The sequence below is a fragment of the Salvelinus namaycush genome, chromosome 33 (genome assembly GCF_016432855.1).
Source record: "Salvelinus namaycush isolate Seneca chromosome 33, SaNama_1.0, whole genome shotgun sequence".
In the NCBI taxonomy this organism is placed as follows: Eukaryota; Metazoa; Chordata; class Actinopteri; order Salmoniformes; family Salmonidae; genus Salvelinus; species Salvelinus namaycush.
The window spans coordinates 1,585,047-1,729,225 of record NC_052339.1 but is presented as its reverse complement, the minus strand read 5'-3'; the positions used below and the strand labels follow the sequence as shown (position 1 = coordinate 1,729,225).

The 144,179-nt window shown below is 41.9% G+C and overlaps 2 protein-coding genes across 5 annotated transcripts; both read left to right on the top strand.

Moving 5' to 3' along the window:
• The first annotated feature begins 63,190 nt into the window (after positions 1-63,190).
• On the top strand, positions 63,191-111,019 carry LOC120028132 (anion exchange protein 2-like). Of its 4 annotated transcripts, none has more exons than XM_038973326.1 (22): positions 63,191-63,333; positions 78,826-78,994; positions 80,401-80,639; positions 87,565-87,689; positions 88,650-88,849; positions 93,966-94,102; positions 96,895-97,075; positions 99,544-99,679; positions 100,038-100,239; positions 101,210-101,318; positions 101,636-101,820; positions 102,164-102,377; positions 102,565-102,771; positions 103,073-103,221; positions 103,701-103,895; positions 104,391-104,627; positions 105,008-105,097; positions 105,288-105,454; positions 105,703-105,956; positions 106,240-106,409; positions 107,851-108,024; positions 109,481-111,019. In XM_038973326.1, the coding sequence occupies exons 1-22, from the start codon at positions 63,307-63,309 to the stop codon at positions 109,559-109,561; spliced, it is 3,648 nt and encodes a 1,215-aa protein (XP_038829254.1). In that variant the 5' UTR covers positions 63,191-63,306; the 3' UTR covers positions 109,562-111,019. The 4 variants fall into 4 exon arrangements, with proteins under 4 accessions (XP_038829254.1, XP_038829256.1, XP_038829257.1 ...); XM_038973328.1 differs by having other exon boundaries at positions 107,851-108,040; XM_038973329.1 differs by lacking the exons at positions 63,191-63,333; positions 78,826-78,994; positions 80,401-80,639; positions 87,565-87,689; positions 88,650-88,849 and adding an exon at positions 89,273-90,412.
• Positions 111,020-113,908: 2,889 nt separating this feature from the next.
• Positions 113,909-115,375, top strand: LOC120027784. The gene is made up of 4 exons (XM_038972812.1): positions 113,909-114,181; positions 114,334-114,438; positions 114,583-114,684; positions 115,008-115,375. The coding sequence occupies exons 1-4, from the start codon at positions 113,996-113,998 to the stop codon at positions 115,089-115,091; spliced, it is 477 nt and encodes a 158-aa protein (XP_038828740.1). The 5' UTR covers positions 113,909-113,995; the 3' UTR covers positions 115,092-115,375.
• The last annotated feature ends 28,804 nt before the right edge of the window (positions 115,376-144,179 follow it).

Sequence of the window (144,179 nt, the reverse complement as noted above, 5' to 3'; positions counted from 1 at the left end):
TATGACAGATGAGGAAAAAAGGCTAACGTGCAATGCGACTCGACAGGTTTGTGCCTTTTTAGATTGATTCTGTCTAGTAGACACGTTGTCTTCCTTCCCTAGCAGTTGAAACTCAAACATAGAAAGACAACCTAGCTTGTTATTATGTACACTACCGTTCAAAAGTTTGGGGTCACTTAGAAATGCCCCAAATCACTTTTTTGTCCATTTGAAATAATAACATCAAATTGATCAGAAATACAGTGTAGACATTGTTAATGTTGTAAATTACTATTGTAGCTGGAAAGCTTTTTATTTTATAGAATGTACACCATGTAAATAAAGGCCCATTATCAGCAACCATCCCTCCTGTGTTCTAATGGCACGTTGTGTTAGCTAACCCAAATTTATAATTTTAATAGGCTACTTGATCATTAGAAAACTCTTTTGCAATTGTTAGCACAGCTGAAAACTGTTGTCCTGTTTAAAGAAGCAATAACACTGGCCTTCTTTAGACTAGTTGAGTATCTGGAGCATCAGCATTTGTGGGTTCAATTACAGGCTCAAAATGGCCAGAAACAAAGTACTTTCTTCTGAAACTCGTCAGTCTATTCTTGTTCTGAGAAATGAAGGCTATTCCATGCGAGAAATTGCCAAGAAACTGAAGATCTCGTACAACGCTGTGTACTACTCCCTTCACAGAACAGCGCAAACTGGCTCTAACCAGAATAGAAAGAGGAGTGGGAGGCCCCAGTGCACAACTGAGCAAGAGGACAAGTACATTAGTGTCTAGTTTGAGAAACAGACGCCTCACAAGTCCTCAACTGGCAGCTTCATTAAATAGTACCCGCAAAACACCAGTCTCAACGTCAACAGTGAAGAGGTGACACCAGGATGCTGGCCTTCTGGCAGAGTTGCAAAGAAAAATCCATATCTCAGACTGGCCAATAAGAAGAAAAGATTAAGATGGGCAAAAGAACACACACTAGACAGAGGAACTCTGCCTAGAAGGGCAGCATCCCGGAGTCGCCTCTTCACTGTTGATGTTGAGACTGGTGTTTTGCGGGTACTATTTAATGAAGCTGACAGTTGAGGACTTGAGGCATATTTGACAGCCTCAAGTCTTCATGGGTATAACGCTACAAGCTTGGCACACCTGTATTTGGGGAGTTTCTCCCATTCTTCTCTGCAGATCCTCTCAAGCTCTGTCAGGTTGGATGGGGAGTGTCGCGGCACAGCTATTTTCAGGTCTCTACAGAGATGTTCGATCGGGTTTAAGTTCTGTCTGGGCCACTCAAGGACATTGAGACTTGTCCCGAAGCCACTCCTGCATTGTCTTGGCTGTGTGCTTAGGGTCGTTGTCCTGTTGGAAGGTGAACCTGTACTTGAACCCGATCGAACATCTCTGGAGAGACCAGAAAATAGCTGTGCAGGAACACTCCCCATCCAACCTGACAGAGCTTGCGAGGATCTGCAGAGAAGGATAGGAGAATACAGGTGTGCCAAGCTTGTAGCCTCATACCCAAGAAGACTCAAGGCTGTACTTGCTGCCAGAGGTGCTTAAAAAGTACTAAGTAAGGGTCTGAATACTTATGTAAATATGATTACTTTTTTATTTTTCATACATTTGCAAACATTTCTAAACCGGTTTTTACTTTGTCTTTATGGGGTATTGTGTGTAGATTGATAAACAATTTAATCAATTTTAGAACAAGGCTGTAACGTAACAACAAAGTAGAAAAAGTCAAGGGGTCTGAATACTTTCCGAATGCACTGTATATAGTGCAAACCTAATGGGGCGAACTCGGTGAAGTTGAATCTCTTGTCTCTGCGCGGCATGGTTTTTCTTCTGAACGGCAGTCCTGGAGGATTGCATTTGACTAAGTCCTACATGTTTCTAGCTTTTGAGCTTTTCGCCTCGTTTGCTTGAGGTGTCCTGTGTCCGGTGCAAGCGTTATGCATGTACATTGAGCGGACCAGGGGTGTCTGTTTGTTTGTGTGACCAACTTTGTCTGTTTTGCTTATCCATCTCATGGATTGTGGAGGCTATTGCTCTGGCCTATGACAGCAAAAGGCAGGAATGACCTAATGGTGTACGCACCCACACACTAGGGGTCTGGTGGCATCTTGGGTGTTGTTTTAAAGGGTTGTTTGTAGTAGAGGTCTTCACAGAGCCACCTGTACCCGAGAGCCAGGTCCGGATCCAAAATTCTCAATAATGGTCTGGGTCTGTTATGACTCACTGGTCTCAAGTATGTGTAATTTTAACTGACATATCTGGACAGAGACAGAGAGAATCATTTATTATTTTATGCTGCTCTTTTCACGAGAGTGGTCCTTGGCACGTGTAGCTTGTTGTTGACCAGTCATGAGTCAAAGCGCCAATAGGCTACAGCCATAGAGCCTCGCTTTGTGTGTGGCAAATGTTAGGGAATATCTAATCATTGGAAGATGGAATTCAAATTACGGAATTAAAAGTTAAATGAGAAGGATAGGCTACAACGACCAAGAGGTAAAAGGTAGGCTGCTACTTAATATTCCGAATGGAGTTGTTTTTAGTTGTAACTGTAGGATTAGAAAGTGCATGCACTGCAGTCTCAATTAACCTAGCTAGCAAACGTTAGCTAGGTATCTAGCTTCTCCCGGTTTGATGCAGTCAAGACAGGTACTATGTAATCATATTTGGTGATAAATAACCTAGCTATGGCATCTATTAGTCTAAAATAGTGCGAGTCGGCTTGGTTGGTTGCTGTCTCTCGCTCCTTCCTCCCCTTGTCACTCACTCACAGTATGGCTGCTCCTTGCCTGCTAGATAGGCACCTCTTTCCCTCCTGTCATGCTTAATCAGCTCCGGTTAACTTCTCTAAGGTAGGGGGCAGCATTCGGAATTTTGGATGAAAAGCATGCCCAAATTAAACTGCCAGTTACTCATCCCCAGAAGATAAGATATGCATATTATTAGTAGATTTGGATAGAAAACACTCTGAAGTTTCTAAAACTGTTTGAATCATGTCTGTGAGTATAACAGAACTTATTTAGCAGGCGAAACCCCGAGGACAAACCATTCAGATTTTTTTGTTGTTGAGGTAACTCATTGAAAAGTGTTCATTGGGAAACCAGATTTCTAAGGGACCTGCTTGCAGTTCCTACCGCTTCCACTGGATGTCAACAGTCTTGAGAAATTGGTTGAGGTTATTCCTTTGTGTAATGAAGAAGTACGGCCATCTTGAACGAGAGTCACTTGAAGTGTCCTGTTAGATAGAAGCGCGTGACCAGAAAGCTAGCTATAGTTGGTTTTAATCCTGTATTGAACACAGATCATCCCGTCTTAAATTTTATCGATTATTAACGTTAAATACCTAAAGTTGTATTACAAAAGTAGTTTCACATTTTTTGGCAAAGTTTACAGGTAACCTTTGAGATATTTTTAGTCACGTTTGAGCAAGTTGGAACCGGTGTTTTTCTGGATCAAACGCGCCAAATAAATTGACATTTTGGATATATATCGACGGAATTAATCGAACAAAATGACATTTGTGATGTTTATGGGACATATTGGAGTGCCAACAACAGAAGCTCGTCAAAGGCAAGGCATGAATTATATTTTTATTTCTGCGTTTTGTGTCGCGCATGCAGGGTTGAAATATGCTTATCTCTCTTTGTTTACTCTGTTGCTATCCTGAGAGAATAGCATCGTTTGCTTTCGCCGAAAAGCCTATTTGAATTCTGACATTTTGGCTGGATTCACAACCAGTGTAGCTTTTATTTAGTATCTTTCAAGTGTGATTTAAGGAAAGTTTGATTTTTATAGTAATTTTCATAGTAATTAATTTGAATTTGGCGCTCTGCATTTTCTCTGGCTTTTTGCCAAGTGAGACAGTAGCGTCTCGCCTAAACTCAGATTTTTGGATATAAATATGAACTTTACTGAACAAAACATACATGTATTGTGTAACATGAAGTCCTATGAGTGTCTTCTGATGAAGATCATCAAAGGTTAGTGATTCATTTTATCTCTATTTCTGCTTTTTGTTACTCCTCTCTTTGGCTGGAAAAATGGCTGTCTTTTTCTGTGACTTGGCTCATACCTAACATAATCGTTTGGTGTGCTTTCGTCGTTAAACCTTTTTGAAATCGGACACTTTGGCTGGATTTACAACAAGTGTATCTTTAAAATGGTGTAAAATACTTGTATGTTTGAGGAATTTAAATTATGGGATTTCTGTTTTTGAATTTGGCGCCCTGCAGCTTCACTGGCTGTTGACGAGGTGGGACGCTACCATCCCACATACCCTACAGAGGTTAATAAAGTAACTTAAATGACTGCTGCTGCTTTCCTCATTCAAATCGGACTGGGTCTGGATCCGATGAGGTCTATATGGAACAGGTCTATTTCTCAGTTCGGAACGGGTCTCTTTAATTTATTTTATTCATTCAGTCATCTCTCGTCCGGGTGGGAAAGCCCCATGTCCATTTTCTGGAACTGGTCCAACCTTTTTGACTCATGAAGACTGTAGGAGATATTTGTGCTGCGGTGAGTATCACCACACACTTTGAGGTGTTATTGCTTGGATTTCTCTGGCCCCAGTGTAGCTGGGACAGGAGAGGGTCATTAGGAAGTACGCAGATTGCGCAATACCCGGGTACCGCAGGTTGTCCTGTGGGGTTGGAACTCTGGGTGGTCTGAATCTGTGCCTTTAATTATCACCTGTGGAAGGTGGGGCATGGTCTTAATGGGAACTAAGGAGACATCCTTCCTGCCATTAGCCTTTAGAATCTGGGGTCTGTAGTTTTGCTGCAAAAGTAATTTCTGAGTCATTATGGCAGTATGAGGCAATAACTGGTTTACAACCGAATGGAAATGTTTCCACATACATGAAAGAGCACACCTCGTACCCCTGACCACACACACCCCCACACACAGCCTCTGATTGTTCGATGGGTTTAGCTAGGGAACAGCAGTTAGTCATAACTGTACATTATCCCATGCAGGTTTACGTCTGTCATCCTTAGCTGCTGACACACTCACTACATTGCAGCTTCATGACAGTCTCCTGATCAAATGGGATTGGCATAGAGTAAGAGCCATTTCTGATAGCGTTCCTATTAGCCCACAATATCTTCTTATGGCTGCAGGGGCAGTATTGAGTAGCTTGGATGAAAGGTGCACAGAGGTGCCAATAGTAAACTGCCTGCTCCTCAGTCCCAGTTGCTAATATATGCATATTATTATTCGTATTGGATAGAAAACACTCTGAAGTTTCTAAAACTGTTTGAATGATGTCTGTGAGTATAACAGAACTCGTATGGCAGGCAAAAACCTGAGAAAAAATCCAAACGAAGTGGGAATTCTGAGGTTGGTCGATTTTCAACACAGCCCCTACAGAACACACAGTAAGATATGGATGAGTTTGCACTTGCTATGGCTTCCACTAGATGTCAACAGTCTGTAGACCCTTGTCTGATGCCTCTACTGTGAAGGGGGGGGCCAAAGGAGACAGGAAATAGTCAGGTCTACCATGACCTGGCCATGCTCTGACCATGCGCGTTCACATGAGAGGGAGCTCTGTTCCATCGCAAATCTGAAGTCAATGTAATTCTCTGGTTGGAACGTTACTGAAGATTTATGTTAAAGCTTTTTGAAATCTGACACAGCGGTTGCATTAAGAACAAGTGTATCTTTAATTCTATGTAAAACATGTATCTTTCATCAAAGTTTATGATGAGTATTTCTGTTATTTGACGTGGCTCTCTGCAATTTCTCCGGATATTTTGGAGACATTTCTGAACATGCCAATGTAAACTGAGGTTTTTGGATATAAATATGAGCTTTATCGAACAAAACATATATGTATTGTGTAACATGAAGTCCTATGAGTGTCATCTGATGAAGATCATCAAAGGTTAGTGATTAATTTTATCTCTATTTCTGCTTTTTGTGACTCCTCTCTTTGGCTGGAAAAATGACTGTTCTGTGATTTTGCGGTGACCTAACATAATCGTTTGTGGTGCTTTCGCTGTAAAGCCTATTTGAAACCGGACACTCTGGTGGGATTAACAACAAGTTTACCTTTTAAAATGGTATAAAATACATGTATGTTTGAGGAATTTTAATTATGAGATTTCTGTTTGAATTTGGCGCCCTGCACTTTCACTGGCTGTTGTCATATCATCCCGTTAACGCGATTGCAGCCATAAGAAGATATGTTGTCTTATATCAAATAACATTTCCTTTGAAAGACCCTGCCCTGCTAGTACACCAAGACAGTCAATCTACCGGCCCACACACATCCATCCATAAACATGTCATAGTAGGGCCCAATGTTGAATTCATTTAATCATGAGATATGGTTCTAGGTCAAATTATTGGCACCCTTGAAGATGAGCAAAAAATACTGTATAAAATAAATACAAATAGCTATATTTTATGCTCCTAATTAAAAAAATATATATTTTATTCTAATCCAATTGCTCAGAGAAAGATTGTAAATAATTTGTATTTATTTATTATCTCAAAGGGTCAATTATTGCACCCCTGTTTTCAATACTTCAGTGCCCTCCTTTTGCGAGGTTCTTTTCTGCATATGATATCCTTCTTTCGTCACCAAACCCACCACTGGTATATGGCCAAAGAGAGCTATTTTCATGTCTTCTGACCATAGCACCTATTCCAATGCTGTTTAGCAAACTCCAGGTGGTGCTATGGTCAGAAAAGTACCTCATAAAATATGGTGATGGATCTTTGATGTTATGGGGTTATTTTGCTTCCATTGGTCCTGGGGCACTTGTTGTAATAGTATATTTTTTTTTTTTATATATATATTTTTATTGGAGTGTCACAATTTTCTCCCATATTAAGAGATACAGTATGCCAAATATTATCGCCATGTTCATAAAGCTTTTGCCTGACAAATCAAATTTTATTTTCAGCGTCCTGTGTTAGGAGTCAAACGTTGATCTAAGTACTGATTTATTTTGATAGGGCAGGCAGGAGTGGGAATTTTAATGTAGTCCTTCTCTTTAGTTGCCAATTCACCCTCTAACGTTTATTGCTTTTCACGTTTTTTCCCGCCTCTTAGTGGCTAAGTATGACATAATCAGACCCCTAGCATATGCTTTACAGGTTTCCCAAAGGAGCGAGGGGTTATCTGTTGATTGAGAGAAATCCTTTAAACTTAATAAATTTGAGTTTTATGTCCAGGATCACCTCCGCATGAGCAGATAAAACTAACTGCAAAGATGTCCTGGGCATAAAAAAGTAATATTTTCTAGTCTGACATCCATGAGGTGCAGAGAAAAAGGTGAATCTTCTGTTTGAGGGGTGAAAGGTTCTCCAGACATCAGCATACCCCAGATGATCACAAATAGATTTAAGCGACCTAGCTTGAGGAGAGGGTGAAACTATGCTACTGGGAAACTTGTCAAATAAGGGTGTTCAACAAACAATTAAAATCTCCTCCAACCACTGCAGTGTCTGAGTTTTTAATTCTAAGAAGTCTAGAAATACCTTAGTGAGGAAATCAGGGTGGTGGAAATGTCCTGTCCTTGTAAAGTGCCTTTTAATTATAACAAAACAACCACATTTATCTTTCTCACAATTCAACACCTTAAGTGGTAGTTTTTTTTTTCTTCTCAAGAATTGCCACACCTTTACTTCTGGGTTTAAATGACGCAGTCATACCTGCCATTGCACTTTGACCAACCAATATGCAGACTGAATCCTACTGTAAAGACAGGGTGGTACCTTTCCCCATGGGTTGAACTCGCCTCATTCTCACTGAGCCTAAACAAACTATATGAACACAAACTATACTACACCTGAAAAATAGACATGTAAAGTAACGAAAGGGAGTTTCCCCACTAGTTAACATGCAGGGGATTTCAACTCTCCAATGTAGACTCTTAAGTCTGCATAACCATTCTATAGATTAATCATTTATACATATGAAAATGAATTAAGGAGATTGAGGCTCATCCACCTAAGACCAAGTGTGGGCACCAATATAGATTCACATAGATCTCAGTCTGAGCTATGGTGGCAGTTATTGTAGCAAAAAAAAAATATATATATATATATAATACACATATATATATATATATATATATATATATATATATATATATATATATATATATATATATTAGTTGAAGTCGGAAGTTTACATACACTTAGGTTGGAGTCATTAACTCGTTTTTCAACCACTCAACAAATTTCTGGTTTAACAAACTATAGTGTTGGCAAGTCGGTTAGGACATCTACTTTGTGCATGACACAAGTCATTTTTCCAACAATTGTTTACAGACAGATTATTTCACTTGTAATTCACTGCATCACAATTCCAGTGGGTCAGAAGTTTACATTCACTAAGTTGACTGTGCCTTTAAACAGCTTGGAAAATTCCAGAAATCAAAAGAAATCAGCCAAGACATCAGGAAAAAAAAATTGATTCACATATTTGATGAACGTTTGATATAAAGAAAAAGTATGTCTGTTTAGGAGCTAGAAAATCATTAGCTGAATGGTCATCATCCACTGACCCACGAACACGCCAGGATGCTGTAGGAGCGTATCATCTCTCTGCGGTCGTGATCTCAGAGCTGTGGTTTGTTTTTCTCTGGCTTCACTGGAGGTAATCAAGCAGCTCCATTTGTGAAATGATCAGTTAAGACTGGACTTTGTGTAACAATGTAAATGCACCACCAACAGGGCTTAGTGGACCTCTTCACATAGGCTATGTTATTGTGTATTGCTTCAACATCCAGAAGGAAAGGCGGGAGAACACCGCCCTCCTGCGTTCTTATCAAGAGTTCTTGCCACTATTTGTTTATTTTCTTTTCAGCTTTCCTTCACAAATGAATTGGCTCAGTACTTAATCTGTTAAGATAAACACATCTCTTTCCTTCTCCAAAGGGCTTGAGTAACCATTTAAAAAAAAAAAAAAAAAGTGTATCATATCCATAAAAATGTGATATCAATGCTGTTTTTCATTTCCAATCACTCAGAATGGCTGAAACTGCTCTCTAATCAGAAGGCATCAAATAAGCAGTGTTACAATTACTTTGGCTGAACTCTTTGGAAAGCCTACTCTTTGGCCAACAGTCATTGCTTTAAACCCCATTGGAGCTTCTAAGTATATACCGAACCACATACTGTTTGGCACCCTTACTCCCCCCCCCCACACACCTGTATTGTGCAATATTTGCCCATTATTCTTAACTTGTTCAAGCTCTGTCAAGGTGTTGTGGATCATGGCTAGACAGCAATTTTCAAGTCTTGCCATAAGTTTTCAAGCAGATTTCAGTCAAAACTGTAACTTGGCCACTCGGGAACATTCACTGTCTTGGTAAGCATCTCCAGTGTAGATTTGACATTGTCTTGTAGGTTATTGTCCTGCTGAAAGGTGAATTTCTCTCCCAGTGTCTGGTGTAAAGCAGACTGAAACATCCAAGGATTTTGCCTGTGCTTAGCCCATTCCGAAAAACTCCCCAGTCTTTGCCGATGTCAAGCATACCCATACCATGATGCAGCCACCACCAGGCTTGAACATTAGACCGTTACTCTGTGATGTGTTGTTGGATATGCCTTAAACATAAGGCTTTGCATTTAGGCCAAAAAGTCTATTCTTTTGCCGTTTTTTTTGCAGTATTACTTTAGTGCCTTGTTGCATTCAAGATGCATATTTTGGAATATTTTGATTCTGTATATATTTATAGTTCTCTTCATTCTGTCATTTAGGTTATTATGGAGCCACTACAATGTTGTTGATCCAGCATCAGTTTCCTCCCATCACAGCTATTGGACTATTGGGCTATTGGCTATTTTAAAATCACAAATGGCCTCATGGTGACATTCCTAAGCAGGTTCCTTCCTGTCCTGCAGCTCAGTTCAGAAGGACGACTGCATCTTTGATCTGTCTGGGTGGTTAAATAAATCCACAGTATAATTATTAACTTAAAGATCTGTCTGATTTTGTTATTGTTACCCATCTACCAATTCAATATTTGACAGAGGAAGGAGTAGTCATAAAATAATAATAATGTAAACCCCTTTTATTTTACACAGTCCATGTAACTTATGTGATTTGTTTTGCCAAATTTTAGTCCTGAACTAATTTAGGCTTGCCTAAACAAATGGGGGTGAATATTTATGCACGACTATTTTAGTTATTGAATTTCTATTAATTCATTTTTTTTAAATACACTTTGACATGGACTATTTTGTGTAGATCAAAAAGCTTCACATTTACCATTATCTCGTGAGAACATTGACCTTTTTATAGTACTCGTGCAACCTGAGATGCGCTCCAGTGGACTAACAATGACACCTTAGCACGCTGAGCATTTATGCTGGCTGGGTCCACAAAGTTTTGGCACAGCTGTTTTGATAATTTTGTTCGCTAATGATTTTACTTTTGCCTACAGTACCAGGGGTGTCATGCGCCCATTATTTTAGAGGGGGCACAAAGTACGTGACGATGGATGTGGGGTGGTTGGAGAATTGTGCATTTTTCAAACACCTGAAACGGAGCCATAAACACCTGTAATCTAGAGACATAATCATTTCTCCTAATTAGAGGTCGACCGATTAATCGGAATGGGCGATTTCAAGTTTTCATAACAATTGGTAATCTGCATTTTTGGACACCGTTTATGGCCGATTACATTGCACTCCATGAGGAGACTGCGTGGCAGGCTGATTACCTGTTATGCGAGTGCAGCAAGGAGCCAAGGTAAGATGCTAGCTAGCATTAAACTTATCTTATAAAAAACAATCAATGTTAACATAATCACTAGTTAACTACACATGGTTGATGATATTACTAGTTTATCTAGCTTGTCCTGCGTTGCATATAATCGATGCGGTGCCTGTTAATTTATCATTGAATCACAGCCTACTTCGCCAAACGGGTGATTTAACAAGCGCATTCGCGAAAGAAGCACTGTCGTTGCACCAATGTGTACCTAACCATAAACATCAACGCCTTAAAATCAATACACAAGTATATATTTTTAAACCTGCATATTTAGTTAATATTGCCTGCTAACATGAATTTCTTTTAACTAGGGAAATTGTGTCACTTCTCTTGCAACAGAGTCAGGGTATATGCAGCAGTTTGTGAAGACCATTTCTTCCTAACAAAGACAGCCAACTTAGCCAAACGGGGGATGATTTAACAAAAGCGCATTTGTGAAAAATGCACAACAGTTGCACGAATGTACCTAACCATAAACATCAGTGCCTTTCTTAAAATCAATACACAGAAGTATATATTTTTTAACCTGCATATTTAGTTATTTTTTTTTATGTTAGCAGGCAATATTAACTAGGCAAAATGTGTCACTTCTCTTGCGTTCATTGCACACAGAGTCAGGGTATATGCAACCGTTTGAGCCGCCTGGCTCGTTGCGAAGTAATTTGTCAGAATTTTACGTAATTATGACATAACATTGAAGGTTGTGCAATGTAACAGCAATATTTAGACTTATGGATGCCACCCGTTAGATAAAATACGGAATGGTTCCGTATTTCACTGAAAGAATAAACGTTTTGTTTTCGAAATGATAGATTCCGGATTTGACCATATGACCTATGGCTCGTATTTCTGTGTGTTATTATATTATAATTGTCTATGATTTGATAGCGCAGTCTGACTGAGCGGTGGTAGGCAGCAGCAGGCTCGTAAGCATTCATTCGTACAGCACTTCCCTGCGGTTTGCCAGCAGCTCTTCGCAATGCTTCAAGCATTGCTCTGTTTATGACTTCAAGCCTATCAACTCCCGAGATTAGGCTGGCAATACTAAAGTACCTATTAGAACATCCAATAGTCAAAGGTATATGAAATACAAATGGTTTAGAGAGAAATAGTCCTATAATAACTACAACCTAAAACTTCTTACCTGGGAATATTGAAGACTCATGTTAAAAGGAACCACCAGCTTTCATATGTTCTGAGCAAGAAACTTTAACGTTAGCTTTTTTACATGGCACATATTGCACTTTTACTTTCTTCTCCAACACTTTGTTTGTGCATTATTTAAACCAAATTGAACATGTTTCATTATTTATTTGAGACTACATTGATTTTGATTATATTAAGTTAAAATAAGTGTTCATTGTTCATTCAGTATTGTTGTAATTGTCATTATTACAAATATATATAAAAATCGGCCGATTTTAATCGGTGTCTGCTTTTTTTTGGTCCTCCAATAAATCTGTATCGGTGTTGAAAAACCTCTACTCCCAATACTATGTAAAAAAATATATATATATATTCTTCTGCGTAGGTTATCTAAGCATTTACCTGTTAAATTGTCATTTATTTTAAATCAAGTACTTGTTTCTGTATGTTAGGTTGGATAAGGGAATAAAGACAGACACCAATGTCAAGTTCAACAGCCTTGTTAAGCGTTGTACAAATCCCTACGCGTGGAGTCTGGGGAACAGTCCAGCTAGTCGATTACCTATCAACTAGACTCCGTAACATCATCCTTTTCAATAGAAAGTGCAAACATAACGGCATAACATTGAGTTCTTAACAGTCAAGTCATAACAATTGAAAAGCATGACATTTTCTTTTTACTTTAGTTGTCATCTTCCTTTTTTTTTCTTTTTTTTTTCTTTTTTTTAATTAACAGACAACAAGTTAAGTCTCTTGCTTACAGAGTAAGCCTGTCCGGTGGCTTGCACAGCCGACCCACCCGTGAGTAAGTATTGGCTCTGACAGGTGTAGGATTAGGGCCACGAGCTGGAGAGTTTGGTGGGGTAGAAGCCTCACCTTCAGTTGGCTCATGTCTCAATTCTGCACCCCTTACCCTTAGGCCTGGACTGTGATCCAGCTCATCTAGGTGAGTGTATGGCATGTTCTGGTTTGTCTGCTCTGCTACGCGCAGATCCACCCGATTGCGACGATAGAGGGAGCCACCAACATCCACCAGGTAAGAACGTGGTGCAACTCTCTGTAGGCATGTGCCCAGCCTCCAAAGTCCTGTGTGGTCTCCCGGCAGCGGTTTCATCCTTATAGTTTCACCCACCTCCAGCTCTGGTAGGTCTCGAGCAGTCCGGTCGTAGAAGCACTTAGCGAGCTGCTTTCTGTGACGCAGTTTGTCCGTGACGCCAACCATGACGCAGGGCTCAAGTAGCTTGTTAGCTACGGGGATAGTAGTCTTCAGACGTCTGGACAGAAGGCGTTGTGCTGGGCTGCTGTCCATGTTTTCGGTGGGTGTGTTCCTCCACTGTAAGATCGCTTTCCATGGGTCGTTGCTGTCGCGCAAGGCCCTGTTTAACAGGTTTTTTGCCATCTTGACAGCTGATTCTGCCTTGCCATTTGCTTTTGGGTGTCTTGGAGAGGAGGTCACGTGGTCAAACTCCCATTCTGAGGCGAAACGCTTGAACTGTGCAGTGAATTGTGGGCCATTGTCCGTGATTACCTTGTCAGGCTGACCTTGCCTTGCAAACTGCGCCTTGCAGCGCTTTATGACCGTCTCTGCAGACAAGTCAGGGAGCAGTTCAATTTCCCAAGAGTCAGAGTAATGATCAACGATGAGAAGATAGTCCTTTTGTCTGTGGCTGAATAAGTCCATGCTGATGATTTGCCAGGCCCTTGTGGGCAGTTCGTGTGACATCATGGTTTCCTTTTGCTGTTCATGAGCGTACTCGTTGCATGTGGTACAGTTGCTGACAAAGTCTTTAATTTCTGCTTGCATGTTTGGCCAGTATAATGTTTCACGAGCCTGGCGGTAGCATGCGTCACCTCCAACGTGACTGGAATGTATGCGGGTAAGCATCTCTGGACGTAGTGATTTGGGAATAATGACCTTCTGACCTCTGAACAAGACGCCATTTTGCACACTGATCTCATCTCGAAAGGTCCAGTATTCTTTCACTGTGAAAGGTGTCTCCTCTTTCAGATATGGCCAACCTGCGAGAGCCATGGACTTCAGTGACTGTAGGTGTTCGTCCTTGTCAGTATGTTGCCTGATCTGGGCTAGGCGGTGATCTGTGACGTTTAAGTAGTCTGCCTGATTGATCTGTTGAACATCTTGTTGTTCCTGCTGTAGCGAACAGATGGCCTGCCGCTGATAGGCAGTGCCTCGACCTGTACATTGTGCTGTTGCCCTGCTCAGTGTGTCGCTGATGTACATCTCTGGTCCTGGCTTGTAAATGACCTTCAGGCTGTAGTTTTGCAGAGTCAGGAGCATGCTTTGAAGCCTCTTGGGCGCATTGAGGAGAGGTTTACTGAATATGGAAATGAGTGGTTTGTGGTCAGTTTCAGCGGTGACCAGCTCTCGACCATATAAGTAGTGATGGAATCGCTGGCAGGAGAAGACGATGCTGAGGCACTCTTTCTCAATTTGTGCATAGTTTTGTTCGGTGGGGGTGAGCGCTCTCGAGGCAAACGCAACGGGCTGGCCTTCCTGCATAAGGCAGCATCCAAGTCCCCTTTGGCTAGAGTCGCTCTGGATTGTGACAGGCTTCGTGACGTCGTAGTAGCGCAACACTGGCATGGATGAAGCCAGAGATTTCATCTCCTGCACTGCGGCCTCGTGCTTGGGTAGCCAGTGCCACGGTGTGTCTTTGTCCAGCAACCGGCGCAGAGGCTCACAGACTGCTGATAGGTGTGGCATGAACTTTACAAGATAGTTTGCAAAGCCGATGAGACGCTGTACTCCTTTTGCATCAGACGGGTTTGGCATGTCGAGGATCGCTTGGACCTTGTCTGGGTCCGGCTTCAGGCCTTTTGCCGAGAGAATGTGGCCATGGAAGTGGACGTCTTTCACCTTGAACTGCAGCTTCTTCAGGCCAAGACGAAGCTTAACTGATCGGCAGCGCTCCATCAGTGCCAGGAGCTTCACATCGTGGTCGCGTTCTGCTTCTTCGTCTGTTTCACCACAGCCTACGATCAGGATATCATCGGCGATGGGTTCAATGCCCTTGAGCCCAGCCAGTAACTCGTGCTGCTTGCGTTGGTATACCTCAGGCGCCACTGAGACACCAAACGGGAGCTTGAGCCAGCGTTTCCGACCCCAGGGGGTCCAGAAGGTAGTCATGAAGCTGCTTTCTTCGTCCAGCTTGCATTGAAGGAATGCATCTCGGGCATCCACCAAGGTGAAAATCCTGGCCTTGGGAAGCTTATAGAGGACATCCTCTAGTGTCGGCATGATGTAGTGGGATCGTTTCAGTGCTTGGTTCAGATGCTTTGGGTCGATGCAGACCCTCAGCTTCTCTGGTTTTTTCACTATGACCATATTGCTAATCCAGTCAGTTGGTTCAGTCACAGATGTCATGTGGCCATCGGCCTCATACTTGTCCAGCTGGGCCTTCACAGCCACTTTCATTGCAATGGGCACATTGCGAGGAGCACACTGGACTGGAGTGATGCTCTCATCCACTTCAAAGTGTACCTCCCCAGGCACTGATTCAACGGGCATGTTGAATACATCGTCATATCTGCTGAGTAGTTGTTCTTTGGACAGGGGTCCATGCTGGACATGATCCACAATGTGCAGGTCATTTGGTACAGTGAACTGCATCAGTCCCAGGCGTTCGCATGTGGAGCCTGAGAGGAGAGGATTTTGACTGGTTTTCACAATCTCAAACTCCAGCTTGTGTTTGCGTCCCCAAATAACACATTCGGTCTCAAAGGTGCCCATAGAGCTCATTAGTTCTCCTGAGTACAGCTTTAGTCTAGTATCGCTGGGCAATAGATGTGTGTCAGGTGCCAGATTGATTTTGTCTTTGTCTTTTGTCTTCTTTTGTCTTTCTCTCAAACGGGTTACAAAGTTGTGTACTGACTCACCCTCTTCCTGTTTGCAGCTTCCGAAAACGAACCGCTCGTAAATGACGTTTCTGGCGGGTTTGAAGTAATTCTCCAATGCATCCAATATAGCCTTTGCATCACACTGTTGTCGTGCCGTGAGGGTGAGATTGTGCCGGTAGATATGCCTGCATTCGCTGCCCATTAAACTCCTCAGTTGCAGCTTGTACCTCGTTGGGTTTCTCATGTAGACCGGTCGCCAGCGCATAGTCCTCGAATTCATCCCTGAAGTTGTCCCAATTAGTATTCCAGTCCCCTGTGAGAACCATGTGATTTGGTGGCGGAATGTTCGCTGCCATAGCAATGGAATAGGAGATGTCTTTCCCTTCAGTCATGGAGGTAGGTAGTGATGCTAGCTAGCCAGCTAACAACGAGTTGATCAGTGTTGTGAGTAGGAAACGGCGTGTGTTCGCATATGGAACGTAACTGCGCCTATACTGTACTTAGCTACAAAATTAACAAACGTGTGTTTTCCGAGCCACTTCTGATACCATGTTTCTGTATGTTAGGTTGGATAAGGGAATAAAGACAGACACCAATGTCAAGTTCAACAGCCTTGTTAAGCATTGTACAAATCCCTACGCGTGGAGTCTGGGGAACAGTCCAGCTAGTCGATTACCTATCAACTAGACTCCGTAACAGTACTTTTCTGCATATCTAAGCAAACCCTTGAGCTGTCTGTATCCTCCTGACTGGTGGTTCTTTAAAAAAAAAAATTTTAAGAAACTAAATATGCTTCTCTGCATCTCTGCGGGTAAAATATTGAAAGGAATGTTGTCTTATTCAGTACATTTAGTAATTGCTTGCTTTTCTAAAGTTTAGCAATGCTAAGATCGATAGCCTGAAATGGCTTTGTATCTAGTTTTATGAGGTTGTAAGATGGGTTCCCAATCTAGCTGGTTAGCTAAAGCCAACTTCATAAAATTGCTAGGTGGCTAGTATTACAGAGAAACAAAACATTTGTTTGATTTATTCATCAAGAAGGAATCAATAGGCTACATAGCTTGATCAGATTCATTTACAAACATACCTATTGCCTATCACTGGCAGCTAAAATTAAATCAACCGCAGTGTGTCACTCTCTCCTCCCCTGACGATACTGCATCCACTAGAGCATGGGTGTCAAACTCTTTGGCCCGCGAGACAATACCAAATTACTACTAGAGCTGGCCCGCCGGTATTATACAGCGCATTCACCGCTAATACTACGAATCCCATAATGCTCTGCTGTTGTTTTCGCGCGCCAATCAGGACAGGACCCAGAAACGCCCTCTCCTCTGTGACAGTAGTCATAGCAACATAGACGCTACAACTGTCAGCGCGCTATCCCTTCCCAAAAATGGCGAAAAGAAAGGCAGAAAGGCATCACAGACATGTACGCTGCAGTGAGGGCCTTTAAAACTAAACTGTGCCTGTGGGAGAATCAGATGCTGCAAGGAAACCCTTGCCATTTTCCCTGCTGCCAAACCATAAAAGCGCAGATCTCTACCGCCGTGTTCCCATGCGCACAGTTTGCTGAAAAACTCAGTGTTCTCGCCGCTGAGTTTAGCCGGCGATTTGCCGACTTCGATGTCCAGAAATGTAGGTTTGAACTGCTTAGTAATCCCTTCGCAGTTGATGTGGAAAATGCACCAACCAACATCCAAATGGAGCTGATTGAACTCCAGTGCAACGACACGCTGAAGTCAAAGTATGATGCTGTGGGCGCCGCACAGTTTCCACGGTTCATCCCTGACACAATGCCTCAGCTCCGCACCCAAGCTGCTCAGATGCTCTCCATGTTCGGCAGCACTTATCTATGTGAGCAACTTTTCTCCTCGATGAAGATGACCAAAACAACTCACAGGAGACGTCTGACTGATGAACACCTTCGCTCGATACTGAGGATTTCTTCAGCTCAGAGCCTGAGCCCAGACATTGATGAACTAGCATCCAAGAAGAGATGCCAGGTATCTGGCTTGGACACATCAGATTAGATCAGTGTGCAATAATTAACGTTTTCTTTGTGCACTTTTTCTTGCTACAAGGCATGGGCGTGAATGGTTGATTGATTTATTATCATTTTATTTGTAAAATTATTAGCCAGTGGAAAAAGTTTATTTTGGTATTTAAATCAGAAGGCTGCAAATAGAAAAGAGGCATACGATTTTTATTTAAATTTTATTTATTTAATAAATGAATGCCATTGATGTGTTTTTTCATTTGAAATTCGATTTTGCATGTCTCCACTATTAAATTATATATTGTAAGGAATGGTACCAGCTCTGACCTAGTCTAGAGCTGGGTGATATGGCCAAAATGTATCACAATATTTTTCACAAAACATTTGACAGTTTTGAATAATACAAGTTTTAATTATTCAGGACCCTAGTGTGGCAACATAAATTCTAAGTGATTTTCAGTGGGGCATTCGCCATTCTGATTTGTTTTATACTGTTCAATCCAACTTCAACCCCCCCAATAATTAAGCATTTTAATAAATGTCTGCATTTTCTGCACTTCTGTTTTCATTTCAACACTTTCAGGTAGGACTGCCTGATGTGTATATATATGATGTATTGTTGATTGGTGAACTGTTTTAAATCATGGGAATATAATGATTATTGTAATTCAATAGTTGATATAGTCGGCTGCACTTTGAATGCATTGTTTGACATCACAAGAACAGGAAGCCAGGGTGAAATTGGGAAAGGGTAGGAACCGAAGTGTTAGTCAGTGTTTCCTTGGGGACCGTATACGATGTTATATTTTTAATATGTAGCTAGCTAGCTAAAATATTCATGTTTTGCTTTTTCCTCTCTGATTTAGAAGATACCATTGCACAAACATACTGTTCTAGGCTTACACCAGCACTGGTATCAGGCTGTATTTTAGCTAGCTACATTTGTGCTGACTCTGATTTTACAGCTAGCTAGCCAGCTACCTAGCACTTTTAGCATTAGTGGCTAACAATGTATTTTAGCCACAACTTGCTAAGAAAAGACAAACTAACTGTTTGCAGACAAACTAATAGTGTAATTTGTTTTTAAACTACTAATTGACCAATGTTGGTTCAACTATTTGTATTCCATTTTTTCTAGAGATGAATCGGATCAAGCACAAACTGTGCGATGAAGTTTCCAACAGGCCAATATTCTACGTAGTTTAGCTGTTTAGTTGTTATTCAGTCATAAGTATTAAGTCTTTATTTACTTTGAATAACTACAAATTTGTCAGACAGCACTGGCAGCCGCTCTCTGGAGATAAGAGGACTTCAATTGAAATAATGGTAGTTAAATGAAACTAATGTAATCAGTGCATAAAATAAACTTTGTTTCACCAGCCACTGTGGCAGGTAGATTTTTTAAACAGCCCCCAAAAACACTTGCTAAAATTACACCCACAAAACACAAAAAAACATAAGCAAATGTATTACTAATAAGATGTAACTAATGTGGTATATTGAATAAAACATTTTTTTGTAACCGGAGTCTTTTAACCAAAATATCACAGATGACAAATGTTAAACTGCGGTGGGCGGTTACCATGGTAACGTGACGAGTCATGTTTGTGCCTGTGAGATTGTCTGATTTAGTAGAAGCTTCCCTAGCAGTGGAAACTCAAACATAGAAAAACAACCTAGCTTGTGAACAAAACAATGTAAATAGCCAAGAAACACAAGGACTTCTGTTTGTTATGTATGTCTATAGTGTACAGTGGCAAGAAAAAGTATGTGAACCCTTTGGAATTTCCTGGATTTCTGCATAAATTGGTCATAAAATTATCTGCTCTTCATCTAGGTCACAACAATAGACAAACAGTCTGCTTAAACTAATAACAATGTTTTCATGTCTTTATTGAACACAGTGTAAACATTCACAGTGCAGGGCGGAATTTTTTAAATTTAATAACTGGTTGACTCTCCTTTGGCAGCAATAACCTCAACCAAACGTTTTCTGTAGTTGCGGAGCAGACAGACCTGCACAACGGTCAGGAGGAATTTGACCATTGCTCTTTACCAAACTGTTTCAGTTCAGCAATATTCTTGGGATATCTGGTGTGAACTGCTCTCTTGGGGTCATGCCACTGCATCTCAATCGGGTTGCGGGCAGGACTCTGACTGGCCCACTCCAGAAGTGTTATTTTCTTCTGTTGAAGCCATTCTGTTGTTGATTTACTTCTGTGTTTTGGGTCCTGTTGCATCACCCAACTTCTGTTGAGCTTCAATTGGCGGATAGCCTTACATTCTCCTCAAACTTGGGAATTAATTTTTCCGTTCAGGCCCTGAGGCAGCGAAGCAGATTTGGGATGAGGTTTTGATGTTGGTGTGCGGTGCCATTTTTTTCTCCACACATGGTGTTCCTTCCAAACAACTCAACTGTAGTTTCATCTGTCCACAGAATATTTTGCCAGTTGTGCTGTGGAACATCCAGGTGCACTTCTGCAAACTTCAGACATGCAGCAATGTTTTTTTTGGACAGCGGTGGCTTCTTCCGTGGTGTCCTCCGATGATCACCATTCTTGTTTAGTGTTTTACGCATCGTAGACTCGTCAACAGAGATGTTAGCATGTTCCAGAGATTTCTGTAAGTCTTTAGCTGACTCTCTAGGATTCTTCTTAACCTCATTGAGCATTCTGCGCTGTGCTCTTGCAGTCATCTTTGCAGGACGGCCACTCCAAGGGAGAGTAGCAACAGTGCTGAACTTACTCCATTTATAGACAATTTGTCTTACTGATTTTATAAAATATTTCATATTTTGATGTCTTCACTATTATTCTACAATGTAGAAAATAGTAAAAATAAAGATAAACCCTGGAATGAGGTGTCAACTTTTGACTGGTACTGTATACATTGCACTACTTAGGGTAAAATCTCAAAATTGATAGGTTTTGACTGTTTGGAAAATTTTCTCCTCTCGCTTCAGCCATGCAGTGCGCCTCGCAAAAGTGATTGATGTCCTCATTATGACATTTTTGACTTTACCCTGTATATCTAAAATGACGATATACACTGATTGTTTAAAGCAAAACTATTGCTGATGGTGAACCTGAACAATCATAATAAAATCTATTGTAAGCCACGTTCAACAGTTATAACCAGATGAGAGTTGTCTCCGGGTAGCTTACTTTTATGAAGCCATTTTAGCATTTGAATGCAGAAGGTGCCGCGCAAGTGTGCAAGATCAGGAACAGGCCGCCTACCTTGCTTTGGTCAGCGCTTATCAGTTGTCAGAAAATATGAGCAATTTTTGGAAGGCAGATAGTAATATATGTGTGAATCTGAGATTTGTAACGCTTTAATCGATTTTCTGAGTGATGCGTGCTACAATTGTATCGGTTTGGGGTCCTCGGACCAATGCATCTTAAACATTTCAATTGGGACCAATGCGTATCAGTGAAACGTTACATCCCTAGAGAGCAACCAACAAATGTAAATGCCTGGAGTTTGCAAAACTGCATTGGCACTTGGATTGGAACCTGTGCTCTGGTGAGATTATATGAATAAAGAGGTCTTTGGCCATATACAAGTGGTGGGTTTGGCGTCAAAAGGATGCATATGCAGAAAATAACTTCATACCTACTGTAAAATATGATGGTGGATCTTTGTTATGGGGTGGTTTTGCTTCTACTGGTCCTGCGGCCCTTATTAAATAATTCAACGACATCATGAACTTTACCAGGTACAACGACATTTTAGCCAAAAACCTGGTTGCTTCTGCCAGAAGGCTGAAACTTGGCCGCAAGTGGATCTTCCAGCAAAACAATAACCCCAAGCACACATCAAAGAAATGGTTAATTACCACAAAAATCAACATTTTACAATGGGCGTCTCCGTCTCTGGACTTGCAGTAACAGGAATTGAAATGACAGGAAGCAGGAGGGTATCTGCTTCAGTAAGGACTTTTAATCTGTTATTTAGACTAGTTTATTGATATTGTTGGTTTGATGTTCATGTTTTTGCTAGGGCTAAGGTGGTACCAGTATCACGATACTCATTAGTATCGTGTCAAGGAAACAATGTTTCATTTTTGTCATGGGGGAAAAATATTGAGATACTGGTATCGTCACAACGCATGTTTTTCCCCAGTTAAGTTCTGTAAGTCACTTTAGCCAGCGTTGGTTTGTACGATGCTGTAGCTCACCACAACAACTATTTCCGCTAGCAAATACAGTATATATGCTGTTTTTCTTTTGGAACTGAGGAAGAGAGTGTAGTTGGCTGTGTTGGAAGAAAGTTTGAATTGGAAATAATCTGAGCATTATGCTACTGTCTGGTGGGCCAAGGTAAAACCGCTTCCAATGCTCAATTGCTCATCGTCCGCCACAATCCAAAGAAGCTCACACTGCTTTTTATAGGACTGACCACAGTCTCAATGGATTAATGATATTTCCAGAGCACGATCGGAAACAGAGGGAAACCCCAGTCTTTAAAGTGGCCTCTAGTTTTTGCTTTTTGTGGCTTTTGCTTTGCGTTTCTTTCCCCAAGACTGTCATTTGACTGACTCCCTGTGAGCACATAATTATTTACCCACTGACAAACAATCATGCATGGACACCAATACACTCACACACACACACACACGTGTGCATGTTAACATAGGGCTTTGTTACCCATGGTCACAGGCATTTCTTTAGCACTAAATCTCATATAAGCTAATGTGGAATGCTTGTTGTTTGACCGACTGCCAAGTGGATAAGTGTTCAGATTCGAATTACTACACACTTTGTTCAAAACTTGTATAATCCACTCCCTTAGCTGATTTATATGGAATTGTTTGAAGTTTAAGCGGATTGATAGTTCTGTTTCTCTTCATGGAGGTAACGTACTATGCCTCTGGACTACAATGTAGCCTGATATAGAAATGACTGCTATCTCAGAAGCACTAAGTTATACCAAAACCACATCCATGGCATATAGAAAAGCTACTTCTCTAAAACCCCATTTCTAAAATGTAGATGTCGAGATTTCCTCCCCGATATTAGCTGCTATCATCTAATCTAAAATGAAGCAATTTGATCTGCCAGGATATCGTTGCCCAATATCCTTTGAGGATGTGGAAACGACTCATTGCAGTTGTCGTGTGTGGGCAATTCCGGATAGACTGACCTTCATGTCTTAAAGTAATGATGGACTATCGTTTCTCTTTGCTTATTTGAGATGTTCTTGCCATAATATGGATTTGGTCTTTTACCAAATAGGGCTATTTTCTGTATACCACCCCTACCATGTCACAACACAAGTGATTGGCTCAAACGCATTAAGGAAAGAACTTCCACAAATTAACTTAACAAGGCACACCTGTTAATTGAAATGCCTTCCAGGTGACTACCTCATGAAGCTGGTTGAGAGAATGCCAAGCGTGTGCAAAGCTGTCATCAAGGCAAAGGGTGGCTACTTTGAAGAATCTCAAATATAAAATACATTTTGATTTGTTTAACCCTTTTTTGTTACTACATGATTTCATAGTGAAAACATCAAAACTATTATTATACAATGTAGAAAATAGTTTAAAAAAAAGAAACTCTGGAATGAGTAGGTGTGTCCAAACTTTTGACGGGTACTGTATGTATTCACACCCCTGAGTCAATACTTTGTAGAAGCAACTTTGGCAGCGATTACAGCTCTGAGTCTTTGTTTGTCTCTAAGAGCTTTCCACACCTGGATGTGCAACATTTGCACATTTTATTATTTAAAAAATTCTTCAAACTCTGAAATTGGTTGTTGATCATTGCTAGACAACCATTTTCCGGTCTTGCCGTAGACTTTCAAGTAGATTTAAGGCAAAACTGTCACTCGGCCACTCGGGACTATTCACTGTCTTCTTGGTAAACAACTCCAGTGTAGATTTTGCCTTGTGTTATAGGTTATTGTCCTGCTGAAAGGTGAATTCATCTCCCAGTGTCTGGTGGAATGCAGACTGAACCAGGTTTTCCTCTAGGATTTTGCCTGTGCTTAGCTCCATTCCATAAAAAATGATTTTTACTGAAAAACTCCCAAGTCCTTAACGATTGCAAGCATACCCATAACATGGTTCAGCCACCATTATGCTTGAAAATATGGAGAGTGGTACTAAGTAATGTGTTGGTTTTGTCCCAAACATAACACTTTGTATTCAGGACAAATAATGAATTGCTTTGCTGCATTATTACGTTAGTGCCTTGTTGCAAGTTTTGGAATATCTTCTATTATGTACAGTCTTCTTTTCACGCTGTCAATTAGGTTAGTATTGTGGAGTAACTACAATGTTGTTGATCAATCCTCGGGTTTCTCCTATTACAGCCATTAAACCCTGTAACTGTTTTAAAGTCACCGTTGGCCTCGTCAGCGGTTTCCTTTCTCTCCGGCAACTAAGTTAGGAAGGACACCAGTATCTTTAGAAATGACTGGGTTTATTAGTACTAGCGATGCAGCGATTTGACATTTTTGGCCGATACCGATATCCAATATTTTCCTTGCCACAAAACCCGATACCGATATTTCATATTGTAGCGGCCTTAAGCATTCTAGTACAGTTATAGTTGAAACACACACGCTGTATTTTTCGTGGCGTCATTACGTCATCTATCTACGTTATATAGGTAGGCACATCAGCTTTGACATTGGTTTTGCACATCAACGTTGGCATTTTCAGCTAATATCTGCCGATTCCGATATTTTTTAAATATCGTGCATCCCTAATTAATAGACCAACAAAGTGTAATTATTAACTTCACCATGCTCACAGGGATATTCAGTGTCTGCTAATCTACCAATAGGTTCCGCCCTTTGCGAGGCATTGGAAACCTCCCTGGTCTTTGGTTGAATCTGTTTGAAATTCACTGCTCAAGTGAGGGACCTTACAGATCATTTTGTGCAGGGATGAGGTAGTCATTAAATTATGTAGGGCAGTATTTGTGCAGCTTATTATGGGACTTTTTAAGCACTTTTTTACTCCTGAATTTTAGGCTTGCCCTAACAAAGGGGTTGAATACTTATTGACTCAAGACATTTCAGCTTTTCAAATTAATGTGTGTAAACTTTACATAATTCCACTTTGACTTATGAGGTATTGTGTTGTGAATACTTTCTGAAGGCGCTGTATCTACCTCAAATATGCACATTGATCTGGTACTCCCTATATATAGCGACATTCTTGTATTTGATCTTATTCCTCATGTGTTACTATTGTTTTACTCGTAGGCAAGCATTTCACGGTGAAGTCTACACCAGTTGTATTTACCGAATGTGACGAATAAGATTTGATGTATCAGGTATTTCCTGATACAGGGTTCACATTATCCTGTATGTTAGTCTGCTGGGAAGGTGAAGGCTTTCCTCACACAAGATTAGCTAAACGACTCCATCACTCTGGCCTTGTTTTATTACAAGGAAATAAGTGTTATTATCTGTTTATTTTTGAGCAGTTCAAGTTACTGGTATAATGTTTATATGCTACATATTTTTATTTATTTACTTATACCATTGATTCTTGAAGTATATAACTTTGAAATACCTCATGGGCTTAGTTCAACTGTCGTATCCCATTAGAACCAATACTATAAGCTTGTTTTACTTTATTGTTTGTAAACAATGTAATTGTAAACCAAACACTGTACAGCCTCAACATGATTAAAACTATATTTTTGATATCATAGATGGTCAGTCCTTGCATCCTTAGTTCTGTCTGAATTTGAGTGGTTACATTTCTCCAGCCCCATCCCTCACCTGTTTACCAAAACAGCGCCGGGGCAACCACTTTATTATTGTTTGAACTGCAGATTGCCTCTAAGTTTAGAGCCTATAAGGTATTCAATTGTGCCTAAACAATTGTTAATAGGTGTGTGTGTCAAGTGTCTGACTCATTGTCGAGTCACTGACTCCGGTCACATGGCTACTTGTCAGCTCCAGGAGGAAACATTATCTTGATGAGGAAGGCTGCTGTTGTCAGTCTGTGCCTGCTAGTGTGAGGGAGAGCGTCTGGGATAACTACAACACAGCCAGTAACGGTGCTCTAATTGCAGCTTTCTTTCTCTTCCTCTTTTTTCTATCTTTCACTTGGTCTGGTTCCTGGTTACCCCCCCCTCATAGCGGCGCTCAGATGCATCACGATGTCAGCGGTGGCTCCCCTGCAGTAAGCAGACAAAGGTACAGTATACGTTTTATTTAATTTGTCCTTCCCTCTACAGTCTCAGTGGTGACTTGGAAGTTTTTTGATACCTAACTTGTTCCATTTCTCTGTTTTCATTCTATTTTTTTCATTTGACTAACTTGACACAACTGGGTCGACATGGGCCAGCTTTCGTTACCTTGTTGAGTCCATGTCCTGACGAATTGAGGCTGTTCTGAGGGCAAAAGAGTCATGAAGGCAGTCATTCCATGTGACCGTTTAGTCACGGTAATTAGGCTTCTCCAAGCTCTGATTGCTGCTGATTCTCATTAGTAGCCTATCAAACTTGCTAACTGCCACATACTCAGCCCTATATTGTCCCTTTTAATTACTCTGATATCAATGCAAATATATTCAAATCGAATCAAACACTTCATGAGGCCATGAGCTCATGTTGCGCAACATTTCTATAGGCTATGCAATTGCGTGAGAAAACAGAGTGATGGCCTCTAGTAAAAAGAGAATCTGTTTTCTATAGGCTAGGCCTACTATATTTATTTTTAAACTTTCCCAATATTGACAAAGTCATTGTGGACAGTTCTTCTAGTATCTTCAATATGCACCTCGGAATTGGATAAGGATGCGCGCAGTTGCGTCCCCGATGTGTCTGTCTTCACTTGTGATCAGCTCTTTCTCACAGGCTACGTGATGGAGCGCGCGTCCCTCAGGGAGAAGGGCACAACGTCCACTGCCTGCATAAGGCATAGATTTTTTTTGTGCATTATGGCCACACAAAGGGGATGCTGCTGTGAAACTCTAGGCATTATCAAGTGCTTGTGAATGAGAGACTGATGTAGTTTGTACAGCCTGCGCAAAGAACAAAGCCGATCTTATGTCTTTCTAGTGACTTTTTAGTCGCATCATGCAGCCTTACAATGTATTAAAAATCAAAACATATAGCCCAACGTTTGTAGAACGACTAAAGTTATATTACGTCTAAATTAAGCTTTGTTCAATTGTATTCTTCATACTATAAAATAATGCCACGGAATCATAAGCAAATCTTGTCTGTTAAATCAACCAGTGTTGCCTACAGGCTTTTGGCGTTGACAGATCAGGACCTAACATAAGGACAACTCGGAGTATGCTATTCTGTTCTTCTGAAAAAGACTACATTTCCTTTATATCATGCTTCTTTAGACCTGTCTAAAATAAATAATGGATTTATTGTGACGGTGTAGGCTATACTACATGGATTTATTAGACTTCCGAATGTCGGCATCAGTGGCTTGTAGGCTATGTGTGGAAGCCAGGAGATGCTAAATGTGTTTGTTAATTAACGGTCAATTACTGTGAGACCGACAGTTATTTTTTTGGACAATCACCGGCTGATGGAATTTCATGACTGCCACAGCCCTAGGTGCAACTCCAATATTAGGAAGGTGTTCCTAATGTTTGGTATACTCCATGAGTGGAGGCTCCTCAGAGGAGGATCATCCTCCTCATTAAAAGTGATAATTTTTAGGAAAACTATATTAAATATATTCACGTCACCAAATAATTGATTAAAACAGTTTTTAAATGATCTTCAGTAGCCTCAAAAGCCTTCTGTAGGGTAGCACCATGGTGTAGCCAGAGGACAGACAGTTTCCATTGGATACATTGACTTAAATACAAAACCTAGACTTACTCCTAATCAAAAGATCAGAGAATTAATATAGTACTGAAAGCATAAGCTATAGGTAGCTAGTACTGCACTGCATAAAATGTGGTGAGTATTTGACTCGGAATAGTTGAACAGTTTAACCTCTCTTGGGCACGTGAGACGGTAGCGTCCCACCTCTTCAACAGCCAGTGAAACTGGTGGGCGCCAAATTCATATACAGAAATACTCATTGTAAAAATTCAGAAAACAAAACATGTTTTACATAGGTTTAAAGATTAACTGCTTGTGAATCCAACCACGGTGTCAGATTTTTTAAATGCTTTACGGCGAAAGCATACATTACGATTATGAGAACATAGCCCACTAAACAAATCATTACAAACAGTAGCCAGCCAGCTAAAACAGTTACACAATTTAGAAATAGAGATAAAATTAATCCCTTACCTTTGATGATCTACATATGGTTGCAATCAGCAGACATCAATAAATGTTATTTTTGTTCGATAAAGTATCTTTATACCCAAAAACCTCCGTTTTGTTCGTGCGTTTTCTTCAGTAATCCACAGGCTAAAACGCAGTAAAAACAGGAAGACAAAAAAATCCAAATTGTATCCGTAAAGTTCATAGAAACATGTCAAACAATGTTTATATTCAAACCTCAGGTTGTTTTTAGCCTAAATAATCAATAATATTTCAACCGGACAATAACGTCATCAATATAAAATGTAAACAAGAAACGCACTCTCTCGGTCTCACGCAGGAAAAAGCTCTGTGACACGGCAGGGTCCACTCATTCAGACTGCTCTTACTACTTCATTTTTCAGAATACAAGCCTGAAACATTTTCTGAAGACTGTTGACATCTAGTGGAAGGCATAGAAACTGCATGTTGAGTCCTAAGTCAATGGATACTGTATTGGCATTGAATAGAAAACTACAAAACCAAAAAAATATATACTTCCTGAATGGATTTTTTCTCAGGTTTTTGCCTGCCAAATCAGTTCTGTTTTACTCACAGACACTATTTTAACAGTTTTGGAAACTTTAGAGTGTTTTCTATCCAGATCTACCAGTTATATGCATATCATATATTCTGGGCCCGAGATGCAGTTAACAAATGTATTTATTTTGAAATTAAGGAAAAACAAGAGAGCGAGATCTAGCTATTTTTATTTTTTTTACTTTCTCTTAGCTAGCGAATGTAGCTAGCTAGTGTAGCCTACTCAAAAAGCTGGCTGAAACCGAGGGATGCTATGTTTTCTAGCTGGCTATGGCTATCCAACACTGGATTTCTTCCAAGTCAAGGTAAGCTTTTGGTTTTATTAGTTTATTGCCACCGGGGCCCGCCGGTGAGACTTTTTAAACTACTTGCTGACTGTACACTGTACTGCATGATTGTAGCGGGTTTACTAACCACTTAGTTCTAGTAGCTATGTTGACTATGACTTTAGTTAATATGGTGACAATGATATAGGCTGTGTGTAGTGGTTATGATATGAAGGTTTGGCTTGGAAAGTTATTTTTGCCTGGTCACAGACAGCTGAAGTCCACAAACAAAGGAAAAAGGTGAGAGGAGGAGAGCGCGTTGATGCAAGAAGGAATTATACAACGAGCAAAATGATCATGTTTGTGAAAGTGGTCTGTGTTTGAGCGTGATCAGTGGTGTATTCATTCTGCCGATTCTGTTCAAATGTTTCTTAAATGGAAGCAAATGAATTGGGGATAAACATACCTGAATTTGTCCAATAGTCTCTCGTTTGCAACTGTTGGACTAATTATGTTAAGAGAACTATGTTGTCAATGTTCATAAACTGAACTTCAATTAACTACTCAGTCTGCAACCCAGAATTTGTAAGATACTGGTTGAAATGAAAACAGACAGAGGCCCAGCCTACAATAGTCAAATGTTTATTCACGAGAGCGCTCTCAAGTCCACAATACAAAGACATCCATTTTATAGCTGCGCACATACTATCACACAAACAGTAGATATCCTACGCACATACTGTATCACTACCCAGCCGACAAAGATTAGGGAGACCGTGAGAAGTACTCCCTGCCCTCTCCCAAATCTCTGAGGCCTAGCCAGGTCTGCACCGAATTTTGCTCAGACATTCTGTGTTTAAGATACTATAAAGATATATTGTACAGATATATTGTTTTACCCTAATTCTGACTAAAACGACACACATCATTAATAATAATTGTATTATTCTAATCCATTTCATACAATTATAAGGTTTCAGAGTGGAATTATTTCATTATCTTTCAACATTTAAATGATTTTATCAATCCACCCTTAATGACTAAATAATACACACTATGTCACGTTCCTGACCTTATTTCCTTTGTTTAGTCTTGTTTAGTTGGTCAGGACGTGAGCTGGGTGGGCATTCTATGTTATGTGTTTCTATGTTGGGTTCATTCAACTAGCCTGATATGGTTCTCAATCAGGGGCAGGTGTTTTACGTTTCCTCTGATTGAGAACCATATTAAGGTAGACTGTTTCTCACTGTTTGTTTGTGGGTGATTGTTGCTGTGTCTGTGTTTGTTCACCACACGGTACTGTTTCGTTTCGTTCGTTCGTTTGTTCCTGTTTGTGCGTTCATTGTTTTATGTGTTCTCAAGTTCAGGTCTGTTAACGTCGTTTATTATTTTGTAGTTTGTTCAAGTGTATTTTCGTCTTCGTTATTATTATTAAAATTATTATGTATTCAACCCACGCTGCGTTTTGGTCCGATCCTTGCTCCTCTTCAGACGAGGAGGAAGACGAGCGTTATACACTAATACATCAAACACTATAGGGAAACATAAATGTTATACAAGAATAAACCAAACCAATACATCAATGACATCGAATACTCATCAATAACTGTTATAGCCTATATCCAATTATAACTCTTCCTGTTAGGATTTTTATTAATATCTGCATAAAAAACAGTAAACATTAAAAATTGTCTCATCCAACATTGGCTCCTCGTAGTTAAAAGAAACGGAGCCATCTCCTAGGCCTGGAGGCCTGTATTCGTCATATCTTACCATCTGTTGCGTCATTGACTTCTCCAGAGTCCTGGTGATCAAACCTCTCACACATGGGACCAAACAACATCCACACAGAACCAAAACATTCATACAGGTGAAAGTTGCCCACAACACAGTGATTATGACATTTTTCCATTTCCCAAACATACTGTCAAACCAATTGGTTAGAATTATCCACCCCAGAGTTCTCTGCTAACTCATGAGCTAATGTGGTTAAACCAGCCAGGGCCTTGGTCACTGATCCGTCTGGAGCTGTGTTATCAGGGATGAAAGTACAACATCCCGCTCCAAATATCACACACCCACCCCCCCTTCTCAGCCAGTTGCATATCCAATGCTATTCTATTCTGCCATACCATCAAACTAGTAGCAGCTGTTTGTTCTGCTAACCCTTTTATCGCCTCTCTAGTATAGTTGATGAAACGCTGTTGGTTAAAGTAGATTTAATTGATCCAATCTACATTTTTATTGAGAGTTGACCACCAGAAGATGCTTGATTCCAATCCAGCCCATATCTGATTCCTAGCTTTGAACTCATCAGGCACCCCCCTTGGAACCCCAATGCTATCGATGTAAACTCTATTGTCAAAGGACCCTGATGGGGATACAGATAATGCAGATCAATGCAACTGTCATTGTCTGGCTTCCCTGCCTTCATGAACAGCTTTACCATACAGGCCATTCCCCTGGGTGAATCAATTCCATCAAGTGGAAAGGGGATGGTTGTCAACTGAGGTTTGGCTGTGGCGCCGGCATAACATTCTTCTTTAGCTACTGATCTGGCTGTATACTGAATCCATTCCAACCATAGGTTGGAATCCCCATAACCAGTTTCCACCTCAATCACTTCCTTAAGATCTTTCGTCTGAACTTTCCGCACCGGTCCTTGGCTCTGGACGACTCCACGGGTAATGTCCGTTTTGTCAGGGGTACTGCTGGTATTCTGGCTGGGCTGTAGAACTATCACCAGCTCTAACCTCTGCTACCCGGAATGGTACCGTAGTGTCGACCGAAACCTGGTCAAAACCAACATACCATAACCCTAGATCCTCTTCTTTTACGTTTTTAATGGTAATTCGTACCTTTATGCAATACTTCCCTTGCTCCGGATTAGTCAAAACCCCTCACCTTCACTATACTCCATCTTCTTCCATACTGGGTATGTGGATTTAAATAGCCCTCTCTCTGTGTGAGCTATGACCTGTTTCCATGAACTACACGGGGACCTGCACAGGTATCTTCCATAAAGGCTCATAGTTCTAGACTGCCAAGGGGTTTGGTCTACATAGATCTCGACTGAGACATCCTTCCCTAGCTCTACTCTCACTTCCTGTTTACCCAGATTAAGTGACCTTTTGCACTTTGTTAATACAAAATCCTCATCTTCTACACTATGGGTCAAGTTACCACCTTCTGCCTTCTCGGGTGGGTCATGGTATATTAGGAATATGGCTCCCACAATCAAACACCTCAGACCGACTAGCACTCCTGTAAAGCCCCACCCTTTCCCGGAGAACATATCATAAGCTAGAGGCCAGCCCATACTTTTACTTCTTTGAACGCACACAGGGAGGATAGGGCGGGTTAGGGGATCTTCATTAGAGAGGTGACCCCCGAACCTTATTGGTATTCGGTTCTTCTCCTAACGCTGTGATTGTTCGCCAGTGTCGGTGTGTCTTACCCTCTTGCAATGTGTGATATGAACCCAGGTAGCTATTTCAGCTATTCTCATGACGAAGGCTGTCACCAGAAGTACTTGGTCTGGCCCCTCCCCCCTGTGGCTGCTTCAAGTCCTTTTTCTTTAGTGATTGGACCCAGACCCAGTCTCCTGGCCAAATCTTGCGTGTAACCTCCTTCTGTAGTTCTCCTGTTGGGCATATAATCTTTGACATACGGGTTTGGTTAATGAACAGTCTTATGTGTTCTGCTAGTATATCTTCAACTTCTATGTCTACCTGTTCTGGTCCCTAACTCTGGAATCGTGTCCGCCAAGTAAGTTGGGAACGCATTTACTATATCTATACTCATTTACTATATCTATTATATAAAATAAAAAGTATACATTTTTTTAGTTCATTATCCAATAGGCCACAAAGTGTGTACTAACCTGCTCTACCACCTGCTCCACTATCTCCCCCCCCCCCCCCCTGTTGATACATGGCTCTGCCCATGTATCAATTTGGCCGCATCTCTAAATAATGACTTAGGTAAGATTAGTAAATTATCCTTATGTCTGACATTATCTTGTAGGATCGCCCCTTTCATTTTCCCCATGTCCAATTCTCCCTGGGGCGTTCGTTCTTGGCTATCCTGTAACAATTCTCTGTCAAGTGTCTTATCTTCTTTAAGATTTATCTGTGCTGCTTTGTATGGTTTTAAATGCCTATGTGCTTGTCTGTGTAAATAGTAACCTTTCTCTCCTTTCTTATTTCACAGGCACTAGTCAATGCTACTATTTCGGCCTGTTGTGCAGAATAATTTCTGGGCAATGGTTCAGTGTCTAACACCTTAGTTCCTGAAACCAACTAAGCTTTCATTCCCCTTTTGTCTCCACTCAGTAACTGTTATCTACCCATTCTGTGTCACTTCTATCTTCTCTCCTCATGCTACTCCCCAACTATCAAGGTCTCAGTAGTGCAGGGAGGGCTTCTCCGTCTGCCTTTCCTTCTATCTTTCTTATAACAGTCAGTATCAAATATGGGTTGTTTCCAAATATTGACTAAATGTCTCACTGTCTCCGTCTGAACTCATGGATTTTAGAAAAATCAACAGGTCTATGGTAGTAATCTCTAAGTGTGACATTTCTTACACTGCATACAACAACAGCTGTCAACCTAAAGGAAAATAAAACGTTGCTAGATTTCTAAACATTACTTAAGCCACCTTAAAATCAGTATTACAAATTACCTTAAATTCATTATCCAAATGGCCCTCCCATGAGGCTGATCAGACCGCAAAGGAAAGCCATGATAGAGGTCAAAAGTCATACCACCCTTTCACAGTAATGTTTCTTACTATATTCGACAAATTAAAGAAAAAACATCAAACATTTTCTACATGTTGTATCCCATGTTCCCAGAACATTCCTTTATCAAAAGAATTCACGTGTTTAATTAAAACTCAGAAAATACAACTTCTAAAATTCCATATGTGCGTGTACCCCTTTAAGATATCGTCTCTCTAGGAAAAATGGAAATCTCCTCAACCCGAGGTTAAAATAATGTACTTTAAATCTATGAAATTCCTCTACTTAACATACTACTTGACTAGTTTGACCCAAGCTTGCTTTGCAACATTAAAACACATTCAGTCTGTCTGCAAACAGTCTCTCAAAATGCTTGATAAGAATACCCTGCCATTAGACATACACGACTGAGATTAATGTGCACTGTCCCTGCAAAATAAAATTAACTCAGCCTGCAATCCACTTTACTGACCTGACATTGTTCCACGTAATGGAAACAGATTATAATCTTAAAATACATTAACTTCCTGTTCAAATTCACTGGTGTTTCCTAAACAATAATCAAAAACTATCACGAATCGTAAAGGTTTTAACTATTCAGACCTGTATTCCTCTCAGCCAAATATAAACCAACTCCCCTATTCTTTACACTTGCCTTCTTACTTTCTTTTCCGGGCTTCAGACAGCCAGGTATCTAACCCTCGGCCTGCTGTTTCCCTTACATAAGACGTGTGTAGTTAGTCATCTACTTCATCATTAATTCAAATTTTTCTACATCTAGACGTCTCTCAAATTTGTACTTCTTTCTCCATTTTGGGCATTCAATTTACCTCTCATCCCCGGTTAATTTCGGGACCTCCTTTGAGGATTTACTACCCATGTTATTTAATTAACTTTCCTTGTTCTGCTTCTTCTCACGATCTATGTGCTTTTAAAACTCTGTGCGCTGTTTACCGTTAATATCCTTAACCTATGTTGATAAATACCTCCCGTTAATCTTTCCTTGAATTTTAGAATAATTATTTGTATGAATCCTGATATATTATTTAGATCTCACAATTATACATACATATATATTCTACTTATTTTTAGTTGTTCCTTGTGACTTTTGACTGATAGAATAAGGAGATAGATATATCTATGTGTGTGCTTTTAAAATTCTGATAAAATTACTCCTATGTGTCTCACTATTGATGTGTATGTCACTACTCCCTATGTGTGTGCTCACCTGCTATGCTCACAATTTATGTGTATTTTTTTTACCTATGTGTATCTATATTAAGTCTCTATGATCTATGTGTGTGCTTTCTACCGTTATCCAATTACTATATGTTATGTTCTATGGTATATTCTCACACTCTGTGTATGTGCTAACCTATGTGTGTTTCTCCTGTCTGGAAACTTTATCTATAGAGGTGTCTTTCGATTGGACATTAGGTCTCACCCGTATACAACCTATAAGCTATTTTCCAGGGGTCGTAAATCCCTAGTCAGCAGCCTATTTTTCTGTTGTTCCTCGACTTATTGACGTTAATACCTCGTATCTCATACCGCTATATTAGGCTTCCCTCTCCTCCTTTTGGACTTTATTTCAGTATTGTTTTTTTAATCGGATCTCTGGTCAATTCACTCTTGTTAATTGACCCTTCAAGTTATTTGTTCGCATAGAACGGTAATTCTATCTCACAAACCTTAGCCAATGTCCTCACAATTTAGGATTTTATTTAGGTATGTCTTTTGAATTGGATCTATGGCTAATTTACCACATGTTAATTAACCATTTTATTTGCACAAACTCCCCGTCCTCTCACAGCACCTATTTAATATCCCTCAAATAACCTTTCGGCCATTCCTCACAGACCTCAATTATTAAGCTATTTTTATTTATGGTAGTGCACATGTACCTCAGGTCATTGCGGACCTGCTCCCTCAATTGATTTTGGTTAATACACAAAGTAAAAGCCTCCTAGTGAATCTGTTTAGAATAAGCTTCTATTATTGATATATTCTAAGTATTTAGAACATCAAATCAAAGATATCTTAAATCATTCCCCCAAATTCGTGAATAAAGATTACTGACCTTCGTCTTGAAGACTGGGAAAAGCAATGTTGGTTGGATCCCATCACCGTCTCTGCCGACCTTAGATATATATATATATACCGGCCTGTTATGGAACCCCAATGTCAGGGGACAGGTCTTTAATTTACTGGTCAACGACCCGCTCGTGCACAGTTTTTCGACGTGGTACCTTCGGACAGCAGGGACAGGTATTGGGATTCGGCTCGAAGGACCAAATTGTTCTCTCCCAAATCTCTGAGGCCTAGCCAGGTCGGCACCAAATTATGCTCAGACGTCTGTGTTTAAGATACTATAAAGATATATTGTACAGATATATTGTTTTACCCTAATTCTGACTAAAACTACACACATCATTAATAATAATTGTATTATTGTAATCCATTTCATACAATTATAAGGATTCAGAGTGGAATTATTTCATCATCTTTCAACATTTAAATTAATTTATCAAATTATTACACTCTAGATCAGCTAGACGCAGGGAAAAGTGTGCAAGGCTGTATCGAATGCGTCAGTCTGTCACCTTGATTACTCAACATTTTCTCTCTACCTGTGCACCTATGTTGTAAACTTTCATTCATAGGCTAGGTTGTAGCAACCTCATGATGGGTATAGGGAAAATTGAGTGTCATGTAGTAGCCTAAACCTATCAATGTTACATTGAGCTGGGTGATTGGAATATGAATGACAGTCATCCAAAATGCTGTAATAGATAAGGCAATAAAGAAATAAAATCAAACTTGACCAAAACAATGGAATTGCCATGGAAATGTGTGGGGGGAAAGGCCACTGGGGAACGATCTCGAATCTCCTTGCCCCCCAGCAAAATGAGCCTACATTTAGGCTATTGTGTTATATGTATTTTACAATATGTTGAGGTAAAAATTGGAGTATAATGCTTGTATGGATGTCAACCCCAACACATGTTCATGTCATCGTCACCAATCAACTGCATTAGTTAAAAACAACTGACTACGACCACCAATTTCTGTATGCTGCCTATGTTAACCAGCTTATATGAATGGGAGTTAGCATTTAGCAGTTGCTTCTAAACCTGAAAGGGACAACTTCTAAATGTCATGCAGCGAAAACAGCCAAATATATTCAAATTGAACTTAACAGGCCTACAATGTGGTTAATTACAATACATAAATCATGACAGATTTAACAAATATCCACTTTGTTGAATGTGCACCAATCTGGTCAATGGTATGTGTTCGTTCCATCGACCTCTTTACTGCATGCAAAAGGACCTGTAGATCAATGACTGTCAACATAATTACACCCTTAGTTGGACACTGAAGGAGAGGATGCAGTTGTCACAAGATTTAGGTATTTTTGGAGGATAGAAAGTAATTGGAGAAAATAAAATTGGAGATCCGGCAATTCGTAATGTTTGAATACATTTTTTCTGACCGACGCATGCTACGTTGGGATCGGTTCGGGGTCCCGTGGACCGATGCACTCATTTCTTACGCATCGGTCTCCGGTTCAAATGTTTCAGTGAATCCCTCTTCCCTCTATTGTGTATATAAATTCTTCACTGTTAATTGTGGTGACTACTAAAATTAATCTGAGTACCTGAGTCCTTGCCGCTCCTTGTCATTGCCAAAGAGTCTGGCCTTTTTGGCAATCTCAACGTTCAATATGTGCCAGAATTACGGCAGAGTTGCTCATTGGTTGTTGGAATTAACATTAATATTTTCCATGACAACGTGAAGCCTCAAATAGAATTGGAATTTATAACAAACATTTAGTTCATAGCTTGGCAAGTTTTTGTATTTTGAGGCTTAAAATCAAAGCTTTTGGAATTGCAGTATGTATTTACTATGAGAATTTAGATGTGATTTAGCAACTTTTGACAGGCTAGTTTCGTTTGGACCAATGAGGTATAATAACTGGACACTGGGTCCAAGATGTCCGACTGTTGTTTTTAACATCACATGCGCACTAGCACTCAGTGCACACAGGGAGCAGCCTATAGCTCAGTTCGAGCAGCGACGATGTCGTCACATCATCCAAAAACATGGCAGACATTGGATGAATAGAAATGTTATCTTTGGCTGTGAGTGATTTAAAAATAAATAAAAAATCCACAGCAACTATTTCAGTAATTCAATGGATGTTTTGTGCACAAAGGTGATGACTAAATTGTCTTTATTAGGAATTTTCAAATCTGTCTTTTCTATGTGGCCGTCTGTGGAAATTGTCTTTCTGGGCCGGCGTCAGTGCTGAAGCGAAACTGTAGGAGCAGTCAAAACCACGCTTCTAGACCGGAACCCTGACCCATTGGTCTGGACAAACAAAATGTTTTTGCTTAGCAACCGGATACCAACAAAGTGATGGAGTTCCAATATTTACATAGTTGAAGTGATTGGAGGATAGCTGTGAGGGTGATCGAATCAGGATCAAATCTTCTGTTCTCCTCGAGCTCATTAATGAATGTTCATATTTGTAGAATGCGGAAAGGCCAGTCTCTTTAGCGCATGACCGGGGATTAGCTAGAAGCTGGTACCCAGGCTAACTAGGAATAGGCTACAGCACTGGTTAGTATCTGAGGGAACATGGCATTTGTTTGTGAACTCAGCAAAGAAAAGAATGTCACTTTTTTCAGGACCCTGTCTTTTCAAAGATAATTTGTAAAAATCCAAATAACTTCACAGATCGATATTGTAAACACTGTTTCCCAATCTTGTTCAATGAACCATGAACAATTAATGAACATGCACCTGTGGAACGGTCATTAAGACACAAACAGCTTACAGACGGTAGGCAATTAAGGTCACAGTTATGAAAACTTGGGACACGAAAGAGGCCTTTCTACTGACTCTGAAAAACACCAAAAGAAAGATGCCCAGGGTCCCTGCTCATCTGTGTGAACGTGCCTTAAGCATGCTGCAAGGTGGTATGAGGACTGCGGATGTGGCCAGGGCAATAAATTGCATTGTCCGTACTGTGAGACGCCTAAGACAGCGCTACAGGGAGACAGGACGGACAGCTGATCATCCTCGCAGTGGCAGACCACATGTAACAACACCTGCACAGGATTGTTACATCTGAACATCACACCTGCGGGACAGGTACAGGGTGGCAACAACTGCCCGAGTTACACCAGGAACGCACAATCCCTCCATCAGTGCTCAGACTGTCCGCAATAGGCTGAGAGAGGCTGGACTGAGGGCTTGGAGGCCTGTTGTAAGGCAGGTCCTCACCAGACATCACCGGCAACAACGTCGTCGCCTATGGGCACAAACCCACCGTTGCTGGACCAGACAGGACTGGCAAAAAGTGCTCTTCACTGACGAGTCGCGGTTTTGTCTCACCAGGGGTGATGGTCGGATTCGTGTTTATCGTTCAAGGAATGAGCGTTACACCGAGGCCTGTACTCTGGAGCGGGATCGATTTGGAGGTGGAGGGTCCGTCATGGTCTGGGGAGGTGTCACAGCATCATCGGACTGAGCTTGTTGCCATTGCAGGCAATCTCAACGCTGTGCGTTACAGGGAAGACATCCTCCTCCCTCATGTGGTACCGTTCCTGCAGGCTCATCCTGACATGACCCTTCAGCATGACAATGCCATACTGCTCGTTCTGTGTGTGATTTCCTGCAAGACAGGAATGTCAGTGTTCTGCCATGGCCAGCGAAGAGCCCGGATCTCAATCCCATTGAGCACGTCTGGGACCCTTTGGATCGGAGGGTGAGGGCTAGGGCCATTCCCCCCCAAGAAATGTCCGGGAATTTGCAGGTGCCTTGGTGGAAGAGTGGGGTAACATCTCACAGCAAGAACTGGCAAATATGGTGCAGTCCACGAGGAGATGCACTGCAGTACTTAATGCAACTGGTGGCCACACCAGACACTATTCCATTTCTGTTAGTCACATGTCTGTGGAACTTGTTCAGTTTATGTCTCATTTTTTGAATCGTGTTATGTTCATACAAATATTTACACAAAGTTATCTAAGGGACAGCTCACACTTGAGCAGAAGTGATAGCCTGCATCTTATAGGGTTTTACAGGGTTAGCCTATCTTAAAACAAGTTGTTTCGAGAAAGATAAACACTGTCCTTGAAACAGGAGTTAAATCTTAAGTAGCCTATACTTTATTTATTTATTATGGGGTCCAACAAAATCAAGGCAGTTTATACAATTTTAAAACATTACAATAAATTCACAGATTTCACAACACACTGTGTGCTGTTGACTTTGTCATTGTCATTGAGGTTTCCACATTATAATTGTCTATTTCTGGAATGGTATTTTTATTGGGAGGTTTTGTTTCTAATTGAAACTGCAGTCTTTTGATTGAAGTACAGCGTGTTCGGAAAGTATTCAGACCCTTGACTTTTTCCACATTTCGTTTCGGCCGTTATATTCTAAAATTGATGAGGATTTTTTATTTATTTAATCCATCTACACATATCATAAGGTAGTAAAGCAATAATGACAAATAACCAATATTGACATTTCCCCGAATGTATAAAAAAATGATTAAATAACTTATTTACAATAGTATTCAGACCCTTTTCCAGGAGTCCACCTGTGGTACATTCTATTGATTGGTCACAGACCTGTGTTTATAAGGTCCCAGAGTTGACTGCGTGTCAGAGCAAAACCAAGCCATGGTGTTGAGTGAATTGTCCGTAGAGCTCCGAGACAGGATTGTGACAAGGCACAGATCTGGGGAAGGGTGCGAAAAAATGTCTGCAGCATTGAAGGTCACCAAAAACACAGTGGCCTCCATCATTCTTAAATGGAAAAAGTTTGGAATCACCAAGACTCTTCCTAGAGCTGGCTGGCCGCCCAGCCAAACTGAGCAATCAAGGGAGAAGGGCCTTGGTCAGAGAGGTGACCAAGAACCCGATGGTCACTCTCACAGAGCTCCAGAGTTCCTCTGTGGAGATGGGAAACCTTCCAGAAGGACAACCATCTGCAGCACTCCACCAATCAGGCCTTTATGGTGGAGTGGCCAGACGGAAGCCACTCCTCAGTAAAAGGCACATGACAGCCCGCTTGGACTTTGCCAAAAGACACCTAAAGGACTCGGACAATGAGAAACAATATTCTCTGGTCTGATGAAATCAAGATTAAACTCTTTGGCCGTAATGTCAAGCATCACGTCTGGAGGAAACCTGGCACCGTCTACGTTGAAGCATGGTGTTGGCAGCATCGAACTGTGGGGATGTTTTTCAGCGGCAGGGACTGGGAGACTAGTCCGGAGCAAGTCCGGCTTCAGGACAATTCTCTGAATGTCCTTGAGTGGCCCAGCTAGAGCACAGACTTGAACCCAATCGAACATCTCTGAAGAGACCTGAAAGTAGCTGTGCAGCGACGCTCCCCACCCAACCTGACAGAGCTTGAGAGGATTTGTAGAGAACAATGAGGAACTCCACAAAAACATGTGTGCCAAGCTTGTAGCGTCATACCCAAGAAGACTTGAGGCTGTAATCGTTGACAAATGTGCTTCAACAAAGTACTTAGTAAAAGGTCTGAATACTTATGTAAAATGTGATATTTCATTTTTAATACTTTTGTGGACTTTTCTTTTTTTTACCCTCTTTTTCTCAACCCAATTTCGAAGTATCCAATTGGTAGTTACAGTCCTGTCCCATCGCTGCAACTCCCGTATGGACTCGGGAGTCCGTACGGGAGTATGGAATTGATGAGGGAAAAAACTATTGAATACATTTTAGAATAAGGCTGTAACGTAACAATGTGGAAAAAGTCAAGCAGTCTGAATAATTTCCGTGTGCATGTAATCTGTGGTCCATACTTGTATGCCACACAATTGAAAGGCCTAAAATTGTCTCTGCTACTGAAACACATGTTTTATCTACAACACTTGAATTGAGGCTTTCAAGAGTTATGGGCTTGTCTTGTGGATCAAGGCTACAAAAAGCTTTTTATAGACTTGAACGATACTCTTCATGTTATATTATTTGTAGATATCACTACTACTGCAATAACCACTCTTAACCGAGCAGCTGTTAGACTTGGCTTTGCTATAAGCGTAGTCTTATAGCTTACTGTATATTGCGTTACCCAAGTTCTATAATTTCACAGAGGGGTCATGCTGTGCAGGTCATACAGGCCTAGGAGGTACAACTTATGAAATATAATGGGTATTGACTGCAGTTATTTCAAAACTGAGGAACTTGCCCTAGGGGGCCTTTTAATTGACTCTAGTGCAGACTTGTTTTCAGAGCAGGGACAAAGATTTTGACCAGAACAATAGTTTAAGTGGACACAGTGCAGATGTTAGTCCTACTTGATTCCCATGTCTGAAGAATTGGAAATCTTACTGGGAGACCATTGTTCTTTTCATCAAGCAGTATTAAGTTATTTCATGGAACATGAAGGATTTGTACAGTAGTTGAAGCTCTGCCACTGGTGGCCTGAAGTTATAAATGCCTACTCTTGAGTTACCTGTCAACTGGAACTGCTATTTAAATAATTTGATATTTAAAAATTTCAACACAGTGCCATATTTCATTTTGAAAGGTTGACAGCTCTCACTGATAGATTGCATGTGCAAGAAGAGGGAATCTCTGTCATGGAGGATTTCGTGTTTATTATATGTTTATTTGAGTCACCTTGACTTGCGTCTTGTTCCTTAGAAGTGGGGAAAATCCCTCAATCCATTTATTCAATTTCTAACCAATCAGCTGTTATGACGTATCACAGGCTTTCACACTGTAGCAGTCTTCGCCACTTACCTCCTTCCTGTTTTTTTTACCAACTTCCACCAGAACAAAGCTTCTCCCAGTCCTTGTATGCACACATTTTGGTGACTTAACAAAACATAGATTAGAGAAGGTGAAGACTTTACAGAGCTTTTTTCCCCCCTGTGCTGCTCCGCGAGGGAAAGAGTGCAGAAGGCCACATGGAGGCCACCGAGCGAGATGATCAAGCCTCAAGCAGGAAATGGAGACGTCCTCTCACTTGCTCACTTGTGTAAAGGGTTTCCTCCTCATCCACCTCTATTGCCACTTCATGGACTTAACATATATTTCTAAAGGTTATGTTTCTGTGGCAACAACCTCGCCGCCAGGCTCAATTGCTGTCTACTGTATCACTCTTAAGGGTATACTTTTCCCTTATTCAAATCTCTGGCAGGCTGATTGTGTCACGCCTGCTCCCACTCCCCCTCTCTGGTGTTCGAGGGTGCCAGGCTGTCCATCACGCGCATCAGCGTTTCATTGGACTCACCTGGCCTCCTCTATCTGTCTATTCCTCAGTTTGATCCCCATGTCAGCATTAATGTTGTTATGTTTCCCTTGTCCAGACGCTGTCCGTGTTTTGTTTCATGTCTGTTATTTATTAAATATTCACTCCCTGTACTTGCTTCTCGTCGCCCAGCGGCTGTCCTCACAGCCTAGTATAGGCCTTTCCACTGCACAATTTGGCTCTACATTGATTTATTTTCATTGTGATTGCTGTAATTTCTGTGCTTCGCTGTGTAATAATTATAGCATTACTATTATCATAATGGTAATTAGTCTCTTGCCCTGGGGTGCATAAGCCGTTTCCCATGGTTGTGTTGTCGATGTACTTTGATCAACAGTGGGAGAAAAAACTAGACCCCTTACTCAGTAGGGGTCTAGTTTTACTAAGAGTGCATCTCAAATGGCATCCTATTCACTACATAGCACACAACTAAGTGCACTATAGAGGGAATAGGGTGCTCTTTTGGACGTAGTCTAAGAAAGTAATATTTAAGTACATCAAGGCTTTTCTTATGGGGCAGCTTGACATAGTAGTTCGCCTCATATCAAATTTTATTCAAATCAAACTATTTGTCACATGCTCCGAATACAACAAGTGTAGACCTTACTGTGAAATGCTTACTTACAAGCCCTTAACCAACAGTGCAGGTTAAGAAAATATTTACCAAATAATTTAAAACTTTTGTTTAACACAATAAAATAACAATAACGAGGCTACATACAGTACATACAGTACCTCGTCAATGTGCGGGGGTAAAGGTTAGTCGAGGTAATTTGTACATGTAGGTAGGGGTGAAGTGACTATGCATAGATGATAAACTGCGAGTAGCAGAAGTGTACAAAACAAATGGAGAGGGGGGGGGTGTCAATGTAAATACTCCCGTGGCCATTTGATTGATTAATTCAGCAGTCTTATGGCTTGGGGGTTGAAACTGTTAAGGATCCTTTTGGTCCTAGGCTTGGCACTCTGGTACAGGTTGCCGTGCGGTAGCAGAGAGCACAGTCTATGACTTGGGTGACTGGAGTGTGACAATTTTTGGGGGGCCTGTCTCTGACACTGCCTAATATTTAGGTCCTAGATGGCAGGAAGCTTGGCCCCAGTGATGTACTGGGCCGTACGCACTACCCTCTGTACTGCCTTACAGTCAGATGCCGAGCAGTTGCCATACCAGGCGATGGTGCAGCTGTATAACTTTTTGAGGATCTGGGGACCCATGCCAAATCTTTTTGGCATGGGTGTTGTCGTCCCCTCGTCGGTCTAGGGTATCCGGGAGGATGCTGTTGACGTGAGCCATGACCAGCCTTTCAAAGCCCTTCATGGCTACCGAAGTGAGTGCTACGGGGCGGTTATCATTTTGGCAGGTTACCTTCGCTTCCTTGGGCACAGGGACTATGGTGATCTGCTTGAAACATGTAGGTATTACAGACTCGGTCAGGGAGGTTGAAAATGTCAGGAAAGACACTTGCCAGTTGGTCCGCGCATGCTTTAAGTACACGTCCTGGTAATCCGTCTGGCCCGCAGCTTTGTGAATGTTGACCTGTTTAAAGGTCTTGCTCACATCGGCTACCGAAAGCGTTTTCACACAGTCATCCAGAACAGCTAGTGTCGTGGATAATCGTCTCAGAAATATAACACTCGTATAAGAACTTGTAAAATCAATAAAGACTTTTAATACAATGTATCACAAGCCGGGGTGATCCGCGGATCACACACCTTCCCAGAGCACCGGCTCTCTCTTTATATACACACACACACACACATGAGATCATTACATACTTTAATTAAATTACTTCTCCTAGGTCATCTGCCACTATTATCCTTCATTTCAGGCTTCCTGCTTGTTTACGCCCAATAACGCCTGTATCCGCTCTTGATTAGATTATAATGGAGGCAGGACCCTCTTGTCTCCTAAAATTAATATATGTCTATCTTACCCTAAGCACTTATGGCCTTTACCCTAAGCACTTATGGCCTTTCCTCTCTATTTAATCTTCATACTGGTGTCCTGCTCTTTCCATAAATGCACTTTAAAGCACGTGTATGGCTTCGGCCATTTTACTATCTGTTTTATCTTAGTTTCCTGTTTTTACCAGCCTGTATCCATTCCCTCATGTCTGCCTTTTCCTATTTTCTAATGTACACTTTTATGTCTGTCCCTAAATGTATCATTCACTCCCACACTAGTGCTCGCATGCATGCTTCAGTGTTGCTTGCCTCGAAGCGAGCATAAAAGGCATTTAGCTCGTCTGTTAGGTTCGCGTCACTGGGCAGCTCGCGTCTGGGTTTCCTTTTGCAACCCGTAATAGTTTTCAAGCCCTGCCACATCCGACAAGCGTCAGAGCCTGTGTAGTAGGATTCAATCTTAATCCTGTATTGACACTTTGCTTGTTTGATGGTCGTTTGAGGGCATAGCAGGTTTTCGTATAAGTGTCCGGCTTAGTGTCCCGCTCCAGCTCTAGCCTTTAGCTTGATGCGGATGTTGCCTGTAATCCATGGCTTCTGGTTGGGATATGTATGTACGGTTACTGTGGGGACGACGTCGTTGATGCACTTATTGATGAAGCCGGTATCTAAGGTGGGATACTCCTCAATGCCATTGGATGAATCCTGGAACATATTCCAGTCTGTGCTAGCAAAACAGTCCTGTAGCGTAGCATCCTCGTCATCTGACCACTTCCGGATTGAGCGAGTCACTGGTACTTCCTGCTTTAGTTTTTGCTTGTAAGCAAGAATCAGGAGAATAGAATTATGGTCAGATTTGCCAAATGGAGGGCGGGTGAGTTTTTTTCCTTTTCTTTTTTTCTCTCCCCTCTGGTTGCACATGGGACATGCTGGTTGAAATGAGGTGTAATTGATTTGTTTGCTTGCATTAAAGTCCCTGGCCACTAGGAGCGCCGCTTCTGGATGAGCATATTCTTGTTTGCTAATGGCCTTATACAGTTGGTTGAGTGCGGTCTTAGTGCCAGCATCGGTTTCTGGTGATAAACACACAGCTACGAAAAATATAGCTATGAAAAAGCTACGAATAGCTACGAAAAATATAGAACTCTCTTGGTAAGTAATGCAGTCTACAGCTTATCATAAGGTACTCTGCTTCAGGCGAGCAATACCTCGAGACTTCTTTAATAGTAGACATTGCGCACCAGCTGTTATTGACAAATGCACACACCCCCACCCCTTGTCAAACCAGACGTAGCTTCTCTGTCCTGCCGGTGCAAAAAAAAAACACCAGCTCTATATTATCCGTGTTGTCGATCAGCCACAACTCGGTAAAACATAAGATATTACAGTTTTTAATGTCCCGTTGGTAGGATAATCTTGATCATAGGTCATCGATTTTATTTTCCATTGCACGTTGGACAATAGAACAGATGGCAGTGGGGGTTTACTCGCTTGCCTACGAATTCTCAGAAGGCAGCCCGACCTCCGCCCCCTTTTTTCTCTGTCTTTTCTTCACGCAAATGATGGAGATTTGGGCCTGTTCCCGAGAAAGCAGTATATCCTTCACGTTGGACTCGTTAAGGGAAAAAGCTTCTTCCAGTTTGATGTGAGTAATCGCTGTTCTGATGTCCAGAAGTTATTTAAGAGACAGTAGCAGCAACATTATGTACAAAATAAGTTACAAACAACGCAAAGAAACGAACAAAATATCACAGTTGGTTAGGCGCACGTATAATGTCAGCCATCCTCTCCGGCGCCATTCTGTTATACACGTGTTTAGCAGATGTAGGCTTGTTTTAGCAGATGTTATTGCGAGTGTAGCGAAATGCTTGTGCTTCTAGTTCCGACAGTGCAGCAATATCTAACAAGTAATATCTAACAATTTCACAACAAATACATAATACACACAAATCTAAGTAAAGGAATGGAATAAGAATATATAAATATATGGATGAGCAATTTAGGACGGCATAGGCTAAGATGCAATAGTATAGAATACAGTATATACATATGAGATGAGTAATGCGAGGTATATAAACCTATTTTAAGTGACAATAATAAAGTGACTAGTGTTACTTTCTTTTTTTAAGTGGCCAATGATTTCTAGTCTATGGAGGTAGCAGCCTCTCTGTGCTAGTGATGGCTATTTTACAGTCTGATGGCGTTGAGAAACAAACTGTTTTTCAGTCTCTCGATCCCAGCTTTGATGCACCTGTACTAACCTCGCCTTCTGGATGGTAGCGGGGTAAACAGGCGGTGGCTCGGGTGGTTGTTGTCCTTGATTATCTTTTTGGCCTTCCTGTGACATCGGGTGCTGTAGGTTATTTTCCTGACACCACACTCCGAGCCCTCCCTGTAGGCTGTCTCGTCGTTGTTGGTAATCAAGCCTACTACTGTTGTCGTCTGCAAACTTGATGATTGAGTTGGAGTTGTTTGGCCACAGTCATTGGTGGACAGTGAGTACAGGAGGGGACTGAGCACACACCCTTGTGGGGGCCCAGTGTTGAGGATCAGCGAAGTGGAGATGTTGTTCCTACCTTCACAACCTGGGGGTGGCCCGTTCGGAAATCCAAGACCCAATTGCACAGAGCAGGGTTCAGACCCAGGGCTTCGAGCTTAATGACGAGTTTGGAGGGTACTATGGTGTTGACTATAGCTCAGCATTCAATGAACAGCATTCTTACATAGGTATTCTTCTTGTCCAGATGGGATAGGGCAGTGTGATGGTGATTGCATCGTCTGTGGACCTATTGGGGCTGTAAGCAAATTGAAGTGGGTCTAGGGTGATGGGTAAGGTGGAGGTGATATGATCCTTCACTAGTCTCTCAAAGCACTTCATGATGACAGAAGTGAGTGCTACGGGGCGATAGTCATTTAGTTCAGTTACCTTTGCATTCTTGGGTACAGGAACAATGGTGGCCATCTTAAAGCATGTGGGGACAGCAGACTGGGATAGGGAGAGATTAAATATGTCCACAACTGTGTGGTATGTGTGACATGTCATTAAGAGAAGTTGTCTAGTCGCAATGCAATTGGCTTGTTGATCTTTAAGATACCTGGTACATGGAATTAGTCATATTTCTGAGTCCGTATGTATCAAGCTTCTCAGGTCTCCTACTCTGAGGTGCTTGATACATACACAGCCTGATGTCATTGTCTTTCCTTGTCCCTATTGAAGTCCACTTATGATTTGGAGAATAAACATTAGTGGACAAAAACGTTCACTCCAGCCCACAATTTCCAAACACACTTGGCAAGGCCTAATCACTCCTAGTTGATTGTAATAAGTTAAAAGCCAGGCTACCTCTTAAGGGCCTCTCTTGTAAACAAGGTCATTCATAGTATTATGCCCCGGGTTCAGTAAAGCGTGTCGTGAATTTGATTGTCATTGCCACGGAAACCAGGGTGCTTTTGACGAGACAGACATAGTTTCAAACGGTGACATTTCAATGGCCCTAAGTAAACGGGGATGAGTCCTGAAATGGCACCCTATTCCCTTCATAATGCTCTACTTTTGACCAGAGACCAGAGCTCTATGGGTCTTGGTCAAAAGTAGTGCACTATAAATGGAATAGGGTGCCATTAGGGATGCATATACGTTTCCTCAGCTCTAGCTGTTTGAAAAAACTGCATCTCTCCTTCAACAAAGACGCACAGAGGCAATGTTTAACTCACGCCAAGTTCTCTAAACTGAAGCCATTTGAGTATACCATCTGGAACTAAAAAAGGAATTAAGTGTTGAGCGTTCTGTTGGTGTTCTCTTGAACACAGGAGCACATTAGGAAACATTATTCAGAGTAGGTCATACAGCATGCACCTGATTCCCTCGTGCAATCAGTGGTTTAATCTTTGCTACCAAGTATCTTAAAATGGGTACAAAAACTCATCATAAATGCATATTATGCAGCACAATGATTGTACCAGACTTTGATGTTACACCTAACATGCTGACCAGACCGCTCGCACACGCATGTTGTTTTTGCCCACACCAAACGCGATCAGGACACGCAGGTTGAAATATCAAAACAAACTCTGAACCAACGATATTAATTTGGGGACAGGTCGAAAAGCATTAAACATTTTATGAAAATTTAGCTTGCTGTTGCTAGCTAATTTGTCCTGGGATATAAACATTGGGTTGTTATTTTACCTGAAATGCACAACGTCCTCTACTAATTAATCCACAGATTAAAGGGTAAACAGAGTTTGCTAGAAACAATCTCTCCTTCAGGCTTCGTCTTCTTTGGCGGTTGGCAACCAACTTTAAGTTGCATAACCAATAACAACTGCATTGGAGTGTGGACCTCAGTTCATCTTTCAATCACCCACGTGGGTATATGTTCCTAAAAACAATGAGGAGATGGGAGAGGCGGGACTTGCAGCGCGTAAAGCGCCACAAATATAACCAAGTTCTATTTTAGCGCCTGGCTATGTAGACGCTTGTGAGCAGTGTGGGTGCAATGATTGTATGTGCACATGTATTTTGCAACACTCAGGCGGTCAGCATGTAAGGCTGTTACGGTGACTGTATTACCGCCACACCTAACACCTCATGAGTAATGACCGTATTCAAATTCCACGTGACCGTTTTGTCATGGTAATTAGGCTTCTCAACTCTGATGCTGCTGATGGTCATTAGTAGCCTACCAAACGTGCTAACTGCCTGGTACTCAGCACTCTGTTGTCACTTTAATTACTCAATCAGTGCAAATGTATTCGAAAATCACTTTGTGAGCTCATGTTGCGCAACATTTCTATAGGCTATGCTTTTGTGGGGGAAAAATAGATTTGATAGCCTCTATTAAAAAGAGGATCCCATTAGCTTTCTATAGGCTAGGTCTACTATATTTATTTCTCAACTTTCCTAATATTAAGCACATTGCTTTTTCTGGCTGGCATGACATTGAATCACTGGAAATATGTCCTCCATTTGCTATTTTAAGTGCATAGATGACTTTAAAAAATGTTTATACCCCTGTTCCGAGACAGGTGCATGATAATGGTCCATTCTAAATATTATTTTTCTATGTGTAAAGACAAGATTAAATCAAGAATAGTCTGATTGTTGACAATGTGCCGACCTCTTGTGAATGATACCTACAGTTGAAGTTGGAAGTTTACACACACTTAGGTTGGAGTCATTAAAACAAGTTTTTCAACCACTCCACAAATTTCTTGTTAACAAGCTATAGATTTGGCAAGTCGGTTAGGACATCTACTTTGTGCATGACAAGTAATTTTTCCAACAATTGTTTACAGACAGATTATTTCACTTATAAATTCACTGTATCACATTTCCAGTGGGTCAGAAGTTTACATACACTAAGTTGACTGTGCCTTTAAACAGCTTGGAAAATTACAGAAAATTATGTCATGGCTTTAAAAGCTTCTGATAGGCTAATTGACATCATTTGAGTCAATTGGAGGTGTACCTGTGGATGTATTTCAAGGCCTACCTTCGAACTCAGTGCCTCTTTGTTTTACATCATGGGGAAATCAGCCAAGACCTCAGGAAAAAAAATGTAGACCTCCACAAGTCTGGTTCATCCTTGGGAGCAATTTCCAAACACCTGAAGGCACCACGTTCATCTGTACAAACAATAGTGCGCAAGTATAAACACCATGGGACCACACAGCCGGCATACCGCTCAGGAAGGAGACGCGTTCTGTCTCCTGGAGATGAACGTATTTTGGTGCGATAAGTGCAAATCAATCCCAGAACAACAGCAAAGGACGTTGTGAAGATGCTGGAGGAAACCGGTACAAAAGTATCTATATCCACAGTAAAACGAGTCCTATATTGACATAACCTGAAAGGCCGTTCAGCAAGGAAGAAGCCACTGCTTCAAAACCGCCACAAAAAAGACAGATTACGGTTTGCAACTGCACATGGGGACCAAGACAGTACTTTTTGGAGAAATGTCCTATGGTCTGATGAAACAAAAATAGAACTGTTTGGCCATAATGACCATCGTTATGTTTGTAGGAGAAAGGGGGAAGCTTGCAGGCCGAAGAACACCATCCCAACCATGAAGCATGGGGGTGGCAGCATCATGTTGTGGGGGTGCTTTGCTGCAGGAGGGACTGGTGCACTTCACAAAATAGATGGCATCATCCTTATGTGGATATATTGAAGCGACATCTCAAGACATCAGTCAGGAAGGTAAAGCTTGGTTGCAAATAGGTCTTCCAAATGGACAATGACCCCAAGCATACTTCCAAAGTTGTGGCAAAATGGCTTAAGGACAACAAAGTCAAGGTTTTGGAGTGGCCATCACAAAGCCCCGACCTCAGTCCTATAGGAAATTTGTGGGCAGAACTGAAAAAGTGTGTGCGAGCAAGGAGGCCTACAAGCCTGACTGTTACACCAGCTCTGTCAGGAGGAATCGGCCAAAATGCACTCTACTTATTGTGGGAAGGCTACCCAAAACGTTTGACCCAAGTTAAGCAATTTAAAGGCAACGCTACCAAGTACTAGTTGAGTATGTAAACTGCTGGCCCACTGGGAATGTGATGAAAGAAATAAAAGCTGAAATAAATCATTCTCTCTACTATTCTGACATTTCACGTTCTTAAAATAGTGGTGATACGAACTGACCTAAGACAGGGAATTTTTACTTGGATTAAATGTCAGGAAGTGTGAAAAACTGAGTTTAAATGTATTTGGCTAAGGTGTATGTGAACTTCCGACTTCAACTGTATATTGTCACTTGTGAATGATGCCCAGCTTGTGTGTAGTAAGGCAAGAAACCGTGCATGCCTTTTTTGTAAGGGATGCACAATATATCGGTGAACATATCGGAATCGGACGATATTAGCTAAAAATGCCAACATCGGTATCGACCCGATGTCTAGTTTAAAGCCGATGTGCAAAACCGATGTCAAAGCTGACGTGCATACCTGTATAACATGGGTACATGACGTAATGACGCCACATAAAATGTTTCCCTACACATGCAACACAGCATTCCCAACCTAGCCCACAATGTCTGCTGTGTGAATCGAGCAGTCAACAAGTTGAGCAGTCATTTGAAAGAGTAAGAACATTTCAGTGAGACAACTCAACGGCGAAATCCATTAACGCCACGATAATGGAATTCATTGCCCTTGACAGTCAACCGTTCTCTGTCGTGGGTGATGTTAGCTTTCGCGACTGGTCGAGCACCGGTACACACTACCAAGTGCGCTATTTTTCAGATGTTACCCTACCAGAGTTGCACAGTAATAGCGTCACTGCTATTAGCTTCACGACATACTATGGAACGCCGTTCACCGGCCACGAACGATGTGTTTACAATACCGCGTTGGTAATAAAGCATTATTTGTTAGACCGCAACTTCTGGGGTAGCTAGCTTTAGCTTGGTACCTAGCTAGCACCAATACAACCAGCCTGAAAACAATGACCAGTAGAAACTTTAGTCATTTTCATTATTCTTATCACGAGGATTCCTAAAATCATTGCTAAGTATTAGCTAGGTAGCCACTTGTTTGCCTATTGAAAATAAATAGCTTAACCCTGTTGCCCAAAGCTAACGTTATAAGCAGCCAGCTAGCTTCACCTGCCTAGTGAGGCTCAACCGGACCGGTTTATGTGTTGTGAAGCTAGGCACAATAGTGGAATTTGTGGTTTGCCTTCAAAATAAAAGTACCTCTTTGAAAGTGATGCAAAAGGTTACAATTGGTGGAATCATGCCATATTTAGACTAGATAATGTTAAACAAGATTGGCTTGTGACAGAACACAACTGTGAAGAGTTTACGCAAATATTAGCGTTGTAGCTCTTATCGCGGGACTGTGACGGTGTGAAATCACCTCCTCAGTCAGCCTAATGTGTGTATTGACATTCATATTGCACTGTACAGCTTTACCGAAGGATTGGGGATCAATGAAATGGGGTATCAGTCTACTCCATACTCAAGATATTTTTTCCCCAACGTCCTCCTCAGTTATGAGACTCCAACATCCCACACAGTATTGTTTTTCCTCTGGAATAGTGTTCAATACACATAGGTTGACAATAAATGTAGCTCAATTCAGTTGTTTCAGAGTCCTGCAATAAGAGCTATGACATTAACGTTCTCTGGGTGTCACTGAGTAGACTGTCATTGAGCCACAATCCATAGGTCAGGCTGTACAGTGAAATAAGTATGCCCCCAATGCAATTCTAATGTATAATACATCCAGTGTGAATTCAACAGATTTGTCAAATTAACAAATTGTCTTTTGTAGATTTTATATAACATTCCAACCTCGTTTAGCATGAGCTATTCAATTATGACATAATTCTACTATTTGTATTCATTTGCATCACTGTCAATGACATACTTTTATTTTGAAGGCTAAATTATTATGTGATGTGCAGTCATATTCAGGTCCTGATTGGTCAACAAGCTTATTTGACATGTCAAATAGTGTTATTTGACACTTCAAATAGTGTTATTTGACGTGTATCTTTTTTGAAACGCAAAGACCCAAACAGCATTCTATAGAAATCCTGGTTGAGAATGAAACTACTGAACAAATGAACAACGAAACAGCACTGCAAGCAATAGGTTCTGATTTATGTTTTACTGGTAATGGGAACATACGTAAATGCCAACGATGGTACTTGTTGGTCGACGTGTGTGTGTGTGTAACCTTTATTTAACTAGGCGAGACAGTTAAGAACAAATTCTTATTTACAATGACGGCCTACCCCGGCCAAACCCGGACGACGCTGGGTCAATTTTGCGCCGCCCTAAGGGACTCCCAATCACGGCCAGATGTGATACAGCCTGGATTCGAACCAGGGAGTGTAGTGACGCCTCTTGCACTGAGATGCAGTGCCTTCGACAGCTGCGTCCATGTGTGTGTTAATTATTTAACTGTATTAGAATGCTTAAAACGCCGCAAAAATTTGAAATATCGGTTATCGGCATCGTTTTTTTTTTTTTTGCGATTTAATTATTTATTTTTTGCACACATGTAGCCTAGTCCATAGGCCTATTTGTTTTGATAAGGGTTGTATCACAACTAATAACTTAAAATTAACCACATGAATCCGCTTTACAAGGAGTGTAGGCTATGAGTTAGGTTTCAAGTTTGGGGAAGAATTTTCACCATAAATTTGCATCTTTTATAATAAAGCATTACATGCATAATTGCATTTGCTGTCACTTTTGAGAAGGGTGTTTTCCCGCTGATTGGTTGCATTTTGGAACATTGGCACTCATTGCCTACTTCCGTGTGCGCATTGCAGCGCTTATAATGTAAAGAAATAGCCTATGTTTACAACATTTTAAGCTAAACGTTCTGATGTGTTTCATCAGCCTGCTTTAAAAAATTGTTTTTGATGCGAGTGGTTGTATTAATTTGGGATCTATTGCATCCCACAACTGTCCCAGACTATGTTTGGAATATTTCTTTCTCGCACAGAACTACAAGTTGACCAGTAAAATAGATCAACTTTTGTACTATGGGAGATAGTAGATTGACATATTGGCAGCCTGTGCAAGAAACCAAACAGAGCTCATGCCTTTCATGCGACTTCTTTCAAATCATCATTAGATTCGTATCGTACAGCCCTAGAATGTATTAAAAATCTAAACGTTGGTCCACCTGCAGGGGGAGGATGAGTGGCTCCAGCCACGCGCCACCACTTATCACATCCTCCTCCACAGTAGCAAGCCTTTATCTGGCCCTTATCAGACTGTAGTGATAATGACATTGGGAGGTGGTTAGGAAGTATAGATGTACTGGAGTCCTTCCTGACAGGGACACAGTAACTCATAGACAGACCTGACAAATCATAGTTAGAGCCCTGTGCCTAATGTTAGCAGTAGCTCAGACTACCTCAGCCTGAGGGAATCAGAGGAATTACCATCTTCCTATCCTAAACAAAGAAGGAAGGATGCTGCCACGACCTATGGGTTTTGCAAACAAGTTTACGCCTGAGTTTAGGACTGACATTGCTAATAGGTAAAAACATTCCTTACCCCAGGATACTTCAACTGGTGACTAACCGGGAGAATGAAGAAAAGGAAAAGGGCGTACTCTGTTTCTGCATAAATGTGATACGTTTCGGCAAGAATTTGCTGATAAATTTCCTACTTTATATGTGGTTGTCTCACCTAGCTATTTTAAGATGAATGCACAAAATGTTAGTCGCTGTGGAAACAGTCTGATTAAAAAATGTGTTTTAACATAGTGCCTCCAGAAAGTATTCAGACCCTTTTTACTTTTTCTACATGTTACATTATAGCCTTATTCTAATATGGAATAAATTCAGTTGAAGTCGAAGTTTACATACACCTTAGCCAAATACATTTAAACTCAGTTTTTCACAATTCCTGACATTTTAATCCTAGTAAAAGATTACCTGTTTTAGGTCATTTAGGATCACCACTTTATTTTAAGAATGTCAGAATAATAGTAGATTTTATTTCAGCTTTTATTTCTTTCATCACATTCCCAGTGGGTCAGAAGTTTACATGCACTCAATTAGTATTTGGTAGCTTTGCATTTAAATTGTTTAACTTGGGTCAAATGTTTCGGGTAGTCTTCCACAAGCTTCCCACAATAACTTAGGTGAATTTTGGCCCATTCCTCCTGACCGAGCTGGTGTAACTTTTCAGTTCTGCCCACGCGTTTCCTATAGGATTGAGGTCAGGGCTTTGTGATGGCCACTCCAATACCTTGACTTTGTTGTCCTTAAGCCATTTTGCCACAACTTTGGAAGTATGCTTGGGGTCATTGTCCGCTTGGAATGCCCATTTACAACCAAGCTTTACCTTCCTGACTGATGTCTTGAGATGTTGCTTCAATATATCCACATAATTTCCCTGCCTCATGATGCCATCTATTTTGTGAAGTGCACCAGTCTCTCCTGCAGCAAAGCACCCCCACAACATGATGCTGCCACCCCCGTGCTTCACGGTTGGGAACGTGTTCTTCGGATTGCAAGCCTCCGCCTTTTTCCTCCTAAAATAACTATGGTCATTATGGCCAAACAGTTCTATTTTTTTACGATCTTTGTCCCCATGTGCAGTTGCAAACCGTAGTCTGGCTTTTTTTAATGGCGGTTTTGGAGCAGTGGCTTCTTCCTTGCTGAGCGGCCTTTCAGGTTATGTCGATATAGGACTCGTTGTACCCTGGCTATAGATACTTTTTTCCCCGTTTTCCTCCAGCATCTTCACAAGGTTCTTTGCTGTTGTTCTGGGATTGATTCGCACCAAAGTACGTTCATCTCTAGGAGACAACGCGTCTCCTTCCTGAGCGGTATGACGGCTGCGTGGTCCCATGGTGTTTATACTTGGGTGCTTTTGTTTGTACAGATGAACGTGGTACCTTCAGGCGTTTGGAAATTGCTCCCAAGGATGAACCAGACTTGTGGAGGTCTACATTTTTTTTTTTTTCTGAGGTCTTGTCTGATTTCTTTTGATTTTCCCATGATGTCAAGCAAAGAGTCATGGAGTTTGAAGGTAGGCCTTGAAATACATCCACAGGTACACCACCAATTGACTCAAAGGATGTCAATTAACCTATCAGAAGCTTCTAAAGCCATGACATCATTTTCTGGAATTTTCCAAGCTGTTTAAGGCACAGTCAACTTAGTGTATGTAAACTTCTGACCCACTGGAATTGTGATACAGTGAAATAATCTGTCTGTAAACAATTGTTGGGAAAATGACTTGTGTCATGCACAAAGTAGATGTCCTAACCGACTTGCCAAAACTATAGTTTGTTAACAAGAAATTTGTGGAGTGGTTGAAAAACGAGTTAATGACTCCAACCAAAGTGTATGTAAACTTCCGACTTCAACTGTATATATTTTTTCGGCAATCTACACGCTAGCCTATAATAAAGCGAAAACAGATTTTTAGAACGTTTTTGCAAATATAGTTGTAAAAAAATCATAGCACTACCTTATTTACATAGCTGTTCAGATCCTTCGCTATGAGACTTGAAATTGAGCTCCGCAGCATCCTGTTTACATTGATCATCCTTGAGATGTTTCTACAACTTGACTGGAGTCCACCTGTGGTAAATTCAATTCATTGGACATGATTTGGAATGGCACACACCTGTCTATATAAGGTCCCACAGTTGACAGTGTATGTCAGAGCAAATGAGGTCCAAGGAATTGTCAGTAGAGCTCCGAGACAGGATTGTGTCGAGGCACAGATCTGTGGAAGGGTACCAAAACATTTCTGCATCTTTGAAGGTCCCCAATAACACAGTGGCCTCCATCATTCTTCAATGGAAGGTTTGGAACCACCAAGACTCTTCCTCGAGCTGGCCGCTCAGCCAAACTGAGCAATCGGGGGTTAAGGACCTTGGTCAGGCAGGTGACAAAGAACACGATGGTCACTTTGACAGAGCTCTAGAGTTATTCTGTGGAGATGGGAGAACCTTCCAGAAGAACAACCATCTCTGCAGCACTCCACCAATCAGGCCTTTATGGTAGAGTGGGCAGACGGAAGCCACTCCTCAGTAAAAGGTACATGACAGTCCACTTGGAGTTTGCCAAATAGCTCTCAGACCATGAGGAACAAGATTCTCTGGTCTGATGAAACCAAGAATAAACTCTTTGGCCTGAATGCGAAGCATCACGTCTGGAGGAAACCTACTGTGAAGCGTGGTGGTAGCATCGTGCTGTGGTTATGTTTTTCAGCGGCAGGGACTGGGAGACTTGTCAGGATCGAGGGAAAGATGAACAGAGCAAAGTACAGATATCCTTGATGAAAACCTGCTCCATAGTACTCAGGTTCTCGGACTGGGGCGAAGGTTCACCTTCCAACAGGACCACGACCCTAAGCACACTGCCAAGACAATGCAGGAGGGGCTTCGGGACAAGTCTCAATGTCCTTGAGTGGCACCCAGCCAGAGCCCGGACTTGAACACGATCGAACATCTCTGGAGAGACTTGTCCCGCTCCCCATCCACCCTGACAGAGCTTGAGAGGATCTGCAGAGAAGAATGTGGGAAACTCCCCAAATACAGGTGTGCCAATCTTCTAGCATCATACTCAAGAAGACTTGATGCTATAATCGCTGCCAAAGGTGCTTAAACTAAGTTCTGAGTAAAGGTCTGAATACTTATTGAAATGTAATATTTACATTTTTTTTAATAAATTAGCAAAAATGTCAGGAAACCTGTTTTTGCTTTGTCGTTATGGGGTATTAATCAATTTTATAATAAGGCTCTAATGTAACAAAATTTGGGAAAAATATGGTATCTGCGTTAGGGGAAATGGAGCCACTGTTCGCCCCAGAGCCTTTGTCAATGTTTTGGTTTTGTTGGCCAAACTGAGGTGAGAAGCATCCAAACGGACCTGGCAGTTTCACCATTTTTAAGATTCCATCTTTTAACCCGTCTACCTTTCTGTGTTTCCCAGGTTATGCTGCCCAAAAGCTGTCTGAGTCCAAGTGAGAAAGAAAAGGGCTAAAGCCACATCTCTCCCTTACCCCGTTAGCTCTCCAGACAGAGCCACAGCACTTGCATCCATCCCACAGAGAAGAGGAGCCATGAGCAACCCCAACACACCCAGCAATGTCACAGACACCATGGAATCAGTCATCCACAACGTAAGTCCATTCACGCTAAATTCATTTAGTCCGCCCAATTAGGTCATCCTAACTAACGTCTACCGCATAATACAAACGAATTCAAAGCAAGAGACGTGTAATCGACTAATTGACAACAGTAGGAAATGCATGTCTACGTTCAGGGATGTTATTGCTCCTGACTTTTATTAATTTATGCTGAACTAATCTAATATATTCATCAAATTGCAGTGGTTCTCTGCCAGAAAGGCTTTCATCTGTGATTGCCAAACACCCTTGTGTATTTTTACTCGTGACACATGTTCTCTCTCTGCTCAAGTTCTGCTTCGTCAGCCTCTCCAGTTCACTGTGTTTTGGCATGAGAGTGTATATTTGGGATTGTGCCATTCCTCTCAGAGCAGGGTATGTACAAATCCATACCTTCACTAAGGGATTAAATCCTCTGGCTCCCGACAGACATAAGGATTTTAAAAATAAATTGTGACTTCTGAAACGTTGTGTTTCTTAAACTGTTTCCCTTGGGCACCTTTTGAGAACTGCCTGATACCCTTATACTCCCTTTTCAGGCGGGGATTGGGGAACCAAGAATGTTGAAGTCAGCGTGTATTTAGAAATGAGTGGCTGTACTAGGATCAAAATATCTTGTTGTATTTCCAGGCCTTTCTGGTGCCCCGTTTCTGCTGGCCAGAACCAACTCATTGGCATCCGTGCAGTACTGTTAGAAGCCCAGTGGTAAAGCATCTAGGTGGTTCAGGCTGAGAAGCCAGATGGCCTTGGACCTAGGTCAATGGCTAAAACTACATTCCAGTCCCCTGGGGGCCTCTCAAAATAACATCATATTAAGAGGATGAGTAAGTTGCAACATTGAGAGTCTGTGGGGGTCATTCATTAAAAGAATACCTTAAGTTTTTGGACAATCAATGAGAAACAAATATGCGTCCTCTATGGTTTCTTTGTATGACTAATTGAGATCGGATACTGAGGTGTCGTCAGCATTTCTTTAACCTTCTTTCCACATTAGACAAACATTAACTAAACCTTTATCGTCAAGGGTCCATTTTTGACCCTGACAAAAAAAAATCTCCCCGGACCCACTTATGTATGCATGCGCACATACAGTAGACTCAAACGCATGCACCCCCACACAAAGTGCAAGAGAGGTAGATACTAGACCGTCACAAGCTGTTCTGCCACATCAGGAAATGCCTGCTTTCCCTTAGCTTGGCATTTCTTTCAGTGTTCAGACTGCTGTTTCCTATCCCATGTTACACAATCATGTGGCTGTAGCAATCCAGACAACCCCCAGGACTGGCCTACTGCCTCTTGGGAGGTGGACTCTCTAAAACATACAGTGGGGCAAAAAAGTATTTAGTCAGCCACCAATTGTGCAAGTTCTCCCACTTAAAAAGATGAGAGGCCTGTAATTTTCATCATAGGTACACTTCAACTATGACTGACAAAATGAGGGGAAAAAATCCAGAAAAATCACATTGTAGGATTTTTAATGAATTTATTTGCAAATTATGGTGGAAAATAAGTATTTGGTCAATAACAAAAGTTTATCTCAATACTTTGTTATATACCCTTTGTTGGCAATGACAGAGGTCAAACGTAATGAAAATTACAGGCCTCTCTCATCTTTTTAAGTGGGAGAACTTGCACAATTGGTGGCTGACTAAATACTTTTTCCCCCCACTGTAAACCATTACGTTTAGAAGGATTTATGCTCATACTGCAGGAAATGCAGATAAGCCTTGTGATTTACATGAAATTCACTGAAAACCTCCACTAACACACGGTTATATTAACTGTGTTTTCATGTAGCCTACTTTTGTCGAGCTAATAGCCTAACCACCGATCAAGTAACAATATGGACTAAACATTCAACTCCTGTTGCTGCAGGATTATTTTGCTATGACAATACTGGTCAAATTAAGATCCTACATCTGTACCTCCCTGTTTTAGAATGTAGCGGTACTTCTGTAGTTGAAATACAATGGCACTACTACACGTGTCTGAGTCGGAGTGCAGAGGTGCAATGTAAAACATGTACATAGATAAACAAACTATTTGCACAAACAGAAAGACTGTAAGGGTGCTTGTAGCCGCAAGGCAACGAAGCACAACACACGATTTTGGGGTGGAGTCTAATTGAAAGTTGTACGTAGTGCTGGGTGATAAATCACATTTATTTGATTCATTCAAATGAATGTTTTTGCGTGATATTGCAAATGCCTGTATCGCAAGAATCAAGGTTTTGTTGTTTTTTGTTTTTATGAGTTTCTGTCTGCTTGTTCTGGTCTCGTCTCCTCCTCCTCTTCTGTGCTGTGTACACCTTCCCATTTACACGAGAGATCTGTATGTAATGATGAGATGCATGTCTCCGCCCTAAACCATGCAAGTCGTTGTCCCAAAGGCGGGAAGGCAGGCGACAAGCTTAGGTCCAAAGTAAACCCATAGAAACGCATTGGCCTTATTTTGGACAGATTTTTAGCCAGAGTGAAACCTCTCGCTACACCTCTTTCTCTGTGGTTACACACACACCAAGCCCGTCCCCATGCCTCTCACGCCAACAAAGTTGAGAGATCACATCTCTCTTTACATTTGAGGTTTGGTCCAACAGAATCAGTCATATGGACACACATTGAGACATTATTTTACTCTAACAGAGGAGAAGTTAATTTTTCTAACGATACCCATTTTATGTCTCAACTACTCAAATTGCGTGCAGAGCAGACACTACTAAAGCGAGAGTATCAATAAACATTGAATCTGGAAAATGAATGCTCAGTTTGTAGCGCGCTGGCATTGGGTTACCAAGTAATGCTAGCAGCATTTTAGCCAACTGCCAGACTGTTATATGAGCTGTCTAGTCTGTGTTTTTATAATTGTGCAATAAGCATAAAACACATTTATATAAAGAATTCACAACTCCTCATTCTGCGAAATAAGGTAGGGCACTTCATTTCAACATCTGAGCAAAGTGGACAGGCCAACATGCTTTTCAAACAGTTGGAGACAAACAGAAGGGTGTCTTCATAACAATTCAACTGTTCAACCTTGTTAGCTAGCAAATAGATCCAAGTATAAGTAATATAAGGATTAGCTGGCTTAGCACTAGCTCATGGTCTTGAGATTGTTGATGAGACCTGTGTTAATGTTCTATAGCCTAATGCCTGCTACAAGAAGTTAGTCATTATTAGTGAAGTTGCATTATGCATGGTTCTATTTAAATTTGTAACAATAAAGGGCATTTTCGTAGACCGACTTCAATAATCATTTTTATAAAATAATTACATCCTTGTGGAAGGCTAATATTTAGCCTAGGTATATCTTTCACCAGCCCTGAATTTATTATATTATTGGTAACTCTTTGAAATGCAGTGTATTTGACCTTTTTAATTGTACAACAATGCTTATTTAGATTAAACATAAAACATTTACAGTACCAATCAAAAGTTTGGACACACCTACTCAAGGGTTGTTCTTTATTTTTTAAATGTTCTACATTGTAGAATAATAGTGAAGACATCAAAAACTATGAAAAACACATATGGAATGATGTAGTAACCAAAAAAGTGTTAAACAAATCAAAATATATTATATATTTGAGATTCTTCAAATAGCCACTGTTTGCCTTGACAGCTTAGCACTCTTGGCATTCTCTCAACCAGCTTGAGGTAGTCACCTGGAATGCATTTCAATTAACAGGTGTGCCTTCTTAAAAGTTCATTTGTGAAATTTCTTTCCTTCTTAATGCATTTGAGCCAATCAGTGTTGTAATAAGGTAGGTGGGGTATACAGAAGATAGCCCTATTTGGTAAAAGGTTAAGTCCATATTATGGAAAGAACAGCTCAAATAAGCAAAGAGAAACGACAGTCCATCATTACTTTAAGACATGAAGGCCAGGCAATGCGGAAAATGTCAAGAACTTTGAAAGTTTCTTCAAGTGCAGTTGCAAAAACCATCAAGCACTGAGATGAAACTGGCTCTCATGAGGACCATCACAGGAAAGGAAGACCCAGAGTTTACCAAAACTTATTTTTGCATCAACTTCATGTAATTGTCAATAAAAACCTTTGACACTTATGAAATGCTTGTAATTATACTTCAGTATTCCATGGTAACATCTGACAAAAATATCTAAAGACACTGAAGCAGCAAACTTTATGAATTAATGTTTCTGTCATTCTCAAAACGTTTGGCCACGACTGTATGTACTGTAATGTGATATGGATGGGTATCTAACGGTATTATGGTAATAGATAATTATGGCCTACAGTTATCTACCCTATTTCTGTTTAGAGTGAAGCATTTGCTGTTTTTGTGACATTTCACTGACCACTGACATTTCATTTAACCTTGGCAAATCTGAGCTCTCCAAACCTTTTCCATTCCAAAAAACAGATCGCTTGTTGAGGACTGGGATTTGATTAGTCTGTTGGGGAATGAGATTTTGCCCAGTACAGTTAGTTCAATCTATCTCAGGCAGGTTGTTGGCAGCTATGAAGCTTCTTAACAATCTCTTACACAGTGGATTCACAGACGGTTGTCACTACATGCACTAGTTGCTATCCAATGTATGTGTTTACAACTTAATGGCTGCAGATGATTCATTTTCTTGTGCATTGGCACAAAGCTGATAGTAGAACAGACAAAAGATAAGTCTATTTGCTATAGCTGAAGCTTTCATTGGTCATTTTCCTCGCATCCTTGCCCGTCTTAGTTAATAATTCTCCTTTTCAAACGAGTGTACACATACAGTGTGCTGTGTGTGTTTTTAAGGGGAGTTGAGATAATCCTATTTGGAAGGGTCTGTCAATGTGAAACTGGGTGATGTACTTTTCCTGCCGCGATGCACTGCCCATTGTCATGTGACTCGGGCAACCGACCGATACAAGACGAGGTTGAAAAAAGGTGTGCGGTTATTTTTTACTTTACGGTCGCTAAAGATTAAGTGGCGTGAAAACGCGGTTGGACTTTGATGGAGTTTCTGTACACAGCAGCAAAGGTGAGTTATGAGGAATACAGGGTAACATACAAGACTAACCAGTTATATATATTACAACATATTGTAATAGTCACTGATCCCTTTGGGAGTGCCCCCCTCCATTTGTGTGGATATGAAAAGACTACTCATTTCCTGTTCTATGTCTGACATACCAGGTGCATTATATTGGTTTTAAAGGTAATCTTAATGCATCTGTGATACAGTGCCTTTGGAAAGTATTCATACCCCTTGACTTATTCCACATTTTATTGTTACAGCCTGAATTCAAAATTGATAAAATATATTTTTTTCTCAACCATCTACACACACAATACCCGATAATGACAGTGAAAGCATGTATTAAGAAATTTTTTCAAATGTATTGAAAATAAAATATAGAAATATCAAATTTACATAAGTATTCACACCCCTGAGTCAATACTATGTAGGAGCTGCTTTGGCGGCAATTACATCTTTGTGACATCGTGGGTATGTCTGTATTAGCTTTTTGCATCTGGATTTGGGAATTTTCTCTTCCCCCCCCCCTTCTGAGATTTTCTCAAGCGCTTAAGTTAGATTGGGAGCTGCATTCCAGGTGACTACCTCATGAAGCTGGTTGAGAGAATGCCAAGTGTGCACAGATGTCATCAAGGCAAAGGGTGGCTACTTTGAAGAATCTCATATAAAATATATTTTGATTTATCACTTTTTTGGTTACTACAAGAGTCCATATGTGTTATTTCATAGTTTTGATATCTTGACTATTTTTCTACAATGTAGTAAATAGTACAAATAAAGAAAAACCCTTGAATGAGAAGTTGTGTCCAAACTTTGGACTGTATGCCTCATCATAATTCTATCTCGGAGATCTACGGACAGTTCCTTGGATGTTTTGCTATTGTTTCTAATCTGACATGCACTGTCGACTGTGGGACCTTATATAGGCATGTTTTAACTTTTTAAATCATATCAAAACAATTGAATTGGCCACAGGTCGACTCGAATGAAGTTGTAATGACACCTCAAGGATGTTCAAAGGAAATTGGATGCACCTGAGCTCAATTTGGAGTGTCATAGCAAAGGGTTGTGACTACTTATGTAAATTAGATGTATGTATTTAATAAATTTAAAAAAAAATGTTAATCATTTTGAATTCCGGCTGTAACACAACAAAATGTAACCGACCGAAATGGTATATCATACACTGCAGTTGAGGAACAATGGGAAAGTAATTCTGTTTTGAAAGTTGGTAAACTTGTAACCTCACTTTTGAAAAAATGGCCTTTGAATGTTTTGGTACCAACTGGGAGAGCTCTTCTTTGTCTACTCCCATTCAACATTGTGTACACCTTCCTTAAGCTTTAGCCCAACCTATCTCTTTAAGGGTTGATCTGAGCGTTCTGTACTAACAGCAGTCAAGCACCCAAGCTAACTTGCTAGCTACATCCAGACACAAATTACTGAACATTACTCGCCCTAGCAGAGCTGGTTAGGCTGTTTTCATGTTATCCAGAGTGTTGGTGACTAACTGTGCTGTCAGATTGTCTGTTCGTAAATTCAGAGCGTTTCGCTCTTGGTGCGTTCAGAGCTGACACTGGACGCTCTGGCCGATGAGTAGGGTTGATCCAAGCGTTCTGATCTCACAACGGCAGTCAAGCACCCAAGCTAACTGGCTAACATTGGCTAGCTTGCTAGCTACTTCCAGACACAAATGAGAGAACACCCCACTCTGACCATTTTACTCGCCCTAGCAGAGCTGGTTAGGCTGTTTTCATGTTATCCAGAGCATTGGTGATTGTAACTGTGCTGCTGGCGACAATGTAATTGCGCTTTTTTGCAGACGTTTACTGGCACTGACCATATTCAACGGCTGTTGAGCGTTTGTAAATTCATCAGTTATTCTGCGCTCTGGCACACTCAAACGAGAGTGCTCTGAAATTGAAGTAGATGGCGAGACTGAATTTACGAACGTACCCGAAATGGTCACTTGCATAGTGGAATCTTTTCTTAAGACATTTCGCTAGCTAGCTAGGTAAACAATGAACCATAAGCCCAAATCATGACGTTACTACCCTGCATTAATCTGTAGGTAGCTAACCAACCAGGTTCAATGTTAGTTAGCTAACACTAGGCTATAGCTAGCCAAGCAAATGGCTCTGAGATACGAATAATAAGATCATACATGTAACGTTAGCTAGCAAGCCAGCCAACTAACGTTAGCTAGCTAGCTAACAGTACACTTTAACGTGAAATGAAAACAACTTAGTTATAATTAGAAACCTGTAATATCTGAAAATGTAGCTAGCTAGACTATCTTAACCGTATACATCATGGTTGGACGCTTCTCCCTCTCACGGATGCCATGGTTGCCCTTAGTTTGTTGATGTAATCCGAGACTGGTGTTTTTTCCTTCTTAGCTATCATACTCTTAATTCCACTGATTTCAAAACTCAGCCCTCCAGAAAGTGGAGTGCAACACTTATGCAGTTCTACTAAGCTTATATATATATATATATATAAAGCTGCATTTGACAGGATTACCTACACATACTAACCAGCTCAAATAGACAGAAGCGTGCTATGTGGCAGACCAATCCGAACTCATCTCTCTGCATGTCCAGCCCACCTCAGCCAGTCATGGCTAGCGGGAAGGTTGCTGTCTCTTTCTGTGGCTAAACCAACTAGTCTTGTGATTTAACAATTGTATTCCTTATTTACAGATGGCATACAAGTTAGTTATTAAGGCACATGAAAGTTCACATGTTCCAGAAGGCATTTCTGCCAAAAGGTAGTGACCCGTGACATACGCCCAGTTTCCTGAAACGGGTCACAAATGTGGAATAAGTCAAGGGGTATGAATTCTTTCTGAAGGCACTGTAACTGATGGCTACCCCTCGGCTGCCAGCAGATCGGAAACCATTAACTCTGTGTGAACAAGCTAGAAGTGGCATGTGAATCGTCCCCAAATTGCACTCTCTTCCCCATATAGTGCACTACTATGTAGGGAATAGGGTGCTATTTGGGACATGGTGTAAGAGGATTGATGCCACCATCATGTGGTGAGTCACACTTCCCCAGAAGTGACCGGGGAGAGGCTCCAAATTTCAAGAAATGTGTCTGGCATGACATCGTCAGCCTCGTTTTTGTCCCTCATAAAAAGATTAGAATTAAGAGTCCCCGCACCCCAACCCACTTCCTCCTCTTCATGTCAATGTATGACTCATCCAATGTCACTCACAGCCTTATCTCTCTCTTATGGCTATAATCAGCAAGCTCATGCAAGGGATATCACAATATTACGTCATCACTATCACATTATACGTGTGGGAAGGGAAGCTTCAGCATTGGTGGGCTACCCCTCAATAACATCTGATGTATGTAGGGTAAACTCAGTATTGTCCTAGTTGTCTGTAGTTAAGCTTGTTAGACTTTTCCAATAGTGTTCGTAGGACAGTTGGGTTTAATCAGCCACTTCAAAGCCCAACAGGTGAAGGAAAAGCAACTGTGAAATTCATGTTGGCCTGTTTATCTGGTCATACCACTGGGAAGAGTGGTCATATACAGTTGAAGTCAGAAGTTTACATACAATTAAGTTGGAGTCATTAACTCGTTTTTCAACCACTCCACAAATTTCTTGTTAACAAACTATAGTTTGGGCAAGTCGGTTAGGACATCTATCTACTTTGTGCATGACACAAGTAATATTTCCAACAATTGTGTACAGACAGATTATTTCATGAGTCTGGTTCATCCTTGGGAGCAATTTCCAAACGCCTGAAGGTACCACGTGCATCTGTACAAACAATAGTACGCAAGTATAAACACCATGGGACCACGCAGCCGTCATACCGCACAAGAAGGAGACGCGTACTGTCTCCTAGAGATGAACGTACTTTGGTGCGAAAAGTGCAAATCAATCCCAGAACAACAACAAGGGACCTTGTAAAGATGCTGGAGTAAACAGGTACAAAAGCATCTATATCCACAGTAAAACGAGTCCTATATCGACATAACCTGAAAGGCGGCTCAGCAAGGAAGAAGCCACTGCTCCAAAACCGCCATAAAAAAGCCAGACTACGGTTTGCAACTGTACATTGGGACAAAGATTGTACTTTTTGGAGAAATGTCCTCTGGTCTGATGAAACAAAAATAGAACTGTTTGGCCATAATCACCATCGTTATGTTTGGAGGAAAAAGGGGGAGGCTTGCAAGCCGAAGAACACCATCCCAACCGTGAAGCACGGGGGTGGCAGCATCATGTTGTGGGGGTGCTTTACTGCAGGAGGGACTGGTGCACTTCACAAAATAGATGGCATCATGAGGAAGCAAAATTATGTGGATATATTGAAGCAACATCTCAAGACATCAGTCAGGAAGTTAAAGCTTGGTCGCAAATGGGTCTTCCAAATGGACAATGACCCCAACCATACTTCCAAAGTTGTGGCAAAATGGCTTAAGGACAACAAAGTCAAGGTATTTGAGTGGCCATCACAAAGCCCTAACCTCAATCCTATAGACATTTTGTGGGCAGAACTGAAAAGCGTGTACGAGCAAGGAGGCCTACAAACCTGACTCAGTTACAGCAGCTCTGTCTGGAGGAATGGGACAAAATTCACCCAACTTATTGTGGGAAGCTTGTGGAAGGCTACCCACAACTTTAACCCCGAGTTCAACAATTTAAAGGCAATGCTATCAAATACTAATTGAGTGTATGTAAACTTCTGACCCCCTGGGAATGTGATGAAAGAAATAAAAGCTGAAATATATCATTCTCTCTACTATTATTCTGACATGTCACATTCTTAAAATAATGTGGTGATCCTAACTGACCTAAAACAGGGACTTTTTACTAGGATTAAATGTCAGGAATTGTGAAACTGAATTTAAATGTCTTTGGTTAATGTGTATGTAAACTTCCGACTTCAACTGTATATTTACACTCAAGGCATTACTCTTCCATAGCTTCCCCAGATATCCTCGTCAGGCCTGTTGCTACAGGAATGAAATGACTCAACACTCAACAGCCCTGAGTGTTGCTGGCTGTGTGGGATTTGAGCCACCTCTCGGCTCCTATAATCCTCTCTGTAGCCTATGTGTAGGTGGCCAGCTGAGTACTGATTTAGCCTACACACTTTGCATGTAACAAACCTGTGTACATTTAACAGACTGTAGAGGGTATATTGCATTACTGAGATTAATGTTTCAGCTTGCCTAAACTATTTGTATTATTTTGGTTTACTGCAGTGGTTCCCAACCTGTGGCATTATGCTGCACACCAAACATGTTCCTATGAATTTATTTAGTGTAAATTACCTCTATCTTTTCTGATACAATCTGCATAGCATCCATTTTCCGTGACAAATGTTTTCATAGACGAAATTAGTTTTTTTCCCAGTTTCTTACTCATGGTGATTTAATTTGTGTGTACCTCCCCAAGAGTGTCCCGCAAATCTGCGTTAGACATATATATTTTTTCTCTGGTAAAATATATCTTTACTTTTTGAATGATTTTGATTTTCACATTTTTGTGTCATGTGCACAAGCACCTTCAAATGCCTTTCTTGCAAGCTCCCAACAATGCAGTTATCAATATTGATGTATCACTATGAATAAGATAATCTAGAACAAAACCCACGAGAAATAAGTGAGAAATAAGAACACGATAAAGTAAGAAGCTACAGTCTGTATACACAGGGTCAGTTTCAATACCATTTTTCCAATGTGCAGGGATCCTGGAGTGATAGAGGTAGCTATGTATAGGGGTGAGGTCGCTAGGCATCAGGATATATGATAAACAGAGTAGCGGCAGCGTAAATTGTGTGTGTGTGTGTGTGTGGAGTCAGTATAAATGTATGTGTGAGTTTGGACATTCCTGTAAGTGTGCATACAAAGTGCAAAAATAACATACAAGGGTCAACTCAGATAGTCCGTGTAGCCATTGTGTTAGCTATTTAGCAGTCTTATGGCTTAGGGATAGAAGCTGTTCATGAGCCTGTTGGTGTCACTGTGTGTAAGACTTGCAGTGCGGAAGCAGAGCGAACAGTCTATGGCTTGGGTGGCTGGCAGGGTTGAAAAGGGTCGACATTTTCCATGCGAAGTTAACCCCGGGAATTTGGGGAATTTTGCAGAAAATTCATCAAAGTTAGCTTTTTTTAATAACTTTTTTTGTGGGATACACAAGGCAATTCTAGGTATTGTGGTATATTTTGGTTTAAGCACAGTGCATTCTTCCATCACATGTACAGCTGATTCTCAAGCTCTTGCACACTAATGAGATGCTATTGAGCCCACACTACTACACTGTCTGAGCCAAGGACTACATGCTTTCTGGTAAATTTAGATTACAATACAGGGTGGGGTGAATATATTTTATACGACATACATGATTTTTTGTTAACTAGTAAATAGTAGCCTACAGCAAAGTGTGTTTAAATCCTTTCTAACATGTTAAACAATTACTGCTAGTTAGTTTTTGCTACCATGTGAGTTTTAGCTTGCTTGACCATTTACGTTTAAGTCATTTAGCAGACGCTCTTATCCAGAGCGACTTACAAATTGGTGCATTCACCTTATGATATCCAGTGGAACAACCACTTTACAATAGTGCATCTAAATCTTTTAAGGGGGGGGGGGGGGTTAAAAGGATTACTTTATCCTATCCTAGGTATTCCTTAAAGAGGTGGGGTTTCAGGTGTCTCCGGAAGGTGGTGATAGACTCCGCTGACCTGGCGTCGTGAGGGAGTTTGTTCCGCCATTGGGGTGCCAGAGCAGCGAACAGTTTTGACTGGGCTGAGCGGGAACTGTACTTCCTCAGAGGTAGGGAGGCGAGCAGGCCAGAGGTGGATGAACGCAGTGCCCTTGTTTGGGTGTAGGGCCTGATCAGAGCCTGAAGGTACGGAGGTGCCGTTCCCCTCACAGCTCCGTAGGCAAGCACCATGGTCTTGTAGCGGATGCGAGCTTCAACTGGAAGCCAGTGGAGAGAGCGGAGGAGCGGGGTGACGTGAGAGAACTTGGGAAGGTTGAACACCAGACGGGCTGCGGCCTTCTGGATGAGTTGTAGGGGTTTAATGGCACAGGCAGGGAGCCCAGCCAACAGCGAGTTGCAGTAATCCAGACGGGAGATGACAAGTGCCTGGATTAGGACCTGCGCCGCTTCCTGTGTGAGGCAGGGTCGTACTCTGCGAATGTTGTAGAGCATGAACCTACAGGAACGGGTCACCGCCTTGATGTTAGTTGAGAACGACAGGGTGTTGTCCAGGATCACGCCAAGGTTCTTAGCACTCTGGGAGGAGGACACAATGGAGTTGTCGACCGTGATGGCGAGATCATGGAACGGGCAGTCCTTCCCCGGGAGGAAGAGCAGCTCCGTCTTGCCGAGGTTCAGCTTGAGGTGGTGATCCGTCATCCACACTGATATGTCTGCCAGACATGCAGAGATGTGATTCGCCACCTGGTTATCAGAAGGGGGAAAGGAGAAGATTCATTGTGTGTCGTCTGCATAGCAATGATAGGAGAGACCATGTGAGGATATGACAGAGCCAAGTGACTTGGTGTATAGCGAGAATAGGAGAGGGCCTAGAACAGAGCCCTGGGGGACACCAGTGGTGAGAGCACGTGGTGCGGAGACAGATTCTCGCCACGCCACCTGGTAGGAGCGACCTGTCAGGTAGGACGCAATCCAAGCGTGGGCCGCGCCGGAGATGCCCAACTCGGAGAGGGTGGAGAGGAGGATCTGGTTCACAGTATCAAAGGCAGCCGATAGGTCTAGAAGGATGAGAGCAGAGGAGAGAGAGTTAGCTTTAGCAGTGCGGAGCGCCTCCGTGACACAGAGAAGAGCAGTCTCAGTTGAATGTCTAGTCTTGACCCTGCTAACTGAAGTGTTAATTCACCTGTTTCCATACATGTTTCATTTAAAAAAGAATTATCTTACAAAGGAGTTGTTTAATCTAACTGCTTAACTATTTATCTGTACATGGAATTGTATGTATGTATGTGTGTGTGTGTGTGTGTGTGTGTGTGTGTGTGTGTGTGTGTGTGTGTGTGTGTGTGTGTGTGTGTGTGTGTGTGTGTGTGTGTGTGTGTGTGTGTGTGTGTGTGTGTGTGTGTGTGTGTGTGTGTGTGTGTGTGTGTGTATATATATATATATATATATATATATATATATATATATATATATATATATATATATATACACTGCTCAAAAAAATAAAGGGAACACTTAAACAACACAATGTAACTCCAAGTCAATCACACTTCTGTGAAATCAAACTGTCCTCTTAGGAAGCAACACTGATTGACAATACATTTCGCATGCTGTTGTGCAAATGGAATAGACAAAAGGTGGAAATTATAGGCAATTAGCAAGACACCCCCAATAAAGGAGTGATTCTGCAGGTGGTGACCACAGACCACTTCTCAGTTCCTATGCTTCCTGGCTGATGTTTTGGTCACTTTTGAATGCTGGCGGTGCTCTCACTCTAGTGGTAGCATGAGACGGAGTCTACAACCCACACAAGTGGCTCAGGTAGTGCAGCTCATCCAGGATGGCACATCAATGCGAGCTGTGGCAAGAAGGTTTGCTGTGTCTGTCAGCGTAGTGTCCAGAGCATGGAGGCGCTACCAGGAGACAGGCCAGTACATCAGGAGACGTGGAGGAGGCCGTAGGAGGGCAACAACCCAGCAGCAGGACCGCTACCTCTGCCTTTGAGCAGGAGGAGCACTGCCAGAGCCCTGCAAAATGACCTCCAGCAGGCCACAAATGTGCACTCTACAAGCGAGCAAAGGAAATGGTTAGCAATGTGAAGCGTCATCAAGTTATAGCAGCAATCTACCTCACCAAGCAAAGTGAGAAGAATAAGAGCAACACATTGAAGCTGCCCAGCCATACCCGTTGGGGTGGTGTTGTCATCATGTTTGACAGTCTCCTGGAGGGGAAGGAGTCTCTCCAAGAAATGCTCATATCAGTCTGCCAATATGGACAGCCCCATCAAGAGGATCCTCCTGGATGATGTATTTTGTGAGAGAGTGGTAAGCAGCCTAAGAAATCCGTACTGCCCTGCCCACTTCACTGTTGCTCCAAGCAGAGGAAACTGCAGTGAAGACTTCTGCCTGAAGCCCATACACGCCGCAGTGTACATGTTGGACCCCAAGTATGCTGGCAAGAACATCCTGTCTGGTGCAGAGATCAACAGGGTCTATGGTGTCATCACTACCGTGTCTCGCCACCTTGGCCTGGATGAGGGCAAGGTTCTTGGCAGTCTGGCGAAGTACACTTCCAAGCAAGGGCTTTGGGATGGAGATGCAATGTGGCAGTCGTGTCAACATCTCATCAGCCACCTCGTGGATGGGACTTTGTGTATCTGAGAGGGAACAAGGGAAAGAGCCTATCATCCTCCAAATCCCACCGCCTCAGAGCGCAACTGGTCCTTGTTTGGGAACACACGCAACAGTCTGACCAATTCAAGGGTTGAAAAATTGGTAACCATCCAGGCAAATTTGAGGCTTTTTGAGCCTGACAACGAGCCATCCTCAACAAGGTTGGAAAGAGACAGTGAAGATGAGGCCTCAGAGTTTGATGTTCAAGAGGTGGACATTGAGGAGGTCCAGGGAGAAGACATGGAAGCCTGAGAGGAAGACAACCAAAGCTATAGTTTCTAGACTATCATTTTACAGATGTATGTTGAAAACTTTTTGGGGGAGATGCGATGGATCATTGGGAATCATTCAATATTCCCTTTTGTTGTTCATTGAAATCATCCCATGTGAAGCGTCAACTCATTTAAAGTTCTATTCGTAACTAAATTGTTTTTTAAAATGTCTATTGGAAGGATTTAATCATTTGCAATTATGTCTACTTATGATAAGGTAAAAGGTTTATGTTTCTGTCTCCATATGATATGGTAAATATATCCAATGCAAAAACCATCTACATTTAAATGGAATTAATATTAATTCCCATATTTCCGTTAATTCCCATATATTCCAGTTAATTCCCACGGAAAATTTCCACTTCTGAATATTCCCCAAAATGTGCAACTCTAGTGGCTGGAGTGTTTAACGATTTTCCGGGCCTTCCTTTCACACCTTCTTATATCTCTATATCCTGGATGGCAGGGCGCTCTGCCCCAGGGAAGTACTGGGCTGTCCGCACCACCCCCTGTAGCGCCATGAGGGCTGTGCTGTTGCCATACCAAGCAGTGATGTAGCAAGTCAATGGTGCAGCTGTATAACGTTTTGAGGATTTAAGGGCCCGTGCCAAACCTGTTTGGTTTAGCGGTTTTCTGCAATGTAAAGGTATAACCTCATAATTAGATATTAGAACACTTCCTCTATATCTTTTACAATTTCCACCATGGCAGATTTGATTTCTCTTCTTACGTGTGTGTGGTGTTCAATGTTTATTTTGATGACAACCTATGCCGGTTGTGGGCAGGCTACCCCAAAACTCCAGGACAGCCATAATAACGCAATGAGAACCACAGGCCTGTGAGTGTACATGGTATAGACAGTATCACCAACCTCTGTTTGTTCCTTACTTGAGTGCACTGAGGGTATTGTGGAGGTCACTCTTACGATCGTAGGATTGTCACGGTACCAGTATCGCGATACTAGAATACCTGATTTAACATGGCAGAAAGGAAAACACAAAGCAGACTAAACTCTTTGATCCTTTAAAAAAAACTAATATTTATAAAATATTGTGTGCTATAGCTTGGGAAATAAACGTGTTATTCTGGGTGACAACATAACACTGGTTGTTTCCAACATTAGGACCGTTTGTGGCCGGAAATTTTGTCCGCTTCATGTTTTGTTTCCTTGCCACGATACCTTTTGCGTATCGCAATACTGGTATCGTGACAACCCTAGGAAGCCTCCACTTACCCCTAAGGTATGTTAAGACGAAAGCAGAGCACACTGCGTGTTCACATCTCTCCAGCACATCTCCTATCTGAGCACTCAGTACCTTCAAATGCGATGAATCATGAGATGCAGTCCTTGCTTAGTGCAGATGCACAGGCCAATGCACTTTAATTTGACGCTTTTAAGTCTTCCAATGTCACAGAGCCATTGTGTGGTGTGGTCCTCTAACAATCCATGTGGTCCGAACATGTCCAATGTTTAACCCAAAAACATTGGCACTGAGTAATGATTTATTAGTTTTACCACAACTCCTACAGGAAGCCACCAGTTCAGGACATCCCAGGTGTTCTATCTGATCTATTTGTGGACAAATGTAGTTGCTTCATGTAAATATGTGACTGTAAATCATGTGGGAAAAAACATTGCTTATTCAATTGCCTATGTGGCACATGTTCAATGCATGCCCTCTCCTTCTACAGTACTAGGCTGAGAGGAAGTTTGTGTAAAAAGTAAAAAACATTTCACTCCTATATGTACACGGTTTCCTTGCTTCTCTGTAATTATCTTTCTCTTGCGGTTGGAGTCTCTAACAGTTTTATTTACAATGTTCTAGATGTTCACATACTGTAGTGCCCCCGCCCACTCCAATGCCTCTCTGACAGAGATTTAGGCTCTAAAGCACATTGGTCAATACTTACACACACACTACATCACCAAAAGTATGTGGACACCCATTCAAATTAGTGGATTAGGCTATTTCAGCCACACCCGTTGCTGACCGGTGTATAGATTTGAGCACACAGCCATGCAATCTCCATAGACAAACATTGGCAGTAGAAGGCCTTACTGAAGAGCTCAGTGACTTTCAACGTTGCACCGTCATAGGACGCCACATTTACAACTAGTCAGTTTGTCAATTTTCTGCCTTGCTAGAGTTGCCCCGGTCAACTGTAAACGCTGTTATTGTGAAGTGGAAACGTCTAGGAGCAACAACGTCTCAGCCGTGAAGTGGTAGGCCACACAAGCTCACAGAACGGGACCGCCGAGTGCTGAAGCACGTAGCGCGTAAAAATTGTCTGTCCTCGGTTGCAACACTCGCTACTGTGTTCCAAACTTCCTCTGGAACCAACGTCAGCACAATAACTTTTTCGGGAGCTTCATGAAATGGGTTTCCATGGCCGAGCAGCTGCACACAAGTCTAAAATAAACATGCACAATGCCAAGCGTCGGCTGGTGTAAAGCTCGCCGCCATTGGACTCTGGAGTGGATGTGTTTCCTCTGGAGTGATGAATCAGCTTCACCATCGAAGTCAGGCGGACAAATCTGGGTTTGGCGGGAGAACGCGACCTGCCCCAATGCATAGTGCCAACTGTAAAGTTTGTTGGAGGAGGAATAATGGTCTGGGACATTTTTCATAAGGCTTATTTCCAGTGAAGGGAAAACTTAACGCTACAGCATACAATGACATTCTAGACGATTCTGTGTTTCCCACTTTGTGGCAACTGTTTCAGCGCGACAGTGCCCCGTGCACAAATCGAGGTCCATTTAGAAATGGTTTGTCCATCGGTGTGGAAGAACTTGACTGGCCTGCGCAGAGCCCTGACCTCAACCCCATCAAACACCTTTGGCATGAATGGGAACGCTGCTGCGAGCCAGGTCTAATCACCCAACATCAATGCCCAACCTCACTAATGCTCTTGTGACTGAATGGAAGCAAGTACCCGCAGCAATGTTTCAACATCTAGTGGAAAGACTTCCCAGAAGAGTGGAGGCTGTTGTAGCAGCAAAGGGGGGACCAACTCCATATTAATGCCCATGATTTTGGAATGAGATGTTTGATGAGCAGGTGTCCACATACTTATGGTCATATAGTGTATGCCTAAGTTAAAATGAGGGAGTTGGTGAGGTATTGTTTGAGTGCCATTCAAACACTGCTTGCCCTTCTCAAGTGCGTTTGGTTTGTCCTCAGAGAGAATGAACGCAGAGTCTTGTTTATTCTACAATGCCACAATCATAGGAGATAGGTTAGTGCCAGGCTGGGAGATACGGGTACGTACGATTAGGGCGTCATGCGGCCAAGGTGGGCACGGGGAGAGGGCTCTCTGCTCATACCTGTGTTTTATGGAGGTGTTGAGATTCAGAGCGCCACAGTGTTGCCGTAGACGAGGGCATTGCCACTTGTCTGCGAAACACCACTCCTGACTCTAATCATACCTCAAGTCTTCCTATTGCACCATGAGTGAGGTAAGTTCCTCAAATCACTGATGAAAGAGAGCATTTTGTTTTAGTCTTTCTATTGCTGTCATAGGAGTTTTTTGTTGCGATTTATTTTTTTTCTTGTTGAATCGGTTTGCCTTGGCTGGGCTCACCTTTCCTCAGTGTTGCAGTGGTTTACCCCGATCGTCCGGGTTTTGTTGTTGCACACGTTTTTGGTTGTGGAAAATAGTTTCACCCCTCTGGCAATCCCTCACACATTCTCTACAGCTTTAGAGATTGACTGTGAAGTGATGTGAGTGTACAGCAAAATCTGTCTTCACTTCCCCTGGAGTTCCTAGTGCGTGGGGATGCGTTTTTCAGGTAAACTTGGCTAAGATTGTTAAAAATATAACTGAATGATGATGCGTCATTTTAACACGTGGATGAGATCGGCAGCACTTTCAGTCTACTCTTCAGTCTATTTGGATGAACTGCCCATCAACTGGCATTCAGGTATTGAATGCATTCAATAGGACTACAGACTGGAAAATCCTTCCAAGATTTTAGATTTGTATCTTACAGGTCCAAAAACTGGAGACTGACAGAAAAACGCTCTCAAACCGGCACTTCAACTCCATTAAAGAACAATAGGACTCTGGTGATCTGTGTTTGACAGAGGTGACTAAGGTAAGGGTGAGGCCCATGCAGCCTACCTGAGCAACTTCTTGTGGAACGGTCTGAATGGACCTTCTGACAGTTGAGGAGTGTCACCTTGGGTCAACATTGAATGTTTGTGAAGGGGCCCCTCACACTCTACCACACAGACACTGTCAGAGATTTGTCAAAGAGAGTGTTTTTTTACACCCGTTTGTGGTATGTGTTGTGGTATGGTTACTACTGTAGGTAGTTCACACAGTAACTCCATAGCATAGTAGCCAGTGCTGTGAAGATAAATAGTTTTTATTGAATTTCTTAGATTCCTATATTTAACACATGCAGCAGCCCCATTGCTAACCATTTTTTAATGAAAGGTAAAAAATGGCCATTATCACTCCATGGAGTGATATTTTTCTTGGTGTCTTTTGGTCTAAGATGGATGTGTAGGCAAAACCCCATTTTCCAGACTCAAGTCATATAGACCGACAGGGAGCATGAGGTGGAATAATCAGCCAATGTTCTTTCTTCTGTTCCCCTCGAGTGCCGGAGAGAATTTGATCTACCGATGACGTGTTAAATGGCCTGAGAGAGGGTTTGAAGGGGCGTCAAATGAGGCATGGGGCCGCGACTGTTTGTCCAGTGTCACATGAGGGAGCGTGCTCAGCTCAGTCAGGAGCTGCACGATCTCTACTGTAGCCACGGCAACATCTGCTTTGCCTTAAAGTTGGGCAGAGGAGAGGATCCCCCTCATGGTTGGGATTGAGTTCACCTGCTCCACCTCTGCATCCGGTCCTTATCACAAAACACCCCTAGAAGATGAGGTCTGCAGCATGATCTAGCACCCTGCTGCTGGGAAAAATATCACTTACAGTACCTCAGGGTTTCCCAGCCTTCTCCTCGGAGACTACCAGAAGTTTTACATATCTGTTGTTGCCCAGAACTGGCACACATTATTCAATTAGTCAATGGCTTGATTATTAGTTAACTAATCCTAACCGGTTTGTCAGTGCAGGGCTACAACAAATGTGTGAAACATCTGGTGGTCTCTGAGGAGAGGGCTGGGAAGTACTGACTTAACTCCCCGGGTTGTCCATCATACCACTAATCACTCTCGACCATCCATAGACCCCAACCTGTCCAAGTCATTGGACAGAGCTTGTAGGGTAATCACTATGTTGAGTTTAAAGCTACTGTACTGTTTGGAACCAAAGACCACAATCATGTCTTTTTTGTGGATTTAATTTTTTTTTGAATGACTAGTACTCCCTCTAGTGTCAGTTTGGTGTGAGGTTACATGGATTTGACATAAGCATGAATAGTGTCAGCAAACAACCTCATATAGCAAACCTGAATAACATGATAGGCTAAAATGGATAATTCTCCTGTCCATAAAAAACCTTTGCACTTAATGTTGATCTGAAAGAATTGGATATGTATTAGCAATATAGTAGTAGCTTTAACTTAACGGGGTAGACTAGATGGAATTTTTGCCATGCTGGTTACATCTATCCAAACCTTCCAGATTTACACAAGTGGCTAGGTGTTGTTTCTGAATGGGACCTATAATATCATGGCTCTTTCTCAATTAAATGATTTCCTTGATTCTTCTCATTGTCTCTTTTCACCTTTTCAAAATCCATTGGAGAAGATGGGAGGAACCTTTGACCTTCTCCAATTGAAAAGAGACTAGGAGATGGAATGCGAGAAATCACAGAAATCGAATTGAGATGGAGCGAGTATCTTATCCCCTTTGTCTCCCATGACTAATCTGACCCTCTCCTCCCTTTCTTCCTCTATCAGCCGGAGGCGCCGTCAGCCTCAACCCTGCGAGGGGCGCAGCGGGCGGATGAGGAGGATGAAGGGGACCTGAACAAAGCCCTGGGAGTCCAGAGGTTTCAGCAGATCATCAGCCCTGCCCCCAGGATCCCTGACGAGCAGCACCGCACCTACAACGAGGAGGACTTTGAGTGTAAACACGCACACACTTGTACACACAGGACATTCACACCCTTCGGTGGTTCATATACACTATATATACAAAAGTATGTGGACACCTCTTCAAATTAGTGGATTCCGCTATTTCAGCCTCACTCGTTGCTGACAGGTGTATAAAATTGAGCACACAGCCATGTAATCTCCATAGACAAACATTGGCAGTAAAATGGCCTTAATGAAGAGCTCAGTGTCTTTCAACGTGGCACCATCATAGGATGCCACCTTTCCATCAAGTCAGTTTGTCAAATTTCTGCCCTGCTAGAGGTGCCCTGGTCAGCTGTAAGTGCTGTTATTGTTAAGTGCAAACATCTAGGAGCAACAACGGCTCAGCGGTAAGCCACACAAGCTCACAGAACGGGACCACCAAGTGCTGAAGCACACAGCGCGTAAAAATTGTCTGTCCTCGGTTGCAACATTCACTACCGAGTTGATTGTGGAAGCAACTTCACCACAATAACTGTTTGTCGGGCGCTTCATGAACTGGGTTTCCATGGCAGAGCAGCTGCACACAAGCCAAAGATCACCAGGCGCAATGCCAAGCATCGGCTGGAGTGGTGTAAAGCTCGCCGCCATTGGAATCTGGAGCAGTGGTAACGCATTCTCTGGAGTGATGAATCGTGCTTCACCATCTGGCAGTCTGATGGATGAATCTGGGTTTGGCGAATGCCATGAGAACTCTACCTGCCCCTATGCATAGTGCCAACTGTAAAGTTTGGTGGAGGAGGGCTGTTTTTTATGGTTTGGTCTTAGGCCCCTTAGTTCCAGTGAAGGGAAATCTTAACGCTACAGCATACAATGACATTCTAGATGATTCTGTGCTTCCAACTTTGTGGCAACAGTTGGAAGCACAGACAACAAACCTTTCCTGTTTCAGCATGCACAAAGCGAGGTCCATACAGAAATTCTTTGTCAAGATTGGTGTGGAAGAACTTGACTGACCGGCACAGAGCCCTGACCTCAACTCCATCGATCACCTTTGGGATTAATTGGAACGCCGACTGCGAGCCAGGCCTAATCGCCCAACATCAGTGTCCGACCTCACTAATGCTCTTGTGGCTGAAAGGAAACAAGTCCCCGCAGCAATGTTCTAACATCTAGTGGAAAGCCTTCCAAGAAGAGTGGAATCTGTTATAGCAGCAAAGGGTGGACCAACTCAATATTAATGCCATTGATTTTGGAATGAGATGTTCAACGAGCAGGTGTCCACATACTTATGGTCATAGTGCACTTTTGCAGAACTTGTTACGGGGATACCATCATTTTTGTGAATTGTAAATTTAAAACAGTTTCTTTGATATAAATTAGTCCCTCTGAAAACCACAGAAAATTATTTAACTCTCTATAAACCACAAACTCTTTAACCACTGAATCTTCCTACAGACCACCGTCACTCCTCACACCACATCCACCATCCCCTGTCCAAGCTGCACTTCGAAGGGAGGAGGAGGAAGAGCGGCAAGAAGAAAAAAAAGGAAAGCGACTGCAAGGACAATTCAGGCCCCACCAGCAGCGCCACTTTTGAGGAAGGAGAGGATGAGGAAGATAATGAGGAAGAGGGTGGAGAGAGCCACACCCATCTCTCTGAGACATATTGTGACACCGTCAAAGAAGATGTGCAGGTAATTACAGTGACACCTAAGCAAACCAAAACTGGTTCTGTCAAAGTTTTCAGAACATTCGTCCAGGTCGTGGCAAATGTTCTTTTAACACAAAAACTGTCCAGTGGTGTTGATTCTAGAATGTTTGTATAAAACATTTGCCTGATGTTGCAAGAATGTGCTCAGAACACATTTCATATTTTCTTTAAAGGTTCCCGTAATGTTTCATAAGGTAGTGGGAGCAGTCTGGTGAGAACATTGTGGAGACATCACAAAACACATGTTCCCAAAAAACAAAAACTCCAGTTGATTCTACAATGTTTATTTTCGGGTGCAAAAAAACATTCACATGATTGCATGAATGTTCCCAGAACACATTTGGTCTGTTCTTTTAAAGGTTCCCAGAATGTTTCATTTGGTTGTGGGAACATTGTGTGGACATGACAAGAGATACAGTATGTTCCCGAAACACAAGAACTGTCCAGTTGTGCTGATTATTTCAATGTTTATATTAGGTTGCAAAACCATTTGCCTGTTGCAAGAACAGTCCCAGAACACATTTGTTATGTTTTAAAAGTTCCTAAAACATTTATTTAGGTTGTGGGAACATTGTGGGTGATATGAGAACAGATAGGTTCCCAAAACACTAGAACGGTCCAGTTGTTGACATTCGGCTACTGTTTGTATCAGGGTGCACATAAACGCAACATTCAACAATTTCAAAGACTTTACTGAGTTATAGTTCATATAAGGAAATCAGTCAATTGAAATCAATTCATGAGGCCCAAATCTATGCATTTCATGACTGGGAATACAGATATGCATCTGTTGGTCAGATACCCTAAAAAAAAGGCCGTCTGTATCGGGTGTGACCACTATTTGACTGATGCAGCTCAACACATCTCCTTCACATAGTTGATCAGTCTGTTGATTGTGGCCTGTGGGATCTTGTCCCACTCCTCTTCGATGGCTGTGCGAAGTTGCTGGATATTGGCGGTAACTGGAACACGGCGGTCGTACATGTCGATCCAGAGCGTCCCACATGCTCAATGTCTGGTGAGTGAGATATGCCACACCTGTCAGGTGATTGGATTATCTTGACAAAGGAGAAATGCTCACTAGCAGATGTAAACAAATTTGTGTATATGGAACATTTCTGTGATCTTTTATTTCCGCTCATGAAACATGGGACCAACACTTTACATGTTTTTGTTCAGTGTCGGTTGTGGAAAAAGTGAGGATACATTAGAGGAGATGATCCCAAAACACAAAATATGCTCAGTTGCGATGACATTCATACAATGTTTAAGTTAGGTTGCACAGGACATTCCCTTAATGTTGTAAGAATGTAATGAGTCCGTTTGTATGACGTTCATAGCATATTTGTTTTAGGTTTAACAAAATATTCCATTGAAGTTCATGCAATATACATTTTACCTTTTGGAGATCTTATTTCAAGAACATTTAGATACGTTTTACATAATATTACCACAACATTCTCAACATGCAAATTTGTAGCTAGCTCCTTAAAGCACATTGGAATACATCCCCCATTTATGTTTCTCTCCAAATGAAATGGCAATTCACATTTGAGAATTGTATTGTAGGCAGTGTCAATTTTAACACGTAAGTCATGGTGGGGCAAACTCTAAATGCTGACTTGTTCATGCATGCCAGCAAAGCCACTACACAACACTAAACAATACATGAATTGCACTATAAACGGTGACAAACACTGCCCACAAACTGTGAGGGTCTACATAAAGCTGTCCCAACAGCAGAGCTTTCTTTTCAGCACCATGGAGTGAATCCTTACCACTGCTACACCTGGCTATCAGCGGAGCCTTGTCTGGCAGCAAAACAGTTCATTCAGCCTCATTTTCTTCCTTTTTTTAAAACATAGCTTAAACACATGTGGTTTCTACTGTCAATTGAGATGTACAAATTATGGCAGAAGGGAACGATGAGCGCATAACAGGCAAGCCGTAATTTCGATTAAGACATTAATGAGTGCGCTAAGACGGATGTACTCAATATAACTATTTGTTCAGCCTTTTTGAAATGTACAGTGACAGAATTCGCAACATTGGCCGTTCTTACAGTATTCTCCCTGTACACCAAGTTAGAACCATAGGATATCTAAAGGGGGCATACAAGCAGACAATGAACACCCTTACAATATTCAATAACGTTTCTCTAAAACACGTTATCGGCTTCATGTGCACCACCAAGCTAAGTTATGAGGGGAAAAGGGACCAAATGATTAGGGTGAGGCACATGGGCTACTAACAGCTTACTACACTACATACACTTAGTATTACCTATCTCCCTGGCATATTACATAATTTATGCAGCAGCATACAAGACATGTTTGGACTCACGTTGTTGTGCTGTGCTCACTTGAACAGGAAGATGGCGTGGCGCTCCTTCTTGTGGGCAAATTGTAATCTAACTTTGTCATCAAAGTCTGGCATTCTCTGGATTTATGGTGCTTTCAAGACAACTGGAAACTTTAAAAAAACAAGGTTGAATCATGACGTCGGTGATCTTCAGGTCGGAGCTCTTGAAAGATCCTTCTATACACTACCAGTCAAAAGTTTTAGAACACCTACTCCGGTGTTACTATTTTCTACATTGTAGAATAATAGTGAAGACATCAAAACTATAAAATAACACATGGAATCATGTAAACATGTAAACGTCTCTTTTTCAGGACCCTGTCTTTCAAAGATAATTCGTAAAAAATTCAAATAACTTCACAGATCAAAGGGTTTAAACACTGTTTCCCATGCTTTTTCAATTAACCATAAAAAATTAATGAACATGCACCTGTGGAACGGCCGTTACAGCTTACAGACGGTAGGCAATTAAGGTCACACTTATGAAAACTTAGGACACTAAAGAGGCCTTTCTACTGACTCTGAAAAACACCAAAACAAAGATGCCCATGGGTCCCTGCTCATCTTTGTGAACGTGCCTTAGGCATGCTGCAAGGAGGCATGAGGACTGCAGATGTGGCCAGGGCAATAAATTGCAATGTCCGTACTGTGAGACGGCGCTACAGGGAGACAGGACGGACAGCTGATCGTCCTTAGTGGCAGACCACGTGTAACAACACCTGCACAGGATCGGTACATCCGAACATCACACCTGCGGGACAGGTACAGGATGGCAACAACTGCCCGAGTTACACTAGGAACGCACAATCCCTCCATCAGTACTCAGACTGTCCGCAATAGGCTGAGAGAGGCTGGACTGAGGGCTTGCAGGCCTGTTGTAAGGCAGGTCCTCACCAGACATCACAGGAAACAACGTCGCCTATGGGCACAAACCCACCGTCGCTGGACCAGACAGGACTGGCAAAAAGTGCTCTTCACTGACAAGTCGCGGTTTTGTCTCACCAGGGGTGATGGTCGGATTCGCGTTTATTGTCGAAGGAATGAGCATTACACCGAGGCCTGCACTCTGGAGCGGGATCAATTTGGAGGTGGAGGGTCCGTCATGGTCTGGGGCGGTGTGTCACAACATCATCGGACTGAGATTGCCTGCAATTACAACAATCTCAACACTGTGCGTTACAGGGAAGACATCCTCCTCCCTCATGTGGTACCCTTCCTGCAGGCTCATCCTGACATGACCCTCCAGCATGACAATGCCACCAGCCATACTGCTCGTTCTATGCGTGATTTCCTGCAAGACAGGAATGTCAGTGTTCTGCCATGGCCAGCGAAGAGCCCGGATCTCAATCCCATTGAGCACGTCTGGGACTTGTTGGATCGGAGGGTGAGGGCTAGGGCCATTCCCCCCCAGAAATGTCCGGGAACTTGCCAGTGCCTTGGTGGAAGAGGGGGGTAACATCTCACAGCAAATATGGTGCAGTCCATGAGGAGGAGCTGCACTGCAGTACTTAATGCAGCTGGTGGCCACACCAGATTCTGACTGTTACTTTTGATTGTTCAGGGACACATTATTCCATTTGTTAGTCACATGTCTGTGGAACTTGTTCAGTTTGTCCCAGTTGTTGAATCTTGTTATGTTCATACAAATATTTACAAATGTTAAGTTTTCTGAAAATAAACGCAGTTAACAGTGAGAGGACGCTTCTTTTTTTGCTGAGTTTAGTAACCAAGAAAGTGTTAAACAAATCAAAATAATCTTTATATTTGAGATTCTTCAAATAGCCACCCTTTGCCTTGATGACAGCTGTGCACACTCTTGGCATTCTCTCAACCAGCTTTTAAATGTTTTTATTTAAGCTTTATTTAACTAGGAAAGTCAGGTAAGAAAATATTCTTATTTACAATGACGGCCTACCCCGTCCAAACCCGGACGACGCTGGGCCAATTGGTCAGTCAATACATAACATTTCAAGAACTTTGAAAGTTTCTTCAAGTGCAGTCGCAAAAACCATCAAGCGCTATGATGAAACTGGCTCTCATGAGGAACGCCACAGGAATGGAAGACCCAGAGTTACCTCTGCTGCAGAGGATAAGGTCATTAGAGTTACCAGCCTCAGATTTTTCTTCCCAAATAAATGCGTCAGAGTTCTAGTAACAGACACATCTCAACATCAACTGTTAGAGGAGACTGTGAATTAGGCCTTCATGGTTGAAATTGCTGCAAAGAAAACACTACTAAAGGATACCAATAATAAGAAGACTTGCTTTGACCAAGAAACACAAGCAATGGACAAGCAATTCAACCAGTGGAAATCTGTCCTGTGGTCTGATGAGTGCAAATTTGAGATTTCTAGTTCCAACCACCGTGTCTTTGTGAGACGGATGATCTCTACATGTGTGGTTCCCACCGTGAAGCATGGAGGAGGAGGTGTGGGGGTGCTTTGCTGGTGACACTGTCAGTGATTTATTTACAATTCATGACACACTTAATCAGCATGGCTACCACAGCATTTTGCAGCGATACGCCATCCCATCTGGTTTGCACTTAGTGGGACTCTCATTTGTTTTTAAACAGGACAACGACCCAACACGCCTCCAGGCTTTGCAAGGGCTATTTGACCAAGGAGAGTGATAGAGTGCTGCATGAGATGACTTGGCCTCCACAATCACCCGACCTCAACCCAATTGAGATGGTTTGGGATGAGTTGGACCGCAGAGTGAAGGAAAAGCAGCCAACAAGTGCTTAGCGTATGTGGGAACTCCTTCAAGACTGTTGGAAAAGCATTCCAGGTGAAGCTGATTGAGAGAATGCCAAGAGTGTGCCGCCATGCTGTCATCAAGGCAAAGGGTGGCTACTTTGAAAAATCTAAAACAATAAATATATTTTGACTTGTTGAACACTTTTTGTTTACTTCATGATTCCTTATGTGTTATTTCATAGTTTTAATGTCTTCCCTGTTATTCTAAATTCAAAAGGCACTCGCACATCTGAGCTATCTTTTTTGCAGAATAAAGAAGAAACCCGCACACTGCTCTTGATAGTGTCACTACTCTTTAATAAGCTTTACGTCGCAGCCGGCCGCGACCGGGAGGTCCGTGGGGCGACGCACAATTGGGCTAGCGTCGTCCGGGTTAGGGTGGGTTTGGCCGGTAGGGATATCCTTGTCTCATCGCGCTCCAGCGACTCCTGTGGCGGGCCGGGCGCAGTGCGCGCTAACCAAGGGGGCCAGGTGCACGGTGTTTCCTCCGACACATTGGTGCGGCTGGCTTCCGGGTTGGAGGCGCGCTGTGTTAAAGAAGCAGTGCGGCTTGGTTGGGTTGTGCTTCGGAGGACGCATGGCTTTCGACCTTCGTCTCTCCCGAGCCCGTACGGGAGTTGTAGCGATGAGACAAGATAGTAATTACTAGCGATTGGATACCACGAAAATTGGGGAGAAAAGGGGATAAAAAAAAATAAAAAATAATAATAATTAAAAATAAAATAAAAAAATAAGCTTTACGTATTGTCCTCACGGCCTTCGTTAGAGCTTTTGTGAGTTCTTTTAGATTAGCACTTTATGTAGACATAGCCCCACCCCCATCCGTTCCACGCATCGAACGGGGTTGGAGTCGAGGGGAAACAAATAAGTGCTACCAAATATAACAATGTGAATTTCATAAATATTCAAATAAAGTGTGTACATAAAACGTATTAAACACGTCTGTAAAACCACAATGAGGACATCAACTTTTTTATTTATTTAACCTTTATTTAACTAGGCAAGTTAGTTAAGAATAAATTCTTATTTACAATGACTGCCTACCCCGGCCAAACCGGACGATGCTGGGCCAATTGTGCCCTGGGCCAATTGTGCGCCGCCCTATGGGACTCCCAATCACGGCCGGATGTGATGCAGACCTACCATGAATCATTCGGTACAGCGCAAGAAAAACAGAGTAATCTGAAATGGGGGCATAATTCATATTTCCGTCTACAACAGAACACACATAGTCATTTCATCATTAAGACCTCCAGGAAATATTATTCTACATTGTAGAAAATAGTAATAAAGAAAGAAAAACCTGTGAATGAGTGTGTGTGTGTGCAAACTTTTGAATGGAACTTTATATCTCTATCAGTTATTATTTTTGTAACAGAATTTACATTAACTAAAGGTTGCTTAGAGAAAAGGCAATATGCATATCTTACACAGCTGATGGCACCTTTATTTCCTATTTAGTACACAATTTTGGACCAGGGTCCTGGTAAAAAAAAGTAGTACACTATATGGGGAATACGGTTCCTTTTAGGACACTAACATGTATTTTTGTGGTGTGGTTCAAATATTGAATCTCCCTGTCATATTTCAAAACAAGCTTAATCATTTATGGTTTGGGGTTACATTGATATGCAACTGACAACTATTGTGTTCTGCCGTAAAACATGACCGGTTTTAAACAGTAATGGTGTGAACATATGCATACAACCCCCAAGCTTTTCTCATAGTTTTTTTTTTTCATTCTGGAAATGTCAAAGAAATCATGTGTGCCCCCTCTCTCCTTCATAGTTTTTTCTGTCAGATGAAGAACACCTGGCCACACCTACCACAGACATCCCCTGCCCTGCCCGAGGGCTGGAGGTTGTTCCCCAGTCTGCCGTGAGCACCGACCCTGAAGATGCCACCTCCACGGAGTGAGTACACCTCTCTAAGTGCACCCCCATTTTCATTCCATTATTACCACAATGGTGTGATCGGGTGAGAATCTTTGGCAGTTGAAGTGTCTCATCCTCCTTTGCGGCACAACACAGCAAGGACTGTTTTATAGCACGTAGCCTGATACTGCTCGCTCTGAGGCGTTCTCCTTCGCTGATTGGATGAGAGAGGTGTGTGTGTGTGTTGCCCACTTTACGTTACCATGTCCCAGGCATCCAGGCAGCCTGCAGGGTTCTGATCTAATAGGGCCTGATTCCACCAGCAAGAATAAAGAGCCATATTTCACCTGTCTGACTGTTTCCATAGAGAATTCCGACCCTTCCTACTAACACACCTCTCCTCTCGACCCTCCACCTATGGCATTTAGTCTCAGGACACATTAGTGCTTTGTCTTGTCTGGGATATAGCTTTGTGGGCTCTCCTTTCATCTCCTTTCTCAAGTCTGCTGTAATATCACTCTGTGGACTTCTTCCTACTACGCCTACACATTGGAAGGTAGAGGTGACACCCAAGTGAAATATTCTGACTGCAGAGGGATCTTTGGAATATAGTTGTTTTCTGAAACTAACAGCTTTTTGGAGACTGAGTGTTTTTCGGTTTCGAAAAGATCTGCCTGGACTGAGGAATTCTTAGTGGGCGTTTTCAGTCTTTTAGTTTATCGATAGCAACATTCAGAATTGATTTCATTTGATTAAGTATTTTTTCTTCTCCTGTGAAATGAGCTTTTCTGTATGTTTGATAATGTGTTTGTTCCAAGGAGTGTAGAGGGAGACCGACAAACCATTCTCCTTTTGTATCTTAGAAAATGTGCATTTTGTCATTTACTGGCCCAGTCTCCTAGATGTAAAAGTAGTTATGTTGTGTAGCTCACTCCAGGTTCACGTCTAATATTTTGTTGGCCTTACAGTTAACTCTAATTTCTTTCTCTCCTCTTCCAGAAAGCCCTGTCCGGCCTCGTCCAGCAGTGACCCATCCGACCCCACCCCTCTTATCCGCGTGGCCAGCCGCAGCTACGACCTGCAGGAGCGCCGGTGCACCGGCAACATGACTGGCGCCGAGCAGGCCAAGTACGAGCGCATCCCCACGGACGAGAGCGAGGCGCAGACACTGGCCTCTGCCGACCTGGATGGGATCAAAAGTGAGTCTTGAATATTGCCAACCTCAGTCACTTCATGTTCAGCCTTTGTTCTCACTGAAGCAATGTTTTAGTGCTTACTTTAATTCCACGGTTGTTTGTATAATTTAATTCAGAGCCAAGACGACATGCGGGTTCTCTCTTTGTTTAGACAGCATGTTATGTTCTTGTACTTGTACATTTTTAAGGGCTGTTTTGTCATTTGGGAGATTTATTCGGAACCCCGGTACTCTGAACTAACCTCTCCCTGACCTAAGAATCTAAACTCTCCCTGACCTTCGTGTTCACTCAGGCTACTGTGCCAGATTAACTTTTAAAGATGTCTTTTTACATTTTACTTCTTCAAGTGCTTAATATCTTGCTCTTTGTGTATGTGCGCCTGTTTGTGTGTGTGCTTGTGTGAAGGGAAGAGTCTTTGGCTCCACTGAAGGTCAGAATGCCCTAAACAGAGAGAAAGAAGGGATCACACTGGGGTACATTAATGTCCTGTGACGTCCCCAGCTCCAGTGGCAACGGGTGATTTACGTCAGGGGGTCGACCCCTCAGCGGACAGCGGCAGCTTATCAGAGAGTGTGGCGGACACTGACAAAATAGGAGCGAAGTCCTCTAATTAAATTAGCCTGTTCCCGCTCTAAGCTGAGGCCCCTGGAACCAGGCCCGAGTCAACCCGGTGGCTAATTGAGAAAACTGCCCCTCTGGTTCACAACCCTTGAGTCATAAGTGCCAATAAAACAATGTGGAAGAGCTAAGTCGTCTGGGGGAAAAAACATGAGGGAAGCTGAATTGCATGGAGATGATGTAGGTTCAGTGCCAATGTGACATAGAGGGTGTGGACTTTGTCAGGGTCCCTGACCGCATCAGGAGTCTCCTCGGGTGGATCCTCTTTTATCTGCTTCCCAGCACTGCAAAGCAGCCTGGGAAAGTGCCTCTGCGGCTGGCCGCTGCTCAATGATCGGAATTATTAGATCACTGTCTCATTCCTCTTTTGTTCAATTCTCCTGTTAGCCCCTCTGCTAGTTAATGCGCTTGGACACTTTCTACCCTAACCAGGTCAGGTGGGGGTCAAGGAATGCTTTTTTCTAGCTCCAGTCCTGGACACGCAAAGGCTTGAGATGGGAGAGGTCACGGTTCCTCATTCCCATGCCAGGTTTATGCCAGCACTACGCCCACCACCAAGCTCCTCTCCTTCAAGAGTGCCAGCCTTGCCCGGGCCAAGTCCCACTCCAGGACTTCCCAGACAACCACACACGCGCAACTGGAGTCGGGCACATTGTGAAGCCTCTAAGGCGGACGAACGGTTCCAGTAGACATAGCCCAAAGGTCTGACAAGGTACAGCGACACCTTACAGTGAAACCCAGACAATGAACAAGAGGCTCAAATGACAGAAGATGATACTTCGTTCCTCTCCAGTTTCACTCGCAGAGTTTTCCAAGGACGTACAGGACAACTTGTTCTTCAGGGAAAATGCTGTCATCTTTATACACCCTCAGTTTTAGGTGATGAATTGATGAAGGTGCTCAACGACCAGGGTGTTTCTCAAACAGGCAAGGTGCCCACTGACAAAGGTAAGGTTAGTTCCTACCTCTGACAGGATCATCCACACCCGTTGCCGCCTTCCCTCTGAGATGTATCCAACCAGCTCTCTTTCATCCAGCCTTATTATCCACTGTCCTTGGTTTGCGGCCAGCCTGGTAACCCAACTAGGGTTTAATAGCGGGAACCAGGTTACCGCCCCAAACCCACTCCCGTTTCCCGGGATAAATAACTGTGAGAAACCGGTAAATTATAATAAATTATTTATATGAACAGCTTGAAGTGAAATAGAACTGTTAAATTATATGCAATGTCCAAATCTGTCTTTACGGCTTCCTCTGCTCTGCTATCTGCATGATCAATCATCAACACTCAGGGTGGGGACAGACAGCGCATCTCATATGGAGTGCAGTTCACAATGCATGTATCATCTCATCAGCAGGTAACTTTTTTTCTTGTGACAGGTACATTTGCTGTAGCATAGCCTATGCTACGCTACATAACAAGGCTAGCATAGCCTATGCTACAGTAGTATTAGGACTAATATCTGAATATGCATGTAATTTACACATCTCCGTCTGGCTTTCGGGGGTCACCTTATTTTTTTATTAAGATCATATTTAAAAAAATTGCAACTGCAGAGTTTTAAAACAGCCTATCACTCGAATATCGTTCCAGCAGGTATATTGCACTGGTCATCCCCAAAGCCAACACTTCCTTTTTGGCCGCCTTTCCTTAAAGCTCTGCTACCAATGACTGGAATGAATTGCAAAAATCTCTGAAGCTGGAGTCTTCTATCTCCCTCTCTAACTTTAAGCATCAGCTGTCAGAACAGCTCACCTATCACTGTACCTGTACACAGCCAATCTGTAAATAGCACACCCGACTACCTCATCTCCATATTATTACTTACCCTCTTGGTCTTTTGCACCCCAGTATCTCTACTTGCACATCATCATCTGCACATCTATCACTCCAGTATCCATGCTAAATTGTAATTATTTTCGTCTCTAGGGCCTATTTATTGACTAGCTCCCTACTCTTCTACATTTGCACCCACTGTACATAGATTTTTCTATTATTTCTGTTCTTTACAGTTATTGACTGTACGTTTTGTTGACGTGTAACTCCGTTGTTTTTGTCGCACTGCTTTGCTTTATCTTGGCCAGGTCGTAGTTGTAAATGAGAACTTGTTTTCAACTGGCCTACCTGGTTAAATAAAGGTGAAATAAATAAATACAAATAAGTTGAAATTCACACTTTATTGAATTCGGACCATTGCAGAACCAATTCTATTTTTGTGAACTTAACAATTTTTATTTAGCAAATAAAGACAAATGGCATGGACAAAATTATTGGCACACCGGAGCTAGTACTTGGTTGCACTGCCTTTGGCCAATATAACAGCCAACAAATGAGTTGGATAAAATATAAAAGGTTTCTGTGTTTTTGGAGTGCATCAGTCCAACAACCGTTTGTCTAATGAAGGTTGTGGATCGTCCATCAGGACAACCTCAATTACACATCAAAGCACCCTGAAATTGTTCAAGGAGAAACACTGGACTGTTCTGGAGTTGCCAACGAAGAGTCCAGATCTGAATCACATTTATTACCTATGGCAAGAGCTGAAAACAGCAGTTGGAGGGCACCCCTCAAACATTGAAGAATTAGAGCAGTTTGCTGCTGAAAAGTGAGCCAAATTGCCAGTAGAAAGTTGCAGCAAGCTCATTGATGGCTACAAGAAGTGTCTGCAGTTATCTTGGCCAAAGGCTGTGTAACCAAGTACTAGCTCTGCCAATCATTTCTTACATGCCGTGTCTTTATTTTCAAAATAATATTGTAAACTTAAGTTTACAAAAATAAAATTAGAATTTCTGTGTCGATGACAATCCAATAGCAAGGTATGGGGAACACGTTTTATTTTTACAAAATAGGGAATTCTTTAAAGATGGACTATGCAGAAATTGCTCCACCATTTCCTGGTTGCTAATATTCTAATAGTTTGCTTAATTTGTGACAAAGCAAGCAAGTATACAATCAAAATATTGTTTTTTTTCTACTGTTTGAAGCTGTTGCGCAAAACTGAAAATAAAAAAAATGCAGAAACAGGAAGCATAGAAATAGCGCACCTACAACAGATCCTACCGCTTCTTAGACTTTCTTTCAATGAGAATGACAGATCTATTACACATTTCTAAGTGAATTTGGTCCGGTCCCCCAAAAAGTGAAATATTTTAAGAAAAGTTTAAGTGTGCCAATATATTTGGCCGCAACTGTATATTCTGTGCCTTTGAGAAGTAATATCATAACCCTGGACTTATTCCACATTGTGTTTGAATTGAAAATTAATTAAATAGGTGTTTGTGTGACACCACTGTACCCCACACATAGAATTCTAGCAGTGAATTTCAAACACAGATTCAACCACAAAGTCCAGGGAGGTTTTCCAATGTCTTGCAAAAGAAGTGCACATATCTGGAGATTGTTTTGTTGTTTTACTAGACTTTGAATATGCCTTTGAGCATTGTGAAGTTATTAATTACACTTTGGATCGTGTATAAAACCAACTTTTTGTCCTGAGTGTTGTTTGGAGCAAATCCAGTACAACACATTACTGAGTACCGCTCTCCATATTTTTTTAAAGCGTAGTGGTGGCTGCATCATGTTATGGGTATGCTTGTAATCGTTAAGGACTGGGGAGTTTTTCAGTCAAGGGGTATGTATACTTTCTGAAGGCGCTGTACCAATAGGTGTCCTTCTTTGCGAGGCATTGGGATACCTCCCTGGTCTTTGGTTGAATCTGTTTGAAATTCGCTGCTCGACCGAGGGACCTTGAAGATGATTGTATGTGTGGGATACTGAGATGAGGTAGTCAAATTATCTAACCCAGAAATTCCAGTCCATATGATACAGTACACGTTTACAGTACACACTCAAAGATTAGTGGAGCGTGTTTCGTTTATTTACCCAAGACCGCATACATCTATGGGCTTTTGTGTTTTTCTGTCGTGTGTAATGTACCTATGTATTGGATAACAGCACAATAATTTGGCCTTTTTTGGGATTGGGCTCATAACAACATTTATTTAATGTAGGCAGCATCAGGCTTGAATTTTCATTGCCTCTCAAAACAAATCAAATCCAGACATTAATATGCCGTGTATTGTTTAGAATGACATTTGCTGTTTTGGCGGGAAATACCGGGTTACCTGGGAGAATACATTTTTTTTTCTTGGGGTGGAACATTTGTAAAATACCGCGAAAATATGAAACCCTAAACCCAACCCCACAGCAGTGCCAGGTGAACAAAAGCAACGGCCTGTTCTCTGTGACTGTGAGTCTCTGAGATGTGATCTAGTAGCAGGCTGATGGAAGTCATCACAGAGCCAAGAGCTCAGTGTTGGGCAGACCACTGTCTTGGGAAAAAGCTGCAACACTACAATGATGTTGCAATACTTGATAATGTAATGTTGACACTGTTATATTAGTGTTTGGGATCACAATCACCACCACACCCTCTCTCACTATTTCTCATTCTGTATCTCTGGCTATGATTTTTCACTCACCTCTCCTCTCTCTCCTCAGGCCATCGTTTTGAGGATGTCCCTGGGGTACGCAGACACCTGGTCAGAAAGAGCACCAAAGGCCAAGTGGTGCATGTCGGCAAGGACCACAAGGAGCCCAGCACACGCAGCCAAAAAAAGGACCGGACCCCACATGAGGTGAGCGACGGAAAATACAACCTGTAGTACCCACTCCTTTGCTGATGTTTGGACACATTGTCACATCCCTTGTTTCAGATATGATTGAGTATTATTCATCAGATGGTTTTCATGGATTTGCTGACATTTATGGCAAGGATGGTTTGAATGTAAATATGGTTGATTGCTTCTTGATCCATATTTAAACAAATAAATAAAACAACAATTGGAACATCAACTTGAAAATCCGATACAGTATATTTTGTGGGTGGGAGAGTGGGCAGGACACAATTAAAAATTAATGAATGAGTTCTTTCCTTTCACACACCCAATAGAAAGGGGCAGAGAAGAGTTCAGGTAAGGAGACACCGGGTTCTCCCTGAGAGAGGGAGCCATGTTCTATTAACACACACACATAGGTCCCCAGCAGCCGGGTAAACAACAGGTTCCTCTCAGGGTAAAGAGTGTGTGATGGGGGGGGGGGGTGTAAGGGTACCCTGCTCTGTGCACGGGTCGGTGTTAGTCGTCAGTGTGTTAAGCCCACACCTCCTCCACCCTCTCGCTCCTTCCAGTCGTTACCGCCAGTGGTTCTGTAACTTGTCATTCTGCCTCCCGGCCAGACGGCGTGGTCATACTGGACTACTTCGGCTAAATGGCCCGGACCCAGAAGGTGAGGCGGCTTAGTCGGCCAAATGCATGTTCCAGGAGTGTGTGCATGTAGCAACGTGTCTTCACGTGAGAGTAGGTGCAGTATGGTTACTCGATAATCATTAGTTGTGTTGTCGGCTTGGTACTGAAACAGGTAATGGTTGGTTGGGTATCACTAACTCATGAGCTTGGAGTTAGATTGGTTTCTCTTTAACCAGACGTTTGTGTAGTGATAAGGCTGTAGGGTGTAATACTGTGTTTCTACTGATGATACTATCTACTGTATTTATACTGTATTTTTACTCATCACAGTTTATGATGTGTGAGTAAAAAAACAAATTTAAACAGAACATCTGTTGAGCTCATGAAAAATGGTTTTCACTGAAACGTTGCATTTGCTTGTTGCTTAGGCTATTTGCCACTGCCTATATTTGAGAAGTGTATTGGCATTGTGGATAATTTCATTGCATATTTGTTCTTAATAACACCGAGTAACACTGGTGAGTGTGTTTCTGTTTGACGTCAACATGCAGTGCAGACCTGGGTACAAGTACTATTTAAAATCTTTCAAATACTTTGAGTGTTTGATGTCAGATGGACGGGTTTGCAGTTTTGGGACTATTCTATTGGTCCAGTAAGCCAGGCAAGCTCAATCAAGCACAGATGATCATGTATTTTAAATGATTTCAAATAACATTTGAATCCAGGTCTGATGCACCTTGCATGGTTTTCAGAAGTCAATAGGTTCAAGGAACAGTGCGAACTACTTTCACACTTTGAAAAGTGAAACTAGATAACAATTACATAAACAGTTGAAGTCGTAAGTTTACATACACTTAGGCTGGAGTCATTAAAACTCATTTTTCAACCACTCCACAAATTTCTTGTTAACAAACTATAGTTTTGGCAAGTCGGTTAGGACATCTGCTTTTCCAACAATTGTTTACAGACAGAATATTTCACTTATAACTCACTGTATCACAATTCCAGTGGGTCAGAAGTTTACATACACTAAGTTGACTGTGCCCTTAAACAGCTTGGAAAATTCCAGAAAATGATGTCATGGCTTTAGAAGCTTCTGATAGGCTAATTGACATCATTTGAGTCAATTGGAGGTGTACCTGTGGATGTATTTCAAGGCCTACCTTCAAACTCAGTGCCTATTTGCTTGACATCATGGGAAAATCTAAAGAAATAAGCCAAGACCTTGGGGGAAAAAATTTGACCTCCACAAGTCTGGTTCATCCTTGGGAGCAATTTCCAAATGCCTGAACGTACCACGTTCATCTGCACAAACAATAGTAAGCAAGTATAAACACCATGGGACCACGCAGCCGTCATACTGCTCAGGAAGGAGAGGTGTTCTGTCTCCTAGAGATGAACGTACTTCGGTGCGAAAAGTGCAAATCAATCCCAGAACAACAGCAAAGGACCTTGTGAAGATGCTGGAGGAAACAGGTACAAAAGTATCTATATCCACAGTAAAATGAGTCCTATATCGACATAACCTGAAAGGCGGCTCAGCAAGGAAGAAGCCACTGCTCCAAAACCGCCATAAAAAAAGCCAGACTAATGTTTGCAACAGCACATGGGGACAAAGATTGTACAAAAATAGAACTGTTTGGCCATAATGATCATCGTTATGTTTGGAGGAAAAAGGGGGAGGAAAAATGCGTTTTCCCATCCTTAGAATACTTTTTGACTGTCTTTAAAGAAACAGCATGAGCCTGAGAAGAGAGAGCGTTAATTCTAAAACAACATTTGGAGAAGAATTAAATCCGAAGCAGATACAGCCACATTAAGCATACTGAAAACAATTTCCCCTGATAGTTCAGCTATTCAGATCCTCACTGAATCTAATCCGATTGGCTCAATGGTAACTTGGTTGGAACATGCTGGTTTGAACATTTACGATTCAGACTCCTGGATGTCCATGGGCATACACTGAAAATGCTAATATCAAGAATATTGACTTGCATTGGTTTTTGGACAAACATGATGGAAGAGTTAGTAATTGGAGAAAGTGGCCACCGGCCAGGTAAAAAAACTAAAGCATGGATTGCTCTCTTATCTTGTCCATAGAGTGATTATGAGGGTGAAGAAGCCAATATCATTTTGTTATTTGGGTGAACTATCCTTTTAAAATCAGCCTGTCTCCCCCTCAGGTGTTTGTGGAGCTGAACGAGCTTTTCATGGATAAGAACCAGGAGATGCAGTGGCGGGAGACGGCCCGTTGGATCAAGTTTGAGGAGGATGTGGAGGAGGAGACGGACCGCTGGGGCAAACCCCACGTGGCTTCGCTCTCCTTCCGCAGCCTGCTGGAGCTCCGCAAGACCATCTCCCATGGTAGGAGAGAGAAAAGAGACAGAGGGAGCGATTGTGTGTGTTTAGAAAGAGAAGACTGTGTGCAGTGTTTCCCCTAAATGAATCGTTGCCGCCACCCCTAAATATATACAGTACTAGTCAAAAGTTGACACACCTACTCATTCAAGGGTTTTTCTTTATTTTTGAATTTTTTCTATATTGTAGAATATTAGTGAAGACATCAAAACTATGAAATAACACAAATGGAATCATGTAGTAACCAAAAGTGTTAAAAAATTCAAAATATATTTAACATTTTAGATTCTTCAAAGCAGCCACGCTTTGCTTTGACAGCTTTGCACACTCTTGGCATTCTCTCAACCAGCTTCACCTGGAATGCTTTCCAAACAGTCGTGAAGGAGTTCCCACATATGCTGAGCACTTGTTGGCTGCTTTTCCTTCGCTCTGCGGTCCAACTCATACCAAACCATCTCAATTGGGTTGAGGTCGGGTGATTTGTGGAGGCCAGGTCATCTGATGCAGCACTCCATCACTCTCCTCCTTGGTCAAATAGCCCTTACACAGCCTGAAGATGTGTTGGGTCATTGTCCTGTTGAAAAACAAATGATAGCCCCACTAAGTGCAAGCCAGATGTGATCTCGTATTGCTGCAGAATGCTGTGGTAGCCATGCTGGGTAAGTGTGCCTTGAATACTAAATAAATCACTGACAGTGTCACCAGTAAAACACCCCCACACCTCCTCCTCCATGCTTCACGGTGGGAACCACACATGTGGAGATCATCCGTTCACCTACTCTGCATCTCACAAAGACACGGCGGTTGGAACCAAAAATCTCACATTTGGACTCATCAGACCAAAGAACAGATGTCCACCGGTCTAATGTCCATTGCTCATGTTTCTTGGCCAAAGCAAGTCTCTTCTTATTGGTGTCCTTTAGTAGTGGTTTCTTTGCAGCAATTCGACCATGATGCATGCAGTCTCCTTTGAGCAGTTGATGTTGAGATGTGTCTTACTTGGACTCTGAAGCATTTATTTTGGCTGCAATTTCTGAGGCTGGTAACTCTAATGAACTTATCCTCTGCAGCAGAGGTAACTCTGGGTCTTCCTTTCCTGTGGCGGTCCTCATGAGAGCCAGTTTCGTCTTAGTGCTTTATGGTTTTTGCAACTGCACTTGAAGAAACTTTCAATGTTCTTGACATTTTCCGCATTGCCTGGCCTTCATGTCTTAAAGTAATGATGGTCTGTCATTTCTGTTTGCTTATTTGAGCTGTTCTTTCCATAATAAGGACTTCATCTTTTACCAAATAGGGCTATCTTATGTATGCCAACTATACCTTTTCACAACACAACTCATTGGCTCAAACGCATTAAGAAGGAAAGAAATTCCACCAATTAACTTTTAACAAGGCACACCTGTTAATTGAAATACATTCCAGGTGACTACCTCATGAAGCTGGTTGAGAGAATGCCAAGAGTGTACAAAGCTGTCATCAAGGCAAAGGGTGGCTCCTTTGAAGAACCTCAAATATATGTATTTTGATTTGTTTGACTCTTTTTTTGGTTACTACACGATTCCACATGTGTTATTTCATAGTTTTGATGTCTTCACTATTATTCTACTATATAGAACATAGTAAAAAAATAAGGAAAAACCCTTAAATGAGTAGGTCTGTCCAATCTTTTGACTAGTACTGTGCCAAGATGGCTGGATGTCCTTTGGGTGCTGGACTATTCTTAATACAGGAAACTGTTGAGTGTAAAAAAACACAGCAGCGTTGCAGTTCTTGACACACTCAAACCGGTGCGCTTGGCACCTACTACCATACCCTGTTCAAAGGCACTCAAATATTTTGTCTTTCCCATTCAGCTCTGAATGGCACACATGCACAATCCATATCTCAATTGTCTCAAGGCTTAGAAATCCTTCTTTAACCTGTCTCCTCCCCTTCATCTACACTGATTGAAGTGGATTTAACAAGTGACATCAATAAGGGATCATAGCTTTTACCTGGATTTACCTGGCCAATCTGTAATGTTTTGTAAACTCAGTATATTTTTTAGGGCGAGACAAAGTATTTAAGTGCCTTTGAACAGCGTATGGTAGTAGGTGCTAGGTGCACTGGTTTGTGTCAAGAACTGCAACGCTGCTGGGTTTCTCATGCTCAACAGTTTCCTGTGTGTGTATCAAGAATGGTCCACCACCGAAAGGACAACCATCCGACTTGACACAACTGTGGGAAGCATTGGCGTCAACATGGGCCAGCATACTTGTGGAATATTTCAAGACCTTGTAGAGTCCATATCCCGATGAATTTAGGATGTTCTGAGGGCAAAATGGGGGGGTGCAACTTAATAGGAAGCTGTTCTTAATGTTTTGAACACTGTGTACGTGTGTGTGTGTGTACATACGTGTGTGTATGTCTGTGAGTGTGTCTGTGTGTGCCCACACTTCTGTGACCTCAGTGTCATGTGTGCCTTCTGCCACCAGGGGCGGTGTTGTTGGACCTGGACCAGAAGACCTTGCCTGGCATCGCCCACCAGGTTGTAGAGCAGATGATCATCTCAGACCAGATCAAGGCTGAGGACCGCGCAAATGTGCTCCGAGCCCTGCTGCTCAAACACAGGTACACCACTACACCTAAACACCAACCAGGACAGCTCAGTGGAAAATACATCTTGAGTATCTAGTAACCTAAGTATGGAAGTACGAAATACTTGTGTAAATTAAGTGTGTGGACACTTTAAACTCTGGATATTGTTTTTCAACAGGAAAAGTATTAAAAAAACTAGCTGGAGTTCGTCTAACATTTTGATCTCATAGATGAAATAGCGTTATTAGTTCAGCAATTCACACAATGTTAAACTTGCTATGTCTCTGCCTGGTCCCGCCGCCTGCTTGCTTGATAGCGTGCGAGAGGGCAAGTTGCGACATATGTATCTCCTGCTCAACCTCTGTGTGCCTTTACCTCCCTCACCCTGCAGTCACCCAAGCGATGAGAAGGAGCACAGCCACAACCCCTTCCCCAGGAACATCTCGGCAGCCAGCCTGGGCAATCTGCTGCCCCAGCAACACAGCTCCAACCACATCCACCATCCAGAGCCCTCCGTCACAGACCCCCTCATGGGCTCGGCCAGCACAGGGGAGCAGGAGACACGCATCGACATGGAGAAGAACGACCTGCAGGTAGCTACAGTATAGTGTTGATTATATGTCAGGAGTAAATGCTGACATTTATTTTTCCAAGGTAATGTACAGAACTGAGGCATGTATCTACACCTGCATTGTGCTGTTTGGGGTTTTAGGCTGGGTTTCTGTACAGCACTTTGAGATATCAGCTGATGTACGAAGGGCTATAAAAAAATACATTTGATTTGATTTATCCCGCGTATACCACAGTTGCCCAAAAAAAACAATACTAAAGCACACATTTACCAGTAAAAAAAAAGAAAATATTAAGTTGATATTTTCATTTTTAATGTACTCTTTTGGTTGCTAGAGAAGCGACCCAGTCGTTTGGTTGATATTTATGGACACAACCCAGTTGTTCGTTCTATATGTTAATTTGCCATACACGCTGGCAACGTTCTTGTCCCTTGCTTGCTAGCTACCCAACTAGCTACGGCTAACAGAGTCACAACCTCTGCAGCCAGAATAACAGCATTTGTTTAAGCTGTTTTCTATTGACATTCATTTGGATACATCCATAATATGTCTGCAAAAACAAATCAATACTAGCTAGCTAAGTTTTTCCTCATTGGACCTGCGTTTACAATGTATCCAATTTCTGTTTGTGTTGTTGTTGGTTTAGCTTTCTGTAACTTTCTAACAAGTGTGGTCTGCATCTTTGGGTGCATATTTCATCATGTTTGCAAGGTGTCCCGATAGATTTTCCAACTCTCCCGTTATTTGGTTTTAATGTCCATTCTAGAATGCCCTTCTAGCCAATCAGAAACAAGTATTCAACAGTGCTGTGTATAAGTAGTGAGGAATGCAGATTATTCTACTGCTAAAGAGTGTAGGTAAGTGTGTGTATGTGCAACTTTTGTACACAGGGATATTGAACTATCATGTAAAAAGTATCTTCAGTGGATCATTTTTTGTGGAGGGGGCAGTCTGTCCAATTGAGCTACGTCTGTCCTGATTGGTATTGCAGCAGAAGGAGTCTACTCCAAATATCGGCATACACAGGTCGAAGTCCAAGCATGAGCTCAAGCTGCTGGAGAAGATTCCAGAGAATGCTGAGGCCACTGTTGTCCTTGTGGGTGAGTGGTCTTTTTTAACTAATCTAGTACCAGAAAGCATGTCCTGTTACCTTTTTCAAATAACCTACTACCACTACTACCATCACGACCACCTCTTCTTTTTTGGGTACTTATATTTGTCCTATTTCACACATTATTTATTTTTTTAAATGATTTTTTTGCATATCCCAACTCTCCCTGATACACACTCGGAGAGTGGGGTCATGGCCAGGATCAAATAACAATTGAAACAGTAGTCTAATATCAAGCATTCCCACTCTGTACAGTGTAACAGCATGCCCTGTAACACTCTAATGTCCCCCCTTCCTCTCCTCCAGGCAGTGTGGACTTCCTGGAGCAGCCCACCATGGCCTTTGTGCGGCTGCAGGAGGCGGAGGAGCTAGACTCTGTCCTGGAGGTCCCAGTGCCAGTCAGGTTCATCTTCGTCCTGCTGGGACCCCCCAGCACCAACATGGACTATCACCAAATCGGACGCTCCATCTCCACACTCATGTCTGACAAGGTCAGAGTGTAGAGCAAGAGTCAATTGATGGAGGTTTAGTGGAACATCTGTGGGCCGAGTTTCCTGGCCACAGATTAAGCCCAGTCCTGGAGTGAAAAGCACTTTCAATGAGAATCTGCATTGAAAATGCTTTTTAGTCCAGGACTAGGCTTAATAATCTGTGTCCGGGAAACCGTCTCGATATGTTATTGTTAATATGGTCTTAACCATAACAACTCTGAATGCAAAAAGGAAAATCCAAACACGGAGTAAACCTGTTTTGTTCTTGATCAGTGGCTATGAAGGCTCACATACTGTAGGACAATGAGTATAACTCAAGTGTTTTTCCTGTTCTCCCCCGCAGCACTTCCATGAGTTGGCCTATCTGGCGGACAACCGCCAGGACCTGCTCAACGCCATCAACGGCTTCCTGGACTGCAGCATCGTGCTGCCCCCCTCCGAGATGGGCGGCGAGGAGCTGCTACGCTCCGTGGCACGCTTCCAGAAGGAGATACTTCGCAAGCGGGAGGAGCAAGGAGCCCTGCTGGCCAAGGAGCCCAAGAGCCAGAAAGAAAAAGGTGGGGGAATCCCGCAATTTTGTTCAGAGAAATTATGTCCTAGCAACTTTCCTAGCTTCTCAGACCGTTACATGGAGCCGGATGATAATATTTTAAACGTTTCCTTTTTTTTATGCAAAAAAGATTCCAAAGAAACGTCACTTTTCTAGTCCAGTATTTGAAATCGGTCTATGTCTATGTATTCCAGAGGCCCTCCTCTCGCCCGGGAAGCTGGAAGACGACCCCCTGCAGCGTACTGGACGCCCCTTCGGAGGCTTAATCCGAGACGTGAAGCGCCGCTACCCGAAGTACGTGAGTGACTTCAAGGACGCGCTGAACGCCCAGTGCGCTGCGGCCGTCATCTTCATCTACTTCGCTGCCCTCTCCCCCGCCATAACCTTCGGAGGCCTCCTGGGTGAGTCCCAGGGGTTAAATGCAGCCAGCTAGTAAATTCTGGTACATTTACAGAAATGTCTCTGTGTAAGTTAATAAAGTGACGTAAAGAATGGGGAACAATGAACAGGAGGCAAAAATAACCACAACTACCCATCTACCCCTATCAACACACAACCAGACACTTAGCATGTGTTTAAAGTAGGAATTGGAGCTATATTGAATATGTACTGAGAACGGAATTCGTAGCTTATTAAAAAACATTCTTAGGTCATTCTCTGAATGTTGCCTGTGCGGGTTCTTGACTGTGTGCCTTGTGGTAGGTGAGAAGACTGAGGGTCTGATCGGTGTGTCTGAGCTGATCGTGGCCACAGCGGTGCAGGGTGTTCTCTTCTGCCTCCTGGGGGCCCAGCCGCTCCTGGTGGTGGGCTTCTCCGGACCACTGCTCGTCTTTGAAGAGGCCTTCTACTCGGTAAATTACCTCAAACTGAGATGTGAGATTACATTATTGACTACCACGTAAGAGTAGGGTTGGGCGATATGGCCAAAATATCATATGGTGTTTTTCAAATTTTTGACGGTATGACAGTATTTTATGTTTTTGATTAATAAAAGTTCTAAATTTGATTTATGAGTAGTGCGTGACCCTAGGGTGGCAACACATATTCTAAATTATTTCAATGGGTCTTTCTCCATTCTGATTGTTTTGTACTGTTCAATTCAACTTCAACCTAAAATAATTTCCTGCATTTCCATCAATTTCTGCATTTCCTGCACTCATTTGAGATCATTTCCACACTGCCACGACATGGGCAAAAATACTTTTCCTGCTGTTGATGTTGACCTGTATGTGTGGCCACATGTCACTCTTCCATCAGTGTCGACTCCATACTCAGTTCTGTCTTAATTGCTTCCTTACCTGTCTCTCTCTCTGTCTGTGTGTGTCCATAGTTCTGTAAGGGGAACGGGATAGAGTACCTGACGGGCCGGGTGTGGATCGGCTTCTGGCTCATTGTCATCGTGGTGACGACAGTGGCCTTGGAAGGTAGCTTCCTGGTCCGCTTTGTCTCACGCTTCACCCAGGAGATCTTCTCCTTCCTCATCTCGCTCATCTTCATCTTTGAGACCTTCTCCAAGATAGGCAAGGTACTGTACACTTGACGCTCAGTTAACTATAGTATTGAAATTGATAGAAACTATTTAGTGCCCTTGTAATTGCTAAAAGCACTTTACATTGTAGAGAGGGGATCCAATCTGACTACTGATAATAAATGGAACTGACTTTAGGTTGGACTGTTCTCAAAACATGGGGTCAAAACGAGTATGTTTTCCTAACGGGTACACTCTTAAGAAAATATTTTGTGGTTGAGTGGCCCTGATCCGAGAACAAAGTGAAAGGGACAGAGCCCGACTTTTATCTGGGCTTATGATTTCAGGAATGTTACTATTTTTAGACCTTTGTCGAACACAAGACTTTCAAGGGATTATTTGTGTCTGGATTAATTTGTTTGCTGGGACTTTACAGGTATGTCAGTTTTAATCCCTCTGAAGCTGTGTTGAAGTGATCTCAGCAAGGGGTGTGTGTGTGCGTGAAGCGGTGCTTTAATGTGAACCCTTTTTTTCCCCTGTGTTGCCGGGCAGATTTTCATGGAGCACCCACTGCAACGCTGTTACCTTGACAACAGCTCGGCGGAGAACGCCACGATGGAGAATAGCACCCTGGAGCTATTGCTTGGCAACGGCACTATTTCGGTGGTGTCGGTGAAGGTCCTCGGGGAACCCAACACGGCACTGCTCTCCCTGGTACTCATGTCTGGAACCTTCTTCATTGCATTCTATCTGCGCAAGTTCAAAAACAGTGCCTTCTTCCCTGGCAAGGTAAGACACTGATACACTTTATGAGGTGAAGGGGCGCATTTCATTCTCACTCTAAGCACAATAGGGTTATCAGGGTGTATTTCAATTCAATACAAACTTAAAGGGATACTTCAGGATTTTGGCAATGAGGCCCTTTATCTACTTCACCAGAGTCAGATGAACTCGTGGATAACATTTTTATGTCTCTGTGTCCAGTATGAAGGAATTTAGAGGCAGTTTCACGAACCAATGCTAACTAGCCTCATTGCCAAAATCCCGAAGTATCCCTTTAATTATTTAGAACATAGTTTATTGTAGAATCACAGAACATCACTCCCCAGTGTCCCATCATGGGCTGTGTGTTATGCATTGCCTACACCTAACTATTTTGTGTTTTTCAGCTCCGTAGGATTATTGGAGATTTCGGGGTCCCCATAGCCATCCTCATTATGGTCCTAGTGGACTACAGTATACGTGACACTTACACACAGGTGAGTAGTATTGCAATGAAAATAATTCCAAAGCCCTTTATTAGTTTGTTCATTGTATTGTCTAGATAAATAAGCTTAACTACTGTCTTACTGAGAAATTATAAAGAACTAGTTACTTTGAAGACATAATAGTGCATGTTATGTCTTCACCCTCTAACACATCACTTCCCTTATCCCTGACCTTGTGTAGAAACTGAGCGTACCCAGTGGGTTCTCTGTGACCAGTCCTGAGAAGCGTGGCTGGGTGATCAACCCCCTAGGCATGTACACCCCGTTCCCCATCTGGATGATGTTTGGCAGTGTGCTGCCCGCCCTGCTGGTCTTCATCCTCATCTTCATGGAGACACAGATCACCACGTGAGACACACTATCACACTACAGTACCCAGCACCCCTGTGTTCCATCATGAGCTCCCCCTTAGTAGCAAAATTAATCGTGTGAATGGATAGTATACAAACTGCGGGAAATCATGGAAGACATTACATTATATACTGCATATGATAGTATGTTTTTATCCTGGCAAGTTGATTTACTCATTCTCAACTTCTCATCTGCCTTTCTTTCTTCCGTTCCTCTCTTACTACCCGTCTTCCTCCCTAACTCAGTCTGATAGTGAGTAAAAAGGAGCGGATGCTGGTGAAGGGTTCTGGCTTCCACCTGGACCTGCTGGTGATCGTAGTGCTGGGCGGCACCTCTGCCCTGTTCGGCCTGCCCTGGATGGCCGCCGCCACTGTGCGCTCTGTAACGCACGCCAACGCCCTCACCGTAATGAGTAAGGCGGTCGCCCCCGGCGACAAGCCCCGCATCCAGGAGGTCAAGGAGCAGCGGGTTACAGGGTTGCTGGTGGCCATCTTAGTAGGTGAGTGTCTGTTGGATAGATGTCGAATAGACTAGACTGGAAGATGTTTGGTGCTTCTCAAAAGTAGCTTCCTCCCCTTGACTCCTTCCCTTCTTCTGCAGTGATCTGAAGACACAGGATAAAAACAAAACATAAGTGAAATATCTGACTTTGCTTACGGTGGCTTTGCTTTCACCTGTGTAGTTATTTCACGTCAGGCTACTAGAAGAGGAAACTAGTAGAGTTTTGAGACGCAGTCATGTTTGCAGTAATATCTCTTAACTCTTCCTCCCTCGTCTTCCAGGCCTTTCCATAGTAATCGGAGACCTGCTGCGTCAGATCCCCATCGCTGTGCTGTTTGGCATCTTCCTCTACATGGGCGTGATGTCACTCAATGGAATCCAGTTCACCGAGCGCCTAATGTTACTGCTGATGCCCCCCAAGTACCACCCCGACCACACCTACGTCCGCAAGGTGACCACAGCTCAGAGTCACAGAGAGGAAACAGGGCAGTGGCTCTGGTTCCCTAAACCTTTTTGGCCCTAATCCGTCGAATAGATAGCTTGGTCCCAGATCAATTTGTGCTCTAATGAAACTCCTATGGTCAAACATTACAGTAGGAGTTGTCAAAACAGCACAAACAGATATGGGACAAGGCTTTTAAATAGAGCATTTCCTGTATAATCCACTATATCAGGGATGGGCAACTTTGATGGGGGTGGGGGCCACAAAATAAATCTGAATTTATCATGACACAGTTGCTCGTGGGTCTGCATACCCACATACATACCCACACGTGCAGTCAGAGCCAGCCCTAGTCAAAATGTTTTTGGGGGGCCCACCCCACCTTGCGAGCATACATTTTTAGCTACCCCCCCCCTCTTAACAGCAGAGGGAGAAAAAATTACATTTAAGAGTTAATTTCATGCAATTCTAAACATTTTGCCATAGGGTGGAGAGAAATATTTGACTTTTTTCAGCTTATTTCCTGCAATTCTACACATTTTGCCCTGATTTAAGCCATGTTAATATGATATCTGAGTGAGAGTAAATTACAAAATCAATGGGGCCCCCCTGGAGGTTAGGGCCCCTGAGCAAGTGCCGATTTGGTAAATAAACCATGATTACTACAAGTATAGAAAGCTGGCTAGACTAACTTACCAATAAAAAATAGCTGATATGGGCTAAATGACTGACTGTAAGTGACTGACGTAAGATTATTTTATTATTTTAATTCGGAAATTGATCCATGGGCCTATAAAAGGGGGGCCACCGCCGGTTGCCCATCCCTGCACTATATAAACCCATAGAGGCTATTTCCCTCAAGTGGATACCAGAGTTTGTATACATACACTGAGTATACAAACATTAGGAACACCTGCTCTTTCTATGACATAGACTGACCAGGTGAAAGCTGAGGGGAGGAGACGGGTTAAAGAAGGCTTTTTAAGCCTTGAGACAATTGAGACATGGATTGAGGGTGAATGGGCAAGACAAAATATTTAAGTGCCTTTGAACGGGGTATGGTAGTAGGTGCCAGGCGCACCGGTTTGAGTGTGTCAAGAACTGCAGCGCTACTGGGTTTTTCACGCTCAACAGTTTCCCGTGTGTATCAAGAATGGTCCACCATCCAAAGGACATCCAGCCAACTTTACTCGACTGGGAAGCATCGGAGTCAACATGGGCCAGCATCCCTTAGGAATGCTTTCGATACCTTGTAGAGTCCATGCCCCATCGAATTGAGGCTGTTCTGAGGGCAAAAGGGGCTGCAACTCAATATTAGGAAGGTGTTCCAGCTGTTTTGTACACTCAGTATATGTGATATACCGTATTACATACTCATGATTTTCACTGTCCCATTTCGTGTGTATTACGGTAATCCGCTTTATTAACTGATAGTAACTGTGTCCCCCAGGTGAAAACGCTGCGGATGCACCTGTACACGCTGATCCAGCTGGTGTGTCTGGCGGCGCTGTGGGCCGTCATGTCAACCGTGGCCTCTCTGGCTTTCCCTTTCGTCCTCATCCTCACCGTCCCCGTCAAGATGTTCCTGTTGTCGCGCATCTTCACCGCCCGCGAGATGCAGTGTGTAAGTTGGCCCGCAGGTGCGCACTAGGCCCATACACTAGCTTTAGGGCCTTTCACTAGGATTCACCCTATGAGCCCTGGTCAAAAGTAGTGCAGGGAATACTGTGCCATTTGAGATGTATCCCCTAACTCTACTCCGAGGATGTTTCAGGAGAGGTCCTTATGGCACATTAGTTGTAATACTTATGGAGTTTATTCTTAAAGAAGTTGTTTTTTACAACGAAATCTCTATTTTGATGTAAATGGCATGTTATATTAGGGTCCAGACACCTTTTTTGTGATTTCACCAAACAGCTCTGGGGTTCCTGAAAAAAAACGACAAATGCTCCAAAAACAGCCAAATCCGACCTTTTAGAAACGACAAAGCTCTCAGTATAGTGATGCCGGTCTTTAGATGTGCACATGAAATTGTCATTCCTAACTTAATCCGCAGCGTTATATATTCCCTTTTGTGCGACTCAAGACGTTTCCCTTATCCAGCTGTTCGATTCTCCGCGTAGCCTGCTGCTACAGGTAACTGCCAAAATCAAGGGAACACCAACATAGTGTCTTAGTAGGGCGTTGGGCCACCACGAGCTGCCAGAACAACTTCAATGCGCCTTGGCATAGATTCTACAAGTGTCTGGAACTTCCTGTGTGGAAGCACATGTTTTTAATATGTTTTGTATCCCCCATTTACTCAAGTGTTTCCTTTATTTTAGCAGTTACCTCTCCGTCCATTCTACAGGCATCGTTCGAGTCGCAACAAAATGGAGTAGAGAGTTCTGACTAAAGTTCGGAATGACACAATTTCATGTGTACAACACCTAAAGGCCTGCATCACTATACCGGGAAGTTTTCCGTTTCTAAAAGAACGTATTTGGGTGCTTTTGGAGCCTTTGCTCATGTTTTTTTCAGAGCTCCCATACACTGCACAGTAAGGATGAGGAAGTGATTCGTTGTTTGGGGTATGTTTCTCAAAAAAGGTGTCTATAATATACCATTTGCATCAAAAATGTTGATTTAGTTGTAAAACAAATAACTTATCCTTCATGACTCTGCTTGTTCTTCTTCAGTGGTTTTTAGCACCGGGTTGACGTAATGTACTTTGTGAAAGAGTACCCTGTAAAAAGCGCAGTACACATGAAATTTGATTGAAGAAAGACATATCTATCTACCTTTTAAAAACAATCAATCATAGTTACATTTGAGTAATTTAGCGGACGTTCTTATACAGGGCACTTTACTATTAGTGCATTCATCTTAAGATAGCTAGGTGAGATGACAACATATCACAATCCTATCAAGTACATTTTCCCTCAACAAAGTATTTATCAGCAAAGTCCGTGCCAGTAGGATAAGTGCCATTTCTGGTGGGAGGGGGTGGCGCCGTGAGTGTTATTTAACCCTACCTCTGAAGAGTACCTTAACGGTACAGCTACTGCCTTGCTCTAACAGTCTGCTCTCCTCTCTCATAGCTGGATGCTGATGACGCAGAGCCCATCTTTGACGAGAGAGAGGTCCATGATGAATACTCAGAGATGCACATGCCTGTGTGACCCACACCATCATATACCTACCAACCACTGTATTCTTCCCTCAGTGTCCACACCATTCTGCCAATCAATCGACCAGCCAATGAAATGCCTGCCCAAAGGATCCACCAGCAAAGACCCTATATATATATATAATTGACAGACCCTCTGACCATCATTGAGCACTGTTGGTACTGGTTTCCATTGCTTTAACCACACCTGACCAAAGGGTAAAGATGTCGCATGCAGGCTTTGGTCTTCTGAGACCCAGCTCTGTCATGGAGGGGTTTAAGACCACTCATAACCCCTGTCAATCTCATTCACTGGGACAGAGTTCAATTGGGTGTCATGAGTAGATTCAACGTTCTCATGACAACATACAGGCGTTCTCATGATGACACACAGCTGGAAATGGGGACACATAAGGGGGAACTTCCTGTCCTCTGAAGGGGTCAGGGGTTAGGGGTCATAACCCTTCAGAGAGCACTTTGTGGCATTAGGTATGAATATAGACTGAAAGGTCCAATCGGTTCAGCATATTTATTTTGTTCATCCATGTTTTAAAATATTTCAACATATTTGCCTTTTTGGGGGGGGGGGGTCAAATTCAGTTGTGTTTTTATAGATGTGTATTTTCAAGGTTTATTCCAGTGACCGTATATGGTAGGTAGTTTAGTACACAATTATTCATTTTTCAACCCTGAAAGGTTGTGCTGATTCACATTGAATGCGTGGAGGATTATATATAGGATACATTCCTTGAATCAATATATTTAACATATTGTGCTTTTACTTTTTATGTTTAGCTCTTTTAGCTCACTAAGCGCCTTATGAAGGACATGATGGCTGTACAGAGAAACCTAATTATGTTACTTTTGTTTTTAACAGCTGTTCCTTCAAGAGCACCTCTAAGCCCTCTGCACTTTTTAAGGCACCAAATCTGGACATTTCAACAACAAAAAATGTTTCTGGGATATTATTGAATGTTTTATATTTTACTTAGTGTCTATCAAACACTATGCTGTGTATTTTTGTAATTTTTTTAAAGATGCCTTAGATTTTTCTCTCCCGACAATTCCATTAGCTAAAAAGGAAGGAGTGTGATTTTGTTTCCAAACGATTGCAAAGGGGACACAAACTGCTCCAACCTGATATTAAGGTAGTGGTAGTCCGGGGGTTTTACCAATAGTCATTACAACACTGCTCAGCAATCACAGCAGTCTTGTGAAGTCGTGATGAAATGTGCGTATCTATGTTATTGTGTAGTTTATTTGCTTTCATCCAGTCATCATCCCCCTCTAGTGTTTATGCTGCCATTGTGGTGGCTAAAGTTTACCAGCAGAGGGAGACGAAATGTAACCAAAGTACACATTGTAGTACCGAATGATTTTAAAGTACTGTACTGAATGTGAAATAACTCTCCCCAACCGTTTCTTTTTCGTTAGCATTTCTCCATTAAAAACCGAAATGGGATGACATCTCTCAAGTGCTACACAATCTCAAGACATTTCTGAAGTACTGTGTATATACACTAAACATAGTGCTACTTTCGCCAAGTACAGTAAACTTCTTGTAGTATTGTTTTAATAAGGAGCTGTTTAGTTTCTCATATTTGGTCATCTAAAGTATATCCTGCTGAATCCCTTTCTGAAGGTTTTCGACATGCATCTGTGGGGTTCACAATGAGGACGTCAATAGAAGAGACAGTATATGTCCTGGGGGGACACCTTTTACATTCTCACTGTGTGCATGTTAAAGTGGTCTACCAACCAGCATAAAGCTAGTCAGTGTTTTGGGGGGGAGCACTAATCTAGTTGTATTTTCCTGTGTGTGAGTGGTTTTATTTCTTGCCAAATCTCGGCCATTTAAAACGTTTCTTGCCACCAGGTTTATGATGTTTCTGAGGTGGGCAAAGTGGTTCAGCAGGTCAAGGCCATTCTCTCACAACATTCCATTTTTGTCATACCTCTTAAGGTCTCTTGTGGACAGACTACGTAAACATAAATCGTACTGTAGATCTGTCATGATACAACTGGATGTGTGAGATCAGCAGCATTAGTTCCAGTGCTTGGGTTTTTTGTCGCTGGTTATTTGGACAAATCCTGATTTTTGCATCTTTAGAATTTTGGATGGAGCGGGGACATTTGGCTCTTATACTTGCCTGTATAAGAAAGGGTAGAGTTCTTTTTGTTTTCGGTTCTGATCCTCGTTCTATCTCTTCTCTTAACACTTATGGACCCAGATCTTAATTGAACATCTGACCAATTACGCAAGACTTAAGTTCTGGGTTTACTAAGATTGATGCCAGGGGAATGGCTTGAAGCCTTTTTAAAGATGTTGTTTTTAATATATACGGATGTCTGGAGTTAGACCTATGAATATACTTTTTTACCTGAAATGCAGTCATTGATTGTGAAGACTGGACCTCATGTCTGTCTTTTGTTCTTTGTTGCCCCTTTATTGTTCCTCAAGCAAGGGGGAGGCCGAAGACATCACTAATCCCCTTCAGACCAACTCCTTGAATACCCTACTCCTTGAAACCAAATATTTTTATCCTTTAGTGTGTGTACCTTACTGTACTTATACTTGGGATATTGCCTTTCAACTGTAAAAGTTCAAAAATGTCTCTTTCTGTGCACCTCAACTAAGCTATACTCGGCTCCATATTCCCATGGTCTATGGCTACAGGCAGCCCAACGCTGATCTTTTGTTCAATCATTGGTAAAAGAGCTGATCTGATTGGTCAAAAGACCAATAAGTGGAAAAAATATCAGTATCCGGCTGTCGGTGTAAACGCAATCGAAGTCCTATATTTGTGCCTGAATTGATCTACAGCTGCACGTGAATGTATACAATATGTGATTGTGACATTTATCACCTGAATCTGTCATAGCCGTCATATATATTTTTTCAGTATGTCACTCAAGTTCAATTCGTTTTCCCTTTTAGAATGCCCATGGATCAAGGCCTGCATTCACAACACGTTTCAGAGTAGGAGTGATGATGGGATCAGATTTCCATTTTAGATCCTACTGAATAAGATATGAACAGAGGGGATCTGATCCTAGCACTCCTACTCACTCTTCATGAATACAGGTCCTGATCCCTCACATGTATTGCAATGTGGCATTATGTGTTGTCTTGAGTGTTTGAAGGGTGTTGTGCAGATGTTTTAAATGATGTTGCTGTAATTCATGACCATGGACAAAATGGTGGTGTGCAAAATTTGTTGTTTTTTAATGGAAAATGGTATGGATGGAGGGAATATGTTCTGTACATGATTGTCAGTGCCCACAGAAACATTGCTATAATGCAGTTCCATTTTAAAAGAAACACAAAGCATTCTGGGTCTTCATTGCTTATGTTCAGTGTACATACACTACCGGTCAAAAGTTTTAGAACACCTACTCATTCAAGGGTTTTTCTTTATTTTCACTATTTTCTACAATGTAGAATATTAGTGAAGACATCAAAACGATTAAGTAACACGTGGAATCATATACTAACCAAAAGTGTTAAACAAATCAAAAGATTCTTCAAATAGCCACCCTTTGCCTTGATGACAGCTTTACACACTCTTGGCATTATCTCAACCAGCTTCACCTGGAATGCTTTTCCAACAGTCTTGAAGGGGTTCCCACATGCTGAGCACTTGTTGGCTGCTTTCCATTAACTCTGTGCTCCGACTCATCCCAAACTATCTCAATTTGGTTGAGGTCGGGGGATTGTGGAGGCCAGGTCATCTGATGCAGCACTCCATCACTCTCCTTCTTGGTCAAATAGCCCTTACACAGCCTGGAAGTGTGTTGGCTCATTGTCCTATTGAAAAACAAATGATAGTCCCACTAAGCCCAAAACAGATGGGATGGTGTATTGCTGCAGAAATGTATTTTGATATAACACTTTTTTGGTTACTACATGATTCCATATGTTATTTCATAGTTTAGTAAAACAATTAAGAAAAACCCTTGAATGAGTGGGTGTTCTAAAACTTCTGACCGGTAGTGTAAATAGTTAAAATATTGATGACCAATAAAGTCAATTTCTATTAAACATCACTGCTGTAGCGTTCTTTAACAATTCAACCAACATATATTATTCATAACAAGATGAGTACAGTTAAAAGTTACAGGATAATACAGAAAATACTTTTTACGATGCATATACATTTTGACTTCATGTATGCTGTGACTAATACAAAACTATTTGTTATGTTGAAATATAGAAATTGAAACTTCCAGATTCTCATGCTGAAACTAACTTCTTGTAACTAGGTCAAAAACAACGCATGACCAGACTTGCACATTATCCTTGATTGCTCAATCCCTCTCCAAAAACACATTCGAGGCTCTTTCCCTTTTGTTTGTCTGATTCAGTGTTCCTCCCTGAAGTGGAGTGGGTGGTCTTCATACAGAACAACAACTTCAGTCAGGCTGCTCCATACACACTGGGAGGAAGATGGCTGCTCTGCTACTGCTGTTGTTGGTTAGTGCTGGAGTCCTACTGTCTTCTACTGAGGCTTACAATAAACTCCCTGATAACTACAGGAAAGGAGTGGATCTGGCCCTGCAACAACTCAACTCTCACGCTGGAGTCAAACACCATTTTCTCTTCTTCAAGAGTCTCCTGAAGTCCGACATAGAGGTAAAAACCTTGTGCCGAAAACCATTGAGGTTTCCATTGCTGGGAGCTTGTTTTTCTGAGTACTGTGGCAAGACTGCGTTTTGTGTAGACCATTTTGGTAAATATTTTATGGTTGTTTAGTCTACTCAATGATATACATTTTCTTCCTCTAGTCTGGATTTGATGTGGGCTACATTTATCACAATTTCTACCTGAAAGCCACCAAGTGCCCAAAGGGAACGGTTGACTCCATGCAATGCAAGTTCAGGAATGACCGAGTGAGTACCTGTAACTGTCTGAGCACAGTTGAGCTGTATCATCAATAACCTTAGGACTTTCATACAATCCCATAAGTTATACACATCTACAGCATGGAATTGTAATGTACATATAATGCTGTCATATTGTGTGTATTTCTACAGCCATTGATAGACTGTTCAGTCTGCTACAAAACCTTTGCTGGAGAGATTGAGAAGGATCCCAAACCGTATGTCCACTGTGTCCACAAACCAGCACTTACAGAGGTTTGTTGGATCGCTAGTTGTCCCTTCCCCCAACACTAAACTGTTTCAATCACTCACCAGTCAAATTCTATAACTAAGTATGCTTATGAAGAAAATTTTAGATTTGTCATGAAGAAAATGATAGAATTGTCTGTATACTAGTTCCTATAAAGATTAAGGACAATATCACGAGGTGAACTCTTATCTAATTCAGAAACGGACAGTAATTGCAGGGATTTGTTCCATCACTTTATTGCGTAAAAGTTGATTTTGAAGACAAATATATATTGTGAACATTATTAAAGCAGAATATTAACCCGTTTATTTCCCCTTGTGAATTTCAGGATATGATGACAACAAGAGTAGAACACTGTAACAAAATGAGTTACCACAGTGGAACCCCTACTCTCCTGGCTTCAAAATCTTAAAGTGAAAGGGGCCATGTTAGTTCTGTGCCATGACGAAATAATGCTATTGCACAATACATCTGGATTTAGTCTGGAAAGAGAGCCTCATTTCGTCTGTATTCTGTGTTCATTATTCTGTATTCACCTTCATACTATTTCTAATTACTTTAAACACGCTTAGGCTTGAGTTCCAAGTGTTCACGTCATGTATGCTACGTACGTGTTTCCTATTCCTCTACCTCTGCAATATCCCAGTTGAATGTGGTACATTTATGTTCAATAAAGTTTTATTCAGAAAATATTAATTCAAGTCGTTGGCGTTCTCTCTTCCAAATAGCGCATAGGTAGACATGATATGGGAAATTCCTCTCGATGTTACAGCGTCTCCCATTTCTCTATAGGAAGGCCAAGAAAAGCAATCATGACAGTTGGTTGATAGCCTGTTTAAGCTTGGACTTGTGATTCCTATGGTCTGAGCAATATGTGTTTTGAGTCTCGTTAATGTTTATACCGGTGGAAGAAGTGTGTCTATTGTCCATAGGGTGTTACTGACAGTGAACTGAACAATGCAACACAAACAAGATTTGTTTAATATAAAATCTTATTTCAGTCTGGGTTTAATGTGCAATACATCTACCACAATTTCTACCTGAAAGCCACCAAGTGTACCAGGGGAAATATTCATCTTTATGTTGTGTATATTCTAACAGCCACTGATGGACTTTGGAGTTTACTACAAAACATTTGCTGGAGAGATTGAGAAACACCCCCAAGCCGTTAAATTATTCATTTCTAAATGACAAGTGTTTAAATGTGTTTGAAATGATGACACGGAATGAGACCATTACCTTTTATTTCATGCTATGACGACGACAAGACTATAGAGTACCGTCACAAGATGAGCTACACCAGCGGAGCCTCTACTCTCCGTCACCAAGACTGAAATACCATAGAATAGATGGTTAATAAGACAGAATTGAAAATTAACTGCATTTACAACACACTGGTGTTATTTCTAGTTTGTGCCAAGATCACAATTTATTTTTCTCCATCACCATACCAGTGTCGACATGTGTGAAAACGGCGCAATTATACATTTTGTAGTAGTTAAAAATAGCAATTTGATGTCATCAAAGTAAAAGATCTAATAACACAGCATTTCAAAACACTGAGATTGGCTGTGACGCAGGGAGCAGGAGAATTCCCACGCCCTGGCATGAAATGTGTGTTTTGAAAATCACTGTTACTTTTAATCCTACTCAATGATGTCAACCATTATGAATTTAGGGCCTTATCTTTTTAACCACAGAACATAGAAACGTGCCATTTTCACACACTGGTATGGTGCTGGAGATAATGAATATCAGGTTGAAAAGTGGTGGAATTGCCTTTAAGTAAATTCTGATAACATTTACACATATTGAATAATAATTTACTAAATGTACATGTCATATCTGTATATAGTGTAATATTTAGTATCTCAGCTACACTGAATTTTTTTTTTTTAAACGACACAATAATGACCGAAATCTGTTAACTAAGCGGTGAGCCATTACCATATTGATTTCATGCTTCCCTTTGCCAATTGAAACAAACAACTTAAATACTAGGCTAGCTGACTACTGAGAATCAACCTTTTGACTCGTGTTGTGAGACATTGGTTTCTAGGTAATAGCAAATATAGAAGATTTAGAACATATCATTGTATCACTATTCATGTATCACTATTCATGTATCACTATTCATTGTATGCTATTCATTTGAAAAAAGCAATTCTAGTGGTGGTAAGTTACAGTACATAACAGTTGTGTAATGAAGTCCACATGGCCAGAGACCATGCCCTTGGGGCCCTCTTTGACCCAATGCCAGGGACAGATAATATTGTTACCCCGATCCAGTTCCTAACAAGTACATTACAAAGATATGCTCTGCCCATACTGCAAAAGAAATGTAAAAAAAAAAAAATGTTTTTAAACATTGCCCTTTACAAATAGTAAAGAGTTTGTGCAGGTCACTGCGATTTGGAATTCGGGTGATGAGCAGCCACAGGAAGATTGCAGTCTCCAGGGATCAGGGCTAAATCCGTGGGGCGTTCACATGCAACAAAAGTATGGAAAGTAAGATGTGGGAAATAAATTGGCTTGTTTTGACTCTCAGCCCAGCTGCAAGATCAGTCCTGTTCCCTTGGTTTAGGTTCCTGCTTACATGGGTAATTCTACAGAAGTGGCGCAAATTGCAGTCCCACCCCTAAAAATCTATTTTTTTTAAATTCCCAACTAATTTTATTTACATCATGATATGTTCTAATCCAATCCAAGGCAATTACAAACATAATGCTAAATTAATATAGTACAATGTAATTGTTTATACACCTATTTGTATTGAGAGATGGCTGTGCCAAACACTGACTCCTGAACTTCATGTTTGAAAATAAAGCAATTCAAGATTTAAATGTTTTTAACGCTATTTCTATAGAACATCTTAAGTTGTTATATTATTATTATTATTATCTAATTAGTAGTTTTGTTTATTTTTAAACATCTTTCCCCCGTAAAAATGCTGTCCTACTTTTATATGTCACTGCCAAAACACACATTAAAATACTGTAGAATGAATGTGCTTTAAGCAACACCCATACAAATATCACTATAGATGACGGGATCACAATCCTCTCTAGCATGACCACATGGTGAGTAGTCTGTCTGCAAACATTTTGGAGTGAGGAAGTTGGTATATCTTCATGTATTTTTAAGAAGTGTCACTACCAAACATATAATATTGAAATAAATAAGTAAAGTATAGTTTTGGGATTCAAATATATGTTTGCTGGGATGTATATATGTCCAAATGAAAGCTACCTATCCATATGCTAGCTATGGGAATGTATTAAGGTAAAAAAACAAGTCTATATTGTCCAAACCGAAACAATTGACACCATAGAGATATAGAGGTCTCAACTTTGTATCTGTGCCATTGTGGTGTGTGTCACAGCACTGGCAGCACCTTTGAGGCTATCTCCATTTTAAAGTTGCATGCGCCATGCTCTACCAACTGTGCTACAGAGGACCACCATGTGGGTAGTTACAGAGGGTCAAAGATCATACCCCAAGACATGCTAACCTCCCCTGTTATTGGTAATGGTTAGCATGTCTTGAGGGTATGATCTTTGAATCAAATCAAATCAAATGTTATTAGTCACATGCGCCAAATACAATACAGTGAATACAGTGAAATGCATACTTACGATCCCCTAACCAACAATGTAGTTAATTTTTTTTTCATAAGAATAAAAAATAAAAGTAACAAGTAATTAAAGAGCAGCAGTAAAATAACAATAGTGAGACTATATACAGGGGGCTACCGTTACAGAGTCAATATGCGGGGGCACCGGTTAGTTGAGGTAATATGTACATGAAGGTAGAGTTATTATAGTGACTATGCATAGATGATAACAGAGAGTAGCAGCGGTGTAAAAGAAGGGGGCAATGCAAATAGTCTGGGTAGCCATTTGATTAGGTGTTCAGGAGTCTTATGGCTTGGGGATAGAAGCTGTTTAGAAGCCTCTTGGACCTAGACTTGGCGCTCTGGTACCGCTTGCCGTGCAGTAGCAGAGAGAAAAGTCTATGACTAGGGTGGCTAGAGTCTTTGACAATTTTTAGGGCCTTCCTCTGACACCGCCTGGTATAGAGGTCCTGGATGGCAGGAAGCTTGGTCGCAGTGATGTACTGGGCCGTTCGCACTACCCTCTTTAGTGCCTTGCATTTGCCATACCAGGCAGTGATGCAACCAGTCAGGATGCTCTCAATGGTGCAGCTGTAGAACCTTTAAAGGATCTGAGGACCCATGCCAAATCTTTTCAGTCTCCTGGCGAGGAATAGGTTTTTTCATACCCTCTTCATGACTGTCTTGGTGTGCTTGGACCATGTTCATTTGTTGGACACCAAGGAACTTGAAGCTCTCAATCTGCTCCACTGCAGCCCCGTCGATGAGAATGGGGTGTGCTCGGTCCTCTTTTTCCTGTAGTCCACAATCATCTTCTTTGGCTTGATCACGTTGAGGGAGAGGTTGTTGTCCTGGCACCACACGGCCAGGTCTCTGACCTCCTCCCTTAAAGGCTGTCTCGTCATTGTCGGTGATCAGGCCTACCACTGTTGTGTCATCGGCAAACTTATTGATGGTGTTGGAGTCGTGCCTGGCTGTGCAGTCATGAGTGAACAGGGAGTATAGTAGGGGACTGAGCACACACCCCTGCGGGGCCCCTGTATTGAGGATCAGCGTGGCGAATGTGTTGTCTACCCTTACCACCTGGGGGTGGCCCATCAGGAAGTCCAGGATCCAAACAAACAAGAAATAAGACAAAAAAACAGAAAACTTGAGGGTGCATAACTATTCACCCCGCCCTAAAGTCAATACATTGTAGAGCCACCTTTTGCAGCAATTACAGATGCAAGTCTCTTGGGGTACATCTCTATAAGCCACTGGAATATTTTCCCATTCTTCAAGGCAAAACTGCTCCAGCTCCTTCAAGTTGGATGGGTTCCGCTGGTGTACAGCAATCTTTAAGTCATACCACAGATTCTCAATTGGATTGAGGTCTGGGCTTTGACTAGGCCATTCCAAGACATTTAAATGTTTCCCCTTAAACCACTCGAGTGTTGCTTTAACAGTATGCTTAGGGTTATTGTCCTGCTGGAAGGTGAACCTCCGTCCCAGTCTCAAATCTCTGGAAGACTGAAACAGGTTGCCCTCAAGAATTTGCCTGTATTTAGCGCCATCCATCATTCTTCAATTCTGACCAGTTTCCCAGTCCCTGTGGATGGAAAACATCCCCACAGCATGATGCTGCCACCACCATGCTTCACTGTGGGGATGGTGTTCTCGGGGTGATGAGAGGTGTTGGGTTTGCGCCAGACATAGCGTTTTCCTTGATGGCCAAAAAGCTCAATTTTAGTCTCATCTGACCAGAGTACCTTCTTCCATATGTTTGGGGAGTCTCCCACATACCTTTTGGAGAACACCAAACGTGTTTGCTTGTGTTTTTCTTTAAGCAATGGCTTTTTTTCTGGGCACTCTTCCGTAAAGCCCAGCTCTGAGGAGTGTATGACTTAAATTGGTCCTATGGACAAATACTCCAATCTCCACTGTGGAGCTTTGCAGCTCCTTTAGGGTTATCTTTGGTCTCTTTGTTGCCTCTCTGATTAATGCCCTCCTTGCCTGGTCTGTGAGTTTGTGGGCAGCCCTCTCTTGGCAGGTTTGTTGTGGTGCCATATTCTTTCCATTTTTGAATAATGGATTTAATGGTGCTCTGTGGGATGTTCAAAGTTTCTGATATTTTTTTATAACACAACCCTGATCTGTACTTCTCCACAACTTTGTCCCTGACTTGTTTGGAGAGCTCCTTCATCTTCATGGTGCCACCTGCTTGGTGGTGCCCCTAGCTTAGTGTTGTTGCAGACTCTGGGGCCTTTCAGAACAGGTGTGTATATACAGAGATCACTTGACAGATCATGTGACACTGAGATTGCACACAGGTGGACTTTATTTAATTAATTATGTGACTAATGAAGGTAATTGGTTGCACCAGATCTTATTTTGGGGCTTCATAGCAAGAGGTGAATACATACAGTTAAAGTCGGAAGTTTACATACACTTAGGTTGGAGTCATTAAAACTAGTTTTTCAACAACTCCACAAATGTCTTGCAAACAAACTATGGTTTTGGCAAGTCGGTTAGGACATCTACTTTGTGCATAACACACGTCATTTTCCCAACAATTGTTTACATATATATTATTTAACTTATAATGCACTGTATCACAATTCCAGTGGGTCAGAAGTTTACATACACTAAGTTGACTGTGCCTTTAAACAGCTTGGAAAATTACAGAAAATTATGTCATGTCTTTAGAAGCTTTTGATAGGCTAATTGACATCATTTGAGTCAATTGGAGGTGTACCTGTGGATGTATTTCAAGGCCTACCTTCAAACTCAGTGCCTCTTTGCTTGACATCATGGGAAAATCAAAAGAAATCAGCCAAGACCTCAGAAAAACAATTGTAGACCTCCACAAGTCTGGTTCATCCTTGGGAGCAATTTCCAAACGCCTGAAGGTACCACATTCATCTGTACAAACAATTGTACGCAAGAATAAACACCATGGGACCGGGCAGCCGTCATACCGCTCAGGAGGAGACGCGTTCTGTCTCCTAGAGATTAGCGTACTTTGGTGCGAAAAGTGCAAATCAATCCCAGAACAACAGCAAAGGACCTTGTGAAGATGCTGGAGGAAATAGGTACAAAAGTATCTATATCTATTATCTATATCGACATAACCTGAAAGGCCGCTCAGCAAGGAAGAAGCCACTGCTCCAAAACCGCCATAAAAAAAGCCAGATTACGGTTTGCAACTGCACATGGGGACAAAGATCATACTTTTTGGAGAAATGTCCTCTGGTCTGATGAAACACAAATAGAACTGTTTGGCCATAATGGCCATCGTTATGTTTGGAGGAAAAAGGGTGAGGCTTGCAAGCCGAAGAACACCATCCCAAAGGTGAAGCATGGGGGTGGCAGCATCATGTTGTGGGGGAGCTTTGCTGCAGGAGGGACTGGTGCACTTCAGAAAATAGATGGCATCATGAGGTAGGAAAATTATGTGGATTTATCGAAGCAACATTTCGAGACATCAGTCAGGAAGTTAAAGCTGGGTCGCAAATGGGTCTTCCAAATGGACAATGACCCCAAGCATACTTCCAAAGTTGTGGTAAAATGGCTTAAGGACATCAAAGTCAAGGTATTCAAGTGGCCATCACAAAGCCCTGACCTCAAACCTATAGAAAATGTGTGGGCAGAACTGAAAAAGCGTGTGCAAGCAAGGAGGCCTACGAACCTGACTCCGTTACACCAGCTCTGTCAGGAGGAATGGACCAAAATTCACTCAACTTATTGTGGGAAGCTTGTGGAAGGCTACCCAAAACGTTTGATCCAAGTTAAACAATTTAAAGGCAACGCTACCAAATACTAATTGAGTGTATGTAAACTTCTGACCCACTGGGAATGTGATGAAAGAAATAAAGCTGAAATAAATAATTCTCTACTATTATTCTGACATTTCACATTCTTAAAATAAAGTGTTGATCCTACCTGACCTAAGACAAGGAATTTTTACTAGGATTAAATGTCAGGAGTTGTGAAAAACTAAGTTTAAATGTATTTGGCTAAGCTGTATGTAAACTTCCGACTTCAACTGTATGCACACACCACTTTAATGTTTTTAAGTTTTTAGATATTTTTTAAACTATTTTTTTTTTTTTTTCACTTCACCAATTTGGACTTTTTTGTGTATATCCATTACATGAAATCCAAATAAAAATACATTTAAATTACAGGTTGTAATGCAACAAAATAGGAAAAACGTCAAGGGGGGTGAAAACTTTTGCAAGGCACTGTAGGTGTTCCTTTTGTCCAGTTGGGAAAGGGCAGTGTGGAGTGCAATAGAGATTGCGGAATGCAAATTGGAGTCAGTCTAGGGTTTCTGGGATAATGTGTTGATGTGAGCCATGACCAGCCTTTCAAAGCACTTCATGGCTACAGACATGAGTGCTACGGGTCGGTAGTCATTTAGGCAGGTTACCGGCCTTGTGAATCTTTTCTTTTTTTTTTACCCCTTTTTTCTCCCCATTTTCGTGGTATCCAATTGGTAGTAGTTACAGTCTTGTCTCATCTCTGCAACTCCCGTACGGACTCGGGAGAGGCGAAGGTCGAGAGCCATGCATCCTCCGAAACACAACCCAACCTAGCCGCACTGCTTCTTGACACAATGCACATCCAACCCGGATGCCAGCCGCACGAATATGTCAGAGGAAACACCGTACACCTGGCGACCTGGTCAGCGTGCACTGCGCCCGGCCCGACACAGGAGTCGCTAGTGCGCGATGAGACAAGGATATCCCTGCCGGCCAAACCCTCCCTAACCCGAACGACGCTGGGCCAATTGTGCGCCGCCCCTTGGGCCTCCCGGTCACGGCCGGCTGCGAATCTCTGGTGGCACAGCTAGCACTGCGATGCGGTGCCTTAGACCACTGCGCCACCCGGGAGGCTGGCCTTGTGAATGTTGACCTGTTTAAAGGTCTTACTCACATCTGCTGCGGAGAGCGTGATCACACAGTCTTCCGGAACAGCTGGTGCTCTCATGCATGTTTCAGTGTTATTTGCCTTGAAGCGAGCATAGAAGTAGGTTAGCTTGTCTCTTAGGCTCGTGTCACTGGGCAGCTCTTGGCTGTGCTTCCCTTTGTAGTCTGTAATGATTTGCAAGACCTGCCACATTCGACGAGCGTCAGATGTGTGCCGGTGTTGTACGATTCGATCTTAGTCCTGTATTGACGCTTTGCCTGTTTGATAGTTCGTCGGCGGGCATAGCGGGATTTCTTATAAGCATCCGGGTTATAGTCCCGCTCCTTGAAAGCGGCAGCTCTAGCCTTTAGCTCAGTGTGGATGTTGCCGGTAATCAATGGCTTCTGGTTGGGGTATGTACGTACGGTCAATGTGAGGACGACGTCATCAATGCACTTATTGATGAAGCCAATGACTGATTTGGTGTACTCCTCAATACCATGAGAGGAATGCCGGAACATATTCCAGTCTGTGCTAGCAAAACAGTCCTGTAGCTTAACATCTGCTTCATCTGACCACTTTTTTATTGATCTAGTCACTGGTGCTTCCTGCTTTAATTTTTGCTTGTAAGCAGGAATCAAGAGGATAAAATTATAGTCAGATTTGAGGGAGAGGGAGGGCTTTGTATACCATCTGTGCATGGAGTAAAGGTGGTTCAGAGTTTTTTTCCTCTGGTTACATGTTGATAGAACTTTGGTCAAACGGATTTAAGTTTCCCTGCATTATTGTCCCCGGCTACTAGGAGCCGCCGCCTCTGGGGGAGTGTTTTCTTGTTTGGTTATGGTGGAATACAGCTCATTCAATGCTGTCTTAGTGCCAGCCTCTGACAGTGGTGGTATGTATAACAGCTACGAAAATTAAAGGTAAACTCTTTAGGTAGATAGTGTGGTCTCCAGCTTATCATGAGATACTCTACCTCAGGCGACCAATAGCTTGAGACTTCCTTAGATATCGTACACCAGCTGTTATTTGCAAATATACGTAGTCCGACTCCCCTTCTCTTACCAGATGCTGCTGTTCTATAATGCCAGTGCAGTGTATAAGCAGCCAGCTGTATGTTGATAGTGTTGTCATTCAGCCACGACTCCATGAAGTATAAGATATTACAGTTTTGAATGTCCCATTGGTAGTTTAATTTTCTGTGTAGGTCAGCTATTTTATTGTCCAAAGATTGCACGTTTGCTTCAGAATGGAAGGAAGTGGGGGTCTATTCGATTGCCTACGAATTCTCAGAAGGCAGGCACCCCTCCGGCCCCTTTTTCTCCGCCTCTTCATGAAAATCACGGGGATCTGGGCCTGCTCCCAAGAAAGCAGTATATCGTTTGCTTCGAGCTTGCCAGTCCGTGGTGAGAAGTTATTTTCAGTCATAAGAGACGGTAGCGGCAACATTATGTACAAATTAAGTAAAAAATATAAGTTACAAACAACGCAAATAAACAAACAAAAGAACAATCGGTTGGGGGCAAGTAAAACGTCTGCCTTCTTTAACATATTATATTCTTATTTATAATATAAGTGACTCCAAAATAACACAATTCATATTGATCAGATCACAAAACTCATGTTAGGGCCAGATGTAAACAAGGCTCTAGACAAGCTTGATTTGCCACAGGGGTTTCACTCGAAGTACAAAGTAGAGGGAAAGAATTAGAACTGACTCATGGTGTGTCACGGTGTGTCATGCTGTTCATTTTGGAAGGGGAATGTGTGATACTATACTTCTTCACATACAGTGCCTTCAGAAAATATAAAAACCCCCTGACTTTTTTCACATTCTGTTGTGTTACAGCCTGAATTTAAAATGGATTAAATTGAGATTTTTTTGTCACTGGCCTACTACACACGATATTCCATAATGTCAAAGTGGAATTTGTTGTTTTTATTCTTTTTTTACACATGGAACACTGATATGTCTTGTCAATAAGTATTCAACCCTTTGTGATGTCAAGCCTAAGTTTAGAAATAAAAATATGCTTAACAAGTCACATAAATAGTTGCATTGACTCACTCCATGTAAAATAATAGTGATTGTTTTATGACTACGTCATCTCTGTACATCACACATACAGTACAATTATCTGTAACATCCCTCACTCTAGCAGTGCATTTCAAACACAGATTTAACCACAAAGACCAGTCAAAAGTTTGGACACACCTACTCATTGAATGGTTTTTCTTTATTTTTACTATTTTCTACAGACAAGTATGCAAAGCTGTCATCAAGGCAAAGGGTGGCTACTTTGAAGAATTTGTTTAACACTTTTTTGGTTACTACATGATTCCATGTGTTATTTCATAGTTTTGACGTCTTCACTACTTTCTACAATGTAAAAAATAAAGAAAAACCCTTGAATGAGTAGGTGTCCAAACTTTTGACTGGTACTGTATGTGTATTAAAGTAGTCAAAGGTTTAGTATTTGGTCCAATACTCCTAGCACACAATGAATACATCAAGCAAGTGACTCTACAAACTTGTTGGATGCATTTGCTGTGTGTTTTGGTTGTGTACCCAATAGAAATTAATGGTAAAGAATGTTTTGTGTCATTTTGGAGTCACTTTTATTGTAAATAAGAATATAATATGTTTATAAGCACTTCTACGTTAATGTGGATGCCACCATGATTACGGATAGCCCTGAATTAATCATGAGTAATGATGAGTGTGAAAGTTAGACGCACAAAATTTGCAGGTGCCTAGCACTCACATTTTTTCGAAGTATATACCCAAAATAAGGTAGGCTACTTTCAATTGGTATTTGGTTCTGGGGAAAATCAAGACATGTGCAGGTTGTTAAATAGCTGTTATGTGATAGACACACATACAGTCGACCTGGCCCGGGTATCCTGGAAGGATATTGACCTCATCCCGTTAGTGGAGGATGCCTGGTTATTCTTTAAAAGTGCCTTCCTCACCATCTTAAATAAGCATGCCCCATTCAAAAAATGTTGAACCAGGAAGAGATATAGCCCTTGGTTCTCTCCAGACCTGATTGCCCTTGACCAGCACAAAAACATCCTGTGGCGTTCTGCATTAACATCGAACAGCCCCCGTGATATGCAACTTTTCAGGGAAGTTAGGAACCAATATACACAGGCAGTACGGGAAAGCTAAGGCTAGCTTTTTCAAGCAGAAATTTGCATCCTGTAGCACAAACTCAAAAAAGTTCTGGGACACTGTAAAGTCCATGAAGAATAAGAGCACCTCCTCCCAGCTGCCCACTGCACTAAGGCAAGGAAACTCTGTCACCACTGATAAATTCACTATAATTGAGAATTTCAATAAGCATTTTTCTACGGCTGGCCATGCTTTCCACCTGGCTACCCCTACCCGGATCAATAGCCCTCCACCCCCCACAGCAACTCGTCCAAGCCTCCCCCCATTTCTCCTTCACCCAAATCCAGATAGCTTATGTTCTGAAAGAGCTGAAAAATCTGGACCACTACAAATCAGCCGGGCTAGACAATCTGGACCCTCTCTTTCTAAAATGATCTGCCGAAATTGTTGCAACCCCTATTACTAGCCTGTTCAACCTCTCTTTCGTATCGTCTGAGATTCCCAAAGATTGGAAAGCTGCCGCGGTCATCCTCCTCTTCAAAGGGGGAGACACTCTAGACCCAAACTGCAACAGACCTATATCTATCCTACCCTGCGTTTCTAAGGTCTTCGAAAGCCAAGTTAACAAACAGATTACCGACCATTTCGAATCCCACCGTACCTTCTCCGCTATGCAATCTGGTTTCAGAGCTGGTCATGGGTGCACCTCAGCCACGCTCAAGGTCCTAAACGATATCATAACCGCCATCGATAAGAGACATTACTGTGCAGCCGTATTCATCGACCTGGCCAAGGCTTTCGACTCTGTCAATCACCACATTCTTATCGGCAGACTTAACAGCCTTGGTTTCTCAAATGATTGCCTCGCCTGGTTCACCAACTACTTCTCTGATAGAGTTCAGTGTGTCAAATCTGAGGGCCTGTTGTCCGGACCTCTGGCAGTCTCTGTGGGGGTGTCACAGGGTTCAATTCTCAGGCCGACTCTCTTCTCTGTATACATTAATGATGTCGCTCTTGCTGCCTGTGATTCTCTGATCCACCTCTACGCAGACGACACCCTTCTGTATACTTCTGGCCCTTCTTTGGACACTGTGCTAAATAACCTCCAGACGAGCTTCAATGCCATACAACTCTCCTTCCGTGGCCTCCAACTGCTCTTAAATGCAAGTAAAACTAAATGCATGCTCTTCAACCGATCGCTGCCCGCACCTGTCCGCCCGTCCAGCATCACTACTCTGGACGGTTCTGACTTAGAATATGTGGACAACTACAAATACCTAGGTGTCTGGTTAGACTGTAAACTCTCCTTCCAGACTCACATTAAGCATCTCCAATCCAAAATTATATCTAGAATCGGCTTCCTATTCGCAACAAAGCATCCTTCACTCATGCTGCCAAACATACTTTCGTAAAACTGACCATCCTACCGATCCTCGACTTCGGCGATGTCATTTACAAAATAGCATCCAACACTCTACTCAACAAATTGGATGCAATCTATCACAGTGCCATCCGTTTTGTCACCAAAGCCACATATACTACCCACCACTGCGACCTGTACGCTCTCGTTGGCTGGCCCTTGCTTCATACTTGTCGCCAAACCCACTGGCTCCAGGTCATCTATAAGTCTTTGCTAGGTAAAGCCCCACCTTATCTCAGCTCACTGGTCACCATAGCAGGACCCACCCGTAGCACACGCTCCAGCAGGTATATCACACTGGTCACCCCCAAAGCCAATACTTCCTTTGGCCGCCTTTCCTTCCAGTTCTCTGCTGCCAATGACTGGAACGAACTGCAAAAAATCACTGAAGCTGGAGACTCTTACTTCCCTCACCAGCTTTAAGCACCAGCTGTCAGAGCAGCTCACAGATCACTGCACATGTACATAGCCCATCTGTAAATAGCCCATCCAACTACCTCATCCCCATACTGTCTTTATTTATTTATCTTTCTCCTTTGCACCCCAGTATCTCTACTTGTACATTCATCTTCTGCACATCTAACATTCCAGTGTTTAATTGCTATATTGTAATCACTTCGCCACCATGGACTATTTATTGCCTTACCTCCCTTATCCTACCTCATTTGCACATGCTGTATACAGACTTTTTCTACTGTATTATTGACTGTGTGTTTGTTTATTCCATGTGTAACTCTGTGTTGTTGTATGTGTCGAACTGCTTTGCTTTATCTTGGCCAGATCGCAGTTGCAAATGAGAACTTGTTCTCAACTAGCCTACCTGGTTAAATAAAAGTGAAATAAAAAAATTACAAATATGTACTATCTCTGTAGAAGGATGGCAACTTTGTGATCTATGGCTGGTAGCCCATGTGGTCTTCAGATACTGCCAGGCCCACCCCTCACCGCCTGTGCATGCAGGACAACTGCAACCTGGTGATGTACACAGAGAAGGACGCCGCCATCTAGCACACCAACACCTCTGCAAGATGCGCCTGATCCACCTTAAAGGCAACAACACCCTTGTGCTGCAGAAGGACGGGTTGACATCTGGAGCTCAAAAGACTCCCACAGCATTAAATTAATGAATCACAAAGACGAAAGCTTTTTTTGTGTGTGTGGGCTACACTACTACAGTAGGCCTACATATAGTGTGTCTCTGAATATCTGAATTGGGCAATCATAACGTTTCATGTAAAAATGTGTATACTGTGTTGTGAACCAATAAAACAATCAGTTTATTTTAATTGTGTTAGTTTTGGATTGTCAACAAAAGTGATGAAGAGGAGTTTTTGTATCATTTCAGCCAGCAGTTTTCAAAGGACCCCAAAAATTGCACAACGTATGGTTGCAAAGCTACCGGAAATGTATTCTGTAATTTTGGTAATTAACAGGTAATCTATTGCAATTTTGTGTGTCCATATTGTCCATGAGTTTCTAGTGGATAGACCGTTCAAGAGAAAATAGCCAACTCTTCCAACTATTGCCATAATAATTGACATAATAAAATAAGTGTAAAAAAATATTAAAGCTATTTTATGCGGAAACCCTCATATTAAACACCAATGGTATTCACTAAGTTGGTGCTTTATATTTAGGATCATTTTTTACAGCTTTGTCATAAAAATTATATTTTAAAACCATCTTATTTGATTATTTTAAATATTTTACGTGTGATAAAGCCACACAGAGGGCCAAAGATAATTACAGACACCTGTGATAATCTGAAGTACCCAAAAAAGCCACTAGATGTCATCTTATAAAATTAAATAATACATTTGAAAGCTACCAAAATTCTAGTAGCTAACTGGTAAACTTAAAACGGTTCCAGTAATATACCCTCGCTTTGCAATCCTAGTACAGCATTATCAATTTCTTATGATATGTTACATCCTCCCAAAGAAAACTAACAATATTTGCATGATTTACAATATCATTATTCATAATTAATTCATCATTCACTTTTGGTTAATGCATGTGACCGACCAATACCTCACAAAGCTTCTTCTCTCCAAGCTGAGACCTTGAAACAGTCAATCAAATGTATCAAATGAATCAAATGTATTTATGAAGTCCTTTTTACATCAGCTGATGTCACAAAGTGCTATACAGAAACCCAGCCTAAAACCCCAAACAGCAAGCAATGCAGATGCAGAAGCATGGTGGCTAGGAAAAATTCCCTAGAAAGGCAGGAACCTAGGAAGAAACCTAGAGAGGAACCAGGCTCTGAGGGGTGGCCAGTCCTCTTCTGGCTGTGCCGGGTGGAGATTATAACGGCACATGGCCAAGATGTTTAAACGTTCATAGATGACCAGCAGGGTCAAGTAATAATAATCACAGTGGTTGTAGAGGGTGCAACAGGTCAGCACCTCAGGAGTAAATGTCAGTTGGCTTTTCATAGCCAAGAATTCAGAGTTCGAGACAGCAGGTGCGGTAGAGAGAGAGTCGAAAACGGCAGGTCCGGGACAAGGTAGCACGTCCAGTGAACAGGTTCCATAGCCGCATGCAGAATAGTTGAAACTGGAGCAGCAGTATGACCAGGTAGACTGGGGACAACAAGGAGTCATCAGGCCAGGTAGTCCTGAGGCATGGTCCTAGGGCTCAGGTCCTCCGGGAGGAGATGGGGAGAGAGATAGAGGGAGCATACTTAAATTCACACAGGACACCGGATAAGACAGGAGAATTACACCAGACAAAACAGACTGACCCTAGTCCCCCGACACATAAACTATTGCAGCATAGATACTGGAGGCTGAGACAGAAGAGGTCGGGAGACACTGTGACCCCGTCCGACGATACCCCTGGACAGGGCCAACCAGGCAGGATACCACCCCACCAAAGCACAACCACCACACCTCTAGAGGGATATCCGCAAACCACGAACTTACTACCCGGAGACAAGTCAGAGTATAGCCCACGAAGATCTACCCCATGGCACGAACCCGAGGGGGCACCAACCTGCACAGGAAGATCACGTCAGTGACTCAACCCACTCAAGTGACGCACCCCTCCTATGATATGTTACGTCATGCAAGATAAATAAAACATCTCAACAACAAAAAAAGAAATATCCTGCAATTTGTATGATGTTACAAATTCTAATTCAATATATTTAACATCCCATACAATCTCTTTAAAACCTCTTGGCAATAGGGGGTGCTATTTGCACTTTGTAATAATTACGTTCCCAAATTAAACTGCCTCGTACTCAATTCTTGCTCATACAATATGCATATTATTATTACTATTGGATAGAAAACACTCTCTAGTTTCTAAAACCGTTTGAATTATTTCTCTGAGTGAAACAGAACTCATTCTGCAGCACATTTCCTGTCAGGGAGTGAGATTTCAGAAATCGAAGTCCCTGTTCTGAGGTCAGTTTATAAGTCCCCATGTAAGCCATCGGGCTACATGCACTGCATACGTCTTCCTCTAGATGTCAGTAAGCGGGGAGAATTTCAATGGAGTGGATTGCACAATCTGGGACCCTATATAAGAGCGTGGAACGGAAGTACCGTCCTTTTCAACGGTGCGCCTGGTGCATCAGGGACATCACTATGGCCTCCTGCAAAGCTTTCGTTTTAGCAGTTCTGTATCTCCGGTCATGTTTTTATTCGTTATAGTTGTTAAAGACATCATAAGGTAGTTAATTTAAACCGACTTATAGCAGTTTATAGCAGTTTATTGCGATTTTCTGGGATTTCTTTGTCATGCGCTTTCACGAGTTGGACACCTCTCCAGTGGGTGGCTATCGTTAGCTGCTATTTCGACAGGAGAAGAGGACATCTTTCAACCAAAAGACGATTGTTCTGGAGAAAGGACACCTTGCCCAAGATTCTGATGGAAGCTCAGCTAATAGTAAGCAGTCTTTATGCTGTTAATTCGTACTTATGTTGACAAATGTCAAATAATAATTCCGCCATGAATTATGGTGCGGTTTCGCTTTAGCGCACGCTGTATTGCGCAGTAACGTTAATTTTAAAAATCTAACACAGCAATTGCATTAAGAACTAATTTATCTTTCATTTGCTGTCCAACTTGTATTTTTTAGTCAAGTTTATGAATAGTTTTTGATTAGAATAGGTGCCTCTCCAAGATGGCGCCGGACAGATTGCTTGAAGTTTTGGCCACTAATCACATTGTATAACCACGATTTGTGCCGCTAAATATGCACATTTTCGAGCAAACTCTATATGCATTGTGTAATATGATGTTATTGTGTAATATGATGTTATAGGACTGTCATCTGAAGAATTCTGAGAAGGTTAGTGAAAAAATTAATATCTTTTGGTGGTTTATACGTTATCGCTATGTTTGGCTTGAATCAATGCTGTTGTGATGTTTGCTATTGTGGTAAGCTAATATAACGCTATATTGTGTTTTCGCTGTAAAACACTTAGAAAATCTGAAATATTGTCTGGATTCACAAGATCTGTGTCTTTCAATTGCTGTACGCTGTGTATTTTTAAGAAATGTTTTATGATGAGTAATTAGGTAATACACGTTGCTCTCTGTAGTTATTCTAGTCGCTTTGGTGAGAGTTGTGATGGTGGCTGCAATGGTAAACTATGATTTATACCTGAAATATGCACATTTTTCTAACAAAACATATGCTATACAATAAATATGTTATCAGACTGTCATCTGATGAAGTTGTTTCTTGGTTAGTGGCTATTTATATCTTTATTTGGTCGAATTTGTGATAGCTACTGATGGAGTAAAAAACTGGTGGAGTAAAAAAAGTGGTGTCTTTTGCTAATGTGGTTAGCTAATAGATTTACATATTGTGTCTTCCCTGTAAAACATTTTAAAAATCAGAAATGATGGCTGGATTCACAAGATGTGTATCTTTCATCTGGTGTCTTGGACTTGTGATTTAATGATCTTTAGATGCTAGTATTTACTTGTGACGCTATGCTAGGCTATGCTAGTCAGCTTTTTTACTGATGGGGGTGCTCCCGGATCCGGGTTTGGGAGGAATTAGAGGTTAAACTAACATCTTGTTTAAATCATGTTGTCATTGAAAAAGCTGTGGGATCGATTTCAAGGCAGGAGTACATTTACTCTCTATTGTGTCACTACGGTAGCATCTTCTGTAGTCTATGGAGACATCTCCATTTGTCTTTCCGTGATTTCTCGCATTTTATCTAATTGCCTCCTCGACCAAATTGGAGGAGAAGGTGGGGGTCAAGGAAAGATGAACTGAGAAAGAATATTTAGTGGCTACTATTGTCCACCTCTCAGCCAAACAGAAGAAGAAGCAGCCACGTTGATCTCAAAATCAATCAGATCAAGTCATTTCAAATCACTACTAGGCTGATGAGTTGCCAAGCAGTTTACCAACGGACACTGAATCTGGGAGCAATTGACCAATAGGCATAGAGCAGTCCTGCATTACTGCGTGAGTTATTTCATATTAAGCCTAATGAAATCAATCACACTGTAGAGTCAGAACAGTGGCACACATTCTTGCCATATTAGACAGTGTACACATTCATTTCAGTTTCTGAATACACCCCTGTATTGATACCTCCCTTGAATTTTTCCAAATGTCTGGTCATGTGAAATAATTTAACATTTAGGCCTCCTGTTCATTTAGCGATTTGAAGGGTGCTTTTTGAGGATACATTCAAGACTTATTTGATTGGATGTTGAATTTTCAGAAACAGAGTGCCTGTATGGTCTACATTTTTTCTATTTTTATACTTGATAACTGAATACATTAATCTAAAAACACGTATCACAGCTATGTCGCTGGAAATCGCAGTTACTATTGAAGTGAAAAACATGTTAATTGCTACAATGACTGAGAAGATGATTCCAATCATCACAGCACCCAGATGTCCAGACAAAACTTCTCAAAGGGATTCATCTTTACTTGTCACGTCACACTAATGTTAGCAATTTTTTCAATAAAACAAACTCCAAAGCAAATCAGGGGGAGAAAAATTGGTTTATTCAGAGAGGACAAATCAAGATGTTATGCTGGGAGGTAGATGTTCAGTCTCCCCTGTCCTCAGCTTTTCCCCACTGAACAAAGGAACATGATGCCATTTATAACCCCCCACCCTAGCCTGGGGTTGACCAATCAGTTGTCCTTGCAGTACAACTTGGCCAATGGCCAAATAACAAGTATCCTGCCCCCGACTCATTGTACAGACCAATGAAAACCTGGCACACGTAGCTCACGTCGTTCTGAGTTCAGGAGTGACATTCCACAGATTCTGAACAGATGTTGAACTGAAACCCAACTCCTATTTACAATTTGCTATTGACCATTAGTACTCTAGTTTTTAGTCCTCTAATCCTCTGTGTTGTGTATTTATCGTCAAAATATTCTTATATTCCCCCCTAGACCATTTAAAAAATATAGTTAAAATGTATTTTTAGAAAACATGAAAAAATAATCAGAATAAAAACATTAGCAGTAAGCATAAAATCATTTACGTTAAACACCTTGCATTTCTATAAAACACAAAGGACATATTGTACTTGCCGTTGCAATAAGAAATAGATTTCACATAAAGTTATTGAAAAGAGGTATCAACAACTGTGATACCACATCGGAGAGAGCATGGTTCACTCCAGCACCGAGGACAGTTACCACGGTCACATTGACCACAATCATGAGGCTTGGTGTGATGATGAAGACCTTTATGATCCTCACCACATTCTTGTGAAGATCACTGACACCCATCTCCAAAAGGACACAGTTGATGAATCTTATGATGTCCACTATCACGTAGCCATCGGAATTTAGCAGACAAACATCGGGCAATAGCACACTGTATAACCTGGATGAGGATGAGAAATACCCGCAGCTCCCACTATTGGAAGTATCATCTTCATCAAAAAAACTTCCCCATGTACCGAATGTTGGAAGACAACCACATGACAAAGCCTAAATCATCTGGATTGTAATCATGATATTTAGTGCCTTCAGTCCTGATCTTTAGGATTAGGTCAGTTATTTCCTGACATTCAGCACCAATAACAGCACATGTACCCCCTTGTGCGGACAGAGGATAATCAAGGGCCAAACGATTTTGCATCACCACAGTCCGAATGGCAACCATCTCAGCTGTAATTAACTCAAGGCTCTCAACAGTACTATTAGCTAGGATGTCCAAAGAGTTAGCCATATTAATAACTTCCCGTGCTATTTTAGAAATACCATAAGAGGGAAAAGCAATCGCAAAGAATCTCTCCGTTTCTGTAATCCCACGTTTTATGACGGTGTGAAAAAGGAGAATTCACAGTACAACATATCCCAAAAAACACTACCCTTTCCACAACTTTGGTAACCAGGAATAAGCATAGGGTCCACAGATAAAGTAAGTCCCGTTAGGAGCTATCATACCGTTATTGGTGATATTGCCGAAGGTATTGGCATAAAAAATAGTCATAGTGCCATTATCGAGAATCAATTCAACAGACATTAGACATTCCGCAACCTTAGTACCGTCACAGGCAGATAGATAGATCTGTTGTCTGATCACACTTACTCTGTCCTACTTTGACAAACGTCCTGGTGCAGTTGAGACAAATTCCAAGAGAGTGATCTATTAAAACATACACATGCCCCTGTTGGGTGGTTAATAACTAGGTAAGGTGGTTGCTGATTAGTGTTATTGGTTATCTCAAGTGAAGGAAGGTACTGCAGAACTAGGTACTCTCGCATGTTGATACTCAACATTCTCACCCAAATTAGCACCAATAATCGTCTCATACCAATTAACATCTCTCCATATACCCAACATTTCACTCTGGTGAAAAGGAATAACCCTTAAGACCTGCCCTTGATGTGAATGGTGCATACGTACAAACCCAACAGCTACTTTGATTGACTACTGTGGCCTAGTGTAGAGAGAGGAGCTAGAAACGTATTGACGCCCGAGTGTCCCTCATCCTTCTGATGCATCTCTGTGTTGGAAATGGAACCACCACCCACATCCTGTATTAGGAGGAAACTCACAAGGAAAATAATTTCAAACATCTTTCACTTGTCTGCAAGACAATAATATTCAATTGTCCTATTGTCAAGGTAATCATTCACAAAGTCCTTTAAAAGTGACCTCCTCTTCCACACTGGTATCAGTCCCACATAGAGAACTATTAGAAATTATGTTCTGACAGTCTGCCGGTAGTGAGGAATTCTTCTTCCGTTCCACTGGTTGCACTTCACCGGTGATCTTGTGTCATTTCAGGAACAGTCAAGGAATATTATTGCAGCCTCAGACAATAGATTATCTTAACCTGTAACGAAGGAAACAAAAAAGTGAAAGTAACATGTCCTGATTTCAAGAGAAAATTGATATTTCACATAGATTTCCCTAATATGACAACTGCGGTATACAACATAGAAGCTTATCAGGTTCTGATCATCTTACTATGCTTCTTCACCCGAGATTAGCCCCCGATTGCTAATCATTCAGTTCTTTATTTTCCAGGCTCCGCTCTGTCATCAAAATGGATAACCTTGCAATGAATATGGACTACCTTGCAATGAGTGACATGTATCCATCATGATTTTCCCTGGACTTTTACTGCTGACCTCGTTAAGGACCTTCCCATTTTGGCCATAATGTGTCTGTCACATATTTTTTTACCATCACCCACTGTCCTGGCACTACATCATGTCCCCCCTCGGGAGTTATTCCCCATTAGAGAGTTGTATGCAATAGTTAAGCATTGTGTCACTCATAAAGTGAACGTCTGCTTTTCTCAGATCTAACGTGCCTGTATTATCACATTGTCCATTGTAGTAACTACCCAGTAACCACCCATGCCCATGCCCAGCCTGCCTCACACCCCCCTCCACAATGCTTTAACCCTCTGCGTATACTATGAACTCTGGGTTTTCCAACAGATGACTCTATAAACCCATCAGAGAGCTGATCCAAAACAACTCACAACAGTCGTGTTCAAGTAATGTGGTATCTGTAGGATACATCAGAGTAGCTGGATTACATGGTGTCTTTTCAACTATACCCATGTCCCATAGATCTTTAATCACTACTTTAGTAGCGTCCATAGCTTCCTTACTAATGGGATGGTGTTTCGTGCAAGGTGGGGCAACACCTGTCAAGCACACTGGTTCCATATCCAAAGTTCCACATTAATCTTTCTTCGTTGTCCAAATAGAATGGTTCTGAACTGTAGAGTCCTGCAGTTGTCTAATTGGCCACGTCACCTTTCCTTCAGAGATGTTCAGTGTAGAGTCAAGTTGCATGATAACATCAAGGCCTAAAAAAGGTTGTTCAAATGAGCCTATCCACACCCCTGCATCAATCTTCATTGGACCAATAGAAATTGATAATGTTTTTTTTTTTTTTTTCATATCTGACCCCCCCACTCCTGTTGCTCTCATCTTCTTCGCCCGTGTAGTGAGGACATATATGTTTTGCATAAGATATGGGCAATACAGTGACTTCAGCACCCGTATCTACAAAAAAATCTACTGCAAAGTTGTTAAACATCATGTTCACATATATTCCATCCGATTTCATATGTACACCAGCTGAGATGGGACGTAAGAGGGGGTCTGTTAGTTTACCTCCACAAAACATCCAGCAAACTCTGCTGCTGAGCCGGAGAGTTTCTTACATTTCTGTATCAGCATTGTGTCGTTGGGGCTGTTGTCCTGTTTCCATTTTCCCTTAAGGGCTAGGCGTCCCGCTAGCGGGACAACTTCCGGTGAAACTGGAGGGCACACAATTCAAATAAATAATCATTAAAATGATGGATATTAAACATTTAGGTACATACAAGCGTCTTATATCGGTTGAAAGCTTAAATTATTGTTAATCTCACTGCACTGACCGATTTACAGTAGCCATTACAGCAAAAGCATGCCATGCGATTGTTTGAGGACGCGCCCCACATCAAAATATTTTCCCACCGCCACAGGTTTCATAAATTCACAAATAGAGATTAAATATTCACCTACTTTTCGGAAATCTTCCTCTGATTTGTCATCCAAAGGGTCCCAGCTATAATATGTAGTGTCGTTTTGTTAGATACAATCCTTCTTTATATCCCCAAAAGTTAAGTTGGCGCCATCGATTTGAGTAATCCACTCGTTCAACATGCAGAGAAAGGAATCCGAAAATCTACAGCTAAACTTTGTTAAAACAAGTCAAAATACATTTCTATTGACTCCTTAGATACCCTAAAATGTAATCAAACTATAATATTTCTTACGGAAAGAAATATGTTCAATAGGAAACTGATTTTTAGCAGGTGCGTCTTCATCGCACGCCCAAATACACATTTCCAAGACTGTGTCCTTCTACTAAAACTCATATTTCTTATTCGTTTTGGAAGTTACAAGCCTGAATCCTTGAACATAGACTGCTGACACCCTGTGGAAGCCATAAGAATTGCATCCTGGGAGCTATGTGTGATTACTGTCACTACATTTACATTTACATTTACATTTAAGTCATTTAGCAGACGCTCTTATCCAGAGCGACTTACAAGTACATACATTCATACTTTTTTTTTTTTTTTTTTTTTTTTTGTCACTAGAAGTTTGTCTTTACTCCCTTTTACAGCCTGGGTTCTGGTTGGCCTAAGAGATCATTTGTCACTGCTGTCAGAATCTGTTGACTCAAAGACGAGCAGTGCTGACCAGATGCTTGAAACCTGATCTGCCTTGCACAACTCAGTGTGAGGATAGCTAAATTGGAGAACAGAGAGGCCACAGGTGGGGGTCACGTCTGACTTTTTCACCCGTGTCTCCAGCTTTACTTTGAAATGGTTCTAGAAGGTGAATTTAAAATCTGTTTCATGTTCACATCCGGAAGAGCTGTACCATCCTTTTCTAGAGTGGTTTTCTCACTTAACAATAACATTACCTTAATGTCAAAAGTTATATAATATATATTCTATGTTTATACAGTGGCTTGTGAAAGTATTCACCCCCATGGCATTTTTCCTATTTTGTTGCCTTACAACCTGGAATTAACATGGATATGTTGGGGGTTTGTATCATTTGATTAACACAACATGCCTACCACTTTGAAGATGCAAAATATTTTTTCTTGTGAAACAAACAAAAAATAAGACAAAAAAACTGAAAACTTGAGTGTGTATAACTCTTCACCCCCCCAAAGGCAATACATTGTAGAGCCACCTTTTGCAGCAATTACAGATGCAAGTCTCTTGGGGTACATCTCTATATGCCACTGGAATTTTTTCCCATTCTTCAAGGCAAAACTGCTCCAGCTCCTTCAAGTTGGATGGGTTCCGCTGGTGTACAGCAATCTTTAAGTCATACCACAGATTCTCAATTGGATTGAGGTCTGGGCTTTGACAAGGCCATTCCAAGACATTTAAATGTTTCCCCTTAAACCACTCGAGTGTTGCTTTAGCAGTATGCATAGGGTCATTGTCCTGCTGGAAGGTGAACCTCCATCCCAGTCTCAAATCTCTGGAAGACTGAAACAGGTTTCCCTCAAGAATTTCCCTGTATTTAACGCCATCCATCATTCCTTCAATTCTGACCAGTTTCCCAGTCCCTGCCAATGAAAAACATCTCCACAGCATGATGCTGCCACCACTATGCTTCACTGTGGGAGATGAGAGGTGCTGGATTTTCGCCAGACATAGCGTTTTCCTTGATGGCCAAAAAGCTCCATTTTAGTCTCATCTGACCAGAGTACCTTCTTCCATATGTTTGGGAAGTCTCCCACATGCCTTTTGGCGAACACCAAACGTGTTTGCTTATTTTTTTCTTTAAGCTATGGCTTTTTTCTGGCCACTCTTCCTTAAAGCCCAGCTCTGTGGAGTGTATGGCTTCAAGTGGTCCCATGGACAGATACTCCAATCTCTGCTGTGGAGCTTTGCAGCTCCAGAGTACCTCCTTCAGGGTTATCTTTGGTCTCTTTGTTGCCTCTCTGATTAATGCCCTCCTTGCCTGGTCTGTGAGTTTTGGTGGGTGGCCCTCTCTTGGCAGGTTTGTTGTGGTGCCATATTCTTTCAATTTTTGAATAATGGATTTAATGGTGCTTTGTGGGATGTTCAAAGTTTCTGATATTTTTTTATAATCCAACCCTGATCTGTACTTCTCCACAACTTTGTCCCTGACCTGGAGAGCTCCTTGGTCTTCATGGTGCCGCTTGCTTGGTGGTGCCCCTAGCTCAGAACAGGTGTATATATACTGAGATCATGTGACACTTAAATAAAGTCCACCTGTGTGCAATCTAACTAATTATGTCACTTCTGTAGGTAATTGGTTGCACCAGATATTATTTAGGGGCTTCATAGTAAAGGGGGTGAATACATTCTTTGTACTGGGAATACACAGTACAAAAAAAAGTATGAATGTATGTACTTGTAAGTCGCTCTGGATAAGAGCATCTGCTAAATGACTTAAATGTAAATGTAAATGTACATATGCACGCACCACTTTTCAGTTTTAAATATTATTATTCTTTTTTACATTTTTTTAATTTCACTTCACCAATTTGGACTATATTGTCCATTACATTAAATCCAAATAAAAATCTATTTAAATTACAGGTTGTAATGCAACAAAATAGGAAAAACGGCAAGGGGGATGAATACTATTGCAAGACACTGTATATTTATTTAATCCCAATATATATATATATATATATATATTTATATAACCCCTTTTGAGGACTCAAACCTCTTCTAGAACACAAATAGTTTCTATATACACAAAGATGACACACATGCCACTGACTAAATACCCATGATACCTTAGTTCAAGTTTTAGATATGTCAGTCAGCTGTTTGCATCAAGTGGACTGAACTCCCTTGATGCAAACAGCTGACCGACTCCCTTGATGCAAATCAGCTGACCGACTCCCTTGATGCAAATCAGCTGACCGACTCCCTTGATGCAAATCAGCTGACCGACTCCCTTGATGCAAATCAGCTGACCGACTCCCTTGATGCAAATCAGCTGACCGACTCCCTTGATGCAAATCAGCTGACCGACTCCCTTGATGCAAATCAGCTGACTGACATTTCTTAAAACTTTCCACATACACATTCTTTGTACTGGGAAAACATGTTCCTTGTACTGGGGAAATCCATACCTCTTACAGACATGTTTTTCACAGACAATATTTTCCGTTTATATTGTCTGAGATAGTTCAATCATATCATGCACTTGCAGCTAAGGTTATTAGGGTAACATGCTTAACTCATAACTTAACAAGAGATTGATATAAAGCTCAGTCATGCCACCTCATTTGACTGGCTTATGTATTTTCCTGACACACAGATTAAATAAAATCATGGCCATGTATAGACTGGTTTACCTAACCTAAATCCAATATCTCACTCCAATCATTTCAATTGGGTCCATATGAGTTTTTCCTGACCAGACTCTGGGCCCTAGTTATAGCCTGTAACTAGGGTTAGAGTCAGGTCACATGGTCAGGGAAAATTTTGCCCATACTTGATGTCTTGTGAGACAAGATTAACTAAGACGGCCCAGTCAAACAGTACAATGTAGATCTTACATGACTGACTCAGCACTGGAGTCAGCAGAGCTCTGAACCTTACGATGCAGCCACTTGTCTTAGACCAATGATAAGACAACCTGGTGTTGCACATGGGATGTGTGAAACTTACTCCTCAGCCTGAAGTGTCCCCACTTGCACCGTCAAATAGCTAGCTTTGCACATGGCTTGACTGGTCACGTGTGCTAGTAAAGCAGAGGTCTTAGGTTCAAGCCTCGGTGTGAGCCGAATAAGGAGAAAGTGGTATTTGTTAAACAAGCAGTGTGACGTCCCTCATGAAAAAAGACTATATTATTCACTGTAGTGTTTTTGCGGACTGTAGTATTTAGAGTTAACTTTAGTATAAATACTGTCATGTAGGAAAACGGTAGTATATACTTAAGCAATTCATCTAGTGTTTTTGCGGATTGTAGTATATTGTAGCACTTACAGTAGTGTTTTTGAAGACTGTAGTATACTGTAGTATTTACTGCAGTGTTTTTGCAGACATTACTGTAGTATTTACTATAATGTTTTATTATCTTTGACAGAAGTGGAGGCAGGGTATATGCAAATAAAATACTGTAGTATTTACTATAGTTGAAAAAGTGTTGTGTTTTTGCGTACTGTAGTGTTTCTGCGGACATTACTGTAATATTTACTACAGTGTTTTTTTACAATAGTATGCTACAGTATACTACACCATTCTATATTAAGTACTACACATGACCGAGGGATACTACAGTGTGTAGTATAGTATTCTACAGTATAGAGGAGAGTGGGGTAAGTTAAGCCGAAAGATTAGTTGAGCCACTCCTTGTTTCTAGGAAACCATACACAAAATGTATCATGTTATCAAATATTTAGGATGAAGTTATCATTTCATGGAGTCTGTGAAGGAAGAAACCACATGGAAAAAGTGGTATGCAAGTTAACACTGTTCACAAAGTCAAATTAATTGATTCCGTTATAGATTTCATGATGCTTGTATATAAACCAAAGTAGATCGTTTTAAGATTGTTTTGTACATCAGTTGGGTCTCTTAAGCTACAATATGAGGTCCTAAACCTAGCATGAAAGTGCATCCTGGGACCTGTGTGGGTTAATATGGTCAAAATGTTTGCCTTGGGGTAAGTTGAGCCAATGGCCATTGGGTAAATTGAGCCAATGGCCACCATACCCCATGCAAATGATGATTACATTTCAGTTTAGTTTCTTGTCAGTTTCTCAAGAATTGTTATTGTTACAGAGCAGACATCGTAATGCTGTGTATTTAAACGTAAAACAAGCAGGGGTCTAGCCACCCTTGAGGTTCTTGAGAGAGCAAACAAGGAAGTGAGAGAACGGAAGAAGTCAATTTGAGAAGCAGCAAGGTATGAAAAAAAGTTACTGAATGACACTGAAGACAAAAAAGAAAACAAAACAAACATGCACCTGTGTGAACGAGAGGCTATGATAGGGTAGCAGAGGCACACAGGGTCTTATCTGATGACACGGAGTCTGAGCTTGCTAAACATATCAAGAATCTCGCAGACCAGTTTCATGGGTTTAGTAGCATCAAATGCAGAGAACTTGCCTATCAATTGTCACATCGAAAACAACATCACTGTCCCAGACAACTGGTCAAGAAATGGAAGTGTAAGTGATATTGGACAGAGAGATCTATATCTGAATGTAGGCATACGTTTAAGATATACAATATACCACACCCTCATTCCATGAACTAAACTTTTACCTACCCACACCATCCCCCACTGTCACAGGACACCATCCCCCACTGTCACAGGACACCATCCCCCACTGTCACAGGACACCATCCCCCACATACCACAAGGCAGCTCAATTTACCCTGCACTGGGTATGCTCAACTAATCCCATACCTGGGGTAAATTGTGCCAAGAGACCACTTTTTTAGACAAGCTATGTTTTGAAAACGTATGTTTACATGAATTGTAATCATTTCCAGGGTTACACAACCTGCTGAAATATATGTAGATATCTTTGTTTGAAGGAATACTATATTTCCCTTGATGTAGTGATGTTAAATGCGTAAGAATGGCTCAACATACCCCCCTTTCCCCTACTATAGTTTACAACAGAATTCTATAGTAAGTTCAAAAGTATTCTATAGTAAACTGTAGTGCTTTTTTCATGTGGGGTCCTTTAAAGTAGTGCCTACAGTTGCGCTCAGCTCCACGCTGGGGTCGCTGTTGTAGCACATGTGGATGTAGCACATGTGGATGTGTGAAACTTACTCCTCAGCCTGAAATTTCCCCACTTGCGCTGACAAATAGCTAGCTTTTCACGTGGCGCGACTGGTAAAGGCTTCGGGAGGGTGGTCACGTGTGCTAGCCAAGCAGAGGTGCTGGGTTTGAGCCTTGGTGGGAGCCATACCAGGAGGAAGTGGTACTCGCTAAACAAGCAGCCTGATGGCCTTTACACCAGCATAATCCATCTATATTCTACATCATTTTACACATAAGGCCACTCAGGTCTACCGTAATTGAGTGAACATGGTGTCACATTTTGAAATAACCTCTAAAACATACAGTTCAGTGAGCTAAAAGTTCACTCCACTAATAGATCTGTACAGTGGCTCTGTATTTACCAAGTTTATGGGCATCCTATGAATGAGGTCTTTCTTTTTAGTTCTTTATTTAACCAGGCAAGTCAGTTAACAACAAATTCGTATTTACAATGACGGTGATGGGGGTCACCTTGGGGTCATGATAGGTTCTGCACCAAATGATTGATGTATTATAATAATTGATTATGCTTATGTTGTATTAATAGAAGGGGAAGGGCTATAAGACCCCTCCCCCACTACATTTATAGGGTCCTGGACCACAGATTAGCAATATATGTATTATGAGGTTTAATACTGGTCCACAGTTCTTTTCTAGTCTCTGCCTCTTATAAGAAACGGTCTGAGAGACGTGTGAGTT

Bases quoted from the DNA above. Each gene is read 5' to 3' on its own strand.
- LOC120028132 (XM_038973326.1), top strand. From the start codon at position 63,307: ATGGAGTTTCTGTACACAGCAGCAAAG. The intron at 99,680-100,037 runs GTACACCACTAC...CTCACCCTGCAG, and splicing joins GCCCTGCTGCTCAAACACAG to TCACCCAAGCGATGAGAAGG. The intron at 102,772-103,072 runs GTGAGTCCCAGG...GCCTTGTGGTAG, and splicing joins AACCTTCGGAGGCCTCCTGG to GTGAGAAGACTGAGGGTCTG.
- LOC120027784 (XM_038972812.1), top strand. From the start codon at position 113,996: ATGGCTGCTCTGCTACTGCTGTTGTTGGTTAGTGCTGGAGTCCTACTG. The intron at 114,439-114,582 runs GTGAGTACCTGT...GTATTTCTACAG, and splicing joins GCAAGTTCAGGAATGACCGA to CCATTGATAGACTGTTCAGT. The intron at 114,685-115,007 runs GTTTGTTGGATC...TGTGAATTTCAG, and splicing joins ACAAACCAGCACTTACAGAG to GATATGATGACAACAAGAGT.